Source organism: Pseudonaja textilis, chromosome Z, assembly GCF_049901715.1.
Source record: "Pseudonaja textilis isolate UNSWEBS1 chromosome Z, rPseTex1.2, whole genome shotgun sequence".
NCBI lineage: Eukaryota > Metazoa > Chordata > Lepidosauria > Squamata > Elapidae > Pseudonaja > Pseudonaja textilis.
This window is the reverse complement of record NC_142008.1, coordinates 18,827,454-18,947,835: the sequence shown is the minus strand read 5'-3', so window position 1 is coordinate 18,947,835 and position 120,382 is coordinate 18,827,454. Positions and strand designations below refer to the sequence as shown.

Sequence of the window (120,382 nt, the reverse complement as noted above, 5' to 3'; positions counted from 1 at the left end):
GAAATTCTGAAGATTGCAGGCTTAACATAGCTGAAGGATAGCAGGTTGGGATAGATGGGCAGATGGTGGCCCTGGTTGAACATTCAAATACTGAATCAATCTCATTACGGATTGAAAAGAAATTTGAGGAGAGGTAAGGATGGAAGTGGGGTTCAATATTTGAAGATCAAATTGGAAAAGAAAATGCAAACAAAAGTTGTGCAGAAAAAGGTACGCCCAAAATAACAGTGGAGCAGCAGGGGAAATTGGCATCAGTGTAATTTTAAGTTCCACCAAATAATCTCATGCAACTTTTCGCTGCGGACATACAGTATATCCTCTATTCATTTCCATATTGCATTCCTTAAATCACCATTTGAAAAAAAATTGTTGATGAAAACAAGGTTAATTCCTTTTTCTATTTTCAGAACTTGTTTCACGAGATCCAGAATAGAGATGTGTTTTTAATTAATAGTACTCTACCAAAATGACACTGAAAACCAGGTTCACTACAGGCTCTATTTCATCACAATAAGCTTGGAATTCAAGCAACAACCCTATAAGTCTGCCATCAGTTATACTATGAAACTAATATAAGAAAATATACTCCTCAAGTGTGCCGCTGTGCCTCCAAATTAGGTGGGAAGTGATACTCTTTGGCTCACTAGCTAAAACAAATACATCAACAAATGAACAATAAAGGATTTCAGTTCTGCATACATGCTATCAAGAGGATTTGCAATTCTCTTTGACCACAGTATATGCAGTATCTTTAAATTCAAAATGTTAGTGTCACTAATACGTTTTCCCAGATTCCAACTTCTAGTTTTTGATTGAATCATATTTTTAGTTTGAAATATTTTAAGACTTTTGTTTTAGGGTTACAATTATTTTTTTAGAATACTACTTATTCATATGGCCAGAGACATCTTGAAACAGCAGTGGTTTTGCAGAACCTACCAAGTAAAATGTGGTTGGCTTCTTTAGGGCTCAACACTGGGGAGCCAGTATGGCTATTTTAGTGTATTGTGAGAATCCAAAAAATTGGGTCAGTGCAGTAAATCATATTGAAGCAAACTAGGATTTAGTGCAAGACAACCACGCAGCTGAAAGTAACCAACTTCATTTTAACTTAGCATGGTGAGTGAACAGAGCCCATTCAGTCTGCTATAATCGTGTGTACTATAAATGTACAAAAATAGGTCAATGGGATAAACCATAGTTAACTAGAAGTATATAACAGGAAGGTAGTAGCCATTGATGACATCAGTTATCAACAGTTACATAGAGATAAACAATATTACATACCATTCAAAAATGACAATTAAAAAGCCAAAAAGACCTAAACTTGGCCACCATGAGCAACCAATACCCAGATGATCAGCAATTAACACCAAAATTAACACTAGGCTTGCAATCAAGAAGCAAACAACATCCCAATCAAGAAACTACCTACTGAGAGAAACAAGCTCAGTCAAAGAACATCAAATCCATTCCTACAAACACTGAAAGGGCAAGGAACAAAGAAAAGAAGCAAACCCTACTCCCTTACTACACCGATGATATTACTTAGTTAGGTAGCAAAACTTCTGCAAGAAAACAAGCTTAGAGAGCACCAAGGGTATTCAACCCCATGCTACAAATATTTTCTTCTATGGGGCAACAGCTCCCATCATCAAAACACATCATTGCGTGAAGGAACTCAGAGGTCTGAAATATAGGCTAGAGAAGAGCTGTAAAACTCAATTTCATTGAGGGCCATATTAGGGTTGTGTTTGACCTCGGAGGGACAGGGTGTGGAGGGAGCATGGGCAGGGGTGGTCATGACCATGATGGGCATGACTCAGGACTCATGTCAGGGGCACCTGTGGTGGCCAAGTACTAAGGCAGGACTTCCCTGAGATTCTCCCTCACTCTCATTATAATCTATCTTCCTTCCTTCCTTCCTTCCTTCCTTCCTTCCTTCCTTCCTTCCTTCCTTCCTTCCTTCCTTCCAATTCAATCTCCTTTTTTCTTCCTTCCCCTCTTTCCTTATTGTTCCTTCCTTGCTCTCTTTCCATCTGTCCTTCTTTTTCTTTGTCTTTCCTCTTTCCCTTTCTCCTTTCCTGTCCCTTCTTGCATGCTCAAATGCAAAAGGGGAAACATTTCTCCTTTTGTTTTTGTTTTAGCTTGCTTTGATAGCTCTCTGCCAATGAAAACAGCTGGGGGGGGGGGGCTCACGCAACCTCCCCAGGCCCTATTTTCAGCCTCAATGCCCTCCTTCAGCCCAGAGAAAACAGAGCTCTGAGAGACCACGTGTCCCCCCACCAAGCTCTGTTTTTGCTGGCAGAGGCCAGTTCTTTGTTATTTCCAGGCCAGCCCTGCAGGTCGATCTAAGATCCCGTGGGCTGGATCCATTTTGCAGGCCTTGAGTTTGACACCCCTGGGCTAGAAAAAGTTCTTTGTTTAGGATTGCCCAGCCTGAAGCATCAGTAATACATGGGGAACTCAAAGCTTGAAAGGCACTACAAGCTTTGGAAAAGGTTTAATACATTTTTAAAAAAATATTCTGGACATTGCAATAAGAAAAATCTAGACTGCTGTAGCTTAAAATATAATTCAGAATACTGTTGAAGAAGGTTGGCATGGGTGTGTATGTGCTGTCCCTCTTTTATTCTAAATAAAATAGTAGAGTTCTTCTCTTCTAGAAATTGAGGAAGGAATAATAAAAATGAAAATCCCTCAGGAATTTTAGCACTTTTGGCAAAAACATGCCGGGCAAGAAACGATTGTGGATGAGAGGCTGGCTAATGACCAGTGGAAGTGGAATGCCTGTAACTCTCAAAATACACATCTGATCAAATTCACCACAAGATAGCTACATTTGCCTAAAAGGTACTGATTAACAACATATTCTAGATTTAACACATTTGAAATGTATTATGGTGGGATAGTTCTGGCTTAAGGGTGGAAATAACTACTTTTAAACCAAGACACCTAGTGGGCAAGTACATAAAAGGAAAATCAGGACATGGCATATGAGTTACAGTGCCAATTTGCTAATAATTAGAAAAGATAAAGGCAAATGACTGTTCTTAATAAAAGGGTAAAGAGGTGAGAACTGAACTTTGTTTCATCCATCAGGGCAGACATGACTGTGCTCTCAAAAATAGCTATTTTATTCTCAAGTGAACTCCATTTACTGGCAAAGAGATTTTAAAATTTATTTTAATAGCAAGCAGCACCAATATTTCTTTACAAGAAATGCTGAATTACAGCATTTTTATTCAGTGCATTGTGGTAGGGATTAACTTAAATAAATCTTACTACTTATTGCAAACTCTTTTCACTGAAGATATGTCACAACAGCTATTACAGGACAGTCTCTGAATATATCAAAGACCCACGGTGTGCTTATTTCAAACCATAATGTAGTTGGCAATTTACATTAAGGATGGCTTTTCACTTCACAGTAAGCCAAACAAACCACATTATGGCTTACTGTGACTTGTGAACTTATCACCCTGTTTTGTGATTTAGTGTATTCAACAAACTAGTCAATTGTGGTTTATTCAAGAAATAAATCATAGTTAAGCAAACTGTGGCTTAGCAGGATGTGTGACTATGGTCTATGGTTTGGGTTGCTAGTACAGTATAATGTTTATTCTAAACAAGAACAGGACAATGGAAAAGAGCTATAAAAAGTCCGGTAGAGTATAAGTTTGTTTCACCAAATGTTAATACATCTTCAAACAGAGGATTTCCAAGAATACATTTATTTGGTTCCATCTTAACGAAATCTTATTGCAATATTCCCCAGGCTGATGTTTTTCAGATGTATTTGCTGGAAATTCTCCCAAAGCTTAGGACTATGTATAAATCAGTCAGTTACCATAAAGCTGACTGAAAGTTCTTAAGCAATGAAACATTCTGCTTTCTGAGGTTTTGAGTAATCCATTACTGCAAGTTTTCAAGAAAAGATTGGTTGGCTGTTTATCCAAAATAATATAAGGTTCCCTGCATTGGGCAGGCAGTAGGATTATAAGACCTTCAAGGTTCCTTCCAACCCTATGATTCTAAAGTTCCTGATCTCACCAGAAATCTCTTCCCGACACCTTCATCTGCTGAACAGGATGGCAACTCTAGTTTATTGAGATTGTTTTTAAGTAAGGGTTCCTAAGAGTTTTAGGAATGCAAAATATTATGATGAGTACCTGTAGGCTGGTGAGATATTCTGAAAGAAGAAACAGAGTTATGAAAAGTGCCAAGTCACAAAGCATGCCTTCTTTCCTCAGGTTGTTCTCTTCTGGTTGCTTGTTATCTAAAAAAGGTGCTGAACCGGGAAAGAAAGAAAAAGTGACAGAGTGACAGGTCCTGCCAAGTAGCCTTTATGAAGTCTCTAAAACTTAGTAATCTTTTATGCAATTCCAGCATTGTTGCGTAAAACGCTCTCTCCCTGAAAGGCTCAGCCAAGAACTCCTATGGTATAGAACCTGAACTGGCTGATGTCATTGATTTATTACAAGAACTTCCTGGTTCAGCCTGGTATTCCATCTCTTTGACATCTGCATTGCTGACCATGATCACCATCCATCCTTCATTTCCTGTGGTTTGTTTGACTTTCCTCTTTCCTTTGCTTTTCATTCTGACTTCTGTCCGCATATAAAGCAACAAAGATATCAAAATCATCTCATGGATTTCCATATTATGAATTCCACAGTAAAGCATGGTATGTGCATGTATAGTGTTTGAGACCTTGTTATGATGCATTAAAGTCTGAAGAACAATCATTTAGATCCAAAAGGATATGGGATCTTTTTATACCAACAAGAGAAAACATTCACCTCCATTTCCCTCCCCACCACTATGCGTTTTTGATTATTTACTGGATAGGTTCTAGTACACTAAAGATAGTTCTCTCAGAGGTGTTTTTTCAAAAGGCAACAGGGTTATTTTTTCTTTTTTTCTTTTCCACTTTTTCTCTATTCTGTTGTCTCCAGATACTGCCATGTCCTCTAACCGGATTTTTTTTTTGGTCTTTTTTACTAACAATTATAAGTCTGGGCTGTTATGAGGCAAGCATTTGTCTGTCTGAATTCTAAAATTCTAGATCACTTTAGCATCTTTATTTTCTATTATTTTGTCTATTTTGTGGTCCCACCCATTCTTGCTTACAGGGCAAATTGTATTTCTTGCATATCTTCCAATGCACCATTGTTGCTACTTGTCTTGCCATTGTTTACACCATAAGTCATCTGTGCAATCTTCCTGCAACATTATTATTTAACTAAAAAATTCAAACATTAAATCAAGTGTTAATTGCCAAAACACTTTTCTATGGGCATCCTGTTATTTGCATCCTGTTGTCAATCTCTTCGCACAGATTGTATACTCTGTCAACCCAGTTTGCCTTAAATACTTATTTAGTGACTGGGGCGTGAAGATAAATTGTCAAAGTTTAGCCAAACAATTTTTCAAATAAAATTGAACAATCTGCTAAAGTTATGCAGTTGGCATGCATAATACTTATTTTAAGCACTGTTATTTGGTAACTATAATTTGACAATCATCCCTTAGGAAGAGACAGCACCACCTCTTGTTACTGTTGGAGAAATACAGACAATCCAACAAAGTCAGAAGTTTCCTTAAGGAACAGCCAGCCATCCACCCTGACTTTTACACTTCCTTAGAAATTAATGAGGCATTCATTGTTTTAGCAAGCTTCAAAATTAAATAGAACAATGATCTGCAATATGATAGTCTAAGACCATTAATTAAGAATATCAGAGCTATATTCCTGTGTTCACAAACAGGTCAGGGGTGAGGAACATATTCACACATGGGATTGTCTGGGGTGGTAGCTCAAAAACAGGCTGAGGATACATATATCTTCACAACAGAAAATAATCCAGGGAGCAGATGTTATAAATGTTATAGATGGAAAGAAAGAAGGATCCAATTGTTTTGAATGGCATTCTAAAAGTAAAGAGGTCAGTCTCAAGTTGGGCTCAGGGTTTGGTTATTTCATCTATGCAGTTTCCTTGGCTCTGTCTTGGGAATGTTTGCCACTACCTTCTTTGGCAAAGTTTTCTTTTATTTCCCAGACAAATTCCCAGTGAGCATCAAAAGTCTTGTACTACATATATTGCCATACATTTTAAAAGGAAGTGTGTACTTCGAGTATAGACTAGTTGTGGTGTGTAATTTTTTTTTACTTCACTCTAGTAAAGAGGAGACCCTAAGAATATTCCTGTGTGGCTCGGAGGTGGCATTTGGCTGGTTTGGACCGGTTTTGGCGTACCAGTAGCAAAAATTTTGAGTAGTTTGGAAAACCGGCCGATATTACCTCTGGCTGGCCCCACCCACCCACCTCTGCCATTACCTCTCCTACATTCCCTTGTTTTCTTTAGCTCAGCTGATTTGCCTGGCAGAGCAGAATGCCGTTCCTCAGTTGAGCTAAAAAAACAGCACAGCTCACCAGTATTGATACAGACAGCGGTCTTTGAGCCCTCCGCATGCGAAACGCTCTCTCAGAACTGATAGGAAAAAATTTGGAAACCCACCGCTGGTGTGGGCTGAAACAAGGGTTATGAAAAGCTATGCATGTGATTCTCCCATGTTTTTTTACCTTTCTTTGAACTGCACTCATTTCTCTGTTGACACAACAACCACAAGCAAAGTGCTGAATTTAAATTCAAAACCAAGATATCAAATTTCTTGCCTTTATCCCTGATGGTGCACCCTCTAGGATTTGAATGTGTTTGTCTGAAGGTTGAATTAAAACATAGCCATAAATGGTCCCAAGTTATCAAAACTGTTCCTAAAATTCTTCGCAGCAAGAGGGCTGACCCATTCATCAGAATTTCTCCAAACTACTTAAGTGTTTGAGGCTCTGTTCCTAGGAAAATACCAGGAAAGAATATACACAAACACCATTTTCCTTCCCTCTCGTGTTTGTTTTCCCAAACAGGATGAGAGGAACACAAAAGACAATTGTTCATTGAGGAATTAAAACAGAAACAGTGCCACATAAGAATTTAGGGAGCTCATAAGGAAGGAACACTTGGGCTGATTGCACCAGACAATGAACACATTCTCTGTTGGATACTATTTTTTTCTATTAGAAGCAGAAGACGCAGTGGCAGCCTGAGGGTCCATTTAATATATGAGCAACATTTTTTTCATTGGAATTATTTTCACTGCAGTTAAAAAGTGCTTCAAAGTTAGCTGTTAATATCTCATTAGTTGAATTAAAATGATAATTGTTAATCAGGCATGGGCAAGTAACAGGCTAGGAGTTGTACCTTGGGTCCATCCTTCATCCCAATACTGTGATATCTGCTTCACTCACACGGCACTCTCTCCCATAGGTCCCCTGGGTGCTATTATTCCCTTTTACACGCCATTTTCAGCAATGGCTCTTTCCTGGGGGGACTGACTTATTTGTGTGCTAATTTAGTGACATAAAACTTGATAGCTCACCATGGAGATTGGGTTTAAAGTGAAAGAACTTTTTTGGCAAACCTTTTTTTACATCTCTCTCTCAAATGGCGGTGTTGGGGGGTAAAGAGGATGTCGAGAATTTGCAGACAGCTATAGAAAATTATCCAAGCTTGATTTTTATACCTGTACATGTATTTATCAGACTTTGTCAAAAACTGAAGATTGGCATAGTGGCATGGATGAAGGAGAAACTAAAACTATAAATATATTCAACTCCACTGAGGATATAAATGCATTGGCCTCTATTAGAGGCTTAATTACCTCCACAAAGAAATCTGCATTCTTGAACAGCAGCTCTGCAGCCTGACCTCTTTCAACTTCCTTCCACAATTGCTTTCTGTAGGCTGCTAGTGTCATACATTCAAGTTAAAAACAGAAATGATTAAATGAATGTTATTACTGACACAAGACGGTAGTTTGCCTTATAAACACACAGTATACAATATACCCAACAGGACAGACACAGACTTCAGAGGATAATTAGGACTGCAGAAAAAACAATTACTACCAACCTCCCTTCCATCGAGGGCTTATATACTTCACGAGTCAAAAAGAGGACTGTGAAAATATTTATAGACCCTTCACATCCTGGACGTAAACTGTTCCAACTCCTTCCCTCAAAACAACGCTATAGAGCACTGTACACTAGAACAACCAGACACAAGGACAGTTTTTTCCCGAACGCCACCACTCTGCTAAACAAATAATTCCCTCATCACTGTTCAACTATTTACAAAGTGTGCACTACTATTACTGTTAATCTTCTCATCACTCCGTATCACCCATCCCCTCCCACTTGTGACTGTAGGACTGTAACTTTGTCGCTTGTATCCTTAAGATTTATATTGACTGTTTCCTAGTATGATTTGATTGTTGATTGTACCTATGACTATCATTAAGTGTTGTACGTTATGATTCTTGATTCTTAATGAATGTACCTTTTCTTTATGTATACTGAGAATATTTACACCAAGACAAATTTCTTGTGTGTCCAATCAAACTTGGCCAATAAAGTATTCTATTCTATTCTATTCTATTCTATTCTATTCTATTCTATTCTATTCTATTCCATTCCATTCCATTCCATTCCATTCCATTCTATTCTATTGTGTGTGGCCAATATGCAGTGTCTTCCTCTGTAATGTTTGCCATATAAAGATGTCAGAATCCAAATCACAATATCTAATAGGGATGTGCAGTGCTTTGGATTTGATGAGAAAAGGATATTCTGGAAAGCATCTTGTGCCAAAAGCAGCACCTATCTACAACTCTTTAAAGCAGCTGTGTTTTGTCTAGGATTGTGCACCTGCTTTCCACAGCTGCCATTGGAGAACAGCTGTAAAGAACAGCTGCTCATACACTTTGTGCTCACAAAATACTTTTATGGAATTAAACCAAATCTCTGTGTGGCCCTAACACTCAAACTGAAGCCTTAAAAAAGCAAGAGGATAAACTGTGTTAAAAGAGCAAAGGTTAAAGAAGGCAGGTTAGAAAGGAGGAGAAACTTTTTTCAACTGGATGTCCTTCATTTTATATTTGTCTGTTCTTCAATTTATATTTGATATACTGTTTTTAATGTTTATTATACTGTAAGCTGTCCAGTCATTTGAAACGAGATGGGCAGCAAATAAATTTAATAAATAAATAAACATGCTGACTGCAATGTCCATCATCTTGAGCCATGGTGGTACAGTGGTTAGAGTGCAATACTGCAGTCTACTTCTGCTGACTTCCGTCTACCTGCAATGTGGAGAGCCAAAATCTCATTGGCTCAAGGTTGATTCAGCCTTGAATGGACACTTCCATCCTTCCGAGGTCAGTAAAATGAGGAGCCAGATTGTTGGGGGCAATATGCTGACTCTCCAAACCGCTTAGAGAGGGCTGTAAAGCATTGTGAAACTGTATATAATTCTAAGTGCTATTGCTATTGCTATCCTTAGCTAGCATGGCAAGGAATTACACTATTTGGGTATTGCTAAGACAGTGGCTCTTTCCTAATGTATAGATCAAGCCATGCCATTTGATGCAAAGGTGCGTGTTTTGCCCCACTCCATTTTTTTCCCATATAAAAGAGTTTTATTTTTAACTGTTGCTTACAAGACAACTTTCCCATGTAGCCACTGAACTGCTTTGATTTTAACACCCGCCCCCCTCAAAATAGTCTTGTAGATTTGCTCCCTGCTGCCCCAGTTATGCTTCCTCTGAGTGCCTTCACAGCGCCTGGCTAATATCAACCCAGCATCAAGCAATCTGATACGCTGGGGGTGGGTGGGGAGAATATGCCCTTTGGAGGAGAAGCAAATTTGTGGCTCTAAACACAATTGACTATAGACTTGGTTTAAAAAAAAAATCTCATGCCCAACAGGAACTGGCCAAGAACTAGCCATCGGAGGCACCGAGCAAAGAAATAGAATAAAAACAAATACTAATGCAAAGCATGGTTGCCCAAAGCCTACGATAAGTATGTTTTCTGCAATTTTTCTAAAGTTGGAGACTGTATATTAAAAGACGACTCAAACCACCTTGTTACAGTTGACCTATTCAGAGGAGCCAATTGCTTTGTGGCAGTTCACTCACATCAGTATCTTGATAATAGCAATAAAAAAAAAAACTGCTGAGTAGCAGTGAACATTATAGCTGAGCCAAATTTGTAAAATATGATTCTGAATATTTATATACATATCACAACAGTAACGGCAACAGAAATGGTTCCCAATTGCCTGCTACATTTGGGCCAAAAATTTCTCCTGGCTTAGTTCCAGAAGAGGGAATGTTTTTGTTTTGATGGAGTAAGACTAACCTAGGATTTTACCCTTAAAGGTAAATGGGAGGTCATCAAAACTCTAGAGTTTGCTGGGCTGACTGAGCTTTTCAGTCTCTTACTCCATCTACTGTTCCTGTGTCCCAGGGAGCATGCTGGAAAGCTGAGGAGCTGACAGACACGGGAAGCAGGGCTTGGAGTCTGTTGACTCCAGCCTGTTTTCAAATCTGTAAAATCAGTATCAAAGTAGTCAAGTGGTCTCAGTATGCCCCAGCAATGGCCACTTTGTAATTTAAAAGTAAAAAAAAAAAAGTCAGAGAAGTGAGCTGGATTAATGCCGACGGAAAACTTTTGGGATCCAGGAAAGATTAAACTGAAGGATGGATACATTGGTTAGGGAAGGGGATAGCAGGGGGCATTCAATTTGTGGAAGCAATGAAGGCAGCATTCTGAAATGGATGCAAAATGGGATTAGACAAAAGCATTGGGAAAACTTATGGACCTGTGGGCAGATAACGAGCCAGGGACAGAAAAAGACTTTTCTATGTTGCTTTCTCCATGTATCTCATCCATATTATCTGTGTATCTATCCATCTTATGGCATGCTGGCTGGGGAATTCTGAGAGTTGAAGTTCATACATCATAGTTGCCAAATTTAAAAAACACCGGTTTATCTCAAAGGAGTAATTAAATAGGGCAGCCAAGTTTGCATTTTTGTTGTACAAGAAAAAAGAAAGAATCCTGGTCAAGCCAATTTGTTGTTGTTGTTGATGATAATGATGAAGATGATATTATTTATGCAGCCACTCATTCCAATAAAGCTGTTGTTTTTTCTCATTAGAGATTTATATCCTAAAACTTCTGTGGTTCAAAATACAACAACATCAATAATAAGGAGGAGAAAAATGGCCAAAGCTTATTTGGGTGCCAGAAAAGTTTCCATAAGGAAATTCTTCTAAAACCAGGATGGCCATGACTGTCTGCTGGTTGAGGATACCAGAAGTGCTTCCAAAGATGAAACCCCTCTCATATATGAGTGCTGGATCTGGCTATCCCACAATAAACAGCTCAGCCTTCCCATCTCATTTTAAATAGATATATAGGCACAGGCCATAATTATCCCTAAGTGAAGAAATCATTGAGCAATGACTTATTACACATGTTCAGCATGAAAAAAATCAGCTATATAAAAGAGATGGTCTGGTCTAGTGGTTAAGGTACCAGGCTGGAAAACAGAAGATTGTGAACTCAAGCCCTGTCTTAGCCATGAAAGCCAGCAGGAATACTTTGGGCCAGTCATTCTCTCTCGGCCTAACCTAACTACCAGGATTGTTGATCTGAGGAAAATAGAAAGAAAAAGTTGCATAGGGAATGTTCACTGCCTTGAGTTATTGTAAAAATAATAAAAGCTGGAAACAAACAAAGAAACAAAAAAAAGCATAATATGATATCTAGTAGCCCATCATATTATGCAATCAAGAAACAAAACAAAACCTAATGTTTTAAAAATTATAAATATAGTTCATTAAATACAATTTAGTGCCTGTGAACCTATATATTGTTATACATAGACGTTCGGGCTCTGCTTAACAAGTAAGACTGGGGGAAGGGAGGGGGGAAGAGATAAAACAATGTGTAAGTAGCTTGTAACATATATTTTCATCCACTTGAACTTTAGCAGGAAATGAATATAAAGCTCACATTTCAGTGCCTAGTCGAGCATCTTGGGACAATTGATTGGTTGATAATAAGTGTCTGTCATCAGGCAATAAATCATACATTCAGGAAACAATAAAGAGAACCTTTTTTGTTTGCTGACAGACATTTGCAGGGAAAACTTTATAGTTTCAGTTCAAAGAAAGGCAGGTTCTCTCTCTCAGCTTTCTTCCTGGAGTATGATAGCACTTCTCTTGAAGAATGGTTGGGTAAAGTCATTTCCCCCATGAGCATTTTAATGAAAGTGCAGTTTAGTGTTTATGACGTCTACAGGAGGGTAGCTGATTTACACTCATTTGGAAGCTGACCATAATCAAATTGAAAAAGGTATTAAATGCATTTTGAAGCTTGAGCTCCAAGTGTAAAAGAAAATATTGCCAAACTGCCATTGACACACATGTTCCAAATTGCCTCTTGATCATGTATTATTATTTTTATTTTATTTTAACAGAGTGTCATGTATTTCAAGATAGTTGCTTTGGACTTCAGGTTTGCTATAGCAGAAGGAAAATTTTACAGGACCCTGTAAAACTTAAATATTTGGGTAATTACTTCCTTCGATGTATACTTTATATGGATTATAATCTACACATCAGTTTTGAGCATTGCAATGTATTTGGGATATATTTAGACCACAACATTCAAAATTATCAGGCAGTGTGCCCAGAAGCTAGGAGCTACAGGTCTAAGACATCTGGAGGGCATGATCTTAGAGAAGGCTGATATACGGTTTGAGAATAAATCAATCAAACAGCCAGTCAAGGCCAGTTTATTACTGTATTTCATTTTGCAAAACTTACTCATCTTCTTCCAAATACTTAAACTATCTCTGGGGACAGAAATATATGATCTGACACAAATTTTTATGCAGCAGATACATAAAAAGTTAGGCTTTCAATGGTTTAACAAGGTTGATAAAGAAAAGATATTTATTGCATTTGAAAAGGAAATTAATGCTTGCAAATAACAGTCAGTTTGACATTTGATAAGGCTAAAGTCTTTAGGGAAGAATTGCTAATGTAGAGTGATATTTATAAATTTTCCTACATACAATATAGAGAAAAGGCTAGTCAAGAGGAATTGTATCAATAGCAACTACTTCCATAGGGAAGTTAATTATGGATATGTGCTACATCACAGACTGAATCTGGTAGAAAACCCATAAGGAATCTTGGAAATTTGGGGTAATCTAGAAACATGGAATAATGATTTATACACATCTTCTGCAAATTATAATTTCCAACATCCTTTGGGAAAAGGTATGATTCTAAAACTGATTAATAGAATCTAGCATAGATTTGCAGGGTAGCATTACCATGAGTTAAAAACAGGACATGACCAGAGATAGTATAATGAAGAAGAAAATGCCTATTTGTTTTAAATTGATGTAATATATCTAGTTGTGAGTTCTAAGACTTGAACTTATATTTGGATCACTATGTATTTCTAATCAAATTAATTAACATTGTTGGTACAGGTAGTATTAATGTATGGGTATTAGATGGAATGTTGGGAGCATGTAGGAAAGTTCATGTGTTTAACGTCCTTGTATAGTTCCAGATGGCCTATGTAAATGTAGTCCCCTTTCGATTTTTAAGTACTTAAGTAAGGAAAATCAAAATAATGGAACAATTAGACAGACTTATCTAATACTTTAGTAAAAAATTGTACAGCCACATACAATGAAAGGAAATACATTTGTTACAGCAGGGGTGTCAAATTTGATTTCATTGAGAGCCACATCAGGGTTGTGTTTGATTTCAGCAGGGGGAGGGGGCTGGTTTGGTGTGGCTAGGGTGGGCATGGCCAGCTTGATATCACTTGTGTCAATGGGAGCTGCTCTGTTTTCAGCTCGACAACCTCCTGCAACCCTCTGCCAGTGAAAATGGAGCTTCATTTTTATTGGCAGACATCTCAGGCCGGCTGCTATTTACAAGGCAGCCCCATGGGCCAGTTCTAAGCACCCCACAGGCCAGATGCAGCCCGTGGCCTTGAGTTTGACACCAGCATTCCAAACAAGAAGAAAGGCAGCTTTATTAAATTTACAACTCTTTGAGATATATAGTGATATGTTTTGGTTATGCCAAATATGTCTAGATGAAGTGATAAAATGCAAATAATTAGGGTAAATGCTATAATATCATGCACTTTTTCAATTTATATTTCACTATTGTATCAATTTTTTTATTAGGCATGCCACACTAGTACAAATAACTGAAAATATAGGTTTCTGAGACATTCTCAATCATCATTTGCCCATCAATCTGAGCCTAGCATACAGTACATTATACAGAAAAAGTTGACAGGGCCTGATAAAAGCTGCTTGGAGTTTCAGCCATACTTAGCTTTCTCTGTAGCCAGAGCCAGCCTGCGGATGTTTGCTATGCAACCAGCTGCAGCTTCCTGAAGAGTTTCATCCGTAGAGCCTGCCATCCCCAGCAGAAGCTTGTTAAAAATAAAAGTGCAGGGGAAAAAAATAAAATGAGAAAGGGTTCCAAACCAAAAACATTACACTAAAAATAAATTATTTTAAAATAACACGCCTGCAGAAATCCATCCAATAATGAATGAAAATAGCCATGCGTTCAACATTCTGGAATCAGCTGCTCAAAGCTGGATTCTCAATAGCCTCTTTAGAGAAAATACAGTAGCCAAAAGGATGTTTTAAAAAGAACGGAATAGAATGTATTTAAGATAAGCATATCAGGAAAAAAATTCAGACCAATCATATTATGTACAAAGTCATAATAAAAATATTACATTAGTATTATGGTGGCAAATGTTCAGGATTGGCATTTAAACAACATCATTTTGAATGTTGGCCTTTCAACAAAGTTCCAAGTTTTCCCACTTCCAATGGAAACATTCTGAAGAGTTTAGATGCTCCTGTATGTTAATGGCTCTATTTAAAAAACCATTGCTCTTAGCAATAGAACTTTAATTTTGTTTTTGTTGGAACATTGGCCAATAGATTTATGTCATGCATGGGGAGTAAATAATCCCCAAAATTCAAATACAATCTGATCATTCAAAACCTAAGTCTATTCTAGACAGTGTACAGAGATTACTAACTCTGTTCAAACTCTAAACAATCTGTCAGGACTAGGAATCTTCCTTTTCTGATGAGCTTTAAAAAAATGATAGAAGCAAAAAAACTAATCATCTTATTTGTTTTGTCTTTTTTTCTGAAAGAAGATGGTGGCATTTATTAGTCTGTTCCAGGTACATAAGAAAAAAAAAAAAGCCCAAACCAGCAAAAGATTGGAAAATAGAAGGAAATATTCATCGAGGGAAATATGGAGGTAAATGCAAAATAAAATAATATTTTAAATTTATCTTATAGTCTGATCTGAACAGTTCCTTTTTTTTTTCTTATTTTGTTTTATCATTTAGCATATGCATTTCTTCCTGGAAGATTATGAGTTAAGGCCTGCAGGAGTGAGAATATTTTCTCCTATTTTCTTCAAATGTCAGCCGAGTTCTAAATTTTTTAAAAATAACCCTTTGTATTCAATTGGAAATTTAGCTTCCACCTTTTTAGTGTATCCGAAAATAACTCCATAATTCTGCCACCATCTTGACTTTTTTGACTATCTAAGCCTATGAATCCAGCCACTCTGCTAGCTATAAAATGACAAGAAAACAGAATAAGTTTCTACTCTTTTGTTCCTGAATTAATGTACATGAAAAAAAATTTCTCAGTAAAAAAGTACCAGCCCAGCTACAAAACAAGCTCTCCATAGGAGTGGGTGAGAGTACAAGAATAAGGATTAAGGGGGACTTCCCTTAAGTCAGCCATTTATTATAATCTAGTGCATGCACTGCAACCGTCTGCCATATTCATAACCCAATATAAACATTTCATGGAAAGCAGTGCAGTCAATTCAGATATGTGTCCTAAATTTTTATTATGGCAACCGCAGGATTTAAAGCATGTAGCCTTAATTAAAAATTATTTTCTGTAGCATTTAGTGTTCTAAATATAAGCAACATTGAACTCAGCCACAAAAACATGTTACCATTCAATTCCTATGCGTATTTTAATACTGCTGCATTATGTAACTTTATGAGCAACTACATATAAAAGCAGAAAGTTAACACAAATATAAATACTAATCACTACCATTCATTATTAGTCTTACAACAGTTGGGAGAAAGAAAATCTAACTGCACACATCTGAGATATGCTTATGAAGATCAATTTTATATTTTAGGAAATATTTGTGTAGAATGTAAGCATCTTGCCAGTCACCTCTCATTCTCTGATCTCTAGATGTCACCTGTAACACCTTCAAGGTTTTGCTTCACCTCCATTTGTTTAGTTTGTACATGTTTATCACAGAATTAGTACAGATAATCCTCAACTTACAACAACTGAACCCAAAATTTCAATTGCTAAGCAAGGCAGTGCAGTGAGTTTTGCTCCATTTTACAATGGTTTTTTTGCTATAGTTGTTCAGCAATCATTGCAATTATTAAGTGAATCATGCTGTTGATTCACTTAATGGGGCATTGACTTTGCCTGTTGGAAGTCAGTTGGCTGGAATGGTCACAAATGCATCACATGACTCTAGTACTTGCCAAGCATCCACATTTTGATCACATGGTCATGGGATCCTTGAAAGTATGAAAAAAACAGTCACAAGACTTTTTTTTCAGTGCCATTGTAACTAAACAAATGGTTGTAAGTTGAGGACTATCTGTATTACATGTGTTACAAATGTCTGTAATGCAGCTCACAGAATCACAGGAATTTGAGAGGCAAAGTTTTCAGGACAAATTATTGTTTGTCCTGAGTCAGCTGAATTAATTTGAATTAGAAAAAGTAGGTATTGCTCTAACCCCAAATATCACCAGCAGACTTCATTCAAGGGCAAATAGCAGCATTAGTGCAAGGAAGTAAGATATTATGGTAGCAATAGAATTACAAAACTCAGATGCGTCAAAGCATCAAACCAAGTGATTAAAAATGTTTATATGAGCCTGAAACAACACCAAGCACTTAATAACAATTGATGGATGTCAGGAATTGATCAGCCAACTCTGTCTCCAGCTGATGGATAAATTATTCCTTTCTATACTGATAAAGAAAGCTCAAAAACTCTTGGATTTTCAGGCAATCCATTTACTTGTGTTTGAAAAATTCTCCCAATTGCTGATATTGAAATACTTTGAGATGTAAGATAATACAGTTTGGTTTATAGTCTATAGGTATAAGTTCCTTTGTGGATAGGTCCCTTCATTCATTATTCTTCATCTCCCTTCTTAAACTGTTCACAAAATATGTCTATTGAAAAATGATTTGGTAAATGAGGGAGAATAAAGTACTGTATACTATATACTGTATCCCTATACAGTCAATGCTCTCCTCTAAAGAAAGCAGTTTCCTTCTCCTTTACACATGCATAATCCAGCTTTTAATACATAAGATAATTGTAATAAGAACAATATGGTTGTATAGAAGTGCATACATCCTGTGGTACCTGATTCAGTTATTTGAAGCTAATCTTTGAAAGGGTTTGTGATGGGGGTTTGAGTACAGCCCTTTGCTGTACTCGCAGAAAAATAAACTTCTTGGAGGAAAAATTGAATCTCAGAATTAGCATTGATCTCACCTCTGGGTAGTATTGCCCCCAAGACTGGGTATGATACAAATTGCAAGAAGCCTACAAGAGGTGTGCTTGACTGAGGAAAACTGCCTGTTTTCAATTACAGAAAACTTTATCTTCATTAAGCTTGGGGAGGTCGTCTCATGGAAATGGCATGCAAATTGAGAATTAACTTGGCACTCCACGGCTCCCCTAAGTTCTTTATGCAGAAAAACCCCACATGTGAAGATTGAATGAACTGCATTTGGGGTACAATGTTGGTATTGCTATTGGAAATATTTAACTAGCCTACTGATTTTTCTTGTGATTATTTAAAATTGATATGCTTTTAACTGGACAGTAATTACATTAAACTAATCTGCTTGATACTTGGTGGTATTTGTACCTGAACAACCTTCAAACTCAATCTGTTTGGGAAAAATGCAACACACAAATAAATTGATTTTGACACTAATTATATGAGCCCAACTAACAGGCTCCTAATCAAGGCACAGCTGTTAATAATTTGTTGTTATTATGGAATGAACATGACTCCAAAGTTGCAAATCAGTTTTACCAAATACAGAGTTTATTGAGTTTTATCAATGACATAAATATGGTGCTTTAAGAGCCTGGCATTGCTATGCTTCTTTGATGGATAATGTAAGGAACAACTTGGTGTGGCTTTTCCCCATAAACTACTTGTGTTTTCTGAAGTCCCTTCCTCCATTCAGTTCCTGAAAGTCACCTCCTGTTTTTATTTTCTGCCACAATCTGAAGTTCTGATGAGTTTTTAAGTGCAGCATATTGCATCATGAAGCAATTTCCCTATGAATCCAGCAGATGAGTTAAAGGCAGAAATATAATCATATGTCTGACTTAAAACCAAAGTTATGTGTGCACATAGTAACTACAATGATTTACCTAAAGTTCATCATGAAACATCATCAGGAAAATACTATTTATGATTATAGACTGTATATTCATAGATCTTTTGTTTTCTGAATATCATAATAATCATAATAAATTTCAAAGATAACTTGAAATAATACTCTTTTCAGTGTTTGGGGACTTGATAATAAAACCATTCTATATATATTGTGATGCCAATAAAAGAAAATATGTGTAGTTCTTATGATATTCTTATCATATTCTTGTGATCAAAAGCATTGTTATTTCTTTTCCCCTAAAATCATGTTATTTAGTAGCATTAAAGGATTTTTTAAAAAATCAGACAAGTCTCTAAGGAGATTTTCAATCATCCAGGCTGAATTTATAATTTATTAGTCAGCTAATAAATTCTTATAAAAATGCCAACCTCTAGTTGGTGTGAAGCTTTTTCAAGATAACATGTCTTATTTATATCTGCTACAGTTTTTATAGATCTATACACATTACACAGATTATACATTAACTCATTTTAAAAGAGAGCAGGAAATGTATTTGGTTACTACTACCATAACTTTATATGCAAAATGTTAGAGCCAATCTATAAATCCTAATGTTAAAAAAAAAATTAGAAACAAAATTTCCACTTATGGTTGAATAAACACTGAGAGGAAATGGGAAAATAAATTCATTTTGCAAAATATAGAAAAACAGAGTTGGAAGGGACTTTGAAGGCCTTCTAGTCTAACCCCCTGTTCAAGCAAGAGACCTTATACTATTCTGGACAAATGGCTATCCAATTTCTTCTAATTAGTCTCTTTTGTTAAATTTGCTAAAATAATGAATAAATGCAATTGTAGGGAGGGGGGAGATTGAGATGAGATTTGCTCTAAAGAAGCCCTTATTTCAAAGGAATTATGTCCGCCTATTGTGCAATGAGCTTGGATCCAAGATATTAGGAACTGAGAATTTTACAAACTGGAAATACCTGTTAAATCACAACTGTTAAATCACCTTCTTGTTACTTTTCATATTATATGCATACTAAAATGCATTCATTTAAAAATAATAATTGATTTAATACAGTTTAAAAATTGTTTGTTCTGATTTGATAGGCAAATATTGGACCTAGAGAGGAAGCACAGATAATCTTGGAGACTATAGATTTTACATTCACAATGTCTCAGGTTTAGTCCCTTGGAATCTCTGGTTTGTATGACAAGCTTTTTTTCTGGAAACTACCAATCAGAGCTAACTTAGCTACCTAAATAAATACTATGTTCTCATCAAAGAATTTATAAATATAAAGCTTCATAAATATATAATGATCACATATATTGCCTAAAATAGATACAATTGAGGCTTATTATTCTTAAGTGATGCTAGAAATTACTGTATTAATTTTTCTTTTTCAATTCAATGATTGCTTGTTTCTCAAAGACGTTGAATTCCTTGACTCTCTAATTAGGAAGGAAATGGACTTTTTAGCTGTATTCCAAACATAAAAAAGCCTGTCTTGAATAAAAACATGTGGTCAAAATCCATCCAAAGAAGTATCAATCTAGATTGAGTCTGTGCTTGTTTTCACCAACCAAAGCTTGAAACTATATGTTATAGTTTCAAGTATATGTGTTATTTTACACATATAATTTGTTCCTTAAAAGCTTCTGTTTCAGTTAAATGATAAATAATACATGTAGCATAATCCAAAACTAAATAGGATTAGAACTGAGTTACCATTTAATTGCTAGTTAACTCCATTCTTTTTCTTCTCGATTAATAAAAGGATAACATAATATTTGGAATATATATTGTATATTGTTGAAAGAACTTGGCCTTCAAATATCATGGTCAAAAGTGAACAGATTCCAGTTGAAAATGGACACGGGGGAAATCCCATGTAGGCTGGAACATAACTTTTGGCATATAATCTAAGGAACCGTTAAACCAAAATGCTGTTAATTCTTCACTCTATAATAAGCAGGAAATGGCTGGTTGCCTTCTGTTTTTTTCTTTCTTAAGCGCTACGAAATGTTCACTAATATTGCTAATGGGGTAAAAGTGAATTAAGGTTCATTTTTAAAACTTGAGATTCAGGGATTTTGAAGTCTATGAAAAAATATAATTTGTGTTCAAGCTGGACAATGACTTGTCTCTTATTACTTTTATTATTCTGGTGCCCTATAGCAATGCATAATAAAATATGCGACTGGGTAAAATATTAAAATAACAAATTTTAAAAGAAAACTACCAATAAAAATCTGCATTAAAATGTGTTGTGTACAATATGTGGTGACAAAGTGATTTAATCAATAGCTCAGTTAACACTAGGATGTTATAATCTTGACTGTAGCAGTGACGAATGTATTATTGGAAGACTGAATGGGCAGACTGAGGATAGATCATATTGAAGATCTATCTCCATGGTAAATAAAATTCAACATTGATTTGATGGCGCATAATCAACAACCATGTATCTGACCTTGCAATATCTGTAAACAAAGTTATGACACTAGAAAATCCTGATACTAAAACAAAGGGAAATGTATGAAAAGGGAAATGTATACATTAAAATGAAGGCAATATTGACAAGTAAAAGAAAGACAAATTCCGGTATTTTGAAGATTTCCAACTTTAAGGGATCACAAATATTATGAGAAAATTCTGCCATCTGTAGACTAGTTCTGAAAGGAAGCATTGCAATATCCATCTTGTGGCCTTATTCAGCCCTAAATTGCCCTACCAGCTGCTACATTTCAACACTCATACAAGACTGAAGATTTTTAAAGATGTTACATGACCGAAAGACTGCAAATAAATGTACATCCATCATTTGCTCGGACTTGCCAAACAACAAGCCGGCAAAGAAGCAACAAGGAATGAAATGCATTCCTTCCTTTCTTCTGCATCTACAAAGACATGAAGAATTTTCCTAAAAAACAAAACCTCTTCCTTCGCCAGTTTCCTTTGTATAAAAGTAAATGTCTAACAGCTGCTTTCGGTACATAAAAACAAACAAACAAACAGTTGAAATGTGTAAAAACATCCTATAATATGAAGAACTATCAAATAAATGATAAAATCTAGCGTCTGTAGGAATCTTACCAAGAACACAGCAAACTATTTTGAAAGAAGATATTGACAAGTGTGTTCTGATGGTTAATTACTACAGCCAGCGGCCAGAGCTTTAATTCAATACATACAATATTCAGCTAATTGGTAAAATTAAACTTGCTGTTTTCAGGCAGAAATGTATCATATTTTTAATGATTGCCAAAAAGGCTAGTCAAGAAGTCTGAAATACATTATTATTGTTTTTTCTTATGTTCAGCTTCTGTGAATGCTCTTTTTTTCCCTCAAGGAAACTATTTTTGCTCAGCTCATTGCCAAAAATAATTACCTGGCACCTTGCCTCAGTGTGCTTAGTCTGCTATCTGCCAGTGAAAAGAAATTCATTTTATTAGCTGTACAATTATATTTTAAGGTAGCACTATTTACAAATAGTATTCTTTGGGGAGTTTTGCTTTTCACCTATCTCAGGTTAATCGAGATAGGCATGCCAATTGCATAGTGGGTTTTCTTATAGCTAACATTCCTCTTTGCTCCTAAAAAGCTACATATGTGGACCGGGGGATTTTCTGTGGCTGTATGGAAAATCAGTGACTCCTCTATGGATGTGTAGAAATGTTTTCCAGTTGTGCACTGGGATCTCTGGATCCTAGCCTGACTTTTCTACAAAGTCTCCTGAACTGGAATTTGTTTTTAGACAATTGCAAGAAGCTGCTCAATGTATTTTCTGTGGTTTAGATAAAAGTGCCAAGTTGGAAAAAAGGACATTCCCTGCATTCTCTAAAGCAAGATAAATACAGAAGAGAAACCTAGATGAAAGATGGAACTGTTACCTATGGCTCATGCCAGATTTTTTGGTTTTTTGGCAAATTCTGTTAAAGTTGGAAAAGTCAAAGAGCTGCAACCTTTTCCATTAAAATTCGGAGTATATGTTGGAGTTTAGCATACCTTGTTTATACATTTTGAACCTTCAAAACTATCTATTTAAAAATTCTTTAATGATTCCTTCTGCATAAATTGGCTGCAGCTCCACTTATTTGAAATGGCTCATTTATCACTAAAAGAGCTGTAGGGCACAGCTTCTGTTGAACTGCTCCAACAAACCTAAAGCTTAATGGGACAGGCTTCTTTTTAGAAGACTAAAAGATATTCAGAACATGCCAAGTAGAGAATGCCAACATACAGGTTTCCCCAAATGTTCCTAAATTAAAAAGTTACCAAAGAGGAGACTATCAATAATAATAAAATCATCAAAATTATTGTCCTTTACTAGGGATTAGACTGGAAATAATGTGTCTCATATATGCTCTTATTGCCGTTTACTTGAAACCTGTCCTCTAAACCCTGCTCCAAAAGGAAAGTTGTTTAAAGATTATACTTAATGCAAATGTTCTCTCCATTGAATTACATCCGAAATGGCCTATCTGCCTATGTAAATCAGCTTTGAGTTATACTTTATTAATTTATTGATTAGAATAGTTTATATGGCCACCCATATTATACAAAATAATCTTAGGCAGCTAACAAACAGCTAAACAAATAATAAAATACATAAAATTATACACTGATCAAAAAAATAAAGGGAACACTTAAACAACACAATGTAACTCCAAGTCAATCACACTTCTGTAAAATCAAACTGTCCACTTAGGTAGCAACACCGATTGACAATCAATTTCACATGCTGTTGTGCAAATGGAATAGACAACAGGTAGAAAGCATAGGCAGTTAGCAAGACATCCCCAATAAAGGAGTGGTTCTGCAGGTGGTGACCACAGACCATTTCTCAGTTCCTATGCTTTCTGGCTGATGGTTTGGTCACTTTTGAATGCTGGCGGTGCTTTCACTCTAGTGGTAGCATGAGACGGTGTCTACAACCCACACAAGTGGCTCAGGTAGTGCAGCTCATCCAGGATGGCACATCAATGTGAGCTGTGGCAAGAAGGTTTGCTGTGTCTGTCAGCGTGTCATGTCCAGAGCATGGAGGCGCTACCAGGAGACAGGCCAGTACATCAGGAGATGTGGAGGAGGCTGTAGGAGGGCAACAACCCAGCATCAGGACCACTACCTCCGCCTTTGTGCAAGGAGGGCCACTGCCAGAGGAGGAGCACTGCCAGAGTCCTGCAAAATGACCTCCAGCGGGCCACAAATGTTCATGTGGCTGCTCTAACAGTCAGAAACAGACTCCATGAAGGTGGTATGAGGGCCCGATGTCCACAGGTGGGGGTTGTGCTTACAGCCCAACACTGTGCAGGACGTTTGGCATTTGCCAGAGAACACCAAGATTGGCAAATTCGCCACTGGCGCCCTGTACTCTTCACAGATGAAAGCAGGTTCACACTGAGCACATATGACAGATGTGACAGGGTCTGGAGATGCCATGGAGAACGTTCTGCTGTCTGCAACATCCTCCAGCATGACCGGTTTGGCAGTGGGTCAGAAATGGTGTGGAGTGGCATTTCTTTAGGGGGCCACACAGCCCTCCATGTGCTTGCCAGAGGTAGCCTGACTGCCATTAGGTACCGAGATGAGATCCTCAGACCCCTTGTGAGACCATATGCTGGTGCAGTTGGCCCTGGGTTCCTCCTAATGCAAGACAATGCTAGACCTCATGTGGCTGGAGTGTGTCAGCAGTTCCTGAAAGACAAAGGCATTGATGCTATGGACTGGCTCGCCCGTTCTCTAGACCTGAATCCAATTGAGCACATCTAGGACATCATGTCTCACTCCATCCACCAATGCCATGTTGCACCACAGACTGTCCAGTTGTTGGGGGATGCTTTAGTCCAGGTGTGGGAGGAGATTCCTCAGGAGACCATCCGCCACCTCACCAGGAGCATGCCCAGGCGTTGTAGGGAGGTCTACAGGCACATGGAGGCCACACATGCCTCATTTTGACTTGTTTTCAGGACATTACATCAAAGTTGGATCAGCCTGTAGTGTTTTTTTCCACTTTAATTTTGAGTGTAACTCCAAATCCAGACCTCCATGGGTTGCTAAATTTGATTTCCATTGATAATTTTTGTGTGATTTTGTTGTCAGCACATTCAACTATGTAATGAACAAAGTATTTAATAAAAACATTTCATTCATTCAGATCTAGGATGTCTTATTTTTGTGTTCCCTTTATTTTTTTGAACAGTGTATATATGTATGTATATATATGTGTGTGTGTGTGTATGTATGTATGTATGTGTATATATACAGTATTTTATATATATATCTTAACAGACCATCAATGGCAAAAATGACTGGAGGGAAAAGCCAAGTCTTAAAAGCTTTCTAGAAGAAAATAAAAACAACACGTCTGCAAGTTATACACACATTTACATCCACATCCAATCCACACACACACCTTCCCCTCTCTCTTACACACACATATGGTAGAGGCAAGCTTGGCAAATACTCACCTCATCACTCTTATCAAGACTGAATAAAGAGGACCTGGAGTAAGTCCAGCCTTCTAATATAGAAGAATCTCTTGTAAAACAGTGTCCAGGTATGTTATCATTAAAAAAAAAAATAATGCTGTGTACTAAATGTACTTGTCATTTTGTCAGGGAAATATTTGTGATAGCCACAAACAAAACCTGACTGAAACAATCACAGCAACACAAGTTTCATGGAATATTTGGCATGTCTGTTATACATATGAATTTTTATTATAATAGCAAAGAGAAGAGGAAAGAAGAAAAATGTTGCAAGGAAAAATAAAAAATAAAGAGCAAATAAAAAAGGGGCGGCACATTATGCAACAAGGTCACATAGTGGGTTAGGGACTTCTGTCCTCACTGTGAGTTGTGTTCGGGGGGAGTGCATGAAGGGGCCCAGCCAATCTCATTGTACACATGTAGTATTCTGACAATAAAAGTAATAATAATAGAAATAAAAATAAAGAGAAAAGAAATATACAAAGAAGTGACTTCCAACTTTCATTCCAAATAGTATAAACAATGTGACTCCTTACCCCCCACCACATTACAAACAATTATCCCTTCAGAACCATAAGATTGAAAACTATTCACTGAGTGAATTTATCTTCAATTTTGAACAAAAGAAAAAGTAATTATAAGCTTAAGAATTTAAAGAATCTGGAATAAATAGCAAAGGAGTAAATAAAATTTTGATTTTAAAAAGTTATAAATGAACTAAGAATCCAGATAAATTTGGAATATTGAAACAATAAGATTTTGGAATTAATTATAAAGAACACACAGCTTAAAGTAGGAAATCTGTTTAGGTTTTTGGAAGGTACAGCAGAGATAAGCAATTTCATGATTTGAAAACTGGATATTATTGAGGATTAAAGATCTTAAATAAAGAAAAAAGACACAAGTCTATAAAATCCATGTTTACAATAGATTTTTACAATGAAATATTTTTACAATGAAAGTGCTGAAAGAGATTTTGGAACAATGCAGTCAGAAATTAGTAGCCACAATATTAACAATGTCAATCGTGTTATTTGCTTCAATAGATAGGTTATACTGTAGATGTTATTAGAAATGAGAAATGTAGAACACATTTTATCTGACAAGATAAAGATGATATCAAAAGTAGATTTACAACTGACAGCTCAATGATTTGAAAAAGTAAGATTCAATGGATCTATTTGTACTGGTCTTTGACCGTAATAAACACTTGACTGATTGACTGACTGACACTGGATCTACAAAAGAAATTGGCTGAAGTTTTAAAAGGGGAATACAAATGATAAGCCAAAGGAGTATCCTAGACAATTTTCCTATTATATTTACAAAGAATCTTGTTAAAGCATTGAAGAACACTATGCAATAGGACAAAGAAGAAATGAAAAGAAATCAAATTCTACCACAATATTGGAATGAACTAAAAATTAAGTCTGTTAGAAGTACAGCTGGTCTTCAACACACAACCATTCATATAATGATTGTTAAAAGAACTGAAAAAAGTTCTTTACTTATGACCTTCATAGCATTCCTGTAGTCACGTGGTCAAAATTCATGTACTTGGTAACTGGTATGTATTTATGATGGTTACAATTTGCTGGGATCATGTGATTGATATTTATTCCCTTTCCAGGGGGTTCTGGACAAGCAAAATTAATGCAAGGCTGTATTTGTTTAATGATTGCATGACTCACTTAACAATTGTGGTGATTCACTTAATGACAGCAACAAAAAAGATTGTAAAATTGAGCATATGCTGTCCTGTGCTTTCCTTGTGAGAAGCAGCTATCCAGAACACATATGGATAAACTTCCATTCTCTCCTTATCAGTAATGCTTCCAAGGAACAAATCTATTCACTGGTTTCTTGATCTTTCCTGAGTTTGTTGGCTCTTTTTTTCAGAATCATCTTCAATTTACCATACATACCTTGGAAACCTGATCTTCAGAGCTAATCTTGAATACTGAGAACAATATTCAATAGACATGAATACTGAACTGGTTTAATTAAACATGTGGTCAATGACCAGATTTGGTCAGTGACCATCAATCTGTTTTAATGAATGTGGAGCAGTGGGTTGCATTAGAAAGCTTTTTCTGCTCATGGAAGGTCATGACATGGTCACAGTGGTTTTATCTGCTAGGCAGATGTAAACCGTTTAGTAGTCACAAGGCATGATCCTCAACAACTGCTAAACTAATCATTATCTATAATAAATCTAGAATAATACAGACAGCAACATTGTAGTCATGGTATGAGATTTTTTTTAAAAAAGGAAATGGGTAGACAAAGGATGAAAAGCTAGGAGTATTATTCAAGACATCCCACTGTTTAAAGGAAGCACTAATAAAATACCAAGAAGTTGCCAAAAATATCTTGTTGCAATACTTTGTACTTCTTTCCACCAAATTATACTTGTGCAACAGCTCCCCCCAAAAGCATAAGCAATGATAGAGTTCTATCTTGTAAAAATAAGACAAAATTTGCCTTCTGTCCTCATTACAATGAATGCTTAATGGGAGACTGTGAGAAAAATCCTAGGATGTGTTATACATTTGAACAAAAATATATGACAACATAGAAGGCAAAAATTCTCTGAAATTTAGCTTAATTTGTGATTACTGTACCCAAACATATACATATAATGTTCTCAGAAATGTATAAAGGATTTGCTGTTGCTTTCTCTGATTTCTTGATTTTCTAATCTAGGCTACAATCCTAGGATTTTTCTCATAGTCTCCTCATCTAAGTATTAACCAAAAATTACCCTGGTTATTTTTTTAAGATAAGCCAAAGTCACTTGTTACTGCCATCTACTGAATCCTGAATTAAAAAGAGGTCTGCATAAGGCATGATTATTCTGTGTATAATTTGTATTCCTATAGTTTTATTGCTCTATCAGTTCTTTCAGCCAACTATCCATGTGTTTCACAGCCTGATGATAAATCACTGCTACTTATCAATATCGTTAGTATGTAAAACAGCAGCACCACTATCTGTCCATTATTATGCAATGCTCATAGCTACTGGTATGTTTTATTGCAAAAAAGGCTCCCAAGTTATATGTGGCATCCAACTATAACTTTTTAAAGCAAACAAAAGAAGGCACAAAGTATTCAAATTAAATAGAGAATGTTACCTACATAAATAGGTCCATATTTTAGTCTATTTGAAGTAAACATGTAGGCTTGACTTGACTAATTTCTATAAATTTAAAATAAAATTATCTTATTCCATAGTGAAAAAGACTTAAGATTAGTCCACATATTAAAGATCAATTCTCCAACAATATGGGAAATTGCCATCCTATCGAATGCCAGAAACTGAGATTTTCAGATTTTAAAAAGTTTCAAAAATACATGTAGCATTACTTGTAAATTATTTATAAAATCCATTTTTTCTTATTGAGAGTAAGATAAAAAGATTTATTCATTATTTTGAGTCTTACAAAGTTGAATGTTATGTAACATGATTTTAAGAGTCAATTATAAAATTCTTGTAGTAGTAATTACTTATATCTATTCAGTTGTTCAAGTGTGGTAATATTGCTGTGAGGCAAAGTAGTTTAGCTAGCTAACAACAGAATGAGAAATTTGAAGGGTCTCCTATTTTATTTTTGTTTTTTTCCTAGTTACATGCAGAGAAACTAAAAAGGTAAAAGCTAACATAAAAGGTATACTACATTAAATATAAAATGCCAAGTAGTTAGGCACAAAGAGAGCATTGTTAAATGCCTGAGATAATTGTAGCCCACAAGCAAGAATATTATGTAACTTGAATTCTACCGTAGTCATTTCTGATAGTCATTTACCTAAGTGCATTGGACCACCAAAGATGAACGAAAGAGATAGTTAGGCATATTTGGGAGGGGATGTTTTAGAATCAGTACTTGGACCTCCAGATAATACCAGTTCTTTGAACTAGTCCTAGAAGAGACTGAGAGCCAGCCACTGCAGCTTGTAAAGTTCTAGCATTTCAAAAAATATTGATTAATCTAAGCTAGTAACCTAATAGCTTTAGTTTAGCTAATTGCACTTTTCAAACTATTTTTAATAATACAATATATTAAAGAAATCCCAAGGGATTATAAGAAGAGATAAATGATGTTGAATGTCCGTCTATCTATTATCTATCTATCTCCATTATTTATTGACCTATCATCTGTATGTTTGTCTTTCTTATCTGTCTCTCTGTCTCTCTCTCTGTCTGGCTATATGCCTGCCTGCCTGCCAGCCAGCCAGCCTGTCTGTCCATCCGTCCATCCATCCATCCATCCACCTATCTATCTTACCTTTACCACTCCATTTTCATGCATGGTAATGCAATTGTTGGGATCCTCTGACAGTTGATACAGTGCTTGTGCAGTAGCTCGGTGAACTTCTGGATCACTTGATTTCAGGTAACGTACCAAAGGGGCAACAGCTTTGGTATCTCCGAAACCAATCCTGTTACTTCCCCACATGCAGCAGCGAGAAATCGCATCAGCTAAATGCCGCCTTAATTTGTCATTGTTCTAAATCAAGAGGAAAAATAAATTATAATAAAAATGCATCCCCTGATGTCTTAATGGAAGACACTTCAGCAACTATTAAAAATATGAAAGGAGGTTAAAAAGAAAAAAGATTGGTTTCTTTGTTCTCAATGCTCTGTTGGTTATTAACATCAGTTTTTTTTAAAAAAGATTAGGACCTCCGAACAATTATATTTTTATCAGAGTATGCAGATTCTGAAATAACATTTTATGTTTAACTGCAGAAGAAATATAAAATATAACATCATACAGTGTATTCCAAAATATTAGCAACAAGGTTTTACTTACTGTATTTGCTAATTTGGATAATAAAGGAACAACACCATGATCTGTTATAACAGCTAAATTCTCTTCATCTTTTGCTATGTTGGTGATTGCAGCACACACACTTGCCAAAACTTCCTTACTTTCAGATTTTAAAAGATTAACAATTAGTTCCAAACCACCAACAAACGAACGAACCATTTCACCAGCATCCTAAGTGAAAATAAGACAAATTATAAAAATTTATTTCCGTGAGTAATTTTCAAAATTATAACTAAATCTCAGCAAATAGGGATGACATAAATATCTTCTTCGTAGATGACCAGGTTTTTCTAGCATGATGGCAGAAATAATTATTTTCTACCTTCAAAAGTATGGTAGCTCTATGTACTTCATAATGACACCTCTAGGTTACGTGTGATTTGTGAGACCAGATCATTACAGCTACTGCTTTTCAAATGAACATACCATGAAAAACATACTTATCTGCCAAAATTCTAAAGTGTTGTATTTTTTTCATATTTCAGAATCATAATTTTACATCTCATATTGGTCCGAATTCTTATAAACTAAATGCTGCTTTGAAAAGGTACACTGTTTATAAACATTATATCCTTACAGATAAAAGCATACCAAAAAAGATCAGTAGTATTTTCCATTTGGAGCATCTTAGAAAGCTTAAGATGTCAAAGCCAATTTATCAACTCTAGTTGCTTTTGCCCAAAAATGTGATGGTGTGGCTGTGCAAATAAACCTGAGTTACCAAGAATCCTCTATGGACTATGGTTTCTTCTGGAGAACCTGTCCTTGTCTGATTCCACTGCCTGCCATTTTAAAGGAAACCATTCTAAAGTCCATTTACAGGGGGATAGGAAAAGGAGAAAATTCAGTATGTCTTTTCTGCATTTCATAAAAAACTGTTGAATGAGAAAATGAGCTTATAGCATACAGTAAGTAATTAATATGTGAGCCAACCATTTTGGAAAAGACTATATATACACCTGAGGAATGTAATTCTGAAGCAATATTTTGTTAGTCCAGACTGATGCCATACAAAATGAGCTCTATAATGAAAGTTAATATTGTCTACCTGTAAAGACTTCACCATTATGGAACATGAATACATATGGTTTAATTATAATGCAAACAATATAGTAAATATTTATGTACAATTATAGGGAAATATTTTATGTTTCATTAAATTTAGTATAACTGCCACAGATCAGAACAACACATATTCGTTCTCACGTCCTTAAAATTATTATTGTTGAGTAATAACAACTAGAAATGAATATACTAATCTTGTTAATTTAATGCATTTATTGTCTGTGCCAAAGCTTGCAAAAGCTAACTAATGTATCCTAAATAATGTACAATAGATTTTTTTAATGCAATGGTTCTAATAAAATCATGGAAATTAACACAAAAATATTGGCAAATGAAACATACACATACATAGATATTTATGTATAGCAACTCTGTAATATCAGACCAGATTATTTCTAACAATAGTAAGAACATAAGAAGAGATTTGGTGGTTAGTTAACACATATCAGATACTTAAAAACTTAAATGTAATGGGAGCTTTACATTTCAGTCACATGGGGACAGCAAGCAAGGAGAAGAATAAATAATTTGAAGTCAGATAAAGTATATTTATTATACATGTATTATACAATAATAAGAATCTTCTCTGATCAGAACAATTATCTCCTTCTTTCAATAGTATAGAAGTATAATTATCTGAGATGCTAAGAACCCAAAGAAAAATTAATATCCTGATCTTGAATTCCTTCATGAAAAGTTTTAGTAGCTATTTATTCACAAACAAAAATATAGTTCTGTTTTCCCCTAACTCCACTGTAGGTTTAGCACGTATGCTTTTAATAATTTTAATAGCTGAAATGTGTATTTCTTTCATAAGATTTAGTAATCAGATTACAAATTCATTACATATTCTACTTGTCAATTACAGGTGCCCACACTGTCAAGCATAGATCTTCTTACCACAAATTAGATCTTCATTCATAACTTTTTGAAGTATTGAAGATTCACAAAATTAAAGTTAATCAAAGTAACTGTTAAAATTGTTTTGTATATGCAGAATGTGATAAATGTCTTTATTGTCTTAAATAAAGGTCTTTTTAAAATATCTATCAGATTGCTATCCATTTTCTGTGCAATTAAAAGTGTCTGAATCATTTTGGAACCTATCAGTCTTTGTTTGGGATCAACATGGCAACCTTCTTTTAACAAGGCAGACTTTGTAATCCTTGAATGTTTTTTATGTTTACATTATTCACCACAGGGAATAAGTAGTATCATGACTACAAATTGACTTTCCAATATCAACATAGCTCAGAACACTTTTCACTGCAATTCTTCATAATTATTTGCTTAGATTGGCTAATATACTTCCACTCTGTCACAGCAATTACTTCTACCGTTATGGTTTGTAGCTATTGAATTAACCAGCTAATTAATCTAAATCTACTTCTGTTAAGAAGATTCTGTTGCCTCAATACTGCTCCTTAAGCACACACACACGATTAATTCTGATATATACTTTACCACTGCAAAAAAACAATCATTAGCACCATACCGGAACAACATTTGCCGTGATATACAGAAATGCTCTTTTATTGCCCATGCAGCATGCCTTGTAATTCTTCAATGCCCCAATGCAGGCAGCCAAGCTACACCTGGATCTGCTTGACTGTGATGAAAGAGGAAAGCTTCCTCATAAACACAAAGTATCATTTATTGTAACACTGGCTCTATTCCCTAGTCTGACATTAAGGAAGTAATCTTGTAAATTATTTGCCTTAATCTTAGCATCCAATAACTTCTACAAGTCAACTCTGCAACTTTCCATGTTTTCTATATAATCCTGCATTCAAAGCTCTGAGATCTATCAGTTCTGTAACACTGTGTGGGATGGTAATAAAGTCTTCCAAAGATGGTTCATTTTCAAATATGAATCAGCATATGATAATTACATAAAAATTAAAAAGAGAGACAAATTATGACAACTAGAGATTTACCAACTCCCGTGATTTCCCATGGAGTTATGCACACACTCTACATTCTTTAAAATATCAAAGAAAATTAATAGGGCAATTCTGTTACAGTTAAGTCATTTGATATAGCCCAAAAGGAAGCTGTTTTTCTTTCTTTCTGATACTGAAAAAGTATCTCTCTCTAGCATTGCTAGTAACTTCATAGAGTAGAATAGAATAGATAGATTAGGACAGTATCAGAAATGACAAAATTCAGAAGAAGCATAAATTTTATTCTCTATTTAGTCTATTTAGGAGTTGAGGGATATTGGAAAATATAAACATTATATTCCTTGCTTAGTTATCGATTCAGAGCTCTAAAAATAAAAAATATCATACATGTTCTGCTTACTACGCTCTGGATGGGTATAAAGCAGACAGAGCAACTCCACAAAGCATCCATATAAAGTCTTTTTTAGTGGTTCATCAGGCATCCTTATCAACTCACAGTTATGACAAGGTTGTTCTTAATGTCCAATCCTTTGCATATCTACATTATGGTCTAGAAAGATAATAAACTCTCATCCCCATGATGATTGAAATGGTTGCATGGTAAAGGATTCAGGCAAGAGTGAGGGAGCCTCCCCCAACCCAACAAGGGCCAATTTAGTGACCAATCAGGATTGCAGATGTGACTACCTGACATGGACTACATTTCCCAGGATACCTTAACTACATTTACCATGATGCATTCCCTTAAGGAGACAGCTCTTAATTTCTAACTAACTATCCCAAATCCCATTAACTCTAAACTGTCTGGACAGCACACTCCCCGCCTGGAATTGTAAATTCCACTAACTAAAGTAACTGTATAACTAAGATAAACAGTAAAGAGTAATAGTAACTGAATAGCAGATAACTATATAATTAAAATGAACAGTTAGCTATATAACTAAGAGAAACAGTAAACATTAATAAAGCATCAAAGAAAGCAAAGCATGCAAAGCTTGAGGTTCAAACTTCAAGTTCAGCCTTTCTCTGCAGCAGCACTAGGTCAGTGACCAATCTGTGTAGAGCGTCTTGGTGAAAGTCTGCTGGTTGCCGCTGGCAGCCATTTAGGGTGGACAGGTACTCTTGCTTCCAATGGTTCAAAGGGGTGTTGACAAGCAGTTGAACTGGATGTTGAGAAGACACTTGCCCTTGTAGAGCGTATTCGTGAATGTCTGGTGGTTGCTGGCGGCCGTTTAGGGTTTCTTACTGAAAGTCTACTGGTCGCCAGCAGCCTTTTAGGATGGACCGGCATTCTTGTTTTCGATGGTGCTAAAGGGTGTCGGAAGGCTGTCAGAATAGATGATGCGAAGGCATCTGCCTGGGTTGGGGCCTGCATCCGATCGACACCGATAATTCCTGAGATTCCCAAGCCCAGGTCTGTCTTGAAGGCAAAGGGTATGTATCTCAGGCCTCTGACTACTTCAGTGTGCACTAAGACGTCAGGGGCATCGAATCCCAGCAAAAGCAAAATCTTGGCTTCAGGATCTGGGGGGGAAGTGATGAGCCATATGCTTCAGGTGAGGTATGTTGCTAGCTACCTCTGGTGTTGCAATGTGGCTGCGGTCATCTGGTATCATGTCCCATTCCAACACGGGTGGCAGTAGGAACTGGGAACTTCCATCTAATGACTTTATACAGAGTCCAGTAGCTTCCCTCCCCACCGTGCGTCTTGGTACGGTGCACGTTGATATCATGAAGTGCACTTCTTCCTTCCTTCAAAGAGGTCAAAGAATGCAGACCTGGCTAGTGAGCAATCGCTCTGAGGATCCAGTATTACACACATCTTCACTGCTTCTTCTGGGCGTCCATCAGGGTACACTTTGGCTAAGCAGATCTGACAACAAAAGCGAGGGGCTGGTGTGTTATTGACACTCACCACTGGCTCCGATTGTGCTGTCACAGCATGCTGAGGCTCCTTGTTCAAAGGAGGGTTAGGAGTTGTCTGCTGTGGTGGTTCAGAGCCTGGATGCAGAGCAGTTGGGTGCTCATTGCTGTTGCATAGATGGCATTGCACCTTGGCTGTGCAGTCTTTGGGCGCATATTTAGATTTGCAACACTTGTAGCAGAATTGGTACTCTTTTATCAACTCTTTCCTGTGGGTCAGGGATTTCGCTGCAAAGCTCTGGCACCTGTTCAGCGTGTGTTGAGTGTTGTGCAAAGGGCAAAACTGGCCTCTCTTTGGAGTTGGAGGCTTAAATTGGTTTGCTTGTGATGAGTCCTCTCCCAAAGTCTTTATGGAGGAGGTCACAACCCCTGTGTTTTGTGTTGTCGCATGGTGATGATCTGTAGAGATGTGCAGTATACTCTGGAGAGGTGCAGAGTTTCAGTTGTGGTCTCTGTTAATTGGGTAAAATCTGCATCTGAGGCGAAGGTTTCTAAAGCTGTTGCAGGACTCATTTTGCCGGAGAACGAATTCCTGGAGAAAGGCAAAGGGTGGTTCTCTTTTGTGGTTTGCAGCCAGAAAGGCATCAGACAAAACAATCCATCGTTCTAATATTTCTTTTGGGTGTTTGGCAATGATTGCTTCTTGCATTATGAAGAGATCAAGGCAAGCCAGTCCTGGTAAGTCAGAACATTCTTTGGCTGTTCGCAGCTCCATAAGGATGTTGGAAAATTCTTCTAGTCTTCGGGTTTTGTAGTTAGCGATACACGGGAAACTGTTAAGCTGTTCTAGGAGTAAGTATTACATCAATGTGTCCTCGCCATATTTCCGGTCCAAAGCATCCCATGCTCGTTTTAGAGTGGTACCTGGGTGGTTAAGTATGCCTGTGTAAATGTGTTTCACCATGTAACTAGACTGTAGTCCTAGCCATGCCAACAGAAATTTAAGTTCTTCACTGGGAATCAGCTGTTCACGTTGAATGGTATTTGTGAAAATGTTTTTCCACAGTAGTTATTCTCTGCCTGGCTTGTTGTTGAATTTGTACACACCACTGCTAAGTCTAACCTTCCACACCTTAGTGACGGTTCTCTGTTACTTCTCTATGAGGGCAGGTCATCTCTTCATATGACGTCCTCGTAGGCGTTAGCGTTCTGGCTTGAGGGCATGTGTTGTGGACGTTATGTGGGTCACCTCAGAGTACTTTATGAGGTCATTATCCATCCACACATATGTAGGTAGTACCTCTTGAGGTTGGGTGTAGGTTTCACGCTGTGCATTAGAGTTGTCTTGCCGTTGTGGCGAGAACTCTTTTGCAAATGGATTGAGTGTGCAATTGTGGTTAGTTGCATGTCAACTTGTTGAGAACTCGTAATGCGCACTGGTGGGTTAATTTGCTTGCCTGGCAGGCCATGAGCCGTTAGGTTAGGGTTGCTGATTCTGGGAAGAAAATCTCGGACTTCAGGTCGTACAACACCAGTTGGGGAAGATCTGCTGTTGGTGGGAAGTGAATATTGTATTTTAGGTCTTACAACATCCGTTGTGTGACTGAGATTTAGAGTCTGTGGTTGAGATTCACTCCTATGCTTCCCTGGTTGTGGGAGACTGCTAGGCAACTGAGGCGGTTCTATCTGCTTGTTTTGTAGCAAGTGCTGCTCATTCATGTAGGCCTTGATCCATGTTTCTGGTCTCTCTTCTCCCAACTCTTCAAGGTCGAAGGTGCAGGAGGTGTTGTCGGCCACCTTCCTCAATTCTGCCACCCGTGCTGTTTTTGTTGCCACGGCCCTTTGTCATTCGGCCAACTCCAATTGGGCCTGAACTTTGGTCAATTCTGCCTATTGATTGGCCTGGGCTTTGGCCATTTCTGCTTGTTGTTCAGCCTGGGCCTTGGCCATTTCTGCTGCTTTAGCTGCTACTGCCGCCTTCTGCTGTGTCAACTCCTCTGTTGCACGTAGATCTGCTACTGAAGCTTCTACTTCAGCCTCTGCAGCCCAGTCAGCATAACTTGCTGCATTAGAGGCCTTACATGTGCTGCTGTGACGGGAAGATGCTCTCGAGGGATGGTGAGACCCAGTAGCAGAGAATTGGCGTGAGACACTGGAACCTGCTGGCGATCTAGCCAGTTTGGGATGGAGGAAGGAGGCTTTCTTGGAATGGTGGGAGGAGGCCACGTGTGATCGAGGAGCTATGTTGGACATGGCCTGCTCCCTTGACACTTCTTCTAGCCGTAGAGTAACATGGAGTGCTGCATGGAGGGCTTTTTTGCTTTCCTCAATGCAGTCTTCGTGTTCTTTGTGAAACTCCTCAAAGCACTGGATACGTGCTTGGAGTTTTGGGTCACCCAGTCTTTTTTATTTTTTTATTTTTATTGGTTTTTAAAACAAACATAAACAAACAAACATAAAAACATCAGGCCATCTTCTATATATGTACATACAGTGTGCCGGTTGGTTTACAAATTGTTTTGTGCTTCCATTTCATAGTCTTCAATTACAATTACATTGTATATGATCTCGTATTTTCAATCCAATATTAAATACATTGGTATCATTATTAATCAATTATATGACTATACTTTTATTCATTCATGCTTTAGAAAATAATCATATTTTACTTAATTTGTTTTGTGACAATTCATATTATCATCCCAAATCTATCCTAAAATCATTTTGTAGATATAATAAGAAAAGAATACATCTTTATACATTTAGTATTTTCCAAAAGTCTGCATATTTCGTTACTATACTTTATTGTCTAACCATTGATAGAATAGATCCCAAACTTTATAAAATTGTTTATCATCCTGTTTCTAATTTCAAATGTCAATCTGCTCATTTCAGCACATTCCAATATTTTCTTAATAATTTCCTCCTGTGATGGTATTTTCTCATTTTTCTAGTTTTTAGCAAATACAATCCTAGCCGCTGTTAATACATTTACAATCAGGTATTTCAAATGTTTACTATATATTTCAGGTAAAATTCCCAATAAAAATATCTCTGGTTTCAAGTCTATATGATTTTTTGTCATTTTTTCCAACCACGTGTGGATTTTAGTCCAGTATTTTTTAGATCCACACAAGTCCACCACAAATGGTAATATGAGCCAGGTGTCTGATGACATTTCCAACATTTTTTGGATTTATTCTTGAACATTCTTGCTATTCTTGTTGGGGGAAAATGCCACCTGTAAAACATCTTATACAAATTTTCTTTATATGCTGTTGACATTGTCATTCTATAATTTTGAGACCACAATTTTTGCCATTTCTCTAGATCAATCCCATATCCAAAATTCTTCCCCCAAGCAATCATAGTTTCTTTAACTTGTTCTTCTTCTAGTTTAATTTCTAATAAATATCCATACAATTTTTTAATCACCCTTTCATCAGTACCTGTCAAAATCTTATCTAAATCAGACAGTTTATCATTGAAACCTTCTGTTTTAAAATTTTATCATACCTTGAATGTATTTGCGCATATGAAAACCAATTCATCTTTATACCTTGTACCTCTAGTTTTTGTATAGATTTAAGTTCACCCTTTTCATTCAATATTTCACCATATCTAACTGTTCCTTTTTGTATATTATAGGATAAGAAAATGCTTCAATAGTTGATAGCCAGACTGGAATTTTCAAATAACATTTTCTTTTAATCTTCTCCCAGTTTAACCACAGAGACTCCCGTATATAATGTCTTCTAAAGTACTCCTGTGTTTTAGTTCCTTTATACCAGGGGTCTCAAACTCAATTTACCTGGGGGCCATGGGAGGCAGAGGCTGGGTGAGGCTGGGCCGCACTGCAGATGTCATTTCCGCTCGGCTTCTACTTGTCAGTGGCTCCTGGTTTTGCCTTTCCCTTCCCAAGGCAACGCGGGACTGGAGCCGCGCGGAGCTGCACCGGTGGTAGCAAGTCCTGACAGCCCCAGCCGGACACCTCAGCGGAGCCGGGGAAGAACTGCCTGTTGCTGCTGCAGGCGCTGCTACGGGCGTCTGGCTGCCCAAGTAAAGAACCGCACCAGCTCAGGGCAACTGTGAGGAGCAAGAGGGGAAGCCGGACCATTGGAAAAGCGGAGCAAAGCCGGAGATTAGTAGCTGCCTCTTTTGGTGCAGAAAGCTTCCCCCAACCAGCCAGCTGGTCTCCTCCTCCTCGGCCATACAGAACAAACAGGCAGAGAAGGAGGAGAGCAGCTGGCCAGTTGGGGGAGGCTTCTTGTGCTGCGAAAGAGGCGGCTAATGATCTCCGGCTCCGCTCTGCTTCTCCAACATCTGGCGCTGCCCTGTTCTATCTGCTGGCTGCTCGGACTTGCCGGGCCCGAATGTCAGCCATGACAAGGAACGGACTTCCTTCAGCGGTCCATTCCCCCTGCGGGCCGCACTAATATTATACTTTCATATCACGGTGGGGGCTACAGGATATTGTCCTGTGGGCAGCAATTGGCCCACGGGCCGTGAGTTTGAGACCCTTGCTTTATAACATAGAAAAGCATGCCACCCCAACAACAGATCATGTCCTTCTAATGTCAACAATCTAGTATTTCTTAATGTTATCCATTCCTTAACCCACATCAAATTTGTAGCTTGGTAATACAACTCCCAATTAGGCAAACCAAATCTTCCTCTTATTCTAGCATCTTATAAAAGTTTTAACTTTATTCTGGCTTTCTTACCTTGCCATATAAATTTCAACACAATTTTATTTAAATCTTCAAAATAGTCTTTTCCAAGCCTAATTGGAATTGTTTGAAACAAATATAAAATTCTGGGTAATATATTCATCTTGATTGTTGATATTCTCTCTATTAATGACAGTTGTAAATTTTCCCATTTCGCCAAATCTAGAGCTATCTGCTGTTTAAGTTTGATATAATTATTTTCTTTTAGTGTACTGCATCTTGCTGCCAAGTATATCCGCAAGTACTTGATCTTATTCATGACCTGAATTTTCAATAGGTCTTCCAGTTCTTCCTTTTGTTTTGATAGCATATTCTTTGTCAGGATCTTTGTCTTATCTTTATTTATTTTCAAACCAGCCACCTTTCCATATGTCTCTATCTTTTCTATCAATTTTGATGCTGTTTCTAGTGGGTCTTCTAAAATAAAAACCAGATCATCTGCAAATGCTTGCAACTTAAATTCTTCCTTTTTAATTTTCATCCCTTTTATATTCTTTTCATCTCTAATATTTCTATTTAGTACTTCCAAAGTTAACACAAACAACAGAAGTGACAGTGGGCACCTCTGTCTTGTTCCTTTTCTTATATCAATAGAGTCTATCAGTTCTCCCTCTATCATTACCTTTGCTGTTTGCTTATGATATATAGCTTCTATTGCTTGAATAAATTTTCTAGCAAAGCCCATCTGTTCCAGCAGTAACAACATGAATCACCAATTCACATTATCAAATGCCTACTGTGCGTCTAGAAATATCAAAGCCATTTGTTTTTCAGGATGTGCCTCATAATATTCCAAAGTGTCCAAGATTACTCTTATGTTGTCTTTAATTTGTCTATTTGGCAGAAATCCATTTTGATCAGGATGATTAAAATTATTTAAGTATTTTTAAAATCTTTCTGCCAATATTGAAGCAAAAATTTTATAATCTGAATTTAGTAGGGAAATAGGTCTATAGTTCTTGATTTGTAATGGATTGGCCTCCTCTTTTGGAACAAGTGTAATATAAGCTTCTGACCATGATTTAGGTATCCTCTTCTTTAAAATAACTTCGTTCATAACTTCTAGCAATGGAAGATTCAACGATTCTTGTAATATTTTGTAAAATTCTGCTGGAAGTCCATCTGGGCCTGGTGCCTTTCCATTATTTTGCTTCTTGAGTGCTTCAGTTAACTCCATCGTTGTTATATTGCTTTCTAACATTGTTTCAATTTCTTTAGGTATCTGAGGAACTTAGCATTCTGTAGGTACTGTTTGACTCTTTCCTCATCAATATTCTCTTGTGTGTACAGTTTCCCATAATAGTCTTGAATGATTCCCTTCTTTACTACCATAGCAAACTTTGCCTTGATCATCTATTAATTGCAATATTTTCCTTGATTCTTTCTCCTTTCTCAATTTATATGCTAACGCTCTACCTGGTTTATTTGCATCTTCAAAGTAATTCTGTTTAGCGATTCTAATTTTCTGTGCTAATTCTTCTTTTTCTATTAGACCCATTTTATGTTTAGTTATATCCATTTTTAACTTAATGTCCTTTTTCTGTGGCATTTCTGTAGCTCTTTTTCAAGTCCTTTATACTCATCCTCTAATGCCTTAGAGGCTAATCTTTTCATGGTATTTCTTTTCCTTGTATAGTCTATTATCAAGCCTCTGGCATATGCCTTCATTGTATCCCATACATTCTGGATTGATGTACCTTCTTTTTTGTTTTCTCTAAAGAAAAAAGGCAGTTCTTTCTCCATCCACTGTGTGAAGTCTTTTTCCTTTAAAATAGTATTATTTAGCATCCGTCTAGATCAGGCTTGTCCAACCCGCGGCCCACGGGCCGCATGCGGCCCAGATCGCCTCGTAATGCGGCCCAGTGCCCACCCCAACCTTCGTGCCAGAGCCAGCGAGGTGGAGGAGGAGAGGCAGGCACGAGGCGGGGCGAGGCGAGCGCCAGGCCAAGCAGCAAGAGAAAAGGCGGGTGCCGTCAGAGCGCCACCTCCTGCTGTTGCCGCCCCCGCCCCCGCCGCTTCTGCCCCTGCCGCCGCTTCTGCCCCCACCGTCGCTGCCCCCGCTGCCGCTTCTGCCTCCACCATCGCTGCCGCTTCTGCCCCGCTGCCGCTGCCACTTCTGCCCCGCCGCCGCTTCTGCCCCGCCGCCACCCGCCACCGCCGTTTCTTCCCCTGCCACCGCTGCTGCTTCTGCCACTGCCGCCGCTTCTTCCCCACCACCGCTGCTGCTTCTGCCCCTGCTGCCGCTGCCCCCACGGCGGGGTCAGAAGCGGCAGCGGTGGCGGGGCAGAAGCGGTGGCGGAGGCGAGGGCGGCGGGGCAGAAGCAGCAGTGGGAGCAGAAGTGGCAGCGGGGCAGAAGCGGTGGCGGTGGTGGAAGAAGCGGTGGTGGCAGGGCAGAAGCAGTGGCAGGGGCAGCGGCGGTGGGGGCAGAAGCAGCAGCGATGGTGGGGGCTTCTGCCCCCGCCACTGCTGCTACTTCTGCCTTCCAGTCCTGCCTCATTCCGCCGGGCCATTTGCAGGAGAGGTAGGTGCGAGGCGGGCGAGCTTTCTCTCCCCCTCCCCCGCAAAATTTGGCCAGAAAATAAACCGTGAAAAAACTGTGATAAAAAAAACATGATAAAAAATACATAATTTTTAATAAATAATAAATAATAAAAACATCTCACCAACTTCATTTCCAAATAAATTTAATATGTTAACTATGTTTTCTATGGTTTTTTTTGGATGATCAGGTATCGTTACTGTTATTTTATTTTATGTGCGGCCCAAACCAAATTTTCATCTTCTAATGTGGCCCAGGGAAGGTGAAAGGTTGGACACCCCTGGTCTAGATCTTCTTTTTTGTCCTTTCCATTTAATTGTCATTGGATTGTGATCTGCCCAAGTACTTGTTTCAATATTTATTTCATTGAATATTAGTTAACAATTCTGTTGACATCCATATCGTATCTATTCTGGACCATGATAAGTGTCTATTTGAGTAGAAGGTGTATTGTTTAGTTTTAGCATTTCTTTCTTTCCATGTATCTTTTAAGTTTATTTCATCTACCATATTAAAAAAAAAGATTTAGGGAGAGTCTTTCTGTTTTGTTTTATTGTTTTCTGTGCTGTATAGTCCAGTTTGTTGTCTACAATTCCATTAAAATCTCCCATCATAACTATATTTAGCATAGTCCAGTTCAATTATTTTGATATGTAATTTTTTATAAAATTCTTCTTGTTTATCATTCGGAGCATAGATTGCAATCAGGAGTGTTTTCGTATTATTATCCATTATTTCCACCATTAGTATTCTTCCGTCGTCATCAGTATAAATCAATTTTGCTGGAATGGTCTCTTTAATATATAAAACCACTCCTCTTTTCTTGCATTGTGTCAAGGAGGTAAATATTTTCCCTAGTTTTGGCTGTATCAACAATTGTTCATATTGCTTTTAATATGTGCTTCTTGTAGGCAGAGTAATCAATTTTTTCTCTTCCATGGTTATATTTTATAATTAGGTTTGGCAGCTCTCGTAGATCTTGGTTCACATTATCCTTTGGCTTCCTCCTTTCCACCTACTGCACCTTCCTCTTTTTCAGTCGTCATTTGACAGTCCTCTTGGAATTCAATTAGTGAAATTTCTTTTTCTAACTCTTCCTCTTTCCCTCTGAAAAATTCCGTATAAAATGATTCAGCTTTCTCAATTGAATCAATTCTGTATCTCTGTTCTTGCCATGTGAACATTAATCCTTCTGGAATTAGCCATCTATAATTCACCTCTTTTTAAAGTAGCAATTTGGTCAAGAATCGGTATTCTCTTCTCATCTCTCTCACTCTTCTGGGTACTTGTTTCAAAACCATAATCTCCTTATCTTTATATTTCAATGTTTTCTCTCTTGCCACTTCCAATATTTTAATGGCTTTCTTTGTAAATCTGCTGTGAACTTCTCTTGATAGGCTATTTCTCATTGCATATCTTGTGAAGACTCAATAAACCTCATCTATTCTATCCATCATCTTCTCTTCAGTTATTTCCAAAGCTTCAGCCAATATTTCTATCATTATCTCAGCTAGATTTTGTCCTTTTTCTTCCTCTATGTTTTGGAATCTGAGCTAAAATTCTGATCTGTCCATCTCCCATCTCAGCATACCACTTTTATCTTGTTCAACCACAGTTAATCTGGTATCAATGTCTCCAATTTTCTTATCTCTTTGTTTATCTTCTTTAATTTTTAGTAGTCTCTCATCATACTTCATCATTATTTGTTGGATGTTCTCGACTTTTTCATCGGTTTTCCCTGTTCTTTGTTTGATGTTCTCTATTCTCTTTTCAATATTCTCTGATCTTGTTTGAATGTTTTGAATTCCTTGCATAATCATCTGTAGGGTCACTTTTTCTTTTTCTTGTTCTTTCTCTTGCCTTAACATTGTCTGTATTGAACATTGTCCTCCAGATGGCGGAGAGGAGGAAGTAGAAGTTGAAGTACTGGTAGCTGTTAATTTCCTACTCTTTTCAAACAATTCAAAATCTTCAGGTTCTTCTAGACCTTAATCCAATTTTGAAGTAACCAATTGCAATTCCAAATAAAAATAGTAGGAAAAAAGAAGCCAAATAGTAATAATAATAAAAAAAGAAAACAGAATTTCTTCAGGTTCTTGTATACCTTAATCCAATTGATTAATTAGATAACAATGAAAATTCAAAAATGAAGGAAAAAACTCTGAACATACACAAAGGAGAAAAAGTTGTAAAATCCTAAAAAAGTTGGAAAAGTGAAGAATAAAAAGCTTTAAAAAAAGGAAAAATTCTTCAGGTTCTTCAACACCTTAATCCAATTAAGAAGTCTCAAATATAAAAGACTGCATAAGAGAAAAAGAAAAAAAAGCCAGGAGATAAAAAGAAAGAAAAAACAGTATTGGAGGTAGATGGAAAAACAAAAATACCAGAAAATCAAAAGAGAAAAAAAAAAAAGGCTACTCCTTAAAAGAAAAGGAAAGGAATCATTAATACTAAACTTTTCTTTTAAAATAAAAACAAACGTAAAAAATTAACTTCCAAAGACAAGCATAAAGAAAAAAAAGCAAAGACAAGTTCCAAAGAACTAAAAGTTCAAATAGCTATTTCAAAAAGTAAACTGTTGAGGAGGGGTAGCACAGCTTAGAAAAAAATCAAGAAAACACACTGCACTTTGTTTAGTTATCCAAGGCTCTTGTTATAACACTCTTCTCCAGAAACTTATCACCTTTTCTTTTCCTATAAACTTCAACACCAGTCTTCAGCTGTTGATAGAAACCCAGAAGAGCACCTGCAATAATACTCTCACATGCTCTTCCCTCTGTCTTATCAAATAGCAATGTCCTTGAAAAAAAGTCTCAGTTCTTTCTTTCTCAGCTTTGTCTGGTCACAAGAGAAATAGAATATTTCCAAGCCTCTAGTTGGCAGTGTTACAAAGTTTCTTTGCTTTCACTTTTCCCCTGCTTTTCCAAGCAAAATGCAATAAGAATTAATAAAAAAAAGAAAAAGATATTTAGAAAAAGAAATAACTAAAAGGGAGTCTCTAGTCTAGTTACAAAATCAAAAAGGAGAAAAAAAATAGATGAAAAATAAAAAACCAGTCCAGTTTCAAAATATAAGATCATGTATAGAAAATTCAGCAATGAGGAAAAAAACATTACTTTGACATTCCTGTTTATAATCGCCGCTTAATCACTTCTGTCAAAACTTTTACAGATTCTTTCTTTTCCTTAGGGTGTCCTTTCAGATCTTAGAATAAAGAAAAAGTTCTCACCAAGCCGGCACACTCTCTCTTCCTGTTCTCTTCCGTTTCGGAGCTGTCACAACTTCAGCAGCTTTAATAGCTGCCTCTTTGCCGCTGACAAGAAGAGCTTCTCCTGGATCTACCAGGGACTTTGTGTTGTCCCTGGGATCGACAGGATGAGCTCTTCACTTTCACCGTCTCTTCGGGACAGTTTAGATCCAATAGGATCATCCAGGAGCAAAGATATCAGCAGCGATTTCAGACCTCCAAGATCGCATGCCTTATCATCATGATGCCAGCTTCGCCCTCTTCCGGGTCACCCAGTCTTGACTGGATGGACTTGAGTTTATCTTCGCTGTTTCTCCACCGTGTGAGAAGGGCATCTAGATAATCTAGCAATATGCGGATTTTCTCGGGGGGCAGCTTGTGTTTTGGGGAATCACAGATCTCCTTTAGCTCAAACCATGAGCCTGTGTGGCGGCGTTAGTGCCTCTCCCAAACTTCCCTCAAGTGTGCTTCCATGGAGTCAGTAAGCTTCTTATTCTTTCTGAGGTCGTAGGCTTCGTGAAGTCCAGCTGCCTGCCTCTGGGTTTTGGGAACCATGTTTACATCAAGGGTGGGTGGAGGGTTCGAGTCCTCTGGTACTTCAGAGACATCTGTCATGGCTGAAGAAGTTGCCATGATTCAAATTGGCAAAAAGGGGAATTTTGGAAAATTTAGTGTTTTTACGTGTAATTCCCTTTATTTTGCTAGGGGGTGCTGTGTGCAGGTAGCAGAAAGTAGGAGTTTCTGTTAAATTTAGTACTTGAGCACATAGGTGGCACTGCACAATATGGCTGCTTTTAGGGTGCGTTGTGTGCTTGCTACACAAATGGGCACAAAAGGAGGCATTATTGCTGAGCCTGAAGACGTGAGAGCAAAATGCAGGGTTGCCTGTTAGTGTTGCTTGCTACACAAGTGGGTGCTATAGGAGGTGTTGTTGCTGAGTCTGAAGATGTGAGAGCAAAACACAGGATTGCCCGTTAGTGTTGCTTGCTACACAAATTGGTGCAATAGGAGGCATTGTTGCTGAGTCTGAAGACATGAGAGCAAAACACAGGTTTGCCTGTTAGTGTTGCTTGCTAGGTCTGGAAGACACTGTTGCTAAGCACAGGTTAGGCTGCAGGTAGTACTGGAACCTTCCATTAAGGTGCTTAATGTTTCCACAATAATTAAAAAAAAAAAACAGAATTTTCATTGGTTAAACACTGGTTAAATTTGGGAAACTTCCTATAGTTTTTATAAAAATTTGTAAACAAGTTCTTATAAAAAATTGCAGACAAGTCTTTGAAGTCTCTGGGAAATTTCTCCTAGACCACCAGATGGTGCTGTGGGATGCTTTGCTTAAGTCTGTAGGGGGGTGAGCCCCAAAGGGATTTATTGCTTACTTGCTGGAAGAGAAATTCATCAAACAAATACAGCATGCAGTGTGGCCTTGTTATATTTTCAATTTTCTGGTATAGATAGGAGAAGATGGAGGCTTTCAAACTTTTAAGGAAAAAAGAATTGCTCCTTTGTTCATATAGCTGCTTGAATTAGCTTTGTGTCTTGGGGGGAGGGGAAATGGGCTCCTTTGCTTTGAAGACGGTCTTTCAGTAATGAATTACGACCGCCAACAAAACGGCCAGAGAACACAGGGCCTTTCTTAATTGCCTGTTTGAAGCAGGGCAGAGCTTAAGAAACACTGAGCTTTTCAGTTTGAATGAGCAGAGCAGTTTTGGCTTTTCTTTTAGAACACAAGAAGATACTACTTTTGACTCTTCATCTGCATTTGAAAGGAGTTTGTAGGTAGTAACTGAGAGAAGACAGGGGTACATGGGTAATATCTGGCTCCTCCCTTTGTTTTGCAAATTGGTTCTTTCTGAGTTAGGAGCTGTAACTTGAGATGCAGCACTTCTTTTGCTGAAGAGAAAAGGGGGTGAATTTGCCCCTTCTTGCAACCACAATGAGAGGTTTGAAGGAGAGAGAACCAAAGTACAAAGGAATAGCATGTACAATTACTCCTGGCTTCAAATATCTTTGTCCTTATCACAAAGTTCAAATTACTTTTGCTTCACTCTACTTCTTCCAGGAATCAAGATTAATTAACTTTCTACTGTTCTGCTTAATATGCTCTGGATGGGTATAAAGCAAACAGAGCAACTCCACAAGGCATCCATACAAAGTCTTTTTTATTGGTTCATCAGGCATCCTTATCAACTCACAGTTATGATGAGGTTCTTCTTAATGTCCAATCCTTTGCATATCTGCATTATGGTCTAGAAAGATAATAAACTCTCATTCCCATGATGATTGAAACGGTTGCATGGTAAAGGATTCAGGCAAGAGTGAGGGAGCCTCCCCCAACCCAACAAGAGCCAATTTAGTGACCAATCAGGATTACAGATGTGACCACCTGACATGGACTACATTTCCCAGGATACCTTAACTACATTTACCATGATGCATTCCCTTAAGGGGACAGCTCTCAATTTGTAACTAACTATCCCAAATCCCATTAACTCTAAACTGTCTGGACAGCACAATACAGAAAGCATGAGGAATACACAGAGTACAGAATAACAAAATACACATTTTTAAAGAAAGGCATAAAAAACATAAAATTGGTGAGCTTGGATTGTGTTGCCACTACATCCTTTTTCACCTTATTCAACCCAACTGTTGATGCTGCTAACCTTAAAGCAAATTTTTAAAATGATGTCTTTTAAAGTAAAAGTAAATTTGGTCTTTGCTCATCAAGAAAATCAGTTCCTCCCTTTCCTTTTTGTACTATCTTGGAGCATTTGATTAGAACTCAGGTTTAGGTTTCAGTAATTCTATATGTTTGGTACTCAATGGGCAATGCCTATAGAAAGTAAATTGCATATTCCTATGTAAGATTAGTGATAATTCCCAAGTAAGGGAAGATAAACAAACCCAGTGATAAATTCCTGTGTTTCCCAACAGATATTTTGCGAAAGATGTCTCTATCTTAAAAGATACAATTTTTATATTCTAGCTTCCATTCCCAAATTCTGGACCTTTCTATCAAGCAAGGGCAGTGTTGATATATACTGGTATATGAGTTGTATGTTCTCTCTTCAGAAGTTAATGAGCTTCAGAAGAAACATAATAAGGCTAAATTTGCTGCATTTCCTCTGCAATGTGAGACAGGCAGTTATTTACTGCAAAAACTCACAATTCATCCCATGTTCAGGGATTTCCACTCTTCTCCTGAGCAAAAGAAAGCCAATTCAGTCTAATGGTTAAGGCATCAGACTAGCTAGCAGAAGATCATGAGTTCAAGTCCTACCTCAGCCATGAAAGCCAGCTGGGTGACTTTGGTCAGTCATTCTCTCTCAGCCTAACCAACCTCCCTGGGTTTTTGTTGTGGGGAAAATATAGGAAGATGTATTGGATAAGTTTGTCACCTTGGCTTGTTTGTAAAAATAATAAAGGCAGGATAAAATAAATAAAAATATAAATAAAATGCCATGGTACCTTTAACTATGTACTATTTGCTTTTTGTGTGCTGGGAGGAGCACATCTACCCTGCCCTCTTCTTCTTCATCATTTCTTTAGTCATGTGAAGCAAATGGAATGAAGGAGGAGCAAGGAAAGTCAGTGGAACATTGGCTAGCCAGTTTCCCTACATTGGACAGCTGGAGCAAGTGCTGGCCAGCTTATGGAGGTGGGTGGAACATGTAGAGTACCATTCAACAGTGTGTAAACACCACTGATATTTGGGAAACAAGCCAATAGTCATTTGAACATACCTTGTCTTTCGTCTTCAGCCTAACTCTCTAAACATTACCCTTGTTGATTCTGGCATGGTATTACTTATATTTTGGCTCCCTTTTCCTAACTTTGTTCATTTTCCTTCATATATATCTGGCATATATTAATTTCTCATCTTCTTTTGTGTCAACACACCCTAACATTTCCATCCTTCCATCCAATTGATGTTTCACTGTGTCTTTCCATCTCTTATTTCTTGGAGGTGGTGCATGTTTTATCAGAATTCTAGTAATTATTCTTATACTAAACAGCATATCCAATTGCTTCAAGTGTGCATGTTTCTGACTTGCTGTTCATTTCCTTTTTTGCCCTTGCTAAATTTGCTATGACTTATTTGTATTCAAAATACCCCCCCGCATATTCATTCAGTGTATGGGTAAATGTATGAACAGATGAATAAAAACTAAACAAACTATTTCCTAATTTGGAAGCATATTTTGAATTTGGTAATCATGAACTTTTCAATTTACAAGTTAGCAAGTTGGTCAAATATTGTTCCTTTTGGGGAATAATAAACTCCTTGTTAAAATATATTATATGAATAAAAATGGAATATTTCATAGCCAGCTCTTTTCTCAGTGATGTAGTCATGGTAGAAACCTAGTATAAATGACAATGTGAGCAATGCAAGAGAATGATTATAAATATGACACCCTGACCAAGCATGATAAACAGTCCTATAGACTTAACTCCTATTTAGGACACATTAAAGATATAACTAAAGATTTAATTCATATTCAAATCAACTACCGCCCAATATAAAACATGTGCAAATCCAAAATATAGTTCAGAGGACTCTTAGAACATATGTGATTAATACTATATATCTAATCAATTAAGCAGAATAAAGTTAGAATATTATTGTAGGTATTATGTAATATATAAAGCAATTAAATAGAAAAAAAAACCTCAACATCAAAGCATATCCATATATCTCCAATATTATGCATAGGAAAAAGTATGTACATATGAAAGTACAATGTAACTTAGATGATATCAATTCATACTTTGGACATATATATTATTTCTTTCATTTATTCTTTTATATAATTGATCCTATATTTATGTATTTCTCCACATAGTACTAAATCCATAGAGTGGCTGATGGCTGGAGAAGATGAAATGATTGACAACAACTTATCCAAAAGATTTATTTACTTACTTATCCAAAAGAAAAGACCATCTTCATTCAGTTCTATTATATCCTTAATTTTACAGATACACAACTATTTTTATTTATTCATTTAATTAGCTAATTCATACTCTTTACTTCTCTTATATCTGAGACATAATATTCCATGGGCTTTGATCATCATCAGATGGACCTACTAACCCTAATCTCCACAATCCATCATTATTTTGATTAACTAAGGCTTTCATGTAACATTTAGTAAAAATATAAACCTAATATCTAGTCTTAGTCACACCTGTCCCGTATGTAAATTTTCCCACTAAGATAAGGACAGTACTGGTCAGTTTTAGCACATGTAGTTTAGTACATTAGTAAACCCAAAGCCTGATTTTATTCCAGATATGTTCATGTTATTCCATGCAAGTTAAAATTCCTATTCTGAAAATCGATATGATATTCTCTGTATCTCACCAACTCAAAGTCATGAAGTGCACTGACATAGGACACAAAGTAATTTAGCAATAAGGTAGGGTAAAAAAAATCAATCTAATGTGAGTCTTTAAAGTTTAATTAACCAGAAAAAAGATTTTAGTTGTCTCATCTAGTATAGCTAACATTTTAATATAATTCTAGAGAACCTATGATTTAAAAAAACAATACCTTGGAGAGGAAGGAGAAATAAAGTTGATTAAAAGTATGACCAAAATACAATAAAATAGAACTACAATAGTGGTATTGTGTTCATGCACCCTAAAGTTGCATTTGGCTTTTTGCAACAGCCATGTGTATTACTAACTCATATTCTGTTTGCAGTCAGTTATATGACATTTGTTAGAAATCCTGTAACCAAGCCAGGTATCACCTATCCTCTATCTGCGCATTGATTTTATTTCCTAAATTAAAATGTGTATTTTTCTGGCAAATTATTATACTATTTTAAGCCATTTCTGTAATGTAATATTATTCTGAATTTTATGTATGTTTTTTTAGATTAGCTATCTTTCCCCCTTTTACCATCTACACGTTTGATAAGGATTCATTCAGATCATGAAAATATTGGTGATAGGTGCTAGTTGAATACCAAGACTTAACTCTTGTGATACCCTACTCAATATTTTCATAATTATTTCCAGTTTGATAAGGCACAGTTCATCCTTCCTATGTACCCATTTAATGTCGTACCATTCAGTAAACATTAGGTAACTTGCTAATCAGAATACCACCGATATATTGTCAAATGCCTTGCTAGAAAATAGATAAACTTTTTTTTATTGTTTATTGTTAAATTCACAACATTTGGTGATTATTTAATTATAATTTCAATCCATTTATTTACCTTTGCATTTTCAATACAAGGACAGATAGCCCAGGCTGCGCTGGCCTGAACACCTGGGTGAGGATTTTTCAACAATGACCATAATAAGCGAACGCCATCCAAGCGATCTATTATCCTATCAGAGAGAAACATGGAAGATATTTAACTGAAAATTAGAAGATATAAAATATGTGTTTGATTAACTGAATGATAGCTTATTTATCCAAGTTCAATTTATTCCATTATATCATTAAAACCATGGATATTCTTTATGAATAGGTTTCTTATAATAATTTTTAGATATAAATAAACTTAATTTTTTTATAATTGGATGATTTTATGTACATCATTTAGAAATGTAATTGTAGATATTCAAAAATATATAGTTAATTCCTCAATAAAATAAAAATAAAATAAATGGTACTATATAGAAGGACTCTAGTAAACTTTGCAAACAAGCCATGTGACTTTTTAACAAGCTTTATGCAAAGTCAAACCAAAATTCAAACATACTGGTTTCTTTCATATAGCAATAAATATATTCCAAAACAAATATTTATGCCAAAAAAGCTATGTACTTTATATTGAGTCTATGCTTAATTTATTTAACTTGCTCTATGACATATTTTAAATATCTATGTGCTCACCTAACATTCAGAATGAAAATGGGTCACACTACCACAGTGCACTCTTTGTTGGATATGAATAACGTACAACTTGTTTCTCATGCATTCCCTAAGACAAGACTAACACTGAATACTCTGTTATAATTGCTTAAACATACTGTAATCAAAGTATCTTCATGTCTAGCTGAAAAATGGATTATCATCAGAGCCATCTTTAAACCATCTGTCTTATGTTTATATATCAATCAGTCTAGGGGATCATAACTTCATATTAAAATCCACAGAGTACTTTAAAATGGAGAGGAAGACCAAACAAAACTTAATATCCTTTACAAACTTAGTTTTGTTCAGGAAGATATGCAAAATTCAAAGCAGATGAGGTGAAGATAAAGAGACTCAAGCACACTTTGATTTATAACCTCATCTTTAATTCTAAAGTTTGTCCATGTCTCTAATTGTGGATACATTATTTTGGAAATAAAATAGATATTTTACCTATGTAGAAATCAAACAAAAACATCTAATTTATGTTTATTATGTAAAATGAGTTTGCAAGGAATGAAAAGCATAAAATCAACCTACTACATAATCATATAATTATTATAACCCAGCTAGAAAGCTTTAGGAAACACAATTTTGTCTAATGTAAGTGCAGCTTTACTTAAAATCAATGCAACCTGGTTATATAATTTTGCTTTCATCATCCAGGTAATTTGGAAAGCCTAATATTAATTTATTGCAGAGGGTTAACATCAATTTCAAACATTACATAATACAGACAAATTTATATTGCCAGCATAGATAAAAAGTTGCAAAAATAAAAGTTTTGCCTGGAAACTAGGAAATAAAATTTTAGACTAACAAATAATTTAAAAAGTTGATAGCAATAAAATGAAAAGCTATTTAAGAAACATGTGATAGAGTAGGGTGTCAAAGTGGTGGCCCACAGGCTGGATGCATCACGCGCAGTCTAAACCTCCCTGATGATATGTCACGTGATGACAATGTCATGCAGCGAGTTTGACACTGGTGTGATTTGATAATATTTTACAAATATGTATATGTTTTGTAACATTTTACAATCAATACATACATACATACACACACATGCACACACACACACACTATTCAATAGCAGTTAGTTTCAATGTCTTTTTAATTATATCTTAAACTATCTTACTTCTAAAAACCAGCTCTTAGTTTTAGCAGTTTAGAATGAGGCAGCCAAGCCTGACAGTAATCTGATCAAGATCTCTCAACAAGGCCATATATGACAGTGGTTTCCAAACTTCTATGTCTTCAAAAATCTGCATTATATCAACTGTACCATACTACTATTTAATAAGGTAAAATTTTACTTTTTTGATTTGATTCGACCCATCCAGTTACAGATTTGAAATATTCTGTTGCTATTGCTATAGCATTACATTATTCTGTCTGCCTTATCTCCACTGTTTTCTATTCACATTTTCCACTTTCTGACAACGCTAAAACTTTCATTATCTGTACATGTTCATGTAATCAACTTTGAACTACAAGTCCAGAAATCCTAAATAGGATTTACATCTCACATGACATCTGCTGGGGCTTTATAAATGGAGCATAGTATCTTCCCCTTAGTGTAACTGTGACGTCCCGCATCAAACTACAGATCACATGATGACCTACTATATGCTTGTTCTGACCTAGGCTTCCCCAACAGCATGAAGCTGACTCCTCATCCTGATAAAACCCTGTTATTTAGTTTACAGTGAATTCCTCTCTAGCAAAGTCCTGGCCAACAGTTTTCAAGATATTTCACAATTACAGACCTTTATCAGGCTTGGAGAGTTGCCAGACCAATATCTTTCAGATGCCATACTGTAGCAGACAATATTTGTCAAGATTGCAGGAACAGATCTTCACCCAAATGAATTGTCTCCTGCAAAACCCCACTCCCCTTTCACTCCTCTTTTATTCCCTATAGGAGGGGCCATTCACTGTTCACCTGTGGATTTATTCCCAAGTTGATCCTTGTTCCTTGGCTGTTCCCTTCTTCTGGCAGCTCTGCGCATGCGCACACTGGGAACAGGCTCCAGGTTTTCTTCTGCCTCACTGATATCTGACTCTGAAGGCAACTGATCACTGTCAGATGGCCTTGGTCCCATCTCTGCCTCGGATGGCCCATGTTCCTCCCCAACCTTCTCAGTGTCTGAATCTGCTGCCAGCTCAACTGGCTGCTGGAGGGCCACAACAATGCTAAGGGTATATGCTGGACCAGTAGCTGTTTTTTTTTTCTTCATATAAACAATGCTCTTTTTAGTATTTATATTTTACTGTGTTTTACCATTCTAGGCGAAATGTCAATATACTGTATATTGGTAGTCCATACACTAAATTAAAAAGAATGCAGTTAGGTAAAGTAAGATATCCAGAATCACTTTTGATGAAGCTAGTTTTCTGCTTCCTACTCATCCCTTATTATTTTAATCATAACACTCTCCTTAAACTCTCCATTTACTCTCTATCCATTTATCTAGACATGAATATCTTGGAAGTCTAATTCTTAAAGAATTTCAGTTCAAAGGGCTGAAAGTCACAGAACCCACAAGCGTGCAACAGAAATACTCCTTACAGGTAACTCCTTACAGATTTATGCTGGGCTTGCTGTTGATACGTGCAATACGATCCAGATGGTTTAGAATGGACACTCAAGCCCTGAACTGTCCATCTGGCCTGTTAAAAGACAAACGAGTGCTGGAAATAATGTGTTCACCTTGATGCTCTTATGACCAGTTGCCAAAACATTGACTCATTTTCTAGTCTGATTATTTGGATGCAACAGGCTCAGTTCACTCTTTACACTCTGGGGTGTGGAACAGTTTTGCTTCCTCAGCTGACTGTTGAACTGCTAACTGACTTTGTCTTTGCTAAAATCCTTAGCTCATTGTTGTTTGACTAGAAGGAAAAGTTGTTGGCTTGCCAAACACAGTGGTTCCTCTAAGACAAAATGACAAATTTGCTTGTCTGGTTTTAGAATGAACTATCTCGTATCTAAGCATCAAGTGACAAGCAAGCTTTTGCTCTATGCTGAAAGCCATAGCAAAATCCAAACATAATTTAATACAAGTCCTATGTTTTCCTGTTGCCCAAGCTATAGAATTTTAATCATGAAGAGACAAAACCTATAAAAAGAAATGGACAAAAATATTCTTACATTGCAAAAAGGAAGCTATTTTTAAGGAATTGAAAGATCATTTGTTTTTATTTATTTATGGCTATAGACAAAAATTTTAAAGAATGTTTTCTAGGAATCAGATAGAAAGGAAAGGATAGGAAAAGGAAAAGGAAAGGACCCACCTTTAGATGGAATCTTGAAGTCTGGATTGTAATACTGAACAGAGTCAACAATGCCCACTAAAAGTTAGCAAGTGATTGTGGCTTGTGACCCCACCAGCTTCTCTATTGACTTTCCAGGGAAACTGGTAGGAAAGATTGCAAATGACAATCACATGATCATGGGGTGCATAGAACTTGTCCTAAGGGCAAACAGGTTGCCAAGCTCCCAGATTGCAATCATGTGACCACAGGAGCCTGAAATGGCTATAACTTTAGACAAGGATCAGCACCATTGTAATTTTGAACTTCACTGAATGAATTAAAGGAGAACTACCAGTAGTTTGACTGTAAAGGATTTATCTCTCTGCTGCTTTCATTTGATCTGATTGTATAACCTGAATACAAACCTATGACAAACAATATCGGTTTGCCTTTCCTATAGAGCTAGAGAAGGGATGTCGAACTGGATTTCTTCAAGGACCAGATCAGCATTGTACTTCTCCTCCATGGGGCAGCCGGGGTGGGAGGTGGGGAGACTTGATGGATGCCTCCTACCGTACCTCTGCATGTGCCCCCCCCCCCCAGTACCTTGCTTTGGCCAGCAAGGTGCTTCAGGAGGCTGTCCATGCCAAAAATGGCTGCCAGAGGCACCATGGGCTGGTCCTTTGTTATTTCCAGGCTGGCCCAATGGGCCAGATTTAAGCACCCATGGACCAGGTCCAGACCCCAGGCATTGAGTTTGACACCCCTGAGCTAGAGCTATTCCTCAATCGTATGTACATGTTTGAGCTCTTAAACATTATTCTCCAGATTTGTGCTACTCCCATTAAGACCAGTTTTGATTACTTTCCACTACTTTTCTATTATCCCCCCAGGGTGAAGTTGTTTCCAGCTCCAGAAGGGCCCCATAATATAATCATCACTCTTCAAGAGATATCGACTATAACTTCAGAATCATAACTCTCCTGTGTTTTCCAAGCCTTACTTTTGCACACAAGAAAAATCATTAAACAAGAACAGAAAACAAACCTTTTTAATAGTAGATCTGGAGGCCAGTCATTTTACAAAACACTAATGGTTTCCTAAAATACTGTGTATGTAAAACAATCTTGGTCACATTGATTACTTTTGCAATTGATAGCAATTGAATACGTCTGCGAGACCTGATTATTGTTAGTTATGCAATTGCTTTTTTAAACTAATACATGAGCTCATTTTTTAAAAAAATGGATTGCAGGGTTACATTTGTCTTATTGCCAAAGTAACAGTTCTAAGTGAATCTAGAGCAAGCCAGTTTTGTGCTTTAATAATTTGATATTGAATATTTCCAGGGTAAACAAGCCTCAGACTTTCTCAAAGACACATGCACACACTCAACATCTGTTTCTTATAGCTATCATCCTTTTTGTTACACCAGTATATGCCAGGAGTCTCAAGAAGTCTGACTGCATCTCCTGCCAATTGAGACCACATACACAAATGTAAACAGTGTTATACTGAATATATATATATTGCGCTCCCTGGTAAGATTACAGGTTTCAAGTCTTACAAAGCACAATCTCATCTTTTGGAAAACCGCAGTTCAACTCTTGTAAACTTAAACAAAAAGTTACAAACTGCTTTGATAAATAGTATTGTAAATCTGCGAGTCAAGCTACATCTGGTTGGTTTAGCAAATCTTAAATTTTAATGCATAAGAGTTACTGATAGAGCAGTTTGAAGTTAAATAAAATACAACATGAAATCTTTTTAAACATTTACAATATAATTGTGAAGGATAGATAAATAAACACAAACACCCTCAAACAAATACATTGGGGAAAATTTTCTAAGAACATGTTTTACATAGTCTAGACCAGCCTCTAGACCAGTGATGGCAAACCTATAGACTGAATGCCCAAACTGCAACCCCAAACCCACTTATTTATCGCAAAGTGCCAACATGGCAATTTAACCTGAATCATGAGGTTTTACTACTTAAAATAATAACACAGAGTTCAGCTAATTGTTCTAAGAAAAACATGATAAATACACTTTTATGCCCCTTCATTTTTTTTTCTGCTTTTGAAATATTACGTTTAGCAACAATAAAAAAGAAAAACTTTTGTAATATCATTTCTCTTTCCCTCATTCCCTCTCTCCACCCTTTCTCTCTCTCCTCTCTCTTTCCCCCTTTCACTTTCTGTCTCTTTCCCTCCCTCTCTCTCTTTCCATCCCTCCTTCTCTTTCCCTCCCTCCCTCTTTCTCTCTCTCTTTCCCCCTCTCTTTTTCTCTCTCTCTTTTCCTCTCTTTCCCCCCCCCTTCTTTGAACTGGTGCCTAATTTACTGCCCTAGAAAAACATGATAAATACACTTTTATGCCCCTTCATTTTTTTCTGCTTTTTGAAATATTACGTTTAGCAACAATAAAAAGAAAAACTTTTGTAATATCATTTCTCTTTCCCTCATTCCCTCTCCCACCCTTGCCTTTCTCCTCTCTTTCTCTCTCTCCTCTCTCTTTCCCCCTTTCACTTTCTGTCTCTTTCCTCCCTCTCTCTCTTTCCATCCCTCCTTCTCTTTCCCTCCCTCCCTCTTTCTCTCTCTCTTTCCCCTCTCTTTTCTCTCTCTCTCTTTTCCTCTCTTTCCCCCCCTTCTTTGAACTGGTGCTGGGTGGTGGGAATCTGACATCCAGAGGCTGAGGAACCCAGGAGCAGCGCGCCCACACTCAGCTGGTTGGCAGAGATCCAAAGACCAGCTGGCCAGCTGGGAGGTGGGGCATCCCAACACTGGCAGTTCTGCAGGAAAAGCAACTGACATCTGGGAGGCAAGAGCGAGCCCACAACAACACAGCGTTGCATTTTTTGCTCCGTGTTGTAATGGGCTCCAGGAGGAGGATGGGACCCCATCTTCTCCTTTGTGAAGCTCGCTAAATTTAACTGTGCTGCGCAAGGGGCAGGCCATGGAGGCAGCAACAGCAAATGCACCACAATGAAGGTAGAATGCTGTTTCACGCATTTTTTTAGTCCTGCAAATAATGGTGAGAAACACAATGGAGAAATGTGATGAAGCTGGCCTGGGGCAGCAGCACACGTCCCCACAGAGAAGGCTATGAGTGCCACCACTAGCATGCGTGCCATAGGTTCACTACCACTGCTCTAGACTATGGTGACCTGGTACTCACCAAATGCTTTGTATAAAATCTCCCAGATTTTTCAGACAACTTCGCTAAGAATGCTAAGAGAGATCTGAAGGATGCCAGGTTAGGCTCTGTAAAAAAAAACTACTTAAGGGAAATCTGGGTGAGTTACATAATACACTTTTATAAAACAAAAGAACATTCTGTTGAATTAGTAACACACATGCTCTATTGCCTGTGCTCTGTTATCAGCCTGAGGTATCTATGTAATAAAATATATTGTCATTAGATTCAAGCCTGTATTTCACATACTGGCATTCAGATAAAGTTGTTCTTGCAAATTGGAAGAACAAAATAAACTAAGGAGTCATGCATACTTTAACTCAAAACTTATTTGATTTCACTCAAATGATCAACAGTTCCTTTCCTTTTGCTTAAATAAAGTTATATCTTTCAGATCACATGTTTAGATATTTGTCTGAATTCACCACCATGCTTTGATATTCTTTTTATTCACTACTAAAATTTTTATGCCTATAACCTTTAACTGGGTAAATAATATATCATAGAGCAAAACATTTTTGACCAAGGTGGGCTTACCGAATGCATTCAAAATCCAGAACCCCTGACACAGAATTGTAATATTGCAAATTTTATAAAACATTTCATGACATAAAACTTATCATAAACATTTTATGATGTAATTCAAAATATCATTTAAAAATTCTGGAGTCAACTCCTGAAGTATGACTATCCTACACAGTTTAACATTAACTACTTTCATGGTAGATACATCTCTGAATATCTTCCAGAATCTTTAAGAATTGTTGAAGGTATTGAGGAACTGGATAAGAAAATATTTCTGGAATGGAATGGAATGGAATGGAATGGAATGGAATGGAATAGAATAGAATAGAATAGAATAGAATAGAATTCTTGATTGGCCAAGTGTGTTTGGACACACAAGGAATTTGTGTTGGTGCAAATGCTCTCAGTAATATAAAAGAAAAGATATATTCATCAAGAGACAAGAATCATCAGGTACAACTCTTAATAATAGTCATAGGGTACAATAAGTAATCAAATCATACTAGGAAACAGTCAATATAAATCCTAAGGATGCAAGCAACAAAGTTACAGTCATACAGTCACAAGTGGGAGGGCATCGGTGATAAGGAGTAATGAGAAGATTAATAGTAATAGTAGTGTAAACTTTGTAAATAGTTGGACTGTATTGAGGCAATTATTTGTTTAGCAGAGTAATGGCATTCAGGATAAAACTGTCCTTGTGTCTAGTTGTTCTAGTGTACAGTGCTCTATAGCGTCATTTTGAGGGAAGGAGTTGAAACAATTTATGTCCGGGATGTAAGGGTTCAGCCTTCTTTTTGACTCATGCTGTATTCAGGTCCTTGATTGAAGGTAGGTTGGTAGTAATTGTTTTTTCTGCAGTCCTAATTACTCTCTGAAGTCTGTGTCCGTCTTGTTGGGTTGCAGAACCAAGCCAGACAATTATAGAGGTGCAGATAACAGACTCAATAATTCCTCTGTAGAACTGTATCAGCAACTCCTTGGGCAGTTTGAGCTTTCTGAGTTGGTGCAGAAAGAACATTCTTTCTTGTGCTTTTTTGATGATGTTTTTGATGTTAGGTGTCCATTTTAGGTGGTGTGATATGATACTACCTAGAAATTTGAAGGTCTCTATTGTGTTGTCTATATTGTAAGAGGTGGTCGTATGAGAGGGTTTCTCCTAAAATCTACCACCATTTCTACAGTTTTGAGTGTGTTCAGTTTCAGATTGTTCTGGTTACACCACGAGACAAGTTGTACAACCTCCTGTCTGTATGTGGATTCATCATTGTCTCGAATGAGACCAATCACTATTGTATCATCTGCAAACTTCAGTATTTTAACAGATGGATCGTTTTAGATGCAGTCATTGGTATATAGAGAGAAGTGGAGAAAGCACACAGCCTTGGGGGGGGGGGGCTGTGCTAATTGTACAGGTATCAGATGTGATTCTGCCTAGCTTCACCTGCTGGCTCCTGTCTGTTAGGAAACTTATGATCCACTTACAAGTGTGTTCAGGTACCCGCTAGTTGGTTTAGTTGTTAGAATAATGTCTGGAATGATGGTATTGAATGCTGAACTGAAGTCTACAAAGAGGACCCTTGTGTAGGTATTTGGAGATTCAAGGTGTTGTAGGATGTAATGCAGAGCCATATTAACAGTATCATCTGTCAATCTATTTGCTCGGTATGCAAACTGCATGGGATCTAAACATTTATGATGTAATTCAAAATATCATTTAAAAATTCTGGAGTCAACTCCTGAAGTATGACTATCCTATACAGATCTGTGGTTTTTAGAGGGGACAGCACTAGCCTTTCAAATGTTTTCATAACTACGGATGTTGGAGCAACTGGTCTGCTGGAATGATGACCAATGATGGATGATGACTTGTCTGTTGGAATGATGACCAACCAACTGGAATGATGACCAAGCAGGTCATGGGTTGTCTACTCTGGTATAAAACTGGAGACAAAGCAATAACCTCCAAGCAGTGTGCTATTGCTAATGCACTACAATAAGTTGTTCGGATTTCATTGCCAATTTATGACTCTACCACCAGTATTCAGTTAATATAAAAATTACATGTGAACTAACCATTATTTATGAGATATGATATAATTCTATGCATACTTTCTTCCATTGAACTTGCTTCATTCATCTATGCCATATTTACATTTCTGCCCTATCTTGCCACTGGGTGACAGCCAAAGCATGAAAACAAATGGTGCTTTCAAGGAAATTAAATCACTGCACTAAGAAAAGCAAGTGAGGCAAAATAAAACAGTGGGAGAAAACAAGGGCTATATTCATTTGATCTTGGTTGTACAGAAGCAAAGAACCATACTACTACATGGTCTTGTCAAGACTTTTTCCACATAAAGCAAAATATTACTTGAAGCTTTTAATGAAACATTTATCCAAAAAGGAAATGCTTAAATCTCAGATCTAAGTTTTACATTATAAAAGTCAAAAACCAATAACTTGGTTTACGCATAAGAGTGCAATTTGGGAAGAAAAAACAGTAAGTGTGGTTTGATATTTTTTAGTTTCCATGCACAGCTACTAAACGTTTAAATACTTCAGGAAAACTCATATAATGCCAACTATGTAAAAGATTTTTAAAAGCCTAGATGGTCAGAAGAAGAAATATATTTTGCCCTAAAGCATCTTGAAAGAAATATATAATTGTTTTTGAGAGTTAGGATTCAGATATTATCAAAGAAGGAATGACAATTTGTTGGTGAAGGATATAGTTTTTAGTCAGAAGATCCTGGAATCTCATCCAGAAACTCAACTTTCTAGCTCAAACTTTAGAAGTGAAATTGTTTTAAATGAGCCAGATGGTCTGCCTCAGGAGAAAAGCATGGGATCATTCCTATGCTTATCAGCCTTAAACTACTTAAACTTTGGAAGTTGCTATACAGTATATTTATTCTTAAATTGTTATGTGGTATTTTGAAATATGTATTACCAGAATGATCCCATTCTTCTAACTGAATACAAAGAATATAAAGTTTTGAAAATTGGTATGATCTACTCAGTATTTTTAAAATTGAGACTTGATATCACTATAACTGAAATGATCCCATATTAACATCATAAAATACAGAATATAAAGCAGGTCATTACTGGCCTGCTCAAATCTTTCCATTAAAAGAGACCAATTTAGTTTTTAGGATTTTATTAAGGAAAGGAGACACAACCCATTTTTTGTCATTGTGTCTTCTTCATTCCATCACAACATGTATAAATAAATGGTGGAGCTGAAAAGCCACCAAGATCCAGAATTGGTAAGGTGATCATTTACATTCTCATTCTCTCTCTCATATACATAAATAAAAAACACCATCAAAGATAACTTATTTTGATTATCTTTTGTCCCCTTACAGAAGTCTTCAAAAGAGAGATAGACTGGTCACAGAAATATTGGAAATCACTCTTGTAAAAAGCTTCCAAAATTAACTGAAAGCTACATGATATCAAGGTCTCTTTATGATCTTAAGACTACAAGTTATCAACCCCTATATTAAATCTTATTTAAAATAAAAGTTCAAGATCCCCAAAACTGTACAAAATCCCACAGTTCTAGTAATGTTCCTGAAACCAGAAGCAGTTATACATTAGAATGTAATTTTAGAAAAGACTTTGAAACAACACGAGTTGACTAAACAACTTGTGCCCTTTGATGCTCCCATATAAGTAAAAATCAGGATTTCAAATTATATTGATCATATTCAAAGCAAGGAGGATAATTTCATATTCAGCCCATCACAAAATCATCAATGAACACAGAAAAAAGAGTCCCAAAATATTGTGAAGCTTAATTTATAGTTTTATTTTAATATTTTAGTTATTGAAATATTCAAATATTATTTATTTAAAATCCTTTACTTCAAATATAATAAATATTTGCTAAATGTAACTCTTATTTATGACGTGACTTTCATAGCTCTAATTTCAAATGTGACAAATATGGCAATGTGCATGTAATATATAATAAAGAGAAAAACTTACGCCATATTTTCTGGTTCAGTTGCACAAGACCCCACAGCTTTAGTCACATTCACAAGAAGAGCTTGATTGGTTCCAGTGAGTAAGGCAACAAGAGATGGGATTCCACCACATCTACGGATAATGGTGCGATTGGCTTGTTCCTGACAACATTCACCAAGGGCACCTACCACATTTATAAGAACTTCTTCTGGCTGATCTGTTAGCAAGCCAACCAAAGCTTCTATGGCTTTGTATTCCCGGAATCTAAAAATCAAAGTTTCATGACTAAATATAAATATAATATTTGTTAACAGACTTATTTCAAGTATAATTAAATTCAAAGAATTTGGATTTCATTATTCTGTCTCATATTTTGGGTGGTTTAATGGCAGATGAACTATTATCATTCTACAATACAACAGAAATTAAGTTTCTAAATAAATAAATTTAGAAGTTGTTTTATACTTTCTGTATTTTCCAGAATTTTATAGTTCTCAGTCATGACTATGTCTTATAATTAGGAATCATGGAATTCAAGATTCGTAAATAGATTTGAAACTGGCAATACATATATATACAAACCCATTTCAGCCAAATCTTGACATTACTGCCATAATTACTTCTGATATGGCTTATTTTACAAGGGTTTGCTGCTTGCTTTAACACCACAAATTGTAATTCTCTAACTTCCAAGCACATCCGTTCCTATCTATCATGATGCCAAACTGTCCATCATGCACCATGGCAAAATTCCCGCCTTTCTTATTTGCATTGCAACACTGCACATAAATGCAAAAAAAGCAGACCTGTCATTGCTTGCAGATACCAATAGCTCTTGGATATCCTTCCTCAATTTAGTGATCTGTAAAATGGATTAGACTGTGTTTCCCATTATCCTTAACCAACATGGCACAAAAACTAATTTTACTCCAATATATCTGATTTGACATTCTTCTTCTTCTTCTTCTTTTTCTTCAGCGTTTGTCTCGCGCTCGGGCGAGGTCCGCTAATGTCCTTAAGTACTGCTTCCACACCTCTCTGTCTACCACGTATGTCGGGTCTGCCTTCGCGATCTCTAGATCGGCCTTGATCGTGTCCATCCAGCGTTGCTTAGGTCTACCACGCGGTCTCGCTCCTCCGACAGTCACCTTCATTGCAGATTTGATGATAGATTCTTCCTTGGCGCGGCTCACGTGGCCGAACCATCGTAGCCGGGACTGCCTCATGACCGTGGGGATGGGCACGACGTTGAACCGTCTACGCACTTCTTTGTTCCTGACGTGATCGAATAGGGTGAGGCCTACCGACCATCGGAGCATTCGCATCTCCATTATCTGGAGTCTGCTTTCAACTTCTTTGGTCGCCGGCCAGCACTCTGCGCCATATATGGCCACGGGGCACACCACAGAGTTATAGATTTTCGCCTTCAGGCGCATCGGCATCTTCTTGTCACAGAGGATGCCCGTGACGGACTTCCATTTGCCCCATGCGGCGTTGATCCTGGCTGCCACCTCAGTTTGTAGTAGGCCTTCTTCCCCAAGAATAGTTCCCAGGTACTTGAAGGTGGAGGCACGCGGTAGCTCCTGCCCGTTCACGTGGATGGAGCCTATCATTTCATTGTCAGTGGTCAGGTATTCGGACTTCTTTAGGTTCAGCCGGAGCCTGAACTGCTCGAGGCGGTCGTGCCACTGTTGGACTAGGTGCTCGAGTTCAGCCTTGCACAGGTTAGCCAGGAACACATCATCGGCGTAGAGCAGCGTCCATGGGGCGGGCGTGTACAGGTCGTGTGTAATTGTGTCCATCACCAGAATGAACAGCAGTGGTGAGAGAGCGGAGCCCTGGTGTACGCCGACGGTGATATTAAACTCCTCTGATATCCCAGCTGCCGCTTTTACACGGCTTTTGTGACATCTGTATAGGAGTTGGACCCATTGTACGAGCAGCTCAGGCACGCCGTGATCTCGCAGTGCGTACCAGATGAGATCGTGTGGGACTCGGTCGAAGGCCTTTTCCAAGTCCAGGAAGGCTGTGTGGAGCGGGATTTTCTTCTCTCTGTGAGCCTCCATCAGCATCCGCACACCGAAGATGGCGTCGGTGGTGCCGCAGTTCTTGATAAATCCGGCCTGGTTGACGCTGATATGAACCCTGATATCTGATTTGAACCCTTGAACCCTGATATCTGATTTGACATTAAGATAAAGAATAGGGTTGATGATAACTACAGGTATCCTAGAAAAGTAAATGTTGGCTTAAATTTATACTATTATATTGCCAACTAATCCAATAAATATTTCAGCATGTTTTAAATTTCAGTATGACAATTAGACAGAACCCCATCTAAAGCGCACAAACACCTAAATATTCCTGACTTTACTTACACGTAACTATGAAATCCTAATGGTTTTTAAATACTAATGGTTTGTAAATTCGTATGGTTGGTTATAAGCAGGAAGTGCTAACTACAATATATATATTTCAAGACAACAAATATTGTAAGTACTTTGTCACATTTTCTTTGCTGATTGCACATTTCCAGATTGCTCCTGTCACTGCTGCCAGAAGTTCTTTATTTCCAGAATTAGCAACTAAAGTAGCAAGAGGTTTCAGGCCTCCATGTTGCCTAACAAGGTCACGAGTCTCTTGATCTTCAGCACACTACGTAAAAACAAACAAACAAAAGAAAATATAAATACAAAGATACATTGAAAACACGTTTTAAATCCAGATCAATCCCTACCCTGTTCTGTTTAGAGACACACTATGATTTAAATGGACTAAACTTAAAATCCTAGAAGCAATATTTAGATTCCTAAATTAAATTAGAAGAATGCAAAGAAATGGTATAGGCTTAAATCCTATTAAAATAAATAGATCTCAAGCCCCTTTCTTCAGCACTCCAGTGAAAAGTCTCAAAATGAACATTGGCAAGTACAGTTTTTAATGAAGAAATATGGATGGCCTGACATTATTGGCCTTCAGAAAAACAATGGTTTTTCCTCCATTTACTGGAGCCAGGCTGTTGATGAGGCTGGTATGGTATGGTTGAATCATGGATTTAAGTTTCATTGGGGCTTCAGCATTGTCTTTTTTGCTTTAATGGTTTAAAACTCTGTGTCTATGGTGTTTTTATTTTTGTTCAATACCCCAATTTCCATAGGTAGATGAACAGCCACATATATTTCCTAAACAAATAAACAAATAAGCAAGCAAGCATATGAATGGAGCACTCTCTGAATGGTATATAATATATTCATATATTATTTGCATATTTCCCACAACAATCTGGACCCTCGTTTTACTGAGCTCAGACAAATAGAAGGCTGAGTCAACCTTGAGCCCTGTCAGGATCAAATTCCAGGTTATGAGCAGAGTTTATCCACAATATTCCACTTTAATCATCCTGCCACCAGTGCAAGATAACTGGCCATATCTTAAAAAATTAATAAATTGATCAGTAGTAAAATGTGGCATGTTACAAATTCAGTTGCCTAGTCTTTCTTAGGCTCTTGTGTTAATTCAGTTATTTCAGTTTTTGTAATAAAGAGCAGGTGAAGAAGTCCCACTATTTTTTCTTAAATAAGTATCTTGTTTGTCCCATTATTTTTTTAAAAGAGAAATAGTGTGCAGAGAACCATTTTTGTCTCAGAAGATTAATGCTTACCTTAAAGATTGCACTGGCACAATGCATTTGCAACTCTTCCTTGTCGCTGTTCAGATTTTTCACGAGATTTTCAATCATTTTCTCTTGTTTGATTGCTAGTCTGTAGCTGGGCTATAAATAAAAACCCATTAGAAAGGAGTTTGAAAAGACCTTTAGAAAATAAATTACCAATGTGGACAAAGTTTATTATTATTTTTGCCTTTGCCATTCCTCACACAATGAAAATTAATAGAAGACTATAAAACCAGCAAATATTCGTCTATACTGCAAAGCTTCCTTTTCTTAGGAATTAAGGCTGACAATTCCTGCCAGAACCAATTAGAGTTTATATGCCTGCCTGTCTCCCTACAGTATAACTGTGCAAAAGTATATGTAATACAGGTAGTCGTTGACTTATGACCACAACTGAGCCCACAATTTCTGTTGTTAAGTGAGATATTTGTAAGTGAATTTTGCCCATTTTATGGGCTTTCTTCAGTGTAAGTGAATCACTGCAGTTGGCAATTAGTAACCTGGTTGTTAAGTTTATCCAGCTTTCCCATTGACTTTGCTTGTCAGAAGGTTGCAAAAGGTGATCACATGACCCTGGGACACAGTAATGGTTATTAAAAAAAACCTGCTGCCAAGCAACTGTGAAAAGCAGTCATGTCACTTTTTTCAGTACTGTTGTAACTTTGAATGGTCACTAAATGAGCTGTTGTAAGTCAAGGATTCTCTGTACACATTGGTCAGAAACTTTTCTTTAAAAAAAACAGCACTGAGCGAAAAAAAATTGATACAATTAATAGGTTATAAAATAAGTACAATTTCAACATTAACTGATCTCCCACTTGCACCCATATTGGTATACAAATACTTTGTTATTGCTCAGATAGCAAGGGATTGATTACAAAATCTGGAAATAAGTTTTTTGGATAGTGATGTTTTTTTTCTCCCTAGCATTTTCCCTCAAGTGCAAGGTCCACTTTTTTTATCAACTAAGTGTGGAGCTGTTGGTTGCCATAGGAATGGACTGATCAGCTTTTCACCTGAGTTTGTCTACTGCATCCCTCCATACACACACACAAACACACACACAATTCAATTATTTCTATTTGTAATTATTTGGAAATGACAACTCATATTCCTTTCAGGTAAATATCATAATTTGTATTAATTAAAGAATTAAAATATAATGAAATATAATTATAGGAGTTCACTGAATCTACCTTAATGTGTAGTCAATTATGACATTGTGATTGATTAGTATATTGAACTAATATACTATGGATGAACTGATAGACAGACAGAATATTGTTTCATATGCACCTGAAATTTAAAAGTCATTGTCTACTTTTGATTTCTGTTTGACCTGCGGAAGAAAGTCAGTTGAATTTTCAGATGTAGGGACGGTTGCTTACCTCAGAGGCACACTCTTGCAAAGTTCCTACTACAGGTATTAACATATTTGAATGAGGAGACTTCAGTAACTGAGCCAGCAGGGGGATGCCTCCAGCTTTACGGATTGCTTCTTTATTCCTAGCGCTTTTGCTGCAGCTCCATAGTGCCAAAGCACCACAGCGTGCTACTTCTATTTCCTTTCCCTGAAGCTGATTGAGACTTGCAGAACAGTCTAATAGCCCAACCTGATAAGAAATAAAAATCCAATAAAGCTGACCAAGAACACCCTGATATGCATTCTGGTGCTGCAAGATACCACTCTGCTTACAACACTTGTTCTAGAAAGGAAAGGAAATATCTTACTTGTGTTCTAGCTCTTGCTGCCTATAAGCTTTTGGTTGTAAAGAAGTCCATCTTCTCAGTTCCCGTGTGAGATTTTGGGGAAAAGCAAAGAGACACTGTGGACAGGTCAAATATGCAAATTTTTTGTATATCTCACATGTGGATTAAAATAAAAAATATATAGTTTTTCTTGGGTTGCAGGCTCTTTTAAAAAAAATACGTTTGGTCTATTTTAGAGGTTTTGTTTATATTCCGCTTCAAAATAGCAAGTAATGTCCTGGTGATTTTCAGCAGTTGTGGTAAAACAGAGAGAACTCTTCGATACCACAAAAAGGCAGTTTACCCTGGATTCTCTCACTACTCTCACTATAAAAAATGGGTAAGTTTGAGAATGTTTCCATTTATATAATCATGAAAAACCCTCCTGCATCTCCCAGTTAAGTGAGAAGTATATTTGGTGAGCTTTTAATCAGTTATCCAAACTGCTGGAAGGAATGCCCAATAACACACTTCTCAGTTAGTTTAGAATGCAAGCAAAACTATCTTCATTTCAGGAAATATTATTCTGATTTGTCAGTTTAAATAGAATATTTAGAACTTCAGAGAGATGCTTCTATTATTGTTCATTTTAAAAATAATTGTTCTGACTCGAAATTGTTCATTTTCTTTTAAAAGAAGGCTACACAAACATAGCAATAGCAACAACACTTAGAGTTATATAACGCTTTACAGCCCTCTCTAAGCAGTTTACAGAGTCAGTATATTGCCCTCAACAATCTGGGTCCTCATTTTACCCACCTCGGAAGGATGGAAGGCTGAGTCAACCTTGAAATGAGGACAATTGAACTGCTGGCAGTTGGCAGAATTAGCCTGCAATATTGCATTCTAATCACTGCGCCACCACAGCTCAGCTAATTCTGCTATAGGGTAGGGTAGAGTAGGGTAGAGTAGGAAAAAAGAAGGGAAAGGAAGGGAAGGGATGGGATGGACCAGAACAGAATAGAATATTATTTATTGGCCAAGTATGATTGGACATACAAAGAATTTGTTTCTGGTGCATAAGATCTTGGTGTACATACCAACAACAAACCAACATAATCATAAGCTATCAATAGTAGAAGATGATAGGTAAGTATAATAGTAATACAGTCCTACCACTTGTGTAAGTATCTTTAGACATATTAGTGCTGTGATATTAAATGTGCAGCAGAATGCATGAGGGGGGAAAAAACCAGAGTGACCTTTCTGTCACATGAAAAAGAAAATTATTTGACCACATTGGTATACAACATTTAATTTCATATTACTGTTAGGGGAAAAGACACAATTAAGTTGAAATTCTGATACCAAAACTTGAGTACTTATGCAACCTACTAGTCTCTTGATTCCACCATGCTGACGGACTGTTCTTCGGGCTCGTTTGAATCTAGCTACATTAGCTATTGTTTCAGCAGCCAAACACTTCAGATCTTGATCTAGAGAATCAAGTATAGTAACCATGATCTGCAATCCTCCAAGATCAGCAATCGTACGTCTTATCTGAGCATTTTGACTAATTTCCTTCAGGATTTTTAATGAACCAATCTAATGGAAAAAAATGCATTGTTATGGATTGCTTTCTTTTAGAGTACAGATTATTTTTTTTAAAGTTTTTTTATATAGGTAGTTCTCTATTTATGACCACAATTGAAGCCAAACATCTCTGAGACATTTGTTAAATGATTTTTGTCCCATTTTATGACCTTTTTGCCATAGTTGTTAAGTGAATCATTGCAACTGATAAGTTCGTAACTCGGTTGTTAAGTGAATTAAGCTTCCCAATTGATTTTGCTTGTCAGTAGGTTGCAAAAGGTGATCCCATGACTTTGGGATACTGCCACCATCATAAATATGAACCCGTTGCCAAGCATTTGAATTTTGATCACATGATCATGGGATGATGCAAAGGTCATAACTGTGAAAAATGGTCGTAAGTTACTTTTTTCACTGCTGTTATAACTTTGAATGGTCATTAGATGAACTGTTGAAAGTTGTGCAGATTTTCATGCCACAGGAGATGCTACTTGTCTTTCTTTGTTCCATGCATGTTGATTACAGAATAAGAAAAAGGAAGGCAAAGGGTCTTCCTCTACTACTTTCCATCCACCCAGGAGTCAAACAATGACAGCATAACTCATATTCTGCTTCTACAACACCTGGTCTAAATGAATATCAGGTGGTGCTGTTCTGACTGGGGATTGTGCTATTCACTTTAGCTAGGGTGATTATTTTCGTCTCTGGTTTTGTTGCTCTCTCCTTGTAGTATTTCACCAGCCCACAGAGGAAACAGAGGTTCTAATTGGGGACTTTGCTTCTCTTCTGTGGCTTATCCTTGTCTACCTCATTAGATCATCTCCCAAGTTTAAAATAATAGCGAATAACATAAAATATGGAATGATGCCAGTGCAGAAATAGTAACAGAAAATAGGACACAGGGCCTGTTGGAACTATAGAATTGGCTAGAAGTTATACTGCCAAAGAACTGAAATTGACTAATTGAAACTGACTACACTCTTAGTTTGAGAGGAGAGTGGAACAGTGATTGCAAGGGACAAATGAAACAAAACAACAAATAACCCCCCAAACATCCCCTCATTGAAAATGAAATACTAGCAGCCTGCTCTTCTTTACTCTACTTTCTGGAAATCTGGAGAAAAGTTGGTGCCAAAGGTAAGGGTCAGGAACAGTGACAAGAGTGAAAAGAATGTAATACTAGTGAAATGGGCAAAACCTATAAGGGAAGTAGCTGTGGAAGGGGCTGGTTAATGAGCAGAGTATTGGGAGTGGGCCCATGCCCAAACACTCCTATAATCTTCCTTATCAGCTGACCTTGCCTCCAAGATAATGGGTAATAAAGCATTACAGATTTCATATACCTTGAAGTGGTACTGATTTAAAGTGTAACATATTACTTTAAAACTTAAGTACTCCTAAGGATGATTGTTACACCCATGGGATGAGAATAAGGAATTATCATGCTGTCAAATAGAAAATTGCTACTATCAATCATTACTGTGATGTGGATGAATGGTGACAAAACTGAAGAAGCAAATTCTTTTGCTTCCTAAGACATGATGGCAAAAACCTCTAAAGAGAATTTATGTGAGGATACAAAAATGAAATAGCCAAAGAAATCTTGATGTCCCATAGAAGCCAGAAGGATTCTCAAAATTTCCCTGTAATTCATTCATAAGTTTTTAATTGTTTTAATTCCTTAAATTTCCCCCATGGCTTACATGTTAAGGCTCATTACAAGGCTTCAGTTAAAATACACAGTGTTACAAGATGAGTGATAGTCACATAGCTTTTAAAAGAAAGAGAAGGATCTGAAAGTCAGAATGAGCACCCTGTGTGAAAGCTACTGGAATCCTTAAAAATGCTACTCACTATGCAATTAACTCACCTTACATTTGATTTCTTCAGTATCAAGTAAATTAATCAGCACTTCAAGACCCCCAACATCTCTAATTGCCAACTGGCACGTTTCTTGAGACAAGTTGAAATCTCTCATTGAACACAATGCAATTACAGTAGCTGTCTGGTTACCTGCCTATAAATGAGACCATCAATGTAATATAGGGTAAAGTAAGTTTTACTGAACAGACACACCAAGATTAAAAAATATATATACAGCAAAATTATAAGGGCAATGTGCATATTTCAATTTGGTGGGATTTGTTAGTGAGGTGAATAAAAAAAAATCCTATTTCTGTTAAATTATCACTGATAAACCAGTGAAATATTTTAATAAACCAAAGAAGAGAAGACTTTTGAAAGTTTCTTTTACTTTTACATTTGTAAGACTAAATCTGGGGGGTTTTGTACAAAATTTGTATGCAAAAAAATTGCTTCCACTGTTTAATATACATTTTAAAACAAACTCATAAAGTATTTTTCATAGACGCTCATAAATTTGTGCTACATTATAACCATTACTACTGATTACCATAATAATATTTTTCTGCCTACTAAGCTATTAGAAAAAGTTTTCAAGGGTTAATTTTAACCAAAATGGAAATTGTTAATTTTCTATTAAATGTACACAAAAGCTGCATCATGTTGTTAAAGTCTTTGAAACTGGATATAATATGATGGATGCAAAATAGGTTCTATGGCACTGCAACACTTAACTTTAAAGCTTTAAATTAAAGGCAGATTTTATTTCTAAAAATCTACCTCCACTTATAGGATGGTTCAGCACAAATATCCGCAAATTGAAATGAAAAGAGAATATAAACTCAATTATAAATAATTAAAGGCATGCTTGGAGAAAAAAATTCTAAGCACTTTTTAGATGACAGATGAAGTTCAGAATTATACTAAGTAACAGATGTAAGTAAAGAAAAACCACCTTCCTGAAATAAGATCTATAGCATTTTTCATTTCATTCATCACTGGGCAATAACAAAGATTCCATTAAAACAAAAAAAATGTAGGTAGGTATATGACAAGTTCACAAATATTAGTTAATATAAAACAATTACAAATCTAGAACTGGCCTACTTACTTTTCTTCTGAAAAAGCCAAGCTAAGGAGAAAATTAGAAGAATAGGCCTCTCTTTCTCCTTACAGAAATTTCTCAGTCAGTTAACACAATGGGACTAGTTCACAAGCTCCACAGACTCCTTGGAGTCCATATGGCTCCTGCAGAATTCTGTTCAGGGTATTATCTAACATCCAAATCCCATCCCAAAAAGGGAATGAAATGTCTAGTTTCCAACCACATTGCCCTCAGCTTTCTACCCCTAGTACAAAACAAGTTCCATAATTAGTCATATTTTACTTTTGCCAGGCAAAAAGGGGGCATAGAACATACAAAATGTTTGCAGGAATACATTACAAACCATTGGTTTATCCTTAATATCTGCCATTTTTTAAAAGCCCAAGAAAGAAACAGATATTCCTCTGTTCCTTGGTATTTGACTCAATAGGGGACTAAAGCCAAAAAAACCTGGCAGATAATTCCACTGTTTCAGTTCATTCACATTCTAACCTCCCAAGCAGTCCTATTACAGTACTACCAGATTTTTTCAATTTTAATGTCGTTATCTTTAAAAGCTAGCCTTACAAACACATCTGAAAAATCTAGATTATTGTTTGAAATCTAACTTGTGGCTACCTGCTGTCTACAAAATGAATTTTTGTAGGTAGTTTAATTCAGCTTCCATACATTACATCGAAACAAAATACCCTACTAAGTTGGATATATTAAAAGTATGAGCTTATTAGTTTCTCATTTAATTGCCTTACATAATTCTGATTCTAAGCAGGTGGATATGCTTGTGATGATCTAGTCTCCTTTATTGGATATACTTGTGTTACTTGCTAGAATAAAGGCACAATTACTTCAGCTATGGTTTTATGGTAGATTTTTTAAATAGCAGTAATATCTTATTAAATATTCATTGTCTGATCCAACTTTTCATTTTGTTTTACAGAACACAGGTCAAGCTGCAACTTGTTAGTGGCAAGTTATGGAGGAGTATTATAGAGTTATGGAATAACTTCTTGTCCCATTTCCTGAATCCTCTGCAGTTCTTGGGTTATAGCCTGGCAGTGAATGAAACACAGAGATTAAAATAACCAGGGCCAGTGGAAAATCATAACCATGATAAAAATCACAGATTCCATAATGTTCACATTACATGTCTGTAATGCGTGGAAAATAGTATTGTTTAAGAGCTAATTAAGCACTGACACCGTCATGCCTGGTATGTCTCAATAACAAAGGAATACATGAAGCAAACTTTAAATTAAAACCATTACCAGTTTTTTTTTTAAATTAAGAATGAAAACAAAATTGCATGATATGGGGGAAAAAATTCCAGTCTGGGTTCAGAGTATAGGTTTGCACTATTGCTTAAACTTCTCTCAGGCATTTTCTTTGCATCCTGACTTTCTGACCTCTTAATTTTGTAGAGCTGCAAATTTATTTATATAGGCAAAGTCTAAGTCTACGCAGGTGTTACATCCCATTGGAATACTGACCCATGTTGCTGTTGGAGTATCTGACATATGTTCTATCTTGTTCCTTATTGCCATTTCTTTTTTGAATAATTTTTCCCTGATTTTTTGTAGTATATTTACAATGCTTATGATCTGCCCAGTCCCTAATGTCTTTAGGCACACACATACAGACACATATGAAATAAAAATATGTAATGATAAAATCCAAAAAATAAATACAAAAGGTGAGTAATACTACTGGGACCACCAGGAGCCAAGGGCTCAAAGGTATCAAAATATGGTTCTATGAAAAGAGAACAGAGTTCCATACAGAGAAAGAGTGTCATCTCACACATAATCCAGTGTTACTAGATGCTTGCTAAAAACAAGCTACTCTGTTTTTATGTGATTCAGTCTGAAATGGTTTTGTCCTATTCAGATCCTTATAACTTCTAGACACCAGCTCTGAGCTTCCAGAGCATCTCTGGTTTGGCCCAAGGCAGCAACATGTAAATAAGTGTCACCAGTCTAGTAATACTAATAACATATCACCTTGAACTGATAGATGAGCTCTCCCAGTGGTTTTACAAGAGATTATTAAAACATGGGAAAGAGTTCTGATCCCCGTCAGGCTCTGTGCAGGCTTCTCATGAACTTGAACACTTTCCTCCAGGATATATGAATGAGGAACCACTGACTGAAGCCCAGAAACGTTGTAAAACAGTGCTCACTACTGCCAACCCATGTAATTGATCCAGAAGGATACTCCCAATGAGAGGTCTCACAAGATCAAACAATGTATCTAAGTCAGCTACTAGAGTAACAAATTCTGTTTGTCTCCCATGATTTGGTCTGAATCCTGACTGAAAATCATGTAGATAATTTGAATCCTCTGTAATCCTCTGAAACTTGTTCCCAATGTCTTCATAACAACTTGCTTCAAAGAAAAGAGTTGGAGACTAGGCAATCCAGTTGGCTTAAGGAATTACCTTTTTAAGAAAGAAATTACTTCCTCCTTCAAACAAAGCAGGATGACTCTCTTCCTCAAAAAACAAACAAACCCACCACACATCTCAGAATTAGCTGGTTATATAACCTGTTAAACACCTTGAAGGAGAGGAGCGCTCTAGCCTACAGACAGCAGCATTCAAATTACAGAGAACTCATATACTTGTGCAAAAGAAATGTAAATTACATCATAAGATGCTGTTTCACTCACCTCTCAGATTCTAACAAATTAGCACCCAGCCCAGAATGAATAAAAATGATTTTATTATCAAGAAAGCTACAAACTCATTCAGCCTGGTTTTAAAAAATGAGAGCTACTATAGATTAGTAAGGCTGACTTCAGCTATGCGCATCCATCAATTCCATATTGTTTTTTAAGTGAGAAAAGATCAACATTCAAAGGACACAATGGACTTTGAGGAAAAGCAAAACACAGAATTATGTTGTTTCTCCTTTGTTTCAGTTTGTTTTTTTCCACTCTCTTTGTCATCACAGAGATCTGAGTATTAGAAAGGAGGGAAATATCCACATTGCCCCTATTCATTTTACAGGAACATTTAAAATATACATTACCCATAACTTGTAGGGCATGGCATACAGAAACTACACCAGTCAGCATGATTGCTACACTGAATAGATCTTTTAACAGCAACCTCTTTTCTTTCACCTTCCCTCCCTCTCCAGGACCAGAAGTTCCAGAACGTATGGAAGGCACATCATTTCCTGGCTGTGTTTCTGCTTGATGTCAAACACCAGAGGAAAGTGCTGAATTCTTCTCAAAATAGAGCAGATAATAGAGAGGAATCTGGGGAAGTTCTGCTGTTAGTATCTGGCAAGAGTTGCAGCTGCCACAAGTGGGTGTGGGGTCATGGCTGGGCCTGAAATAATGTCTGCAAAAGACATTAAACAAGACTAATCTGGGAAGACCCATCACCGTTTCAGACTGTCAAGAAAACAACAAGCAGCTGAGCTTGAATAAAAAGTTGGGCAATTGAATTGCACTAAAGCCAACAGATTTTCCAAAGAAAAACTAAACCATATGAACAGAGCATTCAAATATGAGGGGAGAAATGCTTTCAGAAATAAACAAGATCAGCAAGCAAATGTGTTAAATTCACAAAATTGGTGTTATTCATAAATTCCAGGAGTGAATAATTTCTAAAAGACAGCATCCAGGCTTCGGAGTGACTAGCAGGTAAGTGTTAGGTGAAAGACTGAGTCCATAATGCAGATAAAGAGATCTAGCTACTACTTTATAAGTTGCACTATACAGGGTTTTTGATCTGTCCAGGCAAATTGTAAGACTTTGGTTAACTGACATCTGCTGCTTAATTTGTTTGTTTTTCAAACACAGGGGGCAGTGGGGTAAGACTGCAAAGTTCCCTTAAACACCAGCTGCATAAATAGAACATAAACTTCAGTCTGCACTGGTACTTCAAAATTTTACATCTTTTTATTACCTATGGCAAGCTCTCTTTTGGTATGGTGAGATATCATGACTCTACTTAGTTCTTATATTGACTGGGCCCAATATCTCCAGCATCTTCGAAGTTCTGACAGTGAAAACAGCAAAGTAACATTTTGACCTAACAGTAATCATATCAGAACCATATCACTCTGTGCATGAAGGTTTTGCAGCAATTTGGAGCTGATCATATGATATTGCCAGGCTTTTTGAGGGCCAATTTTATTTTTTTTCTCAGTTTTTTGGGGTTTATTTGAATCTGAAGAAAGCTGATATTCCTTTGAAATACTGTAACTTTCTCTCCAACTCTTTCCAGCCATGGTAGAAATTCACCATCCGACTTGTATATCTTTAACTTATACTGCCAGCCGTATATGTGACTGCAATTTGTTGGTATATTATCACTTCACTCTTGAAATTTTTTATTTGCAACAAAAAAATGATGCATTTGGGTGTTATGTTTTTTAACAACTGGCCTTCCTTTATATAACCTCTCAATACAGAAACATGTTGCTGTTGCCGATGATGATAATGATAGGGAAGCTACGAGCAAGTTATTTTCTTGTATGCATAGGGCAGGTTTGAAATTAGGAGAATTATGATGGTTCAAAGGTAGGGTAAGGCTTTATCTATGCCTAAAGTTTAGATTTTTGGTCAACATGGCTACAGTTGCTTGGTTAGATGTATAGTTCAGCTGGTGTATTATTATTTATATTTTCTTATCATATATCACTTTTCTTTTCTCATATGTACTTTTTTCTTTCTAGTAGCCCTTTTTTGTTTCCAATTTTGATTTTCTTTTCCTGTACTGTTTTCATGAGCAATGATACTTATTTTCTATCTTTAATAGATCATAAAAAGAACTCTTTCTAATAGAAGCCTTCCATAAGTCACTTTTCCAGCTGTTATCTGAATAACTAATTTGATCCAGCATTGTACATTATTTCAAAAAGTTCATCCAACAAAAGTATGAAACAAATTAAAAAGCCTTTTGTAACTGCTGACATTTATATACGAGATGTCTGATGTTTTATTATACGAGATGTCTGATGTTTTATTTTTATTTTTTTGTAAGCCAATTTAAAGCAATTTATTTCTACTTCTTGATTGTTAAGGTCTTCTTCCAAATAGATAAAAAGTGGCAAACATTTATTTTGGAAAGCTTCCGTGATATATCATCTAATTAAATACACTGAATAACTCCAAAGACCTAATAACATAACTATTGCCATTTTTCTCTTGGAACTAATAAATCACTACATATATTGCATTGCATTTATAGAGGAAAAGGAGATGATCTTTTTTTCATAATGTATATTTTTATTTGGGTCCATTTGCAGATTATTAATTACTCTCTCAGTTTATATGAGATTGTTAATAATAATATTGTTTTAATTTTTGCATCTGTCAATTGAAAAGACCAGACTACTTGGATGATTACATATGCTATGCTGATATATTATGATAGCCTAGGTTCTTGGGAAGAACACAACGTCTAGGAAAGCCAACACTAGCTATAGAATTGGCAGCTGTGATTTTACATTATTATGAAGATAATGATGGTATACCCATTTTCCTTCTGATGGAGTCCAGAGTGATTTACAATGGAATAGTCAAAAACAATCTAAATAAAAACAATCTAAAATACTCAAGCATTCAGCAAAACTTTAAGGTTCATTAAAAAAAAGACGAAATGACCACCCATGGGTATAAAGTATGTTATTTGCTAGCTTATTAATACAAGATAATGTTTTACTCAAAACCCAATGCTATTTTAATACATTTTCATATGCAAGCAGAAGTGTTCTGGAATTAATTATATAAACACACAGAGAGAACAAGTCTACTGTTTTTCCCAGTCTTCCAAATATGTCATATTATTTAAATTTAATAGAAACTACTCTATAGCATTTTCACAAGCAACTTGTGCACAATTCAGCAAAATGAAACAAATAAAGGAATTGCTTTTTTAAAAACATTATTTTGTTTTCTATCAGAACAATTAAATTGATGTGATGTAGAGCTTTAATTTTATGGAAATATTCTTTTTGCTTTTATATGTTACTATATAATAAATGAATGAAATTTTTGTACCTAGTGTGGCTATATCAATTCCTGTAGTTACCGGTAGAGCCACATCAGAAACAAGAACAATCAGAATCAAGCTGCTTCTTTGGGGTATTTGACTCAAATATGAAAGTAGGATTAAATATTTAATAATTACCCTTTTGAAAGCATAGTATTACATAAATATTATAATTTCAAAATAACCTATTTTCAAAATTATAATTATGAAATTATTTTCAGAATCATAACCTATTTTTCAAAGCACCAGAAGGCAAGTCCAGAAACAATGGATAGAAACTAATTATGGAAATAAGCAACCTAGATCTAAGGAGAAATTTCCTAACTGTGAGAGAACAATTAATGCGTTGCCTTCAGAAGTTGTAGGGGCCTATCACTGGAGATTTTTTAGACACTAGATAGCCACTTATCTGGAATAGTATAGGGACTCCTACACAAGCAGGGTTTGGGCTAGAAGACTTCCGAGGTCCCTTCCAACTCTGTTCTATGTACTATGTTCTATAACATGGATCATATGCACAAACATAGCCCAACAAGGAACTGTGTATAAAAACAAAAGCCATAAGTGAGCTCTTAAATTTATAGACCTATCAATAAATAAATCCCAACAGAATGAAAAAGATAATAATAAAATTGACCAGGCAATCAGAATCCCAAATTGTTGCAAAGCCTTCATGCACAGAGACATGATATGGTTACTGTTAGATCAAGTTTTTACTCTGTTTTTTTTTCTTTTCTTATGTCACAACTTTGAAGAACGCTGGAGACATTTCATTGAGATGAATGTCTCTATAATTCAATAAATAACATGGAATTTAGAATATTTATTATTTTGCCACTTTATAATAGGTTGCACTGGATTACTCATCTGTTTTGCAATATGTTGGCTTAAAAGGTATTGCTATGACTAAACTAAATGGTATTCTTTAGATCTACTACAACAGAGATTGAAAATCATTTTAGGATGCAAACTGATTAAAGAAATGAACACAAAATGAAGAGATTCTGAAATAATAATTTTGAATTTATAATTTAATTAGAAGGGAAGTAATGTGATCGTTTGGACTTTCTCTTCAAAATTAATTTTTTTACCTTTATATATTTCACTAATTTTTGAATCTGCCAATATTCTGATGGCAAATCAGTGTTAATTTCCTGATGGCGTTCAGGCTGTTCATCCTCTTCTTCACTCTCAGAAGAACTTTCACTTGCATCCTCACTTTTCAGTGGAAGTTTACTAAACCAAAAGAGAAGGAAAAGTGGAGCAAGAAAGGGAGAATCACAGCTAGAAATGATAACCACATTAAATCAAAAGCACAATCTATAAGTATATAAATTTGAAATTATTGAGGCAGAAATTTAATGCAAGCCACACTAAGATGGGAATAATACATTCGACTTATGCATGTATTGAACAAGATTTGAAAATGTGCTCCATAACAGTTGACAATATGAGTAACAGAATAATAGAGGTGGAAGGGATCTTGAAAGTCTTCTAGTCCAACCACCTGCTCAACCAGGAAAGCCTATATCATTTCAGACAAATGTCTAATCTCTTCTTAAAAACCCACAATTTTTGCAGACAAGTTGTTCCACTGATGGTAGCAGCATCTTTTAAAACAGTATCCTTTTTCAGTTTTTCAAGTCAGAAAACAAGATACAAGGTGCAGCTCTTTAATGACCCAATTTATTAATATAATATTGTTTTTAAAACATTTCATTAAAGTAGTTGCATATGATTTTTGCTGCTGGGAAAAAAAACTCCATTGTTTTCAAGAAGTGCTATGCACTTACTCTCATATTTCACAAATCATTTGAATTGCATACAATTCATAAAGGAAACCAGCATCTATTTAATCAGAAACGATTAATGCAGTTGAATCTCTTCCTCCTGAACGCCAAGGTATATGTCTTGCTTTTATTTCCTGTTAGCTGCCCAGAGTAATATGTTATATAAATTGAACAATAAAGTGAAAAAAACTTCTGAATTACCCAGCTGCAACACTGTTAAGAAAGTATAAGATAGATCAATATTATTACCCCATTCCACATAGTGAGATGAAATTACAGAGACTGGTTTATCATCTCATATGAATAAAGTAAATGTTAAAAAAAATCCAGTTTTGATTTTTTGTTTTAGTATAGTTGTAGATTGAAGAATTTGGGAAATGGATTGACTCCTTTTCCAAAAGTCTTTTTTTTTTCTTTTGAACAATTTTTCAAAGCTAAACAAGCACCTTATTTCTGAAGCTAAATGTATGTTTTCTTCTTCGTGTGGAACAACTGAAGAATTAATATACATGCAACTTTCAGTATAAAAACAGCTTGTAAAAGAAGGATGAAGCATCCTTTGTGATTTCAATTATATTTAGAACAATCTCTTGCAACATAGTAATAATTAAAAATGATCAGAAGACATTATATGTGTTCTATGTATCCTATGTAATATGTCCTCACTGTATTATGCTATTATTTTATAAAATTAGCATGCAAAACTGTATATTAATATCCTCATTAATAATTATAAATTCTTATCTAATTATAAACAAAATAGCTAAATTCTATAAGGAACTGAATTACATCACATTTACATAATCTTCTAAACTGACACAGTGTGGGAAAAATTAAAATCATTTTTTAATTGCACGATTTTTTACTGATGGAATACTGTGAAATTGGAGAAACAATGTGACGAACTATGAAAGTCATTGGAATGGATGTATTTGTTTGCTTTTCAGATTTTGATACTAACTTGGTCCCAGAACACTGAAGAAGAGAGAAAGCGAGATTACTAAAAATGAAAACAAAACCATACAAAAGCTTTCCAAACGGGTATTTAAATTTCAGGGCACACTGTTCAAAACTGAGATCTGTCGCTATACACTGCTTAAGAAATGTGAGCTAAGGAAATGTCTATTAAGAGCCAAGTTACTAGAACAATAAGCCAAGCAATCATCATTTCTCTGTCTGTGATTGGAAAAATGGTAGCAGATGCAAATATAACACAATTCTGCCAGAACCAACAGGTTTATATTTTCAGCTTGGGAGTTCCCTGTTTGGTCATGCAGAGAAGTGGGAACACCAGAAAATTTTCCATTTGAAAACTTAATAAGTAAGATTCGTATCTGAGTCTAACACTGATTTTACAGACTCCTGCACATAAAAATAGTAAAAAAAATAACAACCATAAAATAAGTCAGTCAAATACAATTCAATCATTTCAGTTTACTTGTTTGAGACGCTGAAATCATTTGTTATCTTGTTCATGTTGAAAAATTGTGATTTTAATTCAAGCAAAAGAAAACTATGCATTATTAAGACTGCGTACCTTTTAAGAGAGGCAGTTGGTGTTCCAGTGGATCTTTTTTTGCTTTCTGGAGTGGCATGTTTGATTTCTTTTTCATCACATTTTCTTGCTGCTTTGCCTCTAAAAGGATTTAACATTTATTCTTTGACAATTAAGGATATAATGAATATATAATAAATGTTTTAATTTCTGAAGTAAGTCTATTAAAGGCTAAAACTGATTAATGTCATACCATTTAGACTGAATAATTTGTTAAAGAAGCATAAAGAACTGATGTCATCACAAATTATCAGCAAAATTTGCTGAATCTAGAATTATAAATGGGCCATAATTCAGCTCAGTTAAGTGCAGCAAAGAATAAACCTAATGATTTCAATGGACCTATGCACAGTTAATTCTCTCTTGGATTGCGGTCATAGCATTTTGTTATTAAAAGCAGATTCAGACTTTTTTCTTCTTTAAACTTTTTTTTTATTACAGCTATTGATTTAACTTTTCAAAATTACTTTGTGTGAAGCTGGGCAAGAGCTACAATGAAAATATGAATGTTCTAATACTGTAATGCATTTCAATTCATGGTGCAATTCACAACTTGTATGGATAACTATTGCAGTTCTTGCAGTAAGTAATATGTCTCTGATAAGCACCTCCTATAATCCTTTCTCTGATCTTTCTTGAATTTAGCTGATGGGCCATTATAACTAATGATCAATGGTGCTGAATATACTGTTACAGTGAAAATCTAGATTGCACACATAAGTAAATGTTGTAATATAGGTAGGTCTCAAGTTACAACCATTCATTTAGTAATCATTCAAAATTGCAACAGCACTGAAAAATGGACTTACACAACCATTTCAGCATCCCCATGGTCATGTGATCAAAATTTGGATGCCTGGCAACTAGTTCATATTTATGACATTGCCCAAGGCCCTGTGATCATCTTTTGCAACCTTCAGACAAGCAAAGTCAATGAGGAAGCCAGATTCACTTTTAGTTAACCACCATGCTAGTAACTTAACAACTACAGTGATTCACTTAATAACTGTGAGGAGAAAAGTCATAAAATAGGGCAAAACTCACTTAACAATTGTCTTACTTAGCAACAGAAATTTTGGGCTCAGTTGTGGTTGTAAGTCACCTCTACTTTTTTATGTGCAGTATATACAGAATCTTTTTTCCACTAAGCATGCCAGTTGGATATCATAGACAAAATGTGGTTGTGCAAAAGCCTTTGAATGATGTTTTTTTTACCAGAAGATTTGCTATCCTCTAAATTCCTTTTTTCAAAGATATACAAGCTGAGCTGGAAGAACTGGGGTCCTAAAAACGTCCTATCTCTCCCAGACCATAGATGCGCAGAATTACTGGAACCCAAGTGATCTTGAGGGGCACCTGCTTCTCTCCTCTACCTGAATTCTTTATGACATATCAATCTTCATATAGTTCCAGAATATTGAATTTGTTAAAAGTTTTGTTTCAAAAGGGCTAATTAACTGGTACTTTACATAAGGGTAACCACAATAAAGAGATATTTACTCAAATACCTAGTAACATATCCAACTGATAGCAATATATTTGAATTCTATTGTTGTTGGGCTTCTATATTTGCTTTTTATTTTTTTTTCTCTGTGCTATATATATTACCAATCATGAAAATGGAATTAGGACATCTTAAGAGATCCAGAGGAAAAAAAATGGCACATGGCTATATTATAATCATCTGTGTAACCAACCACAAATAATTTATTAAATGTATATGGTGCTCAACACCCAGCAACTCTGATTCAGACTTTTTTTTTGAGCTTGTATCCCAAGCCAGTTGTTTCTCCTGTCTTCTACTTTGCTTGGTTCTGAAACCTCAACCTAGCTTAGTCTCTAATTATCAACCTTAGTCTTGCTGTTGGAGCAAAATACTGCCTGTATTATCTGCACATATCCTGTTCTCTGTGTGAAAAGGTAATTGGTAAAGAACCTGTTATGGTGCAATCAATAGAATTTCAGATTCTCAGAAGCAAAGTTAAAATCACTATTTTCTTGTCCAGTTATTCTTCTCAATCTTGCCCTCACTCCTTAGAGGGAAAGAAATAAACACATATTCTGCTTTGTATTATCATTTATGATATAAATGAAACAACAAACCAGACTGGACAATCATAAAGCATTAAAATTTCAAGGTATCATTAAGTTGCTTGTCAAATGTGAACATTTGGAGCCACAAACTTACCTCTTGGATCCTAAATGCTCCAGTCTAAATCATACAGATGCAGTCGTTCCTACCTACATTTGTGTCTGCTTATGAGGCATGTGCAGTACTTAAATTGAAGAGATATGATTTGAATACAAACTTTTCTAATTGCTAAGAAGTCACAAAATAAGGAATAATATTTTTGGAAAGCAAAATATATTTAAATAAAGCTTTTAAAATATAGGAAATTTAAATTTGTTCAATTTCATTTTTTAAAAAATAATGACAACAATATTACATTTCAAACATCCAGGTTAATTAATTATATTTGTCAGAAAATCTAAAAGAATTACATACTCTCGAGTGCCTGTTGTTGTCTTCCACTTAAGAGATGGTTCTAATTTTTTGCTGTCAGGAGGTTTACTTTTTACAAGAGGACTCTTAGGCTTTTCAAATACATTCTTTTCCGCATAGTCGTAAAATTTGGGGGCTTGGCCATATTCTTCTCCCTCAACTGCTTCCATATGTTGATAATGCTTTTCATACTTTGGCTCATCAAAAAATGTATATTTCTAATAAAAGACGAAAATGTTTAGGAAAAAGTCATATTTCCAAATGGGTAAAATATGTTAAGAAATTAGTAAATCAGAGGATAGCTAGGTAGTTTGATTTTCTTAGCATATAAAAGTTGTCAATCATAATTCTTGATTTTAAAAAAGATAGCCTTAGGGAAACTAAATAAAATTTTTGATTAAAAATTCTGTATTTAAAAAAAACACAATTATTAACTAAAATCCTACTTAATGGTCTAAAAATGAATATATTGATATTAAATAACTTTTGCTGCATAGCAGATATTTATGTAGATAACCATTGCTACTAAAATCTTAAGCCTCTGTTCAAAAGAAAAGGATTGATCTGTAGGAAAAATCTGTAACACAAACATGAGCCACTTATTGAAAATAAACACTGCACTAAATATTAAGAGTTTTACTAGAATATGCATTATATTGCAATATTGAATGTGTTATTTACCTACCAAGAAAATCTCAATTTCTTTGCCTATGCAACAAGTGGAAGCTGGTATTTTCCATGGGATAGTTAAGGCTAGCAAGGAAACTGTTTTAAGTCTCATAAAATTGAGGCTGCAAATGTTGAATTTTTCTGAAATACTATAATGAACTAAGTTATATATAACTATTTTAAATATATTTTCTTCTGTTACATTTTGATATCAATATTTGATATAAATACTAAACATAAGAATGGATGGTGTTTTAAAATTAAGCATCTAATAATAATAAGGCACATAGCATTCCACCAGATTAGTAACTTTGTCAAAAAGTGAGACAAAGTTAATGTCTGTCTGTCTGTCTATCTATCTATTTCTTTCCTTTCCTCCCTCCCTCCCTCCCTCCTTCAAGGTGACAAACATAATTATAAAATCATAAAGCTGGAACATCCTGTCTAAGAAAATTCCCAGTTTGGTGCATAATCTGATTTTAAACAATGACTGTCCAGTCTCTATTTAAATATTTTCCTGTCAATAAATCTCACAATATTACTTATTTTTCAGTTCATAATCTTTTAGCTCATATTTAATTCAATTTATTGAAATACCCAGATCCTTTTCATATGTACTACTACTAAGCCAGATCTCTGCCATTCTATATTTCTATCATTTATTTTTTCCCTCCAGATGAAAGACATTACATTTATCCATGCTGAATTTCATATAGTTCATTTAATTGTACAAGCTCATTTCTTTTAATCTTTATTTACTCTTCCAAACGAGTAGTTATACCTTTTAGCACTGTTATCTGTACATCTGATTATCATCCCCTCACCCTTGTCACTAATAAACATTTTGAATATGCCCAAGACATATCTGATTCAATTCTACCTCCCAATTCAACAAGGAGCTATTTAAATTATTCACTTAGCCATTTTTCATCATTTTTAGTTATGAGACCATTTTGTCTTCCCTGTTTAGTTTATTACTTTCGTGTTTCTTGGTAAGAACAAGGCACACAATATTCACCCAATTTAAGTAACTTAATAACTTTGTCAAAAATGAGATAAGGTTAATTTGTTTATCTTTAGCTAACTTCCTAATTGTGGCACTCCTATTTAAGTGCTCACAAATATGCTGTTTAATTATCTCCTGAAAGACCTTGGCCAGAATAGTTATCAAGTTGTGAAAACCATGTTTTCCTTTTTCTGAAAACAGGGTTAACATTTACTCTCCTTCAGTCTTCTAGGTTTGTCCAGGACTTCCAAAAAATAAAATAAGTACTTCTGAAATCTCTTCTAGTTCTTTCAGTATGATAGGATGCAATTCATTTGACCCTGGAGACATAAATTCACTGAATTACCTTTTAGGAGATATTTTACCTTTTCCTTGATTAATCTGATAGGATCCTCTATTAGAAGTGAGGCCAACTAAAATTTTGTTTTCCTTCTTAGAGCAGACATAAAAGACACGCTAAGAATGATTTCTTCTTGTCATCACCTGTTACCAAAAATTTCTTTCTGATGTTCCTGAAAATGTTTTCTGAGTTCTTTGGGGCATTTGTTCACTTTATGTTTTTTTATTCAATCCCTACCGGACCTGACAACTGCTTTGTATCCTTCTTTGAATAAAATAACCCTGGCTATTTGCTATACAAGTCTATTTCTTTGTATCAATTCGGAAAGTACTATGTATATTCACAATCGTCCCAATAGATACCTTCCATTTTTCTTTCAAACAGAAATTGTTTGCAGATATACCTATACTATAATATGTTTTAGAGGATCTCTCATCCTTCCCTAATACGTTTCTTTTTCTGGATGTAAAGACATCGAAACTGGCCTACCATCTGTTTAAATTTACTGTTTTATCTATTTAAATTTATTATTGTGAAGCCCAGTGTACAAGTCAGACTCTTCTTCCTCCCCTTGCTACCATGAAACCAACCCCAGTCATTTAAAATATATGTCTATTAGTAAAAATTATATTCAAGATAGTAAATCCTTGTTCCTTCTTCCATCTTCTAACAAATGAAGTTGTCAGCAAGGAGAGAAATTAGTTGGACTCCTGACTCTGGCAGAGTTAACATTTCTAGCTGATGTCAGTGAAGTTTAAATCTCCCATTGTCACAATTTAGAGCCCCTTTAAATGTTTAGTCATTTGACACAACACTCCTCATCTCTACTTTTGGCTTGTTCAGGTCTACAATAAATCCTTACTACTTGTATGAATTTTGTTTTTCTTATTGTTATCCAAACACTTGCAACAGGATTTCCATGCTCTATGAAACACCTCTTCCCTTTTAATTGAGTCAGTGTGCAGTCAGTGTAAAGTTTATTTTAGATTTTTATTTATTGATGATGTCATTATTTCTCTATGGATTATGAGAGTTAGCATTTTATTCCCTTACCTCAAAAACTTAGCCATTTTTAGCTTACTTGCAATGAATGTTTCTATGAAAATGCAACATCTAAAAATATGAAGAAAATGATTTGCCATAAATGCCATTATAACTGCTATTTTTTATTAAAAATCTTATTCTGATTTGCCAGCAATATTTAAGTACTAAAGCTGCAACATTGTAACAGCTATGCGTGCTGTGTCAGTTTAAAGTATCCCTAATGCTGAAATCAAAGAAAGCTGAAAAATAATGAATATTTTTATTCAAATAATAAGAGATGAAGTTAGAAAGAGGAATGGTTCTGATTATTTAAAGCATTGTCAAAGACAGTTGATCTTTTTTGTTAAAATATATTTTCCCGCTTTAAAATTATACTACTGCTTAAAGGAAAAACATGTGTAGAAAGATGAGCAGAGACTTTTTGCCAACTGCTGCAGACCTAAGCTTGGAAATAAGTTCCATTAAAATCAAAACAGCTTCCAAATAAGTGTGTTAAGGATCTAGGAAATAAATTTACTGGCAAAATTCCAGGCTTAGAGATAAATTCCTGAGCCAGCCATAGATATTTTCTATGGTTCATGCACAAATGAAAAAATATTATAGATAAAATATTTAAAAACTGGTTCCTAATAACTTCATTCAAAATACTTTCTTACGTTTTACTTTCAACAATGAAATGAGTATTGTATTTACCAATGATTTTCATCATCAAAAAAGTTCTAATTTTCTTTAAAGCTTTTCATAATCTCTTATATTATCTGCTCTATTTTCACTTCTGTGACTTAGTTCAGCATTATATCATCTAAATAAAACGTTGAAATATAATTTTTGATCACTGTGCTCATGTTTATAAAAGCACAAGTAAGGCAGTCTGTAATATAACAAGGACTATTTAGCAGAATTTAAGTATCAGTCAGATCTAATAATTCTGGGCAATGTACCTGATACAATTAAAATTGGTTTCCATATATATTATAAATCACCAAAAGAATTTAATCAAAGAACCTATTGGTGGACTTACATGTTTCATTGACTCATAGTTGTTTAACAATGCTTTATTGAATTTACATGCCATTTGGGGGGTTACTGAGTTCAAGTACACATAATGCTCTCTACAGATATTCCCTCCCACAACCTTATACGAGGTCTGAGAAAGAGATCTAAAGTCACTCTGTGAGTTCCACTGATGAGGGTAACTAGAACCTGAGACTTCTTGCATTTTATCCAACATTCACACAACATAATAAACCAAACAACCAAACTGTGACTTAATATGTGTTAACTTGGCCAATGTGTGATTGTATTTGTGCATGTATAAATATATATTGCAAAAACAGACCAAACCAAAATAAGATACAAAGCCACATAAAAAGAACTAAGATATGCAAGCTTTCAAGCTATTCACCATACAGATGAGAACTAGAAATATAATAACAAGAAATACATACCTGCTTAACCATATTTTCTACAAATACTGCTGATCGTTCTCTTAAAAATGTGACAAGATCTTTATATATGTCACTTTTCCTCTCATAATCAATTTCCTCTTTCTCATTGCTTCTTCCCTATAAGAAAACCAAGTTTTAATAATTTTAAACTGATCCACACATTTTTTTAGAAACATGCATAACGGTAATCCAGTTCACAATCACAAATGCTGTAATAAAAGAAAATAAGTTGTATTCTAATTCATAACTACTGTAGAAAACAAATAGCATAAATCAGTATAGAAAGCAACAGCAGGAATGGAATGTAGGTGGACAGAACCATCACAAAATTGTTTGGGTGCAAAAATTGAAACCTAAGATAATTATGCATTCAAATGTCTTATTAAAAGAAAAGTGTTTATGTTAGTGACTTCCAAGTAACCCAACAATTTTAACCAGTAAGCAAACATTTATAGACTCAATCTCTGAAATAAATGCCACAAAGCTTTGCTTTAATTACTTACACCATTTAAGAATATTCCTGCTGTGCTACAAGTAACAAACATAACATCTGTATCACGTGGTTTAATTGATAAATAGCAAATTTCCCCATGTACTTGTCTCCAAGGTGGGGCACGACATCCATTGAAGAATTCATAATCTGAAAAAACAAGAGCAATGTTTTAGTCCCCTTTTATTTACCCAATAGAGGAAAAAAGGTGGTAAATAAACTTCCAGTGTGATATTAGTGCAGATGAAACATTTCATATTCAGTCAATCATATTAATAAAAAAGAGGGCCAATTTGATGTAAGCCATCAGGATAGAAACCATGAATTCTAATTCCACCTCAGGCACAAAGCCAACTTGTTGACCTTGGGCTAGTCAGTCTAGGAAGGAAGCAATGGCAAACCACTTCTGAAATCTTGCAAAAAAAAAAAAAAAACTGCAGTGAGTTGTTCAAGCATTGCCAAAACTTGACACAACAATTTGAGAGACCCTGCATAATAAAAATTAACAATATCAAGTAAAATAGATAATATACCATGCCTCAGCATGAAGCATCTGCAGATAACCCTCACAGAGACCACAAATGGGACCAGCAACTTCATCGTTGAACAAAATCATAACTAAGGGGGAAATCCAGTGAATGTAATTGCACTTTCCTTTTCCCCACTCCCCCAACCTTTGGAATGCTCATTCTGGTTCTAGGAAAATTGACAGAAAGGGAATTAATGATTGTACCATTTGGATTCATTGGAGAGGAAAAGATTACAAGAGATTAAGCAGGAACACAACGGGGAATGCGCAATGAAATCAAGTGCTGATACCAACAGCCATGAGCACTCTATTCAAACAGGTTGGTGTATTCCCCATTGTGTTATTCTTTTGTTATCCCTTCCTCTCCAATCTTTCTATTCTGCAAAGAGGGGGGCACAAGAAAAACAATACATCAGGCACAGAACAGTGGATACTGACTGTAATGGTGATCACGTGCCTGAGAGATGCTGCAAAAGTCATAAATGAGGTTAATGATTATTTTTATTATAACTTAAAATGGTTGCTGAACGAGGTGGTTGATATATCAGGGTTACCTCTATGCCTTGTGCCATATTAGGGAACTGTATTGGAAAGATATGAGGGAGGTTTTTATACTGAAGGAAGAAACATTTAATAAACTGTGCTATGCTGATGAAACCATATTGATAACTGAAAATACATCTGCAAGTTCTTTTCAATGATGTTAATGAAAAAAACAAGACTAAATTTACAAGTAAAAAAGGGAGAACTAGTTATTTATTAGATTTACATTTATTGTGAGCTCAGTTACCTCTTCATTAGATCTATATATTCCTGACTGGATAAGACTGCTACATTAATGTATTGTGGTTGGAGATGGTGGATTCTTCTTTAAGAGAGGAAGTTGTTCCTCCAACCCTCAAAAAGGTGTTACTCGCCCTTTCCTCAAGAAGCCATGATTAGATTCCACCATACTGAACAACCTTCGTCCAATATTCAATGTTCTCATTTTAGGGAAGATTGCTGAGAAAGTGGTGGCACAAAAGCTTCAGAGAATTCTAGATGAAGCAAATTATTTCAGCCCCTTTCAATTAGGTTTCAGATCTGGGCATGGGTCAGAGAACAGAACTGTATTTTTGGTGGCCTCTAATGAGAACAAGATAGAGGTCATGCATCTATCCTTGATCAAGGATGACCTCTCAGTAGCTTTTGATACATCAGTCATGGTATCCATCTCGAGCAGCCTCGGGAACTGGATGTGCTGTTTTTTTGTGCTGTTTTTTCCCCCCTTCCAGTCAGTATTTATTGGCAATGAGAAATTATTCCCTCACCCCTAATATGTGGCGTGCCACCAAGCTCTCCACTCCTATTTAACATTAGCCATATAAAAGATACTGGGTGAAGTCATCAGGTCTGGGGATCCATGGAAGTATAGAACCCATTAAATGGCTACATTGTCTGAAAGTTTTCCTAGTTTATATTATGGATTATAACCATATTTTAATAGTTTTGTTTTAATTACTCCACTGTTTGGCTTTATGTTTTAACTGTGACACTGTCCAGAGACAAGAATGAGATGGGAGGGGAGGGGCTATAAACAGAGATAAACGATAACAGGTATAGCAACCAGTCTTAGAATTGGTTGTGAAAATATTGAAATTGTTGAAAATTTCTGCCTTTTAGGAACAACTATCAAGAATAAAGGAACCAAGCAATTAAAAAATATGCCATAAACTAGCAATTGTAGAATAGCAAAGAAAGCCTTGGAAAATATATTCAGATGTCATAATATCTCTATACTGTACAAAGATCAGAACTGTGTAGATAGCTATTTTCCCTGTCTGTGGAAGTGGGTTTAAAAATTATAAATATAAATACCTAAAAATTGTTAACTTCCCTCTTCCCTAACATGATCAGTTTATGGTGAAACTCCTGTCAATTTATCAAATTCTCCATTATCCTCATGAACCCAAAATGTTTGAGAGTCTATCTTTTATTTAATTTAATATACAATTTTTAAAAAATTATAAGAATAAAAAAGCACAATTTGAACCTGATATATAGTCTAGTGATTCAAGGACTGCATCTTCCATTGGCCCAGAGAAATGCTTAAGCAATTCTACTTCATTTTTCACAGCAGCTGGTGTTAATCTCACTTCTCTGTAATTAGAATAAATTAATTACATTCTAACAATATTTAAAGATTCAATCAAAGAATATGTTGGGCTTCTTTTTCAAAGCAATTCCATATACCACAGAAAGACTACTAACTGCTTGGCTAATTAGCTTTAAGGCAGAAATTCTCATACATAACACTGGACCACTTGGTTTGGGAAAGAGTATCAAGGGCTGTTGGCAAAGAGGAAACTACCAAAAATTAGGTTTAGACTTCAGGTGGATATTTGTGGAAAAATAAATTCCTGTTTTCTGACAACCTTCCATTTTTCCTCTGACAAACTGTCTATGATAGCACCCAATGTCCCCAAAATACTTGTGAGGAAGGCAAAAGGGCAAGGCAGAAATCTTTGTATGTACTTTCTTAATTTATTCTCAGATGAAAGCCTATATGTGACAATATTTGAAGAGTAAACTGCAGAAGCACCAAATTCAAAATTACTTTCTATGACTTTCTTTTTCCAAATTATTGGGAATTATTTGAATTTTCAGTTAATAATCACAAGAATAATTATTTTAAAAAATGTAAAAGTATAAGATTTGCCCACTTTATGTAAACTAATATTATCTGAAATATACTCACTGTGATATCTGTTTCAGTGAGCTGTTGAGCAACTGCATATCCAATTGCTGAAGTAGTAGGGAAATTTTCATTTTAATTTCATTGTCTGATGAATCATCCTTTTTAATTTTGTCTAGTAAACGAAGCATGGACAAATCCTCTCCTTCAATTGTTCCATATCCAGGGCCAAGAATTTTCATAATGGGATCTCTATTAGCTATAAGTAATTTACATTATATAAAAAACTCAGATTGAATTTTTGAAGGTCTTGGTTAATTACAAATAAATATGAATTTGAATGAAAAATTAACCCATTAATTGTAAAACATCTCATTTTAGCATCATTTAGCCTATTTATGATTTTGAATCATGATCTCTCATCCCTTGATTGGCAATTTCTATTCAATGGATGCAATACTGTTGAAGACTATTACAACATATTTTTACATGAAGTCAAAAGAGTCATCAAACTATATGTACCAATAACAACTTCAAAAACCAGAAAAAACAGATTATCCATAACAATAAGGAAGCTTCAATCCAAAAAGAGATCACTTTGATGGAAAAACAAATCTGGTTACGTTGCAACTTCGAAAGCCGATACAAAAATTTATGCCACCAGATAAAAACTGAATGCACCAATTATCACATTAAACAAGAGGAAAACCTTCTACGCACCAATTCCACCCGCGCTTTCTACAATTTTGTAAACAACAAACTAAAAGACTCAAGGTCCACCCCACCCCTGAAAGGACCTAATGGTAAAGACTGCAACAACGACACTATTAAAGCCAACCTTTTTAACACATTCTTTGGCTCAGTATTTGTAAACAGCAATGGATCATGCCCATTATTTCCTAGTTGAACCACAGACATCTACAATGATCTAATACATATCGATTTTACAGTAGACAATGTTGAAAAAACACTACACAACCTAAAACCATCTCTATCTATTGGACCAGATGGAATATGTGCCTACTTCTTAAAAAAGCTATCCACTACCATAGCCGAACCTCTAAGCATAATCTTTCAGGACCAGCTCCTTGCCAAAACTATGGTCACAAGCCACAGTCATCCCCATCTTCAAAAAGGGAGACCCCAGCCTAGTTGAAAATTATAGACCAATCTCTTTATGCTGCGTCACCTGTAAAGTCATGGAATCAATTATTAACCAATCCATTATCCTCCACTTAGAGACAAACAACCTACTCTCTAATAAACAATTTGGTTTCAGAAAAAAACTATCCTGCAATCTGAACTCTTACACTGCAAAAACATATGGACTACACAACTCGATCAGGGCAAAGCAATAGATGCAATCTACACAGACTTCTGTAAAGCCTTTGATTCAGTGGTACATGACAAACTACTCCTAAAACTGAAATCTTATGGTATCTCTGGACACCTGCATAACTGGATAGAAGCATTCCTGTCAAACAGACAACAAATGGTCAAAATTGGGAGCATCCTATCAAATTCTATACCTGTCAACAGTGGTGTTCCCCAAGGCAGTGTTCTAGGACCAACTCTCTTCATACTCTACATAAATTACCTCTGTGATCATATCAAGAGCAACTGCTTCATTGATGATGTAAAGCTATTCAACACCACTGACAATGCTGCTACCCTTCAAAAAGACCTCAACTATGTGTCAGAATAGTCAAACAAATGGCAACTTCAAATCTCAACAAATAAATGCTCTGTCTTGCATATTGGCAAAAAAAAATTCAGAAAATAAAATACAGGCTGAATAGTCAAGACCTTGTTGATGATCCAAACTCTGTCAAGGATCTTGGAGTACTCATCTCTAATGATCTAAGTGCTAGAGCCCACTGTAACTACATAGCCAAAAAGGCATTAAGAGTTGTTAACCTAATCCTATGTAGTTTTTTCTCTGGTAATATTACACTACTAACTAGAGCATACAAAACATTTGCTAGACCAATACTCGAATACAGCTCATCAGTCTGGAACCCACATTACGTATCTGATATTAACACAGTTGAGAAAGTTAACTCAAGATTAATCGCACCAAACTTGATTGCAGGAAATACAACTTCAGCAACAGAGTGGTCAATGTCTGGAATACTCTATCTGACTCTAAGGTTTCTTCCTCAAACCCCAAAAACTTTAACCTTAGACTTTCTACTGTTGATCTCATCCCTTTCCTAAGAGTTCTGTAGGGGGCGTGCATAAGCACACCAACATGCCTACCATCCCTGTCCTATTGTTTTATTTTTCTTATATGTATTCATGTATTCATAACTATGTTTTTACTTATACCTATTACCTTGTAAGCAATTGACAAACCAAATAAAATAATAAATAAATAAATAAAATAAACATAAATAAATTACCTCTCCGAGGTTTGAGTAGCAACACATTCTCCTTCTGAACTAATTATTGAAATAGAATAAGGCCAAACAAGGGAAGAACTGGGAACAGGCATTTTAATCATCATGTAATCTAGAAATATCCAGATTTTCAAAGAAGAGTATACAGAATACCTTCAAGACATGCCTGCGCTTCTTTTAGTCTTTTTTTCCCAGCAATAGAGAGCAAGTGAGACAGCTGCCCAAAACTGCGAACGCTAATAGTTGATCCTTTAAGAAGGAGAAGTGGCTGTCCATTTTTGTCTTTTTCTTGAGACTGAACAGTTTTTTCACTGAAAGAATAAAGTAATAATTTAAAATGCAGTAATTCTTAATAAATAAACATAGTTTGTTTTTCACTGCAGTTATTCCAATATTCACTGCAGTTATTCCAATTTTTAGTCATGTATACCAGTTTCTTCAATCATATACTCTATACTTTTTTTATATATAGTTTTTTTTTTCTACTTTGGGCAGAGGATGTGAAACCCAAGTCTTGAAAACTGAAATACAAATTCAAATCCTCTTTCTCAATGACCTTTTTTCAATCATTTTCTCACACTGATTTTAATCCATCTAACAGTAGGATCTTGCCTTCCAATAAAATAGTGTTTGGTTTGAATGTTAATTCTTTTAATAACTTATCAGAATTAATCTATTAAACATTGTGAGCTGTCTTTTAAATATAACCTGAAATTACAGCTGGAACAAAATACAGATGCTATACTCCTGAGGGGTCAATCTCATCAGGCTAGAATAAACTCTAATATGAGGTCACTGCTTAGGTTGCCAGTTAGCTTCTGAAACCAATTCAAAATACTGGTTGTTATCTTTAAAAGACATCATGGGATATATCAGGCAAGAACTTGCCAGAATGGAATTCTCTCCTGTTCTAGGAGAAAAATAAAAAACAGGCCTGTTGTAGGTTCATGTTCCTCATGTGGTTCATGGGGCAAGGATTGGCAGTTCTTTTTGGTAGTTACTTCTACTTTGTGGAACAAGGTCCCCCAGAGGTATAGATGACCTTGATCTTGCTAACATTTCATAAACAGATCAAAGCAGTCTTATTCAAGCGTGTGTATTTGGCCCTTAATTTCATTTGCTTAATTTTGAATGGATAACCATCATGTTTATTGTTAACTTTGTAAATTCATTATTTTTTACATACTAGGTTATTTTGTTTGCTTTGATCATGTTAATGTTATTGAGTTTGCTAAGAATAGGTTATACAATAAAATTATGTTTCCTTAAACTAAAATTATTATGTTTTATAATAATAATAATAAATTGCCTCAATTTGCTATCTTTTTTGTATTTTGCATTTTTGAACTTTTTATTATTGTCTGTGTCAACAGCCTTAAAATAATGATTATTTCTGCACAGGAAACATTGCGAGCTTCATTAATCAAACCATTTAATATCCCATTAATTCATATACAAAATCTAGAAATTACATGGCATCTATTGGTTTTTCAAAAAGAATATAACGGATCAGCTTTTCTAATGCTGGGTTTTCCAGCATTTTGGATGATAATTCTCATGATTCTTGATCTTCATTTCATGGTAATTTTTATGACATGGTACAGACAAATACATCATAGGCACATGTAGCCAAAGTTAAAATTTATTTCTTTTTAGATTTTTATCCCATAGTCCTTGACTTAGGACCATTTGTTCGGCTACAAAAATCACTATGATGTTGAATGAGGTGGACTTGTGATTGGTCCACAAATTACATCATAGTGTTTCTACAATCACAATTGAGATCAGGGTGCCTGGGCCCATCTTGTGATTATAACATTGCAGTGCATTGCGGTCATGTGATTGCAATTTGCAACCTTCCCTACCAGCTTTGCAGATGACACTAAACTGGCAGGAATAGCCAACACCCCAGAAGACAAGCTCAAGATCCAAAAAGATCTTGACAAACTTGAACAATAGACCCGATCCAACAAAATGAATTTCAATGTAGAAAAAAGCAAAGTTTTACATTTAGGCAGGAAAAAGAGCACAGATTAGGCTGGAATGGAAGAGATTGGAAGAAAGTGTGTCAGCTTGGTGAGATGAACTTTTATTTATTATTTCTTGGAGAGAACACCCTGAAAAAATGAAAGTGGACTAAAAGTGAAGAGGAAAGAGCAGTGTGATTAATTGTCAAAGTGAAAGTTTTGTCCTCCCCCCTTTTTATTGGAATTTTGAACTGTTTTACTTTAGGCTGGACTGATACTTTTAATCTTTTTATTTATGTTAGTATTTCTTTCTTTTTTTTAACAATCCTTTTGAAAATTATTTTTTGATTAAGACTCTTCTGCTTGACTTAAGATTTATTTTTCTCCCCTTAAAAAAATGGGGGGGGGGGGAGATTTTACTTTTTTTTTCCTTTTAGTTCCTGGTTGTAGATTGAGAAGGGGGAAGTGAAAGTGAAGGAAAGTAAGTAGCACTGCCACCCAGAGGCTTGGATACATTGTTTCTTTTTCCTTTCAATAGTTTGTATTATAATCAAGGACTCTGAGCTGTGCATTGGAAAAGATAGAGATGAGCATGGCAGTTTGTTTATTCGGGTGCTCATTTCTGAACAGATAGCTGGAGTTTGGAGTTGAAGTTGCAAGAAAGAAGATTGAAGTGACCTTGAAAAACTCTGAGCTGATTTATCAAAGAGCCTTGGATATTTAGCGGCAGACGCTTGTTTTATATTAGAATTGCTTTTTACCTTTTGCCTCCCTTTCTACCCCCCACCACCACCAAAAAAGTGGGGCTCTTTTTTTTTCTTTTTAATTGGATTTTAACTTTTTAAACCAGGAACTACAATGTAAACCTTTTATTTTGGTTTTCTTTTTGTTTATTAAGAGGAACATATAGAATATTTTTCTTTTTGCCTTTTTCTTTTCTTTTCTTTACATCTACCATTGCAAATAATTGGATTAAGGTATACAAGTGCCTGAAGAGTTTCTTTTTCCCTTTTATCTTTGGAGTGGTAACTGTTTGCCTTCGTTTTGTTTTTCTTTTCCTTTTTCCTCTTTTTTTTCCTTTTTTTTATCTCTCTTTCTTTACAGATAAGCATTACAAGATGAGTAGAAAGACAACAGCCCCAGCTTCTTTGATACCAATTCCCTAATCATCTGGAGGACAACAATCTATACAGACAATATTACAACATGAAAAAGATGATCATACAAGGAATTCAGAAAATTGAGCAAAAAATTGAAAAGACAGATGAAAAAGTGTAAAATATTCAACAAATGATGATGAAACATGAAGACAGATTCAAAAAAAATGAAGAAGATATACAAAGAGATAAGGAAATTGGAGATATTGATACTCGTTTGAGCGATATCGAAAAGGGCAGGGGTGAATCATTAGGATGGGAAATAGACAAATCAGAATTTTACTTGATTTCAAAATACAGAAGAAGGGAAAGGTGAAAACCTTGCTGAAATAATGGCAGAAATATTGGCAGCAGCACTGGAAATAACTAAAGAAAAGATGATGGATGGGATGGATGAAGTGTTTCGTGTCTTTACAAGATATGCAACGAGGAATAGACTACCAAGAGAAGTTCACATCAGATTTACTAAGAAGATTATTAAGACACAGATACTCCAGGTGGCAAGAGAGAAAACACTAAAATAGAAAAATAAAGAAATTGTGGTGCTGAAACAGATACCAAGAAGAGTAAGAGAGATGAGAAGAGAATATTTATTCTTGACTAAAGGGCTACTTAAAAGAGGAGTAAACTACAGATGGCTGATGCCAGAAGGCCTTTTGTTCACTTGGCAGGAACAAAGACACAGAATTGACACAGTTGGAAAAGCTGAGTTATTCTACTTAGAATATTTTAGAGAAAAGGAGGAAGAAGAAAGAAAGGAAGAGTCACTAATTGAATTCCAAGAGGAGTGTATAGCAGTAATTGAAAAAGATAAAGAAGAAGGTGCAGTAGGTGGTGAATCCAGAGAACAACGAGAATTGAGATCTACTAGAACAATAAAACCCTCTTATAAAGCTTAATATGGATGAAAGAAAACTGATTACAATTAACATAAATGGACTTAATTTGATTATTAAAAGAAGGAAAGTATTTCACAAATTAAATTAAAATCTGCATACAAGAGGTACATATTAAAAAGCAACATGAATATATACTAAAACAAGGAAAATTGGGGAAATTATTTACATTGCTGGCACAATCGAAAAAAAGAAGTGTGGCATTATATATTAAAGAAACAATTTTGGCAGAACTAATTTATACAGATGATGATGGAAGGATTTTGATGATAATGGATAAAAGCGTTAAAACACTTTTAATTGCAATTTATGCCCCGAATGATAAACAAGAAGAATTCTATAGGAAATTACATACAAAAATAATTGATTTGGACTATGTTAATATCTTTATGATGGGTGATTTTAATGGAATAATTAATGACTGGTTGGACTATAAAACACAGAAAGCAACAAAGAAAGTTAGAAAGATACTACCAAAATCCTTTCTTCGAATAACAGAAGAATTTAATTTAAAAGTTGCATGGAGAGAGAGAAATGCAGAAAGTAAGCAATATACTTTCTATTCAAATAGACATACATCCTGGTCTAGAATAGATATGATATGGATGTCAGCAGAATTATTGACTAATGTACGACAGATTGAAATAGAAACAAGCACATGGGCAGATCATAATCCAGTATCAGTTATCTGGAAAGGATACAAGAGGAGATCTAGATGGACTCTAAATAATATGATTCTGCAGGAAAAAGACTTTAAACAGAAAATAGAAAAAGAACTTGTTTTCTTCTTCAAAGAAAGTAGAAAAGAGGATACATCTTTACAGAATCTCTGGGATACAATGAAGGCCGACACAAGAGGCTTGATAATAGATTATACTAGGAGAAGAAACAGAAAACAGAAAAAGACATTTTTAACATTAAAGAATGCCTATAAAAGACTGGAAAAAGACTTACAGAAGTCCCCACAAAAAAAGACATTAAAAATAAAATGGATATAATTAAACATAAAATGGGACTAATGGAAAAAGAGGAATTAGCACAAAAAATTAAAAGTGCGAAACAGAATTACTTTGAAGATGCAAATAAACCAGGCAGATGGCTAGCTTATAAATTGAGAAAGGAAAGAGAAGCAAGAAGAATTAGCCAATTGATAAAGAAGGACAGGTTTATTATGGAAATGAGAAGAAAAAAATTATACAAGATTACTATGGAAAACTATACTTTCAAGAGAATACTCAAGCAGAAAAAAATCAAGCAATATCTTCAGAAAGCGAGCTTACCTCAGATATCCAAAAATATTGAAACAATGTTAGAAGGAAGTATAACAATGATAGAACTAACAGAAGCCTTAAAAAAACAGAATGCTGGGAAAGCTCCAGGTCCAGATGGTTTGCCAGCGGAATTTTATAAGACTTTTCAGGAAATATTGACATCTCCTAGAAGTTATGAAACAAGTTATATTAAAGAAAAGAATACCAAAAACATGGTCAGAAGCGTACATTACACTTATACCGAAGGAAGGTTCAGACCTGCAGCAAGTTAAAAATTATAGACCTTGTTAGTGTTTGGGGACAAACCCCCAAGCAGAGTATGCAGCAGCAGTCAAGCCAGGCAGCCAAATGAGAGAGGCTGGGCCCAAGAGTATACACACACTGGAGACAAAACACTGTTTGTTGTTTTAAATAGTTGTTTAATCCATTCAGAGTATAAGCATTGTCAATCAGTCCATATGTCATTCACAAGTATATCCATCCAGTAACTTAGTCCATTATACTAGTCAGTACTATGTCCTTATCTGCTTGTAAATCTTCTCCTCCCGATACCTTTCTCTCGAAGACAACGCTGAGTATACACAGGATATCAGCTCACCAAGGAAATAGTCCTTTTGTTCAGCAGAAACGGTATCCAGCACAGTAGCCAACAAACAGTATCAAGCAGACGTCTCAAACAGGAGTAAGCAGCAGGCAGAGCAGAGAGACCAGGGAGACCAGTGACCAGAACTGTTACGTTTCTCTTACTGCCTTTTATTGCTGCTTGCAACCGCACCCTTAATTATCTAATTACATTGCAGTTTGGTGCTTAAAGTTACAAACACTTAAACCTTGGTTTATATATTTATTCACCCAAACCTAGTTGGTGTATCAATATACCCAACATTCTCCCCTTTTGGGTGACATAAATATATAATACCCTTACAATCTAAACCCATACTTTTCACAACTCTCTAGGTGCTTAATGGCACCTTGGGCTTTAGTAAAATTATCAGCTATATTGTCCTCCGACATGCAGTACTCCAGCTGTATCATTTTACTCTGTACAGATTGTCTAACGTTTAGGTATCTTAAATCTGTATGCTTGCTCCTAGTTTTTACTGCAATATTTGTGGCCATTTGAATTGCTGCCTGATTATCTTCATGTACAATTATAGGATAATTTACAGTTATACCCATATCATTCATCATTTGTTTATACATAATTAACTCAGTACATAATAGCGATAAACAGGAGAATTCTGCCTCCATAGTAGACAAACTTATATGCTGTTGTCTTATTGACTTCCAACCTATTAATGTCTTACCCAGCATTATGGCTGTTCCTGAAGTCGACTTTCTTGTGTCTCTTTCTGATGCAAAACTAGCATCTGCATAAGCACTCAGTATTAGATCACCTTTTGGTTCTAGATACAGTGCATGGTGTAATGTTCCTTTAAGGTATCTTAAAATTCTTTTTAAAGCATTCCAATGACACTGAAGTGGATCATTATTGTGTCGTGCCAGTTGATTAATACAATAAGCTATATCTGGCCTTGACCAATTGCTAATGTATGATAAGCTACCAATCAAAGATTGATATAATACCTTATCAAACTTGGGACTTTGAGCATCCATTTTGCAAATATCCTGACTCATTGGAGTCTTTGCAGGCTTACAAAGTTCCATCTTATAATCTATTAGCAATTTAGATATCTTATCTTCCTGAGATATCTTAAAACCTTTCTGTGTTTTCAGTATATTCAGACCTAGATATTTCTTTATCTCCCCTAATTGCTTGATTTTTATTTTCTTAGCTAATGATGCTATTATTTTATTTGCTTCATCATTAGTCTCAGTAATCAAGGCAATATCATCAGTGAACAATAATAATAATGATATTTTACCATTTGTCTCCCTTTTAAATAGACATGGTTCGGCTAAACCAGCTTTAAACCCTATATTGTTTAGTTCCTTTACAATATACTGGTTCCATTCATAGCCAGATTGTTTAAGACCATAGAGGCTCTTCTTTAACAACCAACAATCATTATTATTTTCACCTTTAAATCCAATAGGCTTTTTCATATATACAGTATGTCTTAGTGGAGCGTGCAAGTAAGCAGTTTCCACATCTAGATGGTTAACTATATATTTCTTGCTTGCTGCCCACACTAAGGCTGCCCTTAATGTTGCTGCTTTAAGACTAGGTGCAAATACCTCATCATAGTCATTGGCACTTTGTCTAAAACCTTGGGCTACTAATCTTGCCTTATGGATTATATTTCCATCCTTATCAGTTTTTATCTTAAAAATCCATTTGCAGCCAATGGGTTTTATATCACCAGGTAAACTCACATTTTCATATACTTTCATATCCTTTAAGGATCTCAATTCCTTATTCATTGCTGCATACCAACTTTCCTTATCTTTAGTAGGATACCTTTTTATTTCATCCACAGTATATGGAACTCTATTTTCCTGGCACACTGTGTTAGCCTGGTATCTATCAGGCAGTCTAGATATTCGTGTAGTTCTTCTGGGAATTACAGGGCTTGTATGAGGACCTTTTTGAATTACTACCTGTTCATGTTCCTCAGCTTGCTCAGCTATTTCTTCCTTTATGGGCTCTATCTCTTCCTGTACTTCTCTCTTTACTTTATTCTTAAAGTTACAGGGATAATTAATGGGATTTCTATAGGATTCAATAATTACTTCTTTATTGTTATCCTGTTCTAACTTATCCCATCCTACGTGCTCTAGAAATTGGGCATTGGCACTACATAACACCTTAGATGTGCCTTTCTCCCAAAATCTATATGCCCTATGGTTTGCTTGGTAACCAACGAAGAATAATTGTTTAGCTCTGTGTTGCCCTTTACGCCTGAGTTGTGTAGGGATATGCACCCATGCTGGTGCACCAAATGTGTGCAGATAACTCAGATCAGGCTTCCTGCCATGCCACATGGTGAATGGTATTTCACCAGTAGTTGAGTTAACAACGTTGTTCAATATGTTATTAGCACACATTGTGGCCTCCCCCCACAAAGAATCAGGTAATCCAGAATCAGTTAACATTGTTCTAACCATTGCCTGTAGTGTTTGGCCTCTTCTCTCAATAAATGCGTTGTGTTGTGGTCTGTATGGTGCAGATTTCTTACGCTCTATTCCAGCTACCTTTAATCTATTCTGGAATTTGCTGTTAACAAATTCCGTACCATTATCTGTCACCAGGGTTATCAGTTGCCGTTTAGTCTTTCTTTCTGCAAACTTTAACCAGTTGAAGAAATGTTGATATGTTTCAGTTTTGCTTTTCATTAGGTAGCAAAACCCATATCTAGAGTAATGGTCCATAATGCTCAGTATATATCGAGCACCCCCCATACTGGGTTTCTTTGGACCTATAATGTCTGCAAATACTACTTCTAAAGGTTCTTTAGTTTTGAAACCATTTAGCCTATTTGCAGGCAATATTTTACTCTTATCTTCACAGCAGACATTACAACGCAAATATTTATCACAAGGTTTTAACCTTATTCCATCAGATAACTCTACTGTACGTTTTAGCATTTTAAAATTTACATGCCCCAAACGCCTATGCAATAAATGGATATATTCATTATGAGGCTTTATATTGTTAAATACAGTCTGTGCCTCCCCTTTCTTACTATCATGTAAGACATACAATGTTCCATTTAAAGCTGCAGTTACCCTTTTGTTATCTTTTTCAATTATGCAATTATTATCCTTAAATGTAATTACATAACCTAGTTTGTCTAATACCCTCACAGAAAGCAAGTTCATCTTTAACTGTGGTACATACAACATTTTTATATCCTGGTTTAAGCATGGACAGTATGCAATACCTTCACCCTTGGCCTTGAGGTTCCAACCGTTAGCAAGTGATATATGTTGAGAGCTTGTAGACATTTTTATAAATTTTGTCTTATCTCTCGTGATGCAGTGGGATGCACCACTGTCCACCACCCATAAATCATTCTTCACATCACAGTTGCTAAACATGGCTAGTTCAAAGGATTTCTTTGGCTTTTTTACATTCTGGCCTTTTCCTTTTCTGCAGAATCTTGCCAAATGTCCTCTGCCTCCACAATTAAAACACTTTTTAATTGTGTATGCCGTCGAAGATAAATTCTCTTCTTCCAGGTGCTTTACTTTACTAAGTTGGTTTCTTTCAAGCTTTGAAGATAATTTCTCTTCTTCTCTCAGCTGGTCACGTTCACACCTTCTTCTGGCTTCTTCTAATAGCCTGCCGGTAATGTCAGTTAATGATAAACTGTCTTTTGGCAATACCTCTAAAGCCGTCACATAATCATCATAGGTTTGATGTAATGAAGACAGTATGATGTATACTTGTTGCAACTCATTAAATATAAGCTCTTTTTCTTGTAATTCCTGAAAAATGCTTTTCATACAGTTTAAATGAGTTAACATGTCTCCATTCTTCTGGAGATGTGTTCTAAACAGCTTCCGTGTAAGATTGATATGAGCTCCTACACTGTCTCGAACATAAATCTTCCTGAGGTTCTCCCAGCAGTTTGCAGCATTTTCCTCTCCACGGATATGGATGAGTTGCTGGTCTGAGAGAGTCAGTCCTATGATGCATAAAGCCTGCTCATTCTTTCGTTTATAGTCTTGAATCTTTTTGTCATCCTCTTCAACATTAGGATCTAAGTTAGATACATCTGGTGGGTTTGTTATTATGTCCCACAAACCTTCTCTTCGTAGAAGTAAACTACATTTCATTGACCATGAAACATAGTTTGTTCCATCTAGTCTGGATATCATGGACAGATTTGGCAAATTTACTTGTGCCATTGCTCTTCAGATATATAACTATTTAACAAACAGTTTGTTTTAACAGTAATGTGCAACTCACACCAACTCTCTCTGCTATATCCTGGTTAGTTAGACTGTGCACACTGGGCCCATAACCATTGTTAGTGTTTGGGGACAAACCCCCAAGCAGAGTATGCAGCAGCAGTCAAGCCAGGCAGCCAAATGAGAGAGGCTGGGCCCAAGAGTATACACACACTGGAGACAAAACACTGTTTGTTGTTTTAAATAGTTGTTTAATCCATTCAGAGTATAAGCATTGTCAATCAGTCCATATGTCATTCACAAGTATATCCATCCAGTAACTTAGTCCATTAACTAGTCAGTACTATGTCCTTATCTGCTTGTAAATCTTCTCCTCCTGATACCTTTCTCTCGAAGACAACGCTGAGTATACACAGGATATCAGCTCACCAAGTAAATAGTCCTTTTGTTCAGCAGAAACGGTATCCAGCACAGTAGCCAACAAACGGTATCAAGCAGACGTCTCAAAAAGGAGTAAGCAGCAGGCAGGCAGAGCAGAGAGACCAGGGAGACCAGAGAACAGGACTGTTACGTTTCTCTTACTGCCTTTTATTGCTGCTTGCAACCGCACCCTTAATTATCTAATTACATTGCAGTTTGGTGTTTAAAGTTACAAACACTTAAACCTTGGTTTATATATTTATTCACCCAAACCTAGTTGGTGTATCAATATACCCAACAGACCTATATCTCTATTGAATTCAGACTATAAAATCTTTGCTTCAATTTTGGCAGAAAGACTAAAAAGATACTTAAATATTTTATTCATACTGATCAAAATGGATTTCTGCCAAAGAGACAAATCAAAGACAATATGAGAATCATTTTGGATACTCTGGAATATTATGAAGCACACCCTGAGAAGCAAATGGCTTTGATGTTTCTAGATGCTCAAAAAGCCTTTGACAATGTGAGTTGGTGATTTATTTTACTGCAATTGATACAAATGGGCTTTGGTAAGAAATTTATCCAAACCACTGAAACAATATATCATGAATAAACTGAAAAGGTGATGGTGAATGGAGAATTAACAGAATCCATAGATATAAGAAAAGGGACAAGGCAAGGCTGTCCATTATCACCTCTGCTGTTTGTGTTAACACTGGAAGTGTTGAACAGGAATATCAGAGAAGAAAAAGAAATAAAAGGAATGAAAATTAAAAAAGAAGAGTATAAATTGCAAGCATTTGCAGATGACCTGGTATTTATATTAGAAGACCCAATGGAAACAACACCCAAATTAATAGAAAAAATAGAAGAATATGGAAAAGTAGCAGGTTTGAGACTAAATAAAGACAAAACAAAGATATTACCAAAGAATATGTTAACAAGACAAAGGAAAGAGTTGGAAAAAAACTTTAAAAATACAGATCACGAACAAGGTTAAATACTGAGGGATTTATATTACAACAAGATGCAGTATCCTGAAGGAAGATAACTGTTAAACTCAAACAGCAGATTGCGATAGACTTGATGAAATGGGAAAACTGCAACTATTATTGATTGGGAGAATATCCACAATTAAGATGAATATATTGCCTAGAGTTTTAAATTTATTCCAGACAATTCCTATTCAATTAGGGAAAGAGTTTTTTGAAAATTTAAATAGAATTGTGTTGAAATATATTCGGCAGGGTAAAAAAGCAAGAATAAAATTACAGCTGTTACAAGATGCAAGAATAAGGGGAAGATTTGCCTTGCCCAAATAGGAGCTGTATTACCAGGCGACAAGTTTGATGTGGGTAAAGGAATGGATAACACTAAGGAACAGTAGATTATTGACTTTAGAAGGTCATGACTTGCTGCTGGCAAGCCTTTCTCTGGTATAAGGGAACTAAAACACAGGAGTATTTTAGAAGACATTATATTCGTGAGGCAGTGTTTCTGAGTTGGGAGAAAATTAAAAGACAATATTAATTAAAAATTCCAACATGGATATCAACTATTGAAGCTTTTTCTTATCTAATAATATATAAAAAGGAACAAACAGTTAGATATGGGGAGTTATTGAATGAAAAGGGTGAACTTAAATCTATGCAAACATTGCAAGAACAAGGTGTAAAAATGAATGTTTTCTTATTTGCAAATACAATCTAGGTTTGATAAAGACTCCAAGGCAGAAGGTATTTATGATAAGTTGACTGACTTAGATAAAATTTTGATGGGTACTGATGAAAAGATAATTTAAAAACTTTATGGACATCTATTAGAATTTAAATTGGAGGAGGAGCAAGTTAAAGAAACTATGATTGCTTGGGGGGGAAATTTCGGATATGGGATTGATTTGGAAAAATGGCAAAAATTGTGGTCTCAAAATTATAAAATGACAATGTCAACTGCACATAAAAAAAATTGTATAAGGTGTTTTACAGGTGGCACCTACCCCCGACGAGACTTGTGAGAATGTTTCAGAATAAATCGGGATAAATGCTGGAAATGTAATCAGATACCTGGTTCATATTACCATATGTGGTGGACATGTTCAGACGCAAAGAAATATTGGACTAAAATCCACACATGGTTGGAAAAAATGATAAAACAACATATAGACTTTAAACCAGATATCTTTTTATTGGGAGTCATACTGGACATATACAATGAACTGAAATATTTGATTGTAAATGTTTTAATATCAGCTAGAATTGTATTTGTGAAGAACTGGAAAAATGACAAAATACCTATGCAGGAGGAAGTTATCAAAAAAATTATAGACTGTGCTGAAATGAGTAAACTGACATTTGAAGTTAGAGAACAAGAAGATAAGCAATTTTATAGGAAAAAAGTTCAGAGAGGAGCAACTAAGATGACCAAAGGCCTGGAGACTAAGACATATGAAGAACAGCTGCAAGATTTGCGTTTGGCTAGTCTAAAGGAAAGAACAATTAGGAGTGACATGATAGTAATATTCCAGTACTTGAGGGGCTTCCACAAAGTAGAGAGGGTCAACTTATTTTCCAAAGCACTAGAGGGCAGGACAAGAAACAATGGTTGGAAACTAATCGAAGAGAGAAGCAACCTCTAATTGAGGAAAAACTTCCTAACAGTCAGGACAATTAACCAGTGGAACAGCTTGCCTCCAGAAATCGTGGGCGCTCCATCATTGGAGGTTTTTAAGAACAATCACATATCTGAAATAATATAGGTTCTCCTGCTTGAGTAGAGGTTGGACAAGAAGACCTCCATAGTCCCTTCTAGTTCATTCATTCTAAAATAAAGCTTCCCACAAGCAAAATCAGTGGAAAACTGAAGGGAAGATCACAAGTCGCTCCTGCTGCTTTTTTCCCCACTATGGAGTAGGAGATCCCAGGGATCTTATCTTCTGTTGCAAAGGTCCCCCCTCCCACAAACGCACACAATTACTTGTACCTGCCTGTTGCTGTTGCCTTCCCACGGCCCATCCATGGGAGCCACACACTCCTTATCTCTTCCCACTTGACTTAGATGCTTCTAGGGTTATAACACAATGGAGATTGCCAGTATTACCATTACTAAGCAACACAGTCATGTGATGTGACACTGTATGATACACTGCTTAGCAATGGCAATCCTCACTTTAATTTCCATTGTAACATTAGGATTAGCTGTAGCATTCATACTTAATGTTTCTATCTCCTGTCTCTTTCTATCTTTCTATCTGTTAAATGGGTTGGACTGAGAGTGCATGATTGGCCCAAAACCATTCAATCAGTTTTATGCCTATAGGAGAATTAAAACTGTTTCCTGATTTTTAGCTCAGCATTTTAGTCACTTTTTTAGAAACAGTCTCTTTTTGAACTCCACCTATTATTATGAGTATGTTCCTTACATCCTTCAAACTATCTTGACTAAAACAAAGGGTTGCTAATCTGAAGATCTGCAGATATCAATAGCACTTAGATTTATATACTGCTTTACAGTGCTTTACAGATGCAAATTATGCATATCTATTAAGATATCACAGGGCAAAAAGATCCAAATCAGAGCCTAAAGAAAACAAAATCAGCACTAATAAAAAAAATCTTTAAAGGTATCTTGAAGACGTATTTTATTCTTATACTGTATATTCTGGGAAGATTGATGTGGCCACTCACCTGACATCATAGCCTGCTTCAAATGCAGATGGTTCTAGTTTTGTATGCCATTCAAGTGGTTCTTTAAAGACAAACGCTGCTTCCTGAGGATGCTTGCCACTAAATGTTTCTGTAAACTTGATAATTTCATTCAAAAGAGATTCATTCAGGGGGGTAATTTCTAAGGTGCCCGTTCCAGATCCAGCTGCCGTCCACTGAGCTGCTCTAGTCAAGGCTATTCCCATGGCTTATGACCATCCCAGAATCTTGGCAGAAAGATGCTAAAAACAAGAAGGGAAACATACAGACCAAAGTGTGTTATGCTGAATATATGTTGAATATACAGTACACTACTTGCTCACAGCCGCTTACCAGACTGAGCCGACGCCGGTTCGCTCCTTAGTTGTTAGAATCTAGGAAGATACGGCCTAGTCCGCCGCTCTTTCTGTTGCAGAGCTAGCGCCGCTGGTTGCCATAGGGACGTTAGTTCTTCGGTTGCTAGGAGCTTTCTCCTGCAGTAAACAACGTGCGTGGTAGGCCGGACCCACCCCTTTCTTTCGCGCCGGAGTTCTTTGCCGCCGTTCATTGGTTGTTTTGGATTCTACCCAGATGAGGGTCCGCCGTCCTTGGGACAATGTGGCTCCACCACATTTCCTTTCTTCCTTAACCGATTGTTTGAGCTGTCAGTCATCTCCCTCTCGCCTTTACATGCACGCTCACGCAGGGTTGGGTTTTTTTTTTTTTTTGCTGCTTCTGCGGATTTCTTAATTGACTTTTACTGTTATCCCGTTTCAGTGACTTCGTCAAACGAATGGGATGGCTGCCAGCACCCAGAGGCTGCGTGGGACGAAATGCACTTCCCATGATCCCCAGTCAACATATCAAATGGAAAGAGTTAGGGGCATTGCAATGCAAAATATTTTGAGAAACAGCATGTTGAGCAGACTAGATCACCAATTCGGGCAGTTATACAGTATTAGCAGTAGGAGCTTGGCTCTTCAGTTAAAAATAAACGGAGTGGGGGCTAGACTTCTGATTTGCAATGATTTATTATGTATTATTTGTATTACTTCATCACATATGTATTGCTGCCCACCTCACGTAGTAACTGGGCGGCATACAAAATAAAGTACAAATACATGCAAACCAATTAGAAAATGACTACTTTAAATTTAAAAAGTTAGACAAAATAAGATAAAATGAAAGATATATTTCTACGGCTTTTTATGTCCTAAGTTTAATTATATAATGTTTCTTGACATTTTTGAACTTCAAGTTACATATACTAGTTAAATTATGATTTTACTTTAACATTAATGTAAGGCAGGATGAATTTGATAAATTTTAAATCCCACCTTTTCTGAAAATGGTTAGATATGTTTATAGGATTGCTAAAGGAGTACAATTTCCAGTATATCTATTTTTACAAAAGTATTTAATACTGCCTTATGAATTAACTTTACTGAAAGAAGTACTTATATGAGAGAATTTTCTGTCATGTATCTGTTCTCTCTATTTCATTAAAAATCCTTATCAAGTTAAACATTTTTTTTCTTTTTAAAAATATACACAATAAAATACAGTGTAATTCTAAAATGAATACTTTGTGAGCCCCCACCATGGGCCTTAATCAGGACTGTTTTCTTTTTTTAAAAAAAAGTGCATTCAAACTATTTATTTATTTATTTATTTGATTCCTAGCATCTATAGAGGTCATGCAATCACTGATATACAAATTTAGTTTAAATTAAAAATAATAATGACAGTTTTTATTAAATCTACATATACTGTAAATCTTGCAATGGTTTTTTTAGAATATTTTAGGTGTGATCATAAATTATATATATATAATTTATATTTGCATTACCCAGAACTAAGTATATCATTTTTTCCTTGAAAATTCTTTCCATGATTATTAGAATTAGTTCCTCAGAGATATCTATAATACCAGGTTTGTTGCAACCAAAATAAAAACAATCTTACAGAACTTTAACATGAATACAATTAAACTAAATATAAATAGGTAAATAAATAAAAATAATGAAGATTTCTGCTAAAATAGGACTATATATGCATTGCTAAGTTTAATACAGAAGAATGATGTGGAATCAGAACATTTATTCCAGAAAGCACAGATAGTTATAAGTATTTTAGTGATCCTTACTATTTATAAATATGTCTACAGACATATTGAAGAAGTGAGCTGATCAGCAGATGTTCCATAAGCCAACATTTGCGTAATCAATGTTTTTTAACAATGAATTAAGGCATCACTGAAATGACCTTGGACATATGTCCCAAATTCTTCTATATTCTTTTCCCAGATTTCTTAATATCATAATTTATATTTAGCTGTATTGATATATGATCTAAAATGAAACAAAAATTAGAACAATTAGAAAGTTGTTCAATAGCCTAGGCTGCCAATTCTATTATTATTATTATTATTATTATTGACCTACTCACTTTTCTTCCCTAATAGAGCTTCATAAAAGGAAGGTTTACCTATGAATGAATGTTGGATAACATCTGATGATAAATGCACCCCCCAGGTACTTTAAAGGTATGGAAATCCACTTAAATCTATTTTAGGGCTTATTGCATTCTGATAAGATAGTGATTGGCGTTTAATTTACTAGCACAAAGGGCAGAGCTGAATTCTGAAGAATTAAAGCCTAATGTTATAGAAAATGCAGAGGAGACATTTCTTAAATTCCTCTTTAGGTACAAGTATTTATATCTATTTGTAAGTAAAGTAATTCTTGGAAGCTGTAAACTCAGAACAGAGGTGACTGCTATAGTTTTCTTTGATTCATCGAGGGAATCAAATACTACAATTTACAGCGTGTAGGTAACTCAGCTTGTTAGAAAAAGGTTGTTTAAGATTGTAAATTGCCCAGAGTTACCCTGTGGTCAGGTGGACAGCCAATAAATTTTACAAATAGATAAATAGATGGAGATAGATAGATAGATAGATAGATAGATAGATAGACAGACAGACAGACAGACAGACAGACAGACAGATAGATTAAAGATGAAGGTGAAGAAATGTAATTCATACTGCAGCCTACCTAAATTTATATGTTTATTTCCTTTAGAAAAAGATAAAAATATTGTGCTCAAGATTTATAGTTTTTTAAAATCCAATTTTAAAAGTCTGAAATAATAATTTTTCTGCTTTATGAAAAGATGCCAGCCTTAGTTGCCACTGAAACATCAGGACACCAAAAACCCTAGACCAGGGCCTCTCAAGCCTGAAAGATCATAACTGCTTGACTCATGATGAACTTGAAAGCCTATATGAGTATATTGCTCTTCGTCATTTTTCACCTCAGTCTACAACAAAGAGCTCCACAGAGTCTTATCCTGAAACCACGCTAGATTGAAGTTCTCTTCCTCATTCTGATCTCCTGCAATGTGTTTACCCAAATATGCTCAATTAGCAAGGCTGATTGACCTTGCACTCCCAGGAATCCTCAAGACCCAAAATACTGCCATAATCAGCAAAAAATTATATTCTGCAAGAAAAGTAGCCATTCTGTTATTAGGCAGGGTTTTTTTTTCTTAGCCTGCACATTGTACATAGTGAAAGCTGTAGCTAGAAATTAATGCTATACATTTGTAAACCTTAAAGATAATAAATAGATATGCAGCACTCTTGAGCAATGACTACTGAAATCCAAACACCCCCCACCTACAGTATCAGCTCTCTTAAGATAAAATGACAAATAAATAAAATATCCAGTGATGAAGGCAGTTTATAATTTCTCAGATGATTGTTATTCGCTAACTGGTTCCCAATTCGATAACATTGATAAAAGAAGTAACACCTAATCTAAGATAAATGTAAGATTTGGTTCATTGTTTGACATTTCTATGGATTGTTGAGTATTTATTCCACTGCTGCTGAGCTTATGGATCATGGGACACTTTTGAAATTCTAGTTGCTCAGTTGTTTCTATTTCATTTATGTTACAAAATTTCTATGATACCATTCAGAACATCTCTGGCTAGCATATAATATTAAACTTTAAACATAAATATCCATCCCTTAATAGCTAACTTTTCCAAAATAGAGCAACTTTGCCAACCTCCCCACCCCAGTATAAAAATAAATATCAGAACATAACTAATAACGTTTATCCAGGATATAACAGTAGTATGGGATTAAATCAGGTTATTAGCAATAGAATTTAATATCAAAAAAATCCTGTTCATAGTAATAGTAATATTATTTAGTATGTGCTTAGAAATAAGTGCAATATTGGTAGATCAAAAATATACAATGTCAACAACAAAACAACAATAAATGTAAAACATGTCCTACTAGTATTCAATGGTCAGTCGGAAAGATTTTCTAATATTGCACAATCATAATGTAAACCTTAGAAATATAACCAAGAATGTTATTTTGGCTTCATAAAGTTTTTTTTAAATAAAAAAGTGTTTTAAGAACCTATTTTAGATGCAACATGTAGTCAGGTCAAGCATTTTATGAAATAGAAGCATTTAAGATACACCAATAATTTCAGTGCTTATTACAATAAATCTGATAGTATCTATACAATATTTCATAGAACTGTAGTTATATATTTTCCAATCAAAGTTCAGTATGTTATAATTTTTAGTTTTTTTTCTTTATTCTTCATAGCTATCACCACTTGTGAGTCTGCTTTGGGGAAAATGTGATGCTAATCAGACTACAAGATGCTCAGATCCTATGTAGTTTTATTTGATAAGAAGTTTTCAATCCACCTTACAAAAATAACAGTCATAAAAGAATATGTTAATTAAATTGATACAAGGTGGTAGTGTTACATATTTCATTCTTGGAAAATCGTACATATATAGATAATTATGTATATATAGCTTATTTTGTTACACCCATAAGTAAATTAGTTTTAGTGTTGCTGTTTTTAAATCACTGTTTTAAGGCAGAATCATACCAGAGCACATTTTTAAATGAAGCTGTTAGATTGGACAAAAAGGTCCATTTATCTAAATAACCTTGGATACTTACAAGTGTGATTGAACACACAAGAAATTTGTCTCAGGGGCATAAGCCCTCAGTGTACATATAAAAATAACAAAGTGATATAATCATAAGATACCAATATGAGAAAGTAATAGGAAAGATGAGAAGGATAATAGTAATATAGCCCTACTACATGGGTAAATATCCTTAGGCCTGTAGTAGTAGGATGGTATTACTATTATCCTTCTCATCTTTTTAACTTTTTAATTCAATAGCTGTCACCAAATATGGCAACAGCCAATTGCCTAAATACAATTAGGTAGGCCTTAACTTACAAGCAGAATTGGGGCTGGAAATGTGGTCTTAAGTCATTGTTGTCATACATCAAGGAACGCACATGATTGGAAATAATTTTCTCACACTTTCAGTAGTAGTTGTCAAACAAATGTTGCGATTGTCAAGAGAACACCAATTCATTTGAATGATGATTTTTGCTGTAAACTGACACAAAATACCAGAAACCAGAAAAAACATCACAATTCAGTCATGTGGCAGGGGAACTCTGCAACCTGTCATACAGCTCATATGCCCAATATGTGATCCTTTGAACATCAGGGGCAGCTTAACCATTTATCATGGCCAGAGTACTGTAAAGCACCACTTCTGCAGTTGTTGTAACTTTGGTAAAATGACCAGTAATAAGTTGAGGACTACCTATATTATAGTGGAGAACATTTTTTGTCACGCCTGGTTTTATGTTATTACATTCACAGAAGGAACTTTATTGTATTACACATGCACAGGATGACCATCTCATGAAATAAGCTCAATTATTTGATTTTGGTGAATCCTCAGACTTGGGATACTTCAAAACCACCTGGACTTTCCCCTAAGATAGTGGCACATTCACATGCAGCCGCCCTAAGCTACCGGTATTGGTATGTGGTGCTTGGAATAATGTGTATATGGATGTGTGTGCACAGTGTAGCGCAAGGGGAAAAATTTGCCTACACCCACGTAGAGCTGATAACATCGGGCTCGCAAGTCAATTCGGGTTTACCAGCGATTTTCAGCCGTCCCACAACATACCGAACTGCAGGACATGCCTCCCACCAGACTTTGATAAACATCAGTTTGTCTACAGGGGGAAATAGGTCAACAGACGATGCCATAGCTACTGCTTTACATTCTGTAGCGAGCCATCTGGAGAAACCCGGAAACTATGTCAGGATGTCATAGACTATGGTTCAGCCTTAAATACCATTCAGTCGAGCATCCTTATTGAAAAGCTGACTGACTTGGATTTTCCCTCTTCCATCTGCAACTGGATCAGGGACTTTCTGGGGGACTGCTCACAAACAGTGCGGTCTGGATCTGTCATATTCACCTCCCTGATTTCTTAGCACTGGCTCCCCACAGGGCTGTATGCTCAGTCCCTACTGTACTCACTGTACACACGATTGTGTATCGTCTGACCCATCCACTGTGATTATCAAGTTTGTAGATGATACCACCATACTGGGTCTTATTACAGGTGGAGACAAAACAGCGTACAGGGGGGAGGTTCAAAAATTATCCACCTGGTGCTTACAAAACAATCTGAACCTGAACATCAGCAAGACAAAGGAGATGGTGTTAGACTTCTGGAAGAAGAGAGAGGAATCTGTTCCATGTTACATTGAGGGGGACTGTGTGGAAAGAGTTTTCTCCTTTAAATTCCTAGGGGTCTACCTCAGCGAAGATTTCACCTGGAAAATCAACATGACCCAGAAAGGCTCAACAAAGGCTCCACTTCCTCCAAGTCTTGAGAAAAAACAAAGTGGAACAACATCTGATGACCTCCTTTTACCGGTCTACAATAGAAAGCATCCTCACTCACTGCATTACTGTGTGGTATGCTGGCTTAACACTACAGAGTGGATAGAAAGGCACTACAGAGGGTGGTGAGCACAGCACAAAACACTGTGGGCTCTCCCCTGATACCACTAGACAACATCGCTAAGGCTCGTTGCCTTAGAAGAGTGAGGAAAATCCTCAGGGATGACTCACACCCTGGTCACACTTCCTCATTCTCCTACCACTGGGAAGGAGATATAGAAGCATAGACAGTTGCACAAACAGGCTGAGGAATAGTTTTTATCTGTGGGCTGTCAGACTCCTGAATGGAAAATAACCTTACCACAACATAGTGAGTGACTTGCAGGACTGGCCCAATGTGCAATAAGTTCACAGGGTGCAATAGAATTGTGTGTTTGTTAGTAGGATTCATTGGGTTAGGAATTTTCTGTCTTCACTGTGAGTTTTGTTGGGGGTGTGTGCATGAAGGGGGCCAATCTCGTTGTACACATGTTGTACTATGACAATAAAGGTTTGAACTCAGTCCCTCACGAAGCTTTTAAAATTGACCTGTTATTAATTTTAGCTTTATTGACTTCAAAATATAGAGACCGCCGGGAATCAGTCTGTGTTCCATAGCTTTTATAAATAAAAGATGGAACAGCTGTCTGAGTTTGTGCCAGTCCTGTTTTATCAAAAATCCCATCACTCCGAATTCCTCAGTCAAGGCATTCACAAAGAGGAGGCAAAAAAAAAAAAGTCAAAATGGTGACTGGGGCTATTTATAGTCATTTTGGGAGCATCTTCGGGGTTGCCATAACATGGCTGGTTGAAGCTGTGGGAACCTGAGGGGGAAGATAGAGATTGCTGGGGGATGTGTAGCCAAAGTAACATTCTTTCCCATAGGAGACCAGGATGCTCTACCAAGTGTCGGAGAGACACGGTCAAAAGACAGCCAGAATTGGGGCTGCAAGCTGATTGGACCATGTGATGGACATGAGACCTGGAGGAAAGAACTTCAGGTTTTGAATTGGGTGAGGAAAACCTTCGTTCGTTCAGAGTCAGATTTCCTTCAGATGTGCCAATATGACATTCCTGATAAATTCATACTTTGAGGAAACTCCAGGCTTCAGAGTTTGTATTACATTGGGTCTGTTACTTTGAACCCTGGCAGAATCCTACAAGAAGAAAGCAAGTTGCCTTCGAACTATAGAATCACAGCAGTTCTATGAAAATCACTCAATGCTAGTTTCAAATACACCAGAGAAGACTCAGAAATGAATCAGTTGGGTCTGCCCATTTTCAGGAATTGACTGACTGGGAAACTGAATTAATTTAGTCCTAAATATTTTCCGAATACAGAGTGGTAGGAAAGAATGCATTTGTCACCTTTAGTTAGTTTTATCTTTGTGAAGCTATAGTCAAGCTTATGGAAGATAAATACCAAGGCAAATGTTACTATTGTGATCCTTTAAAAAGCAAGGAACCAAAGAAACCCAAAGATTTTAAAGCTCTATTGCTCAGCCTGTGGGATTCCTGATCTGTTGGATCTGCTGAAAGTTCTTTGGCTTCTGTTGGATGGAAATTCTAGGAGTTGAAGTCCCACCTCATCCAAGAAAAGTCAGTTTGTGATGGCAGTTTGAAAGACAGAATACCAAAACACAAATGGTCTCAATTGTGAATTAAGTTGGTTGCAGTGGGGAAATAAAAGTTTTTTTCGGATAGGATTTAGTGTGACATGGGGAAAGTATGTGATTTTCTGAGCAAGTCGTCTAGCCAAGGGATGATGCCTTCAACAATCTGCAAGAAAGAAAGAAAGAAAGAAAGCATGCTTGAAGTGAGACATACTTTTGGGGGAATAATAAATCAAGGATTTATTAATACTCAAGCAGTTGCTTCTCTTCTGCATGACAGAGCAGGAGATTTTGCAGGACATTTCGAGAAATGGGTTCCAGATGGGAATGCATGGCAATGCAGTGTCCAAGATTTAATATGATTTAGAAGAACTTAACCAGTAAAAAAGAAGGAGACAAAATCAGAAGAGCATCTTGTGCTTGTTTTCCCACTTCTCAGCTCTGTGGTTCTATTGGCTTCATAGACAATCACTTCAACATCTGTTTTATAAAGGAGGGTGACAAACAAGATCAAACAAGGAAATCATGGCTGAAGAAGATTCATTTATATCCTTGATGGAATGATGACCTATAGAAACATACCCTATGGTGGTTGTATTAAAATCAGCATGGTCACCTTAGTGTAAACATGAATCTCTTTTCAGAGATTTTTGTGCCTCTTCTTAATACATTGTTTCTTTCGGAGAACTTAAATGTACAATGTATAACTAGTAGAAGCTCACAGGGATTTTTGTTAAATAGATTAGTTAACTAAATTGGGCATTCACTATTTGTTTTATAGGTAATCCTCATTTAACAACCACAATTGAGCTGGAGTTTGCATCATAAGTACATAAGTCATTGCGGTTGTTAAACAGATTATCGGGCCTGGCTTGAAGTTACTACCATTTTATGTTGGTTGTAAAGTAAATAAACTTAGTCATTAACTTGAACATGTGGTGGTTAAGCAAGTTCAATCCATTGCTTGGAACCAGCCCTGGAGAAAAGAAGAGAACCACTATAAATATGTCTCCCCAATTCCATGGGGTCAGTTTCGAAAGATAACATGATAGACAGTATTAAAAGCTGCTGAAAAATCAAGTAGCATAAGAATAGATGCACCCCTTCCATTCTGATTTCACTACAGGTCATCTACAAGCATGACCAAAGCTGTTATAGTTTTCAGGATGAAACCTGACTGAAATGGGTCTAGATTAGGGGTGTTAAACTCGCATTGTCACGTCATCATGTGACGTATCAGGACTTTCCCCCCTTCGCTAAACTAGTTATGGGCGTGGCTAGCGCATGATGCGTCTGGCCCACAGGCTGTAAATCTGACAGTCCTGATCTAGATAATCCATTTCCTCAACTGCAGAATTATTATCTTCTCAACAATTTTCCCAAGAAAGGCAAAGCTGGACAATAGCTATAAAAAGCCATATATTACATATTAATATTAAAGTAATCCCGTATTTTCCTCTTTAAACATCATCACAACAAGGAATATACAATCTGTATGAGTTTATTGCCCATTTGTTCTGCATGTAATTTGAAATGGTCTCGTTCTTCTGCTTTAACACTCTTCTTAAATACATATCTGTGAGGGAGAGGAGTGGTTTTAAAATTTGATAAATAAATAAACTTGTAGTTTAAAATACAGCACCTTTCCTTTTCCTCACTACAGTATTTGGTTTAGAGAGAAGCGAACTTTTACTTTTTTACCATTTTTCCTGTATTTGCCAATTTAAGATACTTCTTTCCACTCAAGTAAGTGTTTCCAAGCAGTTAATCAATCATTGTTATGTTGCATAAGACCTAGTTTATTGTACAAATATGATACAGGCTGCCTGTCTCCCCTGTGAATTTATTTTTGCTTTGGTACATTCCCAGATATATTCTTAACACTCGGGAGATGTTCAGCTGGGATATGGGACAATCCAGTCTACAGGAGTCCAACTAGGCTTGATATTGTCTACCTAAGTCCTACTGCAGCAGCCTGATTTCTGGGTATGGGATTTCACGCCCAGCTTTGTTTTAGGCTGTTGATTCAACAGCTGAGAGTCAGCTTAATTGAGTGGTCAAGGCATTATCCTAGAAAGCAGGAGATTATGAGTTCAAATCCTGCCTTAGCCATGAAAGCCAGATGGGTGACCTTGGGCCAAACACTCTCTCGCAGGCCAAATCACCTCACAGGATTGTTGCAAGGAAAATAGGAGGGGGAAGGTGCATTGGATAAGTTTGCCACCTTGAGTTATTTGTAATAATAATAAAGGTGGGACATAAATAAGTGCATAAGCAAGCAAGTAAATAAGTAAATAAAATTGTCAATGCACCCAGGTAGATCAGACAGAAACATGACTTTTCCCTTCTCTTTTTCTGATCCTGTAATCCTTAATTTGAGGTACATTCAGGGCGACTGGGTGGAGCAGAGTGTTTTCTGGCCCGATGCCCTT

General features: G+C 36.0%; 1 protein-coding gene and 1 long non-coding RNA gene across 5 annotated transcripts; one reads left to right on the top strand and one right to left on the bottom strand.

Annotated features, from left to right (window-relative positions):
- Positions 1 to 12,466: 12,466 nt before the first annotated feature.
- ODAD2 (outer dynein arm docking complex subunit 2) lies at positions 12,467 to 110,009 on the bottom strand. 4 transcript variants are annotated; one of them, XM_026710019.2, is made up of 20 exons: positions 109,878 to 110,008; positions 109,527 to 109,786; positions 95,462 to 95,619; positions 92,973 to 93,168; positions 92,268 to 92,374; positions 89,720 to 89,856; positions 89,217 to 89,333; positions 84,713 to 84,927; positions 82,189 to 82,287; positions 79,953 to 80,097; positions 71,760 to 71,906; positions 69,692 to 69,901; positions 67,996 to 68,220; positions 66,596 to 66,706; positions 65,435 to 65,589; positions 62,956 to 63,198; positions 51,334 to 51,448; positions 29,731 to 29,919; positions 29,203 to 29,424; positions 12,467 to 14,383 (listed from the first exon to the last, which is right to left on the bottom strand). In XM_026710019.2, exons 2-20 carry the CDS (start codon positions 109,748 to 109,750, stop codon positions 14,270 to 14,272), a joined length of 3,129 nt encoding a protein of 1,042 aa, XP_026565804.1. In that variant the 5' UTR covers positions 109,751 to 109,786; positions 109,878 to 110,008; the 3' UTR covers positions 12,467 to 14,269. The 4 variants fall into 4 exon arrangements, with proteins under 4 accessions (XP_026565804.1, XP_087773002.1, XP_087773005.1 ...); XM_087916876.1 differs by lacking the exons at positions 95,462 to 95,619; positions 109,878 to 110,008 and having other exon boundaries at positions 109,527 to 109,612; XM_087916877.1 differs by lacking the exons at positions 12,467 to 14,383; positions 29,203 to 29,424; positions 51,334 to 51,448 and having other exon boundaries at positions 29,737 to 29,919; positions 109,878 to 110,009.
- Positions 76,257 to 113,264, top strand: LOC148123928 (uncharacterized). Its single transcript, XR_015740195.1, has 4 exons — positions 76,257 to 76,505; positions 110,301 to 110,399; positions 111,988 to 112,068; positions 112,695 to 113,264. It is a non-coding gene; the product is annotated as an uncharacterized LOC148123928 (long non-coding RNA).
- The last annotated feature ends 7,118 nt before the right edge of the window (positions 113,265 to 120,382 follow it).

Coding starts and splice junctions, on each gene's coding strand:
- ODAD2 (XM_026710019.2), bottom strand. CDS start 109,750: ATGGGAATAGCCTTGACTAGAGCAGCTCAGTGGACGGCAGCTGGATCT. Junction 89,857..92,267: donor ATCACTAGACTATATATCAG/GTTCAAATTGTG, acceptor TTGTTTTTTCAG/ATTATGAATTCTTCAATGGA. Junction 71,907..79,952: donor AATTAGTGAAATATATAAAG/GTAAAAAAATTA, acceptor TCTCATTTATAG/GCAGGTAACCAGACAGCTAC.